Source organism: Nelumbo lutea, chromosome 2 (assembly GCF_056320005.1).
Source record: "Nelumbo lutea isolate HS-2025 chromosome 2, American lotus-T2T, whole genome shotgun sequence".
NCBI lineage: Eukaryota > Viridiplantae > Streptophyta > Magnoliopsida > Proteales > Nelumbonaceae > Nelumbo > Nelumbo lutea.
In genome coordinates this window covers 9,027,093-9,169,536 of record NC_142685.1, presented here as the reverse complement: position 1 = coordinate 9,169,536, position 142,444 = coordinate 9,027,093, and the positions used below count along the sequence as shown (strand labels likewise).

Below are 142,444 nucleotides of genomic sequence, written 5' to 3'. Positions count from 1 at the left end.
TGAAAGATCTGGTTGAGGAGGACTCGGGCAAGCCCTCCCCATCCCGTGTGCCCGAGGAGGCTACGTCTTCGGAGCCCGTCTCGGTAGATGTCGCTTCTTCGGGCAATGACGACGTAGTTTAGAGTATTTTGACTCCAAAACTCGGCCTACTCAAGAGAAAGGATGCAGTATTTGCTGAGGAGGTCGCTTGTTGGGCCGAATTGCCAGTTGCTCAGCTCGGGGCCCGAGCGGCTACTCACTGCATGGTGGTGAGTTCTCAAACTTGTCTTTTCAAACTGTCTTTTACTTGGATTTTTGTATATTGACGCTTGTTTTCTTCTCTTAGCAGGTGAATTCCACCATCCACACCTTGGCTTATCAGTCCGAGGTGAACTTGAAGTGGGCCCTCGGAGCCGAGGAGTATTCCCGGAAAGTCCACGCCAACTGAACTTAACTTGCAACGAAAATAACCAGCTAAAGAACAATGTGCGGGCTAAGAAGGAGTTGCTCACTTTGTTGATGTTGGAGAAGAAGGAGCTCGAGGAGCGTGAGGCGACATTGAAGGAGGTGGAGAACCTCGAGGCCCATGTGAAGGAACGAACCGAGCTACTTCTTTAGGTGATGGAGGAGGCCAAGGCTAAGGCTGTCGAGGAGTACAAGTCCTTAGCGAAGTTTCGGGAAGAGCTGGTCGGAGTAGGGATAGCAAGTTACTGCAAAGGATTCAAACTTAGCAGGTGGTTGACCCGATGTGAATTTCCCCAGCTCGACCTCAGTGCCATAACCACTTTGAGGATCACAGAGGAGATGGCCATCGAAGCTGCCCCAGATCTGGACTTCGAAGTAGAAAGTGATGGCGACCTGCTCGACAAAGATGAGGAGACCGGTGTTGGCGAGAGCCGCATGGAGACAGATCCTTCTACCAAAATCTTCAGTAAGGATGAAGAGCCTCGAAGTGACTAGATGCCTCTTTTCTTGGACCCACTTCTGTAATGCTTCGAGCTCGGTCCATTGTAATTTTTTTTTTGTATCTGAAATTCCATATCAATGAAATACAAGTGTTTTTGCAATCTTTGTGTGCAATTTTTTTTTCAAGTGTAGATTACTCCCGAACTGGTGAACTAAACCCAATAGGAGTGAATTTTTTTCTAAGTGTAGGTTACCCCGAATTGTCAAGCTAATGAGTTGGACTCTAAGTAGAGATAACTTCGTATCGTTGTACGTTGAGGTGGGCGGACATTGTAGGGTATATACCCGACCTGTCTGCATACAGGCTACTTGCTTAGGTGTTGGTTATGCCTTAGTGTCAAGCCAATGAACTTGAATTCAAATGGGATTAACATGTTGTTATACTTCAAGATGGGCTAGATGTCGTAGGGTTTGTATCCAAACTATCTATGCCTCAGGTGTGAGAACTGGTCTGCTTATGCCGAAGAGGTGACTAGGACTTGTCTGCCTATGCCGAAGAGGCGACTAGGACTTGTCGTAGTGCCGCCGTCTTATGTCAGCTCGGCACCATGGCCCTTAGGCTTCTAGGAGTGACTCGCAGTCCTCTCTCCAGTTCGGTGATCCTTTTTGACCAGTTCGGTGGTCACAAGTAGTACCTTCTCAGGTTGTCGATATTCCATGCTTGAGGTACCTGCTTCCCTTCCAAAGTCTCGAGTTCATACGTGTCTTCCCCGAACACCCGTCTTACTCGATACAGACCTTCCCAATTTGGTCCGAGCTTACCAACGCTGGGCTTAGGTACCATAACCTTCCGAAGAACTAGGTCGCTGACGCGGAAGTGTCATTTTCTAACCTGGGCATTATAGTATAGAGCTACTCTTTGTTGGTAAGCTGCGGTTCGGATGTAAGTCAGGTCCCGTACTTCTTCTACAAGGTCTAGGTTGGTACGAAGCTCGTCATCATTCGCCTCCTCACCGTAGGCCCCCAATCGTAACGTGGGTATCTCGATTTCTGCCGGGATTACCGCCTCTATGCCATACGTAATGTTGAAGTGGGTTTCACCTGTGGTGGTTTTAATGGTAGTTCAGTAGGCTTGAAGGATGCTCGGCAGTTCGTCCACCCACAACCCCTTGGCTCGAGCTAAGCAAGCTTTCAATCCGCGAAGTATCGCTCTGTTAGTGACCTCTGCTTGCCCGTTCGCCTAGGGGTGTGCTACTAAGGTGAAATTTTGTTGAGTTCTCATTTCAGCACACCAACTTTGAAACTTGATATCCTCGAACTACTTCCCATTGTCGGATATAAGTACCCGAGGTAGCTCGAAGTGACATACTATGTTTTTCCAGAAGAAATTTTGTATGTTGCGGGCTGTGATCATTACCAAAGGTTCGGCTTCCACCCACTTCGTAAAGTAGTCTACTGCTATGACCAGGAACCTTCTCTATCCTGTCACTGGCGGGAAAGGGCCGAGAATGTCGATTCCCCACTACGCGAAGGACCATTGTCTAGTTAGGTATTTGAGATCAATAGTAGGTCGATGGTGAATGTTGGCATGCCTCTGACACCTGTCGCACTTCTTGACGAGCTTGAGTGCATCTGCCTACATCGTGGGTCAGTAATAGCCTTGTCGCAACGCTTTCTATGCGAGAGCTCTACCCCCCAAGTGTCTGCCGCACAAGCCTTCATGGGTGTCATGGAGTACATGCTTGGCCTCTGAGGGTCGCAAGCAGTGCAGGTAGGGGAGCGTGAAATATCTTCTACACAGTTTTCCGTCTATAAGATGTACTTAGCTGATTGACGCTCTACCCTTCGGACCGCATTGTGTTCTGCTTGTGATACGGGAGCGACCTCTTTTGCCCCCCCCAAAGAATGCTAGGCTGAGGTAAATCCTCAATGTACACGGTCCGCATGGTGTTACTGCTCATACTGGCTAGTCGAGACAAGGCATCGGCATCAACGTTCTCGGACCTTGGATTTGTTTGATGAAATAGGAGATGAAGTTGCATAGGATCTCTCGGACTTTGGCCAAATAAGCTGCCATAGTGGAGTCACGGGCTTCGTACTCACCAGTAACTTGGTTGACCACTAGTTGCGAGTCGCTACATATGACGAGGTGTTTTGCCTTCATTTCCCTTGCTAGGGTTAACCCGACGACCAATGCTTTGTATTCTGCTTCGTTGTTTGATGTCGCAAATCCGAACCAGAGTGCGTATTCCAGCTTCACCTCGCTTGGACCGTACAAAATCAGTCCTGCACCACTACCCTACTAGTTGGACGAGTCATCGACGTGGAGAATCTAGGGCTCCTCGTCCCAGGTCGATCCTGCTCTGACCGGGACTGGCGCTGCACTGGTTGAAGCTCCCGTCGTATGTTTGAGCTCGATCGGCTCAGGGGTTGCGGTATTCAATCTACCAAACACCTCGGGTGAAGCTTGCGAGCTGCTATGATTAGCGCATACGCTAATTTCTCGATCTCCGAGTACCTGGTTTCTATGTCTTACAAAATTTTACTAACATAATAGATGGGTCATTAGAGAGGTACAACTTTAATACATCTCCTTCCTCGGATCGAGTTAAAACTAGGGCGGTACCTCGATGAGCTGACATTCTTCAGTCCATTCGAAGTCCTTATTCTTTTTTATGGCTTTGAAAAAGGGTAGGCAGCGATCTGCCAACTTGGACACGAAGTGGCTCAGGGCGGCTATCTGGCCAGTCAGGCTCTGAACCTCTTTTATTTTGTGGAGTGGTCTCGTATCTAGGATGGCTTTTATTTTATCCGGGTTGGCTTCGATGCCACGTCGGTTGACTATAAAGCATAGGAATTTTCCCGAGGTGACTCCGAAGATGCACTTGTTTGGATTTAACTTCATGTTATATTTTCACAAAATTTGGAAAATACTTTTTAAATCACTCAATAAAAAATTCAAAAATTGGGTCTTCACGACCATGCCACCAACATAACATTTTTATTGCCGATTAACAGCTCAAAAATATTATTTACAAGGCGCTGAAAGGTTGCCCTAACATTTTTTAATCCAAAGGGCATGACCTTGTATATAACCCGAGCTCGGTTATGAAGGCAGTCTTCTCTTCGTCAGCAGAGCCCATCCTAATTTGGATGTAATCGGAATAGACGTCTAGGAAGCTTAGCAACTCATGCCCTGAGGTCGCGTCCACTAGGCGATCGATCTTGGGCAGTGGGAAGCAATCTTTTAGGCAGGCTCTATTCAGGTCGGTGTAATCGACGCACATGCACCATTTGCCATTGGCCTTTTTCACCAGAACTGGGTTAGCCACCCAGCTCGGGTAATGGACTTCCCTGATGAAGTTTTCCGTTAGGAGCTTCCCAACCTCTTCATCGACTACCCTCCAACATTCCGGGGCGAGGTTGTGCTTTTTTTGCCTTACCGGCCTGACTAAAGGGTCGGTGTTAAATTTGTGAACTATAACTTTTGAATCAATTCCGGGCATCTCTGCCGCAGACCAAGCAAAAATATCTAAGTTTTTGAGTAAGAAACTTACTAGCTAGGAGCGGAGTGGTTCGTTGATCGAGGCACGATCTGAAGAGTCTTGGCCTGTTTGTCAACAGAGACCGGTATGTGGACCATCTCCTCTATCAGAGCAGCTCGCTCATCGGTATACTCCACATGTCGCTCGAGCTCGACATCTTCTGCTAGCTTCACCTTCCCTTTAAGAGCAGCTACGTAGCACTTGCGTGATTTGAGCTGGTCATCTCTCACGACTCCCACCCTATAATCAGTGGGGAACTTCATTGCTAGACAGTAAGTGGATACTACCGCAAGTAGAACATGCGTGATGGGCCAACCTACTATGGCATTGTAGGGAGAGGGAGTCGCGACTACCAGGAAGGTGTGCTCAAACCGCACATTGTTTGGCCACGTGCCGACTTCTACAGGTACTGTGAATCGGCCAAGAGGTTTGACCTCCTTGCTGCTGAACCCTATTAAAGGGGTGTCTTCCGGTTTCAAGTCGCTCTACTATAGCTGTAATTTATCGAACATCTCCTTGAAGAGTATGTCGATCGAGTTTCTCGAGTCTACCAATATCCGCTTTACTTCGAAGTCATTGATCTGTAGCTTTACTACCAGGGCATCATTGTGAGGATACTGGATCCTGCGTGCATCATATTCAGTGAAGTATATCGGTCCTTCAAGGTGAGGTGGTTTTGGCGGGTTTTCTTCTTTGTTTTCTAGCTCGCGCACCGAGGTCCTCCCGGCTACTGAGGTACACCCCGCGATGATGGACCCATCGGCAATCATGTTAATTACCCCACGGATTGATCTCTCTTCTGGTAACTATCGTGGCGGTTGCTTGTTTTGCCTGCTGGCTTCTAGGGCATTCCTCTGATCTCCCTATCGATCTGTCTGTCTTCTTTCTTCACGCAAGATGAAATTCTTCAGGTATCCTCGTCGGATGAGTTCCTTGATCTCATCACGAAGGTTCCTGTAGTTCTTTGTACTGTGCTCGTGATCTCGATGAAAGTGGCAATAAATGTTCGGGTTTCTTGCTGTTGGGTTTCCTCTTAATTTGGGAGGCCATTTGACGAAGGAGGAATCCTTAATGGCCATTAGGATCTCTCCTCTTTTAGCATTCAGGGGTGTGTATTTCATTCTTTCCACAGGAGGGGTCCTAGAGTCATTTACGAGATCGCAAGGGGGACCGACATCTAGAGTTGTTTCTTCCCTTGCTCGGGGACTTGCTTTTCTTCCTCTTCTGTCCGCCACTGCTCGTTCCTTCACTCTCTACCTTTCTCTTCTCTAGGGGTGGGTTATCGACCCTTTGGTTGATCTCCTCCTCGGTGCCAATGAACTGATTTGCGAGCTTTAGGAACTTGGTAATGTCCTTCATTTTGTTTGCTACAACATGCCATTTGAACTCCTTGTGGGTAATTCCCTTCTTGGTTTCAGTGTCTCACTGCCGGGTCGAGGTCCGGTATTTGCAGGCAAGTGTCATTGAAGCGTTTGATATAACTCCTGATTGATTCTCCTTCCCTCTGAACTACATTGAGAAGGCTTTCCTGGGACTTCAGACACTTTCTGCTGATGATGAAATGTGCGGTGAACAAGTCAGCGAACTATGACCAGCTTTTGATCGAGCCCGGCACGAGGTTCCAGTACCAGGTTCGAACTACGTCTTTAAAGGTAGTAGAGAAGGCTACACACATGCAAGACTCATTAGCCTCAGCCAGGTGCATCTGGGACTGGAAAGAGTCCACATGGTCGTTAGGATCGAAGGACCCGTCATATTTGTCTAATGGGGGCATCTTGAAGTCTTTTTGCATCGGGGCCACCAAGAGCTCGACAGACTGGTTTGATCTTCTCGTTGGCATGGCTTTGTTGGATGGCTATTCTTGACTGAGGTACGACATGTCTTGTGATGTCTCCGCTGCTGTTTCCTCACTAGTTCGGCGTTGGTGCTACTGACTTCAGTTCGATCTAGTGTTGCGACCTTGTCGCAAGACAGATCCTGGTTTCTCAAGGGATTTTGGGGTTGACTATCATGGAGGATAGAGAGGTCTTGTCTTGAGTTCGCACCTCGAACCCCGAACTGGTTATCTGCACTCGAGCCATCATTCTCTTATTGTGAGTGCCGAGGCGGATTTAGTTGACTATCCCCGGACCTATTTATGAGATTTCCTTGCGAGGCCAGTGGAGTGTGTTGACCGTCTCTCCTCCCTCGGGGTGAGACCTGACTCTTGAGAGGAATCAATGCTTGTGAGGTCTCTTCGCCCCGATGGGGGGATAGGTTGGTGTTCTGGTTAACTCCAAGGCGATTCGGGTTCTGACCGTGATAGGGCCCTGGGTGCCGAGGTGGAACTAGCTGTTGGTTTGGCTGCAATGGAGGGAACTGGTGTTGATATTGCTGGTAGAAGTAATAATGTTGGTACTGTTGAAACTGCTGGACCTGCTGCATCTAGATCTGAATGGCCCGGACGCATTGAACGAGATCATGGAACTGGGAACTCCCTACTCCGTGAGGAACCGCGAAGGGCTCAAAGAAAGTTGCACCTACCACCAGGGGAAGTGGGGCACTCACCTGTGCGGTGCCTAGTGGTGCAGTTAATGATGGGACTCCAGACGCTGTGAGCGAAATGGTGAATTGTCCGATGCATACCGTAGGAGCTTGGGGAAAGGTTGGCTGTTGGGCTTGCCTTCCGGTGGTGTTCATCTTGACGCTTTTTTCTGGTGTGGTTGGAGGATTCCATTGAAGTTGAAATTGCAAAGAGGTAGGAATGACATTTCGATTAAATTCCCATAGACGACGCCAATTTATGGTGCACAATCTGACTACTCCTAGCTGGAGGGCGATTCGGACTCCAAGTGGACAGCAAGCTGGATCGGTCTGCAAAACAATCTATCAAAGAACCCAGGGTGGGTAAGCCAGCGAGGTCGCTCCGATGCTTAAGTCAGTATGCTGTAAATGCGAGCTGAATGCTTGAGAGCTTGAGTGTTAGAGAGAAGAGTAATCACGCGTACCTTTGCCTTGAGGGTTTTGCCTTTATATACTGGAGTAGTCGTGGGTCACACAAAAAAGCTCTGGGATCTCCGGGGTATGGATATAAGGTTTGTTCCGCTTCCGAAGGAGCAGTACGTAGATAAGGCTTATCGTTTCACCTCCGACTCTGGTGGAGCCGGAACGAGTCCTCATCGTGATCTTGAAAAAGTCATGATTTGTTAGCTCATCGTGATTTTGAGTATCTTGGGATCTGTTGGAGAGACCTTTGGAGTTGGTTACGTGGCGATTCGATCATTAGCTCGGAGCTAGTACTTCGATTTTTCAGTCTCAAACTGGATCAAATGCCAATGTGGGTTTTGGGCCGAGGCGACTGAATACCCGAGCTTCAAATGTCGCAAACTAAGCTTGCCAGGCTGAGTTGTCATCCCTTGATCAGATCGCGCCCACGTGTCCTACATCGGGCCAAATCACCCTTCATTATTTCTCGTTGCACGAAATAGAACCTACTCGTGCTCCCACGTGAGAGCAACCCATCGTGACAGTGATCCAAACATGCGAATAAGGGCTCTGTCCCCTTCACTCTTGAAATCTACTGGTTATCAATAGGCCAACAGGATCCATACAACTCAGCTTTGAGACCTTTGATCTTGAATGAAGGCCTCTGTTCTAAATACTCTCAACACTCTTCTTCTCACCTAAATTCATGGCAAATCTGTTGCTGCTGCTGCAGTGCTGCTTCACGTTGGGAGCAATCGAGAGAGAGACCAAAAACAACTTCAAGAGACCAAAGGTTCAACCATCTCACCATTTTTTCACTTACCCTCTCACTCTCAGACGTCTAGCAATCACATTCTCTTAGTCTCAGACCGAAAACAACTTCAAGAGGCCAAAAGTTGAACCATCTCAGCCACTCTCTTTTATTGAGATTTTCTTTCCATTCGTATGCAACCTCTCACTTCTGAGTTTTTTACGCAAGTTTTCTTCCAAGCAAAAGTTTCAGCTACTCTGGTTGCCAGCGTTGCAAAAGTTTTAGTCGTTACAAACGTTGTAGGACTTTCAGACGTTTTACCTCTCACTTCTGAGTTTTTTACGCAGGTTTTCTTCTAACGTTCCCAAACAACAGGTAGGATGTCAAACCTCTATTTTATTGAGAAACGACGCATAAATAACTGAAAAGAATGAAGATTTAACAAACAAATAGTAAAAAAACAAACAAATAGGTATAAACTAAACGGGTCGATGCATGACCTGTATAACATTTCGGGGGAAGAAGGCGACGAAAACGGGTATATGATGGCCTCGAAAACCCGAATTCAAATAGTCGGGTCCAGCTGATCCAGACTCGTGCTCATTACGGTTCATTTGGACCTGTACGTTGGAAATGTGCAGAATATATTTTAAATAATAAAAAATAAATAATAATAATACTAATAATAATTATTTCAGTATTTTAATACAATTAATTAACAATACTAATTAACCATATTTTCAATAATTATAGTATGTATTTATTAACAGTTAACAGTATTTTAATAATTATCTGTATTTTAGTAAATACTTATTAAATACTATTAATTATTAAAATACTGTTAACTGTTAATAATTACAATATTTTAATAATTAACAGTTAAAAAACATTGTTAATGATTATAATATTTTTAATACTGTTAATAAAGAATACTAATTACCCATATTTTCAGTAATTATAGTATTTTCATAAATGCAGTATATATTAACAGTTAACAGTATTTTAATAATACAGTATTTTCAGTATATTTGATAATTACGGTAAATATAGTATTTTAACAGTATATGATTATAGTATTTTTAATAATTTCAGTATTTTAATATTGTTAATTAACAATACTAATTACCCATATTTTCAATAATTATATTATTTTCATAAATATAGTATTTATTAACAGTTAACAGCATTTTAATAATTAACAGTATTTTCAGTATATCTGATAATTACAGTAAATATAGTATTTTAATAGTATATTAAATAAACAATATTTTAATAATTAACAGTATTTTCAATATATTTGATAATCACAGTAAATATAGTATTTTAATAGTATATTTGATAAACAATATTTTAATAATTAACAGTATTTTAATAATTAGCAGTATTTTCAATATATTTGATAATTAAAACCCGAATACGAATAGTCAGGTCCAACTGATCCAGACCCATACTCATTACGGTTCATTTGGACCTATACATAGTTCGGGTCAATTGGAAATGTGCACAATATATTTTAAATAATAATAATAATAATAATAATAATAATAATAATAATAATAAATAATAAATAATAATAATAATAATAATAATAATAATAATGATGATGATGATGATGATGATGATGATGAGGGGTGATTTGGCCCGACCTCGTAGCACGGGGACACGTGGGTACAACCTGGAATAAGTGACAGCTCAGCGTGGCAGCCTAGCCATAACTCGGCGTATTGAACTCGCCGAAGCCCAGCAATACAACTCGGCGGACGTGGCAGCTCGCCGAGAAGAAACATCTAGCGTACTCTGAATTCTCCCTAAGGGATGAGGACTCCCGAGCTCCTCCCAGTGGGCCCCGAATTCTTCCTTCTTGAGAAGGGAACACCCTGATCTACGGGAAGTATCCCGAAGTGGGGGCACTTCGGGATAGCCCCATTAACGCTCCTGCCCATACTTGCCTAAGGCTCACCTCAAGCACTCGCACCTCGGCTACCCCCAACACCCCAGTGTAGGGTAGCTCGGACCAAGGCAGGTCGGTGCAAAGTAGCTCAGCAACCTACAAAAATGATCTGCCTAATAGTACTTGCCGAATCTAGAGGTTGCGCCCACATCTCTTGTTAGGCGGCGGCGTGCCTGCCACTTCTGCTAGATGTGGCATGCCTGACAGGTCCGTACCCTGCAACGGCTGCCCACATCTGCCACCTCAGCTCTGGAAGTAACGGCTGTGGCAGAGGCGGTTACGCCTGATTTGAGAGATCTTCAATATAAAAAGACCTCGACCCTTTAAGAGAATAGTTATTGAACTTGCGCCATCTGCACTCTCAGCTCTTTGATTGTATTATTCAGTTTTCTCAGAGTTCTAACTTAAGCATCAGAGTGTTCTCGCTGGGCGAGCTCCCCGGGAATTCTTCACCTTCCTCTTCACCTCAAGTACCGTCCGTCACCAGCTAGGAGCTAGGTTTCCGCCAGCTAGGAGTGCCCGGATCGCACAACATCAAATAATAATAATAATAATAATTTTTGTATTTTAATACTATTAATTAACAATACTAATTAACCATATTTTCAACATTTATAGTATTTTCATAGATACGGTATTTATTAACAATTAACAACATTTTAATAATTATCTGTATTTTAATAAATACTTATTAAAATACTGTTAACTGTTAATAATTACAGTATTATAATAATTAACAGTTAAAAAATATTGTTAATGATTATAGTATTTTAAATAATTTCAGTGTTTTAATACCGTTAATTAACAATACTAATTACCCATATTTTCATAATTATAGTATTCCACATGGGCTTGGGCCATGCCAAGCCGATCCCCCAAAAGTAAACTGAAATTCTCTATATTATTGTTTTTTGTCCAAACAGATAACATAAATTTTGCTATTTTTGTTGCATATGCACATTATAATATTTTTAATTCTCAACTCGTTAATATCATATTTTTGCATATGGCCGCTAGTTAATATATTAATAGGATTGGGTTGCCCTTTTCCGTGCTGGAAATGGAATTTATTTGTGCGAGTAAATTTTCACGTGAGAGCAACTCATTTCTTATTAATTATATTAATATTATAGATAAATATATAATAGTTATTATATATAATTATAAATATTGTTATTATAATTATCTAATTATATAAATATATAATAGTTATTATAAATATTGTTAATAACAAGATATCGAATCGTTTGTATAGTTTTGACTGTTTTTATTTTTTTAATTTTTTTTGTTAGAATGGGCCAGCCATTTGGACCGTTCGACCCGGTAATCGGACCTTGACCGGTTTAGTCTCCAGGTCGATTTTAGAAACAATGATGTTATATCATTTGAGCGTATGACTCATTCAACCCAAAAATGGAACCATTCTGGCCATTGGCTTTCGGGTCGACGGTTCAATCATTTGGTTCGAATAGATAACCCGTTCTGACAACAAAAATTAAAAAATAAAAAAACAACCAAAACCCATTGAACGGGTCAATGGGTTGACTATTTGACCATTCAAGTCAATGGGTCATTGATCGATTCAACGGTTTTTGGCCAGGGACCGGAATTGGGGTAAAACAGAGTTGGTTGCCTGGACGGTTCCCAATTAAAAAAAAAATGGACGACCCGTTATAACAACAAAAATTCTAGGCAAAAAATTGAGTGTGTAAGGTCCATTAAGCTGTACCATACGTGGTATGTCATTCGAGCATGTGAATCATACGACCTGAAAATGGAATCGTTCTGGCCATCGGTTTTCGGGTCGACATTTCTACTGTTCGGTTCAAACAGATGGCCCGTTCTAACAAGAAAAATAAAAAAAAGACCAAAAACCATTGAACAGGTCAATGGTTCGACTGCCTGGGTCAATGGGTCATTGACTAATTCAATGATTTTTTCGCTGGGGACCGAGATTAGGATAAAACACAACCGGTTGCCTGGATGGTTCCCAATTAAAAATAAAATAAAAAATGGCCAAAAACCATTTTATAGATCAACAGGTCGATGGTTCAACTGCTCAGGTCAATGGATCATTGACCGATTCAACGGTTTTTGGCCAAGGACCGAGTCAACAGGTTGACGGTTCCATTCTAGCCCCTACGAAGCTGGGCCCCTCCGCTAGTTAATTTATTAATATAAATATGGGTCATTTAATAAAACACCCGTTTCACATATTTACGAAAACCTATTCTACGAACACCCCATATAGTGTCCAAGGTGATGTTTGGCATTGATGATGATTTTTCCTTGTCAATTATTCAAAAATTTGTGATTTCTAAAATTAGTGGTTTTTGAAAAATCATCAAAAATTGTTGTTTGGTATCATTTACGCGATATAAACTAATTTTTGAGAAATCGGCTTTGAGTCTGTTTGATAGTGATTTTCAAGAGCCGATTATTTTTATATTAGAGTTATTATTATTTAATACCATGTCATCTTCAAAAATTCGAAATCAGATAATAATTTTTGGATCTTACGTGGCACCAATTTTTGGAAAGTCATCATCAATGTTAAACATTACCATAATTGACCGTTTCTATTGAGAACCGTATTTTATTACCTATCATGCGATCACTTAAATGAGATGCAAAATGTTTAAGGGTACTCGGAAAATACCTTCATAGCAATAATTTGACATTTGGATTCTTCATAGGTGATAGTCCTTTTTTTCAAATAGAGCTCTCTTTAGGAGTACAAATACAAAAATGTAGATTACACTGTATTTTGTATAATTTTATATGTGTTGTACTGTACATGTTTGTATTTCTATTATTTTCAAACAGAACCCTAAAGAACAAAGTGCAATGATAACACAACAATATACCAAACATCCCCCTAATTAATTGTGGACAGCGTAACCGTGAAAATCAAGATTTTTAAAACCAACCGGGTAATGAATCGTTCATGGGTCTGGTTACTAGGTCCAATGGCTCGTTCTCACAAAAAAAATTAAAAAATTAAAAAAATAAAAAAAACAGCAAAAAATCATTAAACTGCTTGACTACTCAAGTCAACAGTTTACTGACCAAATCAATGTTTTTTAATTAAAAAAACAATTCTGAATTAAAATGAAACCTATCAGATGATCGATTCGCAGTTTTTTCTGATCCAACTGTCCGATCCGATCTAGTTTTGAAAACCCATCCTCCTTCCTCGATGGATTATTGTCAACATTATCATGGATTAATATCTTATTAGATCATACGCTACCCAAAAAAGCAGAGCTACCCACACGCCAAAAGGGTAGTTAAGCTAGGTATGTTTAAGTGTGGGACCAATCATAATGTGCCACCCCAGTCATAAAGTGTGTGTAGGGGTGTCAATTGGACTGGACTTGTTCAATCGGATCCAGTCCAATGTGAACCCATTACAATTGGACTAGATCAAATTCAATCCAATAAATATTATAAACCATTTTGAACTTGTTCGATTTAGGTGTCGTTTGTCAATTCTTTTTAGAATGACTATCAGGTAGCCCTAGTGATTAAAAGACATATTGAGCTTTTGGGGTCTTGTCTTTCAAGACAAAGATTATTTGGTGCGGTTCAGTCTATTGGGCTTTTAAAAATGCATTTAGAGGCTATCTATCATGCAGAAAGACCAAAAAAACTTCATTTGAAGCTTTCCAAAATTTGGATTTTTTGATTTTTTTGGGGCTTTCCACGCATGCATATTCTCATACTTCCATCTTTTGGTTACCAAACAGAAAAAGGCTGATTTTTTGTCTTTCGAGCTTGTCGAAGCCCATAAGACCACAGAAAGACTTGCCGAATCTGTTCAAATTTGTTTTAACTTAGATTGGTTTTAATCCAAACCTGGTCCACTGAAACCTATATTCTTATCTTCTAACAATGGACCGGATATTGTCTCAATTTAACCCAGTCCATTATAAATTCATTACAGATGGACTAAGTCCAATCCAATAAATATTTTGGACCACTAAATCTGGACTAATCCAATTCAATATGTCATGTTGTCCGTCCAATCCATCCAAATTGATTTTGGTTTAGATGATGCCCAATCCAGAATTGGTCCATTAACACCTCTATGCATGTGGCTGACAACTTAGAATTTGCCTTGGCCCATTAAGTTCAGAACACAATATCCTTTTCAAACTCTCCTTTTGTTATGAATTGTTAAACCATGGTATTAGAAAAGGTCGTGTTGATTAATGTCTTGCTCTCTACTCTTTAAATGTACCTTGGCTTGTACTATTATTATTAAATTTATGTATTGCATACTTTGTTATGATATTATTTATTTTTAGGGAAAATTTCACTTCAGTAACTTGAATTTTGGGTAGTGTCAAGTTAGTGCTCGAACCGGAGAACTTTTAAAAGTGTCACTGTAGTATCCAAACTTTCCAAAAATGTCAAGTTGGTCCAAAACTGTTAATGAATGTTAAGTATCGTATAAAAAGACAAAATGCCCTTCACCTATCATCTAATTTTCTTATGATTGATATTCCATCTCTAACCATTAACAACCTTCAATATCAAGCTGGTTATGGATTTAGGTATTCACGTCAACGATGAAAATACAAAAATGAATAAATATTTTTTTATTTGCAACCATGAAGAGAATCTCATTCACTGAAGATAAAAATCTCGATAATCTTGGTCCACTAAACAAATAATGAGTAAGGTGCAAGGAGAATAGCATTTAGCTATTCCTTCCCATGAATGAAAAAAATATAAAACGGCAGTGGTTTGGCCCTGGTAACACAACACCAACGGCAGGAAAGGACATGCTCGACACTGAAGCGGGTGGGACGATTTGGGGTGGGATTGGATACATGCTTGGAGCATAGCATTTGCAAGTGCCGCCTGATTATTGAGAGAGAGAGAGAGGGTTTGAGTCTGAGGAACCAAGCTTGTATTTCCACATTACCGTGTTGAACTAGTATAGCTTATCGTGAATTACTTTGACAATATAATTGATCACCCAATTTTGATCCTTGCTACCTGCCAACTTTTAAGCAAAGTTGCAAGCCCTAAAGGGATTCGCACACAAGCCATAGAAAGCCAAGGTCATATTTCCTTGGATATATTTTGTTTTGACGTACCATGGTTATTCTTATTTCATTCAAGGTTGGAGTAGTTTCATAAGAGCTTAACCCAGATGAGTCTGACCCAAGAACTTGGCTCATGTATGAACCTTGCTAAGAGGAGCAAAAGAAAGGAATGAGTTGGGATTGGACCACCCCATTGCAGGTTAATTTCTTCCGGTACTGCGGTCACCACATCCGTCGTTGACCCCAAATGGGTACTGGGCTGCCGCCATTTCCCCCTCCCTCCTTCGTGTTCTGGTTAGAGGTGGGTACCATCTAAAGGTGAAGACAATAAACAGCATGCTTTTTTAAACCGAATCGGTGATCGAATGAGTTAGGGCACCATTTTCCAACCATCCGGTCAAGCAGTTCGACCCGTGATGTCATAAATAAATAAATAAAAAATACTTATATATAATAAAAAATACTATAGAAATTTAAACAAAATACAAAAAATATAGGAAAAAGAACAACAGATTACTTGTCAGTAAAAATAAGGATTAAGGAATTAAGTGAACCCTTTAGAGTCATTTTCTTTCAATCTCAAGTTGTCTCTAGAAATCCTACCAAAGAAAAAAATCTCTAGAAAAATTAATTCATGCATACTAAACAAGCATATACATATATATATATACGGTTAATGACAACAAATTATACCATTCTAGCAGGTCCAAAAAATTCAAAAAATCAATCACAAAAAAATCAGAAAAAGATTATACCTTCAGGGATTCGCCGTTGGTGGGCTCGGGTAGTCCGCCACTGCTGCAAGTCGCTCACCGTTCGTCATTGCAAGTGCTTGGGTGACTCTTTTCGCCGCTATAAGTTCATGGTCACCGTCAGATGCCGGAGTTAATGGCCGTCGCAAGTGGTAGGGTGTTAGGGTTGAGAGTTGAGAGGACTGAGGAGTGATTGAGTGAGGAGGGAACTCGGCAACCCTAAAGGCTAAACTGAATAAGGGACTAGGATTGGGATTCAAAAATCGTGGGATATAATTGACATTTTATTTTTTGTTTTTTTATTTAAAACATTAAAATTAAAATTATTAACTTGCGAACCACTGCCCAAGTCGAACAGTTTAGCGGTTTGACTGCCCGGGTCAGCGGTTTTTTTTACTCTTCAATGTTTTTTTTTCAATTTTTCATTTTCTAGTAAAACCAGACCCAGATGGCTAACCGACTATTGGTTTTTCCAGTCCAATCATCTGGTCTGGTCCGGTTTTGAAAACCACAATGAACGGTGTCTTTGTTAGTCTAAAATCTCAAATTCCCCAATCGGTTAAGTTTCAAGGTAGAAGACAATGAACGCCTTCTCTTGAAAGGTAGTTTTGACATTTTCAAAAATTTTAAGTTGCACATGTCATCACGCGATCAAATAACTGACAATCGGTTAATGGCAATGACCAACTTGACACTTGTTATGGGCCTGCGCGTAGAATCTCAACGGAGCGGTCCACGAGGAAAACTCCTAGCCTTCCCTTGCCCTTCCCTTTGTGTGCTGACCCTATTGTGGCGAACTAGGGGGTGATTTGTCCAAGAGATCACCCGAACTCACCTAAGCTCTTTTCTTGATCGAAAATTCAATGCCTTTCCATTAATTTGTGGCTCCTTAAATAGGAGACTACAAAAGAAAATTCCTAATTAAACTCAAACTCCAACTTGAAATCAAACTCCTAATTACCTACTCTTAGTGGTAACACAACTCCTATTTAAGATAAGATAAGACAAGATAAGATAGAGTAGCTGGCGGGGAGTTTGGCGAGAAGAGATAAGTGTGGACACACCCTGATGAGCTATCATGTGGGCCCCGCTCCACTGTTGCTGTCGGGCGGTTCGTGCTGCGCGCTGCCAGGCGGTACGTGCTACTGTGCGGCACTACCGAGCGGTTTGTGCTGCTGCGCGGTCTACTGTGCATGCCGCTGCCTGTGGCTGCGCCGCAATGTGCTGTCAGACGGTGTGTCCATAACATCACACCCCTCCTGGACAACGAGCTTGTCCTCAAGCTCGAGAGTTGGGTAGGCACTGTGAAGGTCGGTCCAGGGAATCCAGGTGGCCTCCGCTGAGGGTAGTCCCTCCCATTCTACGAGAACCTCGAAGGTACCCTGATTGATGTGTGACCGGACAAGAGCTTGAGGGTGGAGGATGGGTCTGCCCTCCTTTAGAAGGGGTAGAGAAGGCACGTGCTCAGGGGGAGTCCCTGAAAGAGGCTTCAGTAAGGACACATGGAACACGTCATGGATTCTGTTGTGCTCCGCTAGCTCGAGTTGATAGGCAACCTTCCCGACCTATTGGAGAACCTTGAAGGGCCCGTAAAATCTAGGGGCCAGCTTGGGGGGACCTCACCGCCTGAGGGAGAGCTGGCGGTATGGTTGGAGCTTCAGCCAAACGAACTGACCTGGCTCAAAGGTGACCTCGCGGTGGTGCTAATTGTAGGTTTGCTTCATGCGCACCTGCGCCTGCTGCAAGTGTAGGGAGACTTCAGCCAGGAGTGCATCACGGTCTTGGAGACTGCGGTCTACTTCTTCCAACTGTGTGGAACCTGGTTCATAAGATAAAAGACGGGGAGGGTCTCGGCCATACACTACCCAGAAGGGGGTCATGCCAAGGGAGGAGTGGTAGGCCATGTTGTAGCAGTATTCGGCCCAAGGAAGACAATCTACCCAGTGTCGTGGTTGGTCCCCTACGAAACAACGGAGGTACATCTCTATGGTTCGGTTGACAACCTCCGTTTACCTGTCCGTTTGTGGGTGGTAGGCAGATGAGAACACCAAGGCCGTGCCCTGTAATCGGAACAGCTCTTTCCAAAAGGTGCTGGTGAAGACGGTGTCCCTGTTGCTGACGATGGACTCTGGCAGCCCATGTAGGCGGAAGATGTGCGTTTAGAAGGTGTGGGCCATAGAGACTGCACTGTATGGGTGGGACAATGGGATGAAATAGGCATACTTGGAAAAGCGGTCCACCACCACGAATAAGACTGATTTCCCTCTGACTTTAGGCAAGCCTTCAATGAAGTCCATGGAGATATCAGCCCAAATCTGTGTTGGGAGTGAGAGGGGCTACAGAAAGCCAGCCAGGTGTAAATTCTCCCATTTTTTGTTGTTGACATGTAGAGCAGTTTTGGATGAAATCCCTAACTGAGCTGCGCATACCATGCCAATGAAAACCGGCGCGGACGCGGTGCAAAGTCTTCTGAACCCCTTCGTGGGTGGCGTTATGGATGCTGGCGATGATGGCTGGAATCAATGGGCAATCTGCCGGGAGATATACCCTCCCTTTGTACAGCACAAGTCCCTCATGGATGGACCAGTTCGGGTTGGTTGTTCCTGCCTGTAGTTCTTGCACCCAATCCCTCCAAGTTGGTGATTGGGGCAGTACGCTCCTTAGGTTTTCCAATAGGGTAACACGGGGCCAGGAGATCGTGCAAAGGTGGACTGTGTCTTCATTACGTCTTGATAGTGCATCAGCAGCCCGGTTTGAGGCCCCTGCCTTGTGGTCTACACGGAAGTCAAACCCTAGCAGATTACTTGCCCAGTGCTGCTGGGGTGGGGTAGTAAGCCATTGCTCTAGAAGGTACTTGAGGCTGTAATGGTTTGTCTTGACGACGACGGTCTGCCCCACAAATATGGCCTCCAGTTCACGCTCGTAGGCGGGTAGCTTTAGGTGCTGGTCTGCTAGCTTGCGGCTAAAGAAGGCCATGGGATGCTCTTGCTGCTGCAGCACTGCGCCGATGCCTATGCCAGAAGCGTCACACTCGACCGTAAACTCCTGATTAAAGTTTGGTAGCTGCAACATAGGGGTGGAGGAGAGTGCCTCTCTTAAGTTTGTGAAGGCGTCGTCTGCTGCTTCATCCCACTGGAATGCGTTCTTCTTCAACAACTTGGTTAATGGGGCAGCTAGGAGTCTGTAGTCTTTTACAAACTTGCGGTAGTATCCCGTGAGAACTAAGAACCCGCGGAGAGCCCTAGTGGACTGAGGCTTGAGCCACTCCCGAATGGCCTAAATTTTGGAGTCATCCACTGAGACTCCTTCCCTGTTGATTATATGTCCTAGATAAAGAACCTATTGCTCTCCGAATGAACACTTGCTCTCCGAATGAACACTGTTCATAGGTGACGAACGTGCTCCACCCATGACGCACTATAAATCAGGATATCGTCAAAAAATACCAGGACGAACCTGTGGAGGTGGGGTCTAAATACCTCGTTCGAAGTGGCCGTGATGCATTCTGAAGGTTGTTTTCTTCACATCTTCTAGGGCCATTCGAACCTGGAAGTAGCCTGACTTGAGATCCAGCTTAGAAAAATATTGAGACCCGTGGAGCTCATCTAGCAGTTCATCCACCACACGGATCGGAAACTTGTCCTTGACGGTCCTATTGTTGAGCTCCCGATAGTCTACATAGAACCTCCAGGTGCTGTCCTGTTTTGGCACCAGCAAGACTGGCGAAGAGAATGGGGAACGGCTTGGGCGGATAATACCCTGTTTCAGCATTTCTGTACACTGGTTCTCTATCTCATCCTTCTGAAGGTGTGGGTAGCGGTACGACCGAACGACCACGGGTCCAGTCCCTGGCATTAATGGTATCCGATGGTCACACGACCGGACAAGGGGAAGGCCCTTGGGTTATGAGAACATGTCTAGAAAATCAGCCAGAAGTTTCTCCATCTCGATAGTGTGCAAGGCGTCGCCACAGAGAGTATGTACTTGTGGTCTTTTTGCTCTCATCTTGGTCCCTTTCCAAGTGACTTGTTTTCCAAGTAGGTTAAACGTCATGGTCAAGGCACTGAAGTCCCATAGGATAGGGCCGAGGGTGATGAGCCACTTGATTCCCAATACTATATCAAACTCGTCTAGGGGCAATACAAACAGGTCAGCGAAGAATGGTTCAGAATCCACCTGTATTTGGATGTTTCGGCAGATCCCTGGGCTGTGGACTCTCTCCCCATTTGCTACGGCTACCTGAAGCTGTGGTCTGTCTTCCACCGGTAGTTTCAGTTGGAGCGCCGCTTGCTTGCTGATGAAATTATGTGTGCTCCCTGAGTCCACCAGAACCCGTACTTGTGTGAAGGGAGATCTCGGGTTCTAGAGTTGTCTGCTCCTCTTCTTCCTCCTCCAGTTCGTCTACTAGAAGGCAGAATAACCGCTTGCAGAGGTGGCCGACAGAGTACAATTCGTCACAGTTGAAGCATTGGCCCTTGGCTCAACGTTCTGCCATCTTGGCTCTAGATAGGCGTTTGATGGGAGGTGTCGTCGTGCTGCTCCCTATGCTGGTTGTAGATCGGGGAGGGTTACTGGTGAAAGGACGTGGTTCCCTGTTGGCTGCCAGCAAAGATCCCCCTCCAGCAGGCTTCTGGTTTGTCCAAGTCGTTGCTGGGCGTCCCATGCTGGACAGTCCTCTGCTAATCTACACCTTGCGCTCGAATGCTCGGGCCAAATTCATTGTTGTGACCGGGTTAGGTGGGCTCTGCATCTCTATGTCAACTCACAGAGTTTCGGATAGGCCAGCTGTGAACATATCCACCTGCTGGTCTGGGCGTATTGAAGAGGCTCTAGCAAGAAGGGTCTGAAACTGCCGCTGATATTCTACTACAGTCCCTGTCTGTTTGAGGTTGATGAGTTCCCCCAAGGGGTTGCTTGTTAATGGGGGTCTGAATCAAAGGAGGCAGTACGACTTGAACTGCTCCCAACTAAGACCTGGTTCTTCCTGCTCTACTCGGTAGAACCAAAGCTGTGCTTCTTCGGTTAGGTGAAATGCGGCCAGACTGACCTTGTCCTTCTCCTCCATGTGCTGATTACGGAAGAATTGCTCACAATGGTACAGCCATCCCAGTGGGTCACCATTGTCGCTGTAGGAGGGAAACTCCAGACGACTGTATTTGGGTATGACCGTTGCAGCTGGGGTGGTGTCTTGTCGTTCATTGGAGCCCTCGGCCCGTTCTGGGCTGCGGCTGTAGTTGGTGGCCGCCTCTTCAGGACTCCTCTCTTTGGTGGCAAAGTATAACTCTAGTAAGCGTCGTGATTCCCTGACATCCTCCTTGACCTCTCTTACTTCTGCGTGATTTTCCACGAGTCGGTGTTAAGGTTCGTGGACCTTGGATGATAACTGCTCCATGTCGCCCATGACGCTAGGCTCTGATACCAAAATGTTATGGGCTTGCGCATAGGATCTCGTCACGGGGTGGTCCACGGGGAAAACTCCTAGCCTTCCCTTGCCCTTCCCTTTGCGCACTGACCCTATTGTGGCGAACTAGAGGGTGATTTGTCCAAGAGATCACCCGACCTCTCCTAAGCTCTTCTCTTGATTGAAAATTCAATGCCTTTCCATTAATTCATGGCTCCTTAAATAGGAGATTACAGAAGAAAATTCCTAATTAAACTCAAACTCCAACTTGAAATCAAACTCCTAATTACCTACTCTTAGTGGTAACACAACTCCTATTTAAGATAAGATAAGATAAGATAGAGTAGCTGGCGGCGAGTTTGGCGAGAAGAGATAAGTGTGGACCCACCCTGATGAGCTGTCATGTGGGCCCCACTCCACTGCTGCTGCTGGGCGGTGCATGCTACGCGTTGCCGTGCAGTTCGTGCTGCCAAGCGGTACGTGCTGCTGTGCAGCGCTGCCGGGCAGTTTGTGCTGCTGTGTGGCCTGCTATGCGTGCCTCTGCCTGTGACTGCGCCGCAATGTGCAGTCAGGCGGTGTGTCCATAACAACACTATTTGAAAATTTGAGTACTGTAGTGACACGTTTGAAAGTTTGGGTACTCTAAAGTTTAGGGTACTATACTGAAAATTTCCCTTATTTTTAATCCTTTTGTTTCTAAGGTATTTGTACATAAATTTATTTTTACACTTAACCCTTCATTGGTTTTATCAATTGAAACAACGTTATCAGCAAATAATATGCACGATGAAGCGTTCTCCCAAATATATTTATCTTACACGAGCACTTCATTATGATTCATCAAATACAAATAGCAAATTATGGTTCTTGAATTTCTATTTGGAAGAAGATTTCAAATTAAATATATATATATATATATATTGAAAACACCCTTAAGGCAAATCCATTCAACAAATTACTCAGTTACATCAAATTCAAGATTAGGAATCAGGAAGCCAAGAGTTAGAGACCAAATTACACAGGAAGAATAGGAAAGAGAATGCTTGGCGAGACAATGTGCAACTCGATTACAAGATCGAAGAACAAAAGTAACTGAGTAAGAGGGAAGGTGAAGAAGATATCTCTTGCAATTCATAATGAGAGTGTGGATACTCCATGGAGGTGTAGATGAATCCTCTAACAAGAGATGAATAACAGATTTTGCATCACTTTAAAAAATTACGAAGGTTAAGCCTAAAGAAATGGCGAAATTGATGCTCTCCCAAAGAGCTGTAGTCTCAGTAAGCAAAGCTAAAGAAGCTTCCAAGGGAATAGCACGAGCAAATAGAAAAACACCATTTGCTCCCCGTATCACAATACCAGCTCCTGAAGTATTAGATGAAGTTGCTCCATTAAAATTTATTTTGACATAGCCAATGGGTGGAGTCCAATGAGATTTGTTGAATTTGAGTCATAGCAGCAACATGAGATGCTTGAGGAGTGTAGATTTGGGAAGCAACTTCATTAAGTAGCATCCATTGGGTGTGAGCTTTGTGGAGAATGATTTCAGGTCTCCAAACTTGATTTTGAAAGATGAGAGCATTACGGGCAAGCCATATGTTCCATAGTATAATGAAGAACTTGGTGCAAAGAGGGAGGTGGTTCTCATTGGAGTCCCGATGTCGAGAAATCCATTCATTAACATTACGGTGGAGATAGGAATCAAGCCTGAAAGTGAGGTCTGACCCAAACCACACTAACTGAGTAATTGGACAATGGAGGAATAAATGCTCCTTAGTCTCCTCTGATTGCTCACAGAATGGACATAAGTTGTCAATATGCCGCAAAGCCTTATTGAGTCTAGTACTAATTGGAACATCTTGTAATATATCCTGAAGTTCTTCATGTTACTTGACCTGTAATGTAGTATGAAGTAAAGTTGTAAAATTATTCTAAACTACAATAAATCTGTCTATTTTAAAGCAAATGGAAGTTCAAATATTTTCTTTACTTTTTTTTTTTTTACATTGGTTGGTCAATAAATAAAATTCTACCCACTACGCAAACAAACGACCATACTCAATCCTTTGATAATGTCTGAAATTGTTGAACCGAACAACTTAGTGATTTGTTCATGGTTATTATGAAATACATTTAAATTGTTTTGACAGGTAAAGCAATAAAAAATCTCTCTATTCACATAAATAGTTGGCTTTTTGAGCTATTTTATGGGCCAATCTATTATGATTTTTACCAGTAACACATTTAGATTGATTTGAAAAAAAACGTGTTGCCCATCATATATGAGTGCCATTTGAGTTAGGTGTGTGAGAAACATCAAATTTAACGTGTTAGATAAAAATAACAAATATACCAAATATCTCCCCAGTTGGTTGTGAACAGCATAACGGAGAAAACTCATCCTCCTTCATGGATTATTGTCAACATTATCAGGGATTAAGATCTTATTAGATCATACGCCATCTAAATAAGAGCTACCCACACGTCAAATGATTTCGGATCTCCTGCCCACGAGAACTCTTGCCATGCCTACTCACAATATACTATCACTGTTAATTGGGAACATCTCCCCCTGCATAATACTGTGCAGATGATGAGATATTTTCAATGTGTGACTGCGGTAAACGTGGGCAGGAGATCCGGACTCGTCAAACAGAGTAGCTGAGTAAGGTGTGTTTTAAGTGTTAGGACACAAGGGTCTTTAAAGCTTTCGATTAATGAACACCCTAATCAGTTTGAGAGTCTTGAGGGGAAAAAAAAACTCAAAACATTTCATGCAATGCTGGTGGTAAATTTTTTACACAACCATCAAGTTGAGCTAATACACTCCCATTCAAGTTTTTGGTTTGATTGTTATTCAAGTAGTCAACATTGGGCCTTTTAGGTTAGGGGGTAGGGATGATCATGGGCCGCATTGCGCCGGTTACAGTCTAAGTTTTTACATGCTGTGGGCCTTGAAGCCTACCTAGGCCCAGTCCCGGGCAGGGTTGGGTCGGGCACCTGGGTTGGTCCACATGAATATACAGTATTTGTCTTTTAAAATAAACAAAGTTTTAATTTAACTTTATAATCAAAATTATAAAAAATAAGCTTCAAAACAATTGTAGAAAATATATTTAAAAAATATTATATATTAATATATTATACCATGCTAGGGTAAGGGTACATGTTATGCACATATGCAAGTGAAGGTAAAGATAAGTTAATAATATATTGTCATATTTAACTTTTATGACTTGCACTAAAGCCAAGGCAAATATCTTTTTATAATAATATAGATATTCATACCATATATATTTGATAAAATACTATTTCATATATGTATGTGATGCTATACAATTACCATAAAATTATAAGATACTACACAATACACAACTTCTATGCCTAGGGCTTGCTTAGCCGAAGCCCAATTTGCATTTTATGCAAGCTTGATGCGAATCCAATTTGAGCTAGGTCATAGAGAAATTAGGGTTGTGTTCGGAACCATGGTCATCTTGTGGATGGCCAATTTCGGTCCAAGACATAGGATGGACATGGTGTTTAGTTGGTTGTGGACGGGACTGGTCCACAATATATTGTGAGTCGTCCCTATCCATAGCCCAAAATCTCGACCACACATATATCTCATGGATGTGGTTGGTCCACAACATTTCCACAATCTATTTTGATACAATACATCATTATATATTTTCTTTCTTTTTAATTTTTAAAATTTTAAATATTATTTTTTAATATTTTATTAATAAAATAATAGTTTTTAATGTTAATTATAGCACAAGCCCGATGGTGCTCCTTCTCCATTATTTTTTCATTTATTTAAATATTAAATTTTAATGTTTTTATCAATAAAATAATATTTTTAAAATATTTAAAAAATATATTTTTTTATTTTTTAATTACTTTATCATCATTTTTATTAAAATTAATATTTATTGGTTAATGTAATTTATCGATGATTTTTTTAATATATGTATCATATAAAAGGCAAAAATTAGGCATTTATAATCGAATGTGGAGATAAAATGTATATAAGATACATGGAATCAAAAAGTGTGGTGTGGATTGGTGTCCACACCATGCTTACAAAACGTCACTATGGGTGTGGATTAGTCTAGCCCACACATTTTCTACAATTCAGAATAATTGTGGACTGATGTGTGATGTGGTATGAATTGATCCCTATCACAAGGTGTAGTGTGGATCAATCCACACTCACCAATTCCTCATGCACACTATATAACACACCCTAGCCTACCAAGACCTAGAAATTTAAGGGGTTAGAAGATTGGGCTGGGTCATAAATGATCATCCTGCTAGGGGGCCTTAGTCCCTTTCATATTTTAGTACTTCACAATCACACGCCTTATGATTCTTGATTGTGGTCAGTCTAGTCGTTAGCTAGGGCTGGTTGGAGCTTGGAATTGGAAGCACTACTGTAGTTTAGATTGGCTCGAGCTGTTAAGGCGATCCTTGATGTATATCCATATTGTCAGAGTTTATTATGGCGTTATGCAGAAAATGTGTGCACAAAAGAGCCATTCTTCAGATGATCCATTTTTCCGTGTCGAAGGGATGAAGTGCAGCGGCTTCGGGCTTTCTAAGGTGGATCCCACATGGTCAGACTATAAACTATGTTCGTTCGATGAAAAACCCAAAAGAGTCTTCAGTGCTCATTTGGAAGGGCTTACACAAAGTGGCTTTTAACTTTGCAAGGTGGGAACCACATAGAAAGCTTATAAGTTATGTTAGGTGAAAACCTTGGAGACCTCAAGTACACATTATTTCAGCCAAAATATCAGCTTTTCATTGAAAGCTAGCTCTAGTAGCTTCAGATCAATCAAATCTTAAGCCCTCCCAAAAGGGCTCTAAATTGTCTGTCAATCTATCATTTGAAAGGCTGTCCACTTCAGCCTCTTTGGATAGCTTATCCAATGCACTTTAAAGCAGTTGATTCAGCTCAGCTCTCCCAAACTGACCCTAAATTGCTTAGCTATTGGGCCTAAAGGTTCCATTTTCACATTCTACAGCATGAGTGATGGCATGGTTGAGCTACTATTTATGTATGTGGGTCATGTCGAGGTGATGTGGGCTATGTCATGCTGTGTTGGGCCGTAGACCATGCTAGCACAGCCCACTTTATCATATCATGCTTTGTCGGCCTTGGGGCCTTAAAGTCCACAACCAACACGGCCTATGGGTATGGGCCGAGCTGCGGCACCACTCACTTTACAGCTCTGATTGGTTGTATAAGTATTTTTTTTTTAATAAAACAGAAACCAAAAACATCTTCTAGAATATCTGATTTAAGCATGCTTTTATGAGTCAATTATATAATCAAATCTAAATTTTATGACCTGCACAAAAACCAATGCAAGTATTATGTTTTATATAGTAATATATACTTTGACATTTGTCTTTTTATTTTAAAAACCATTACATTGATGATTTCAAAAGCTTGAATTATTTTTTCGAAACAAACCAACTTGTTTTTACTTCTCAAAACAAAAGTACAGTTTAGTAAGGGTGCTCACATTTTGGTTAACCGAATCAAATCAATTAGTTAACCAGTTGTTTGGTTTCAGTTTTTGACCAGTTCGTTTCTCTGGTTTATTGGTTTTTATATTTATAATATATATTTTATAAATAAAATGTATATATATGTGATATAATATATATATATATATATTATAGAATAGAATACATTTAAACATATAATGTATAGTATTTACATATATATTGGTCGGTTTGATTAACCGCCAACTTTTTAGGTTAACCAAAACCAAACTGATCCTTCAATTTTTCAAAAATACCAAACCGATTGATTCAGTTAACTGAATTTTCAGTTCATTTTTCTCGGTCTTCTAGGTTCAAATTGGTTTTTGGATGAGCACCCTTGCCACTAACGTGTTTTTGTTTTTTACTGATATGGCAATTTCAAAAATAAATATAAAACAATATTGATGTTGTAGAACACCCCCTTAATTAACCACCTAAGTTCAAATCATATTCCGTGCTGAGGAATTGAATAAAATATTCTATTTTGTCAATATCTTTGATTTTGTATTTGAAAACAGAAAACAACAGCCACATCAAATGACATTGTTCAAGCAAATACCAAGAAATTATCCTTTAATTTGCTTCTGGGTTGTACCAAAAAAATTTTTTTTTTTTGCTTTATTAATGCAATTAAAGAGCGAACTTGGTGCCCACAATGTTTCACATTGGAAAATACCCCCCTAAAAAAAGTTTCACATAGGCTGCTGCGTTAAAAAAAAATTATATAAATATATTTTATTACCAAACAGGATTCAAGCGTATATACAAACAGTACTGGTGCTTGTGTTTCAAGTACATATAGGTGTTAAAACTCGAAATACCAAACATAACTTAAGTCTAATTAAAACTAAGGTTGGTGTTCTCCATACTCAAGTCATCTATGCATCCATTTGAAGGTTACAAATCATAACTGCAAAAGCCATTAGGGGAGGCACGCAATATTGCTTCTGGCAAGGGAATCCTAACTGGAATTTTCTTTTATTATTATTATTAGTGTGAAAAGCATTTGGCTATTAAACGATAAGAAATCATAACATTAATATGACGTCGCAACCTTCTGCATGATTGAATCTGGGATTTGAAAATTACAACGTCAAGGTGCATGGTTTAATTTAGCAGTACACCTTTGAAAACGTCATTGCTTGTTCTTTGAAAACGGATAATAAAGAAATGTTGTCTTCTCCCTCCAGGAAAGCAACAATACTGGTTGAAGGCTTGAAGCTTCAGGCCCATGTCTATTTTTCAAGTAGTCCGATCGACTCTAAGTTAAACGTTTCAATTTCAGGCCCATGTCTAAGCAGCCATCTAGAAGCTTCAGCAGATAACCAAAATGTGACATGCACTCCCAGTGTAACCCAACTATCCACGCGGTACAATTAATTTGGATCAGCTTCAATTGTAAGCCCAACTAACCCAATACGACTATTAGCCCATGGCGAGAAATCATCCTTCGTTGAGTTTTCAAAATTCTCTAATTACGTTTCAACGTAATAGATGGAAATTTTGTCATGCTGAAATCATTTTGAGCTATAATTTCGCGTTGTAAATTTTATTTTCCTTGCCGTTTACGCCAAACCAAAAGAAATTAAAATGGATGGAAAATAGATTTTTTTTTTTTTTTTTTTTGCCATAGAAGAGGGGAAAGTTATAGCTGAAATGTTCAGACTGAAAGATAAAGAGAAAACTCCGTCCTTTGGAACTTTGAAGGAGAAACAAATTAAATACAAGGCCAAGACCCAAGTGGGGAGAGATGAGAATTCAGAGATTACAAGGCTCACTAATACCAGGGAGACTGATTACGGTCTTACGGACAGGACAGGGAGGGTATTTTCGTGATTACACGAAACAAACAGACCCAAATATTGAAAATACAGATTGGACAACGAGACATTGTTTTGGCGGTTTCATTGAGAGTTGGTTCTGTTACGTTTTCCAGTGTAGTTTCTTGGGGCTGTTTTCTGTATTTTCACTCTTTTTATTTCCTCTTTTTAAATCTCTTCTTCATCCTGATCTTGATTTATTGTTGAGTTTATTTTCCGCTGCCATTGGAATCTTTTATTTGTTTATTTTCGGGGCGAGGGGATGTGAAGGAGATGGGATTTTTGAATTGCTTGTTGGGAATTATTGGTTTCGGGATCGGTATTCCAGTTGGGCTTCTTGTGGGATATTTTCTGTTCATTTACTCCGAGCCCGGAGATGTAAAGGTGATTTAGTTCATCTTTTCATCATTATCTTTAAGTAACTAATGCTTTTTTATCATTTCTTACATTGCTGATGATACATTTGTTGAATGAGTGTTCTCTTTGATCCTTCTCTTTCTAGTTGAATGCCCCGTTTGTATGCATGAGCTTTGCTTTCATAGTCTTAGGAGTACTTAATCTTTTTCTAGATTGTTTCTTTTACTCTGTTTTTATATTTTCCTTTGCAGAGACTTCAGTTTATTCCTTATCTGTTAGTCTCGGGTTTCGAATTACACTGTTTTGGACCTCTGATATATGTTACTTTGTTATTTTATTAATTAATAATGGGATTTATACATTGTTCAATAAGTTTTAATAGGATTCAAATAACTTATAGGTTTGTTATAGGTTCCTACTCTTCATTGTGACAACTAAGCTTCTTCAACATTCTCTTGCAGGGCCCAATTATCAGGCCACTACATGAATTAGATTCAAATGCTTTATATGAACTCTTACCTGAGATACCACTATGGGTGAAAAATCCTGATTATGACCGAGTAAGGACCAAAAATATTCAAGCTTATATGATTCTTTCAATAGCAAAGAAAATTCCTCTTCATCTTCTTCATTTTGTTTCTTGCTTGATTTAGTTTTATTTACTATTGAACTTTGTATACCATACAGGTTGATTGGTTGAACAAATTTATTTTTGACATGTGGCCATACCTTGATAAGGTGATTCTACCTTTTACGTTTACAGATTCTTATTTTGAGTAAATAAAATACATGTAGGATTTTACTGTCTTATTAGCATTTGAAATATAGATACACTACATACTAAACATATATCGATAAGTTATGTTTTCCCCGTCAACTTTGTTTCTGGTACAGGCAATATGTGGTATGATAAGAAGCATGGTAGGCAAAATATTTGCAGAATATATTGGGAAGTTTCAAATAAAATCGATAGAATTTGAAAGGCTAACTCTTGGAAGTTTTCCTCCTACACTACATGGTGAGTAATAGCTTAAAGCTCATCTAATTACAATAACTGAGTAAAATTCCTTTCATCCTCTCTGTTCAGAATGATAGCTAGTCTGGAACAATATATTCTAGCCACTTGTTTCTAAAGATCCAATCACTTCTCGAATGACATAGTAAACAACCTATTGTCAGGTTAAGCTAAATTATTTCCCATAGGGGTATTTCTATCTGTTTAAAGTCTTAAGTCTTTGCATTTAACTCTATTTTTTTTCCAGTTTCTCCTATCTGTTATCAATCCTTTGATCGCTAGAAACTGGAATCTCATGGTAAAACATTTACTCCTATTCATAATATTCCTCTCATTTGGACTCTAATCTAGGCAAAAGTGAGTATATAATCTACATTGCGATAATATGGTTCCCTTTGGGTGGACAATAGGTCTTCCAACAATGCATTATCTTACTGGACGTTCATGGTTGTTGAATTCACTATTCATGGTTCTGTCTCTTATATTATTTTTATCTTGTTTGTCTTGTTACTAGTAATAAAAGGCTATTGCAATCTGGTTGGTACTTTACCAATTTTGCAGGGATTAAAGTATATGAGACCAATGAGAAGGAATTAGTTATTGAACCTGTGGTTAGATGGGCTGGCAATCCCAACATAGTACTGGTGCCAAAATTGTTCTCTATGAGAATCACTTTACAGGTCAGAAGAGCTCACTAACTATAGTTATTTGTCACGAAGACTGTGTTCTTTCAGTTTTAATACAAGGATGAATCCCTAAGAGATTGATTAAGCTTGTTATTAGTTGGTGGATTTACAAGTATTTGCTGCACCAAGGATAATTCTGAAGCCTCTAGTGCCTAGCTTTCCATGCTTTGCAAGCATAGTCATGTCTTTGATGGATAAGGTAACTGAACAATTATCTGAAAACTAGCAGTTCGCTTTAGCCTTTTGCTTTAAATTTTATATGGCTTGGTTGACTAGAAACTACCCAATGTGACTATAACCTAGCCAATATTAAGACCATCATCTTAGTAGGCTTTACAGTTTGGGCATTCAACTTAAATGAGTATTTCTTTTCCCTGTTCCCATGCATTTTAGTTAAAGAGCATTCCGACTTATTATGGTCGTTATTGACATATTTGCAGCCACATGTGGATTTCGGAATGAAATTACTGGGAGGGGACATCATGGCCATCCCTGGCCTATATCATTATGTCCAGGTGCCACACTGGTAATCCTTTTTATGTTTAAGTTGGGATTTTTATCAGTGGTCTAAAATTCTCCTCTTTGGTTGATTATTTAATTCTATTATGAGGGACCACTATTTGGTGTCATGGTAAAATATTGGACTGACAAGTGTGAGAGCGTAGGTTTGAGTCTGAGCAGCCACTTTGTGCAAAAATTGCCAAAGGTTAGGTCTGTATCCAGCCCACCCCTCCCAAGACCCCAGTTAGCTGGGACCAATGTTGGGTAATGGCCTTTTTTTATTTAATTCTATTGTGAGTATTTGGTTGAAGGGTCTTTTTGAAACAACAGCACAATGAATTAATAAGTAACCCATTATAAAATGTGATTCTATAAATATACAAATCAGTTTGGAAACAAGTTTCAGTACTTCTCATGTTTAAAAACAATGATGTTGCTATTTGTTGAACATATCATTGAATTTCCATTTTTTGTATATATGATGCTATTCTTCCTTTTAATCAAAAAGGATCCATTAAGATTGTGCAGACTTAAAAGCTTGTAATTTTATTTTCAAAATAGACATAATGAAGACAAGCTAAACTTAATATTTGTAAGTTTTAAATGTCTTGAACTAGTTCCATTTAATTATTTATTGTTGCTTGCAGGAAACTATTAAAAAACAAATTGCAAGTCTGTACCTATGGCCCCAAATCCTTGAAATCCCTATCCTTGACAATACAATGTAAGCATTTATTAGTTAGAACGTTTCATCTTGAGTTGACTTGTAACTTATGGTAATTCATTTTTAAAACTTTATAGTTCCGTACTATACATAATTGAGTGAAGTTTGCTCATTATATGGTCTGGCCATTTCTTGACAGTTTAGGAAAGTAGGAAATGATTGAGTAGATCTACATTGGTGAGCATTAAAGTGCCAACCTAGCCTTTGATCTTATGGGAAATTGAGAACTTTTCATAAAGCTCATAAAATTTAAATTCAGGAGGAAAGGGAAAACAGTAAGCCAGATCTAAATAGAGAATTTTGAGTGAGTTCCAATGTATGATGATATTAATATGGGTGTGAGCATATTTATTTGCACTAAGATTCTTCTCCTTAAACATTTAATTATCAGATAAATGATTGCTAAAGTCTTTCCCTTGTACCATTTTTTTTCTTTTCACAGAGCAGCAATGAAGAAGCCTGTTGGTATATTACATGTGAGAGTCAAACGGGCGCTCAACCTCTTGAAGATGGACTTACTGGGAACATCTGATCCATACGTTAAACTCAGATTGAGTGGTGAGAGGCTTCCCGCAAAGAAAACCAAAGTCAAGATGAAGAACTTGAATCCTGAGTGGAATGAGGAGTTCAAGTTTATTGTGAAGGACCCTGAATCGCAAGTCCTTCAGTTGCATGTCTATGACTGGGAAAAGGTTTAAGTCATTGTCTGCTTCCTGCATATTTCTTCAAATATCAAAACTTTCATGTGTTCTTCTCCCACTTAGGATTATAATGATTTTTTAACTAAAAAAATGATTTTCGGTTTTTCAACATGGAAGTGATGAAATATAAGCCTTAAACCTGGACTTGGGATTGGGCTCCCGGCCATATTAGTTTGACTCAGCTAAAATTTCAGTTTGGATAACAAATTAAGTTTTAAAGTTCTGATTCAACAGGTTGGGACACATGACAAGTTGGGAATGCAAGTAATTCCTTTGGTATCTCTGGTTCCACGTGAAACAAAAGAATTTGCACTTGACCTTCTTAAGAACACAAATCCAAATGATCCTCAAAATAAGAAGCAGCGAGGAAAAATTATGGTGGAGCTTACATTGAATCCTTTCAAAGAAGAAAATGACAGATATAGTGGCCCTATGAATGGATATGGGAGGAATGAAAGTAGGTCTAAGATGGTATGTGAAGATGAGGCCTTGAGTGGGGCAGGGTTACTTTCAGTTGTCGTGCAAGGGGCTGAGGATGTTGAGGGAAAGCATCACAACAACCCTTATGCTCTTATCCTTCTCAGAGGAGAGCAGAAGAAAACTAAGGTGAATTTTCACAAGGAAAACTTGGATTAGAATTTTGCCTTTCTTCCGAACTATGTATGAAATAAACTGTGTTCACTAGGAAGTTGCAATTGGAGATAATTCTGATGGTTCATTTCTGTTTAGAATTCACATCAAGCATCAGCTTGTGAATGCGCTTTCAAATTACATTGTCTTTCTTATAGCAATTAATTAAATTGTGCTTTGGAGTAATCTCTTCATCTCATTTGTGTCTAATATTGTTTGCTACAGATGATGAGGAAAACTCGGGACCCATGTTGGAATGAAGAATTCCAGTTCATGCTAGAACAGGCCCCTTTAAATGAGAAGCTCCATATTAAAGTTATTAGTAAGCGGACAGGCTTAGGTTTCAGAGGAAAGGTAAAATGATCATCCATTAATGTCATAATTTCTGTACTTCACAATCTTTTGGTCTTGAATTACTTCTTTGTGTTATATAGGAATCATTGGGACATGTGGACATCAATCTTACAGACATTGTGAACAATGGACGTATCAATGAGAAATACCATCTGATCAATTCCAAGAATGGAGTGATACACGTAGAGATACGGTGGAGTACGATTTGAGGGGAAGATATAGCTCATAGCTACCCTGTAGATTCATTATGAGCAACTTGTCTACAAAAGATAAACAAATTTTCTATCATAACAATCTATATCTGTATCCATACAGATAAAACGAGTGAACAAATCCCCCATGAAGCAAGGGAGGAAGGAGGAGATAAGTTTAATGAAAAAAGGAAATCAGGTTGAAACTATATACATTAGTTTAATTCAATGCTTTATAGGAACCATTGGGGCTAGTGCCAAGTGGACATCAGTCTTTATTGGTGACAGTGACAATGGACACATCCGTGACAAATACCATCTGATCAATTTTAACAATGGAATGTTACTACATGCCAAAACAAATAGTGGAACACAATTTGAGTAGAGGAGAGCTGTAGCTGCTGTACTATGAGTTTCTTTTTGAGTTGATTATCCATAAAATAATATACAATTCTTTTATTATACAAGGAGTCCTACCATACCATAGCATTTCCCTTGTGTAGGACTAGAGTCTTGGAAATTCAATAATACCAAAACAATGAATAAGATTCAAGTCCCTATTCTGACAAAGGGGTAAAAGAACAGAGAAATGAGAAATGGAGTTAAAATAAGTGACATCTTCTTGGTATCAATGGTAAAAAAATTATTTTTTAATCCATTATTTGTTTCTTTAATTTTAAATCTTTCAAATAAATCTTGCACAGTGGCCTATGTTTTCTTTTTGCCTTTCTAAACATTAATTAGATTCTTTCTTTGTGATCTTTTTTTATTGATTTTGTATTAGCTACTTTCTTTGAGATTTGGTGGTCATACTGAAAGCATGATGCTGTAGTAAAGTAGCTTTCCCCCCATATTCTTGCATCAGGGAAAGATCAATGTTTTCAACCAGTGGGTCAAACCGGCTGGTTGCGGTTGGACTAGTCAAACTGTTACCCAATCTGAATATTAGGTTCATCTCACATTCTCAGTTTCTCACTATCGAGTTGCTTGCCAATTGCCTGCAAAAAACTGTTGGCTGGGTCAACGACATGGTCGGTTGAATCAGTGAACTATTGACCCATTCAATGGGTGATGACTCGATGATTAATTATCTTTTATCTGATTTTTAGTCTTTATCTTTTTATCATTAATAAAAATAATTCTTAACTTTTAAACTTGTTTTTATTTAATACAATAAATATATAATATTTAAGATATGCCTAAATTTTTATTTTTTTCAATACAGTTGCAATGATTTTTTGTAATCTCTATTATATATATATATATTATTATTTACTTTTGAGATCATATGTTGACCTATTTGACCATCGCCCATACTAAATAGTGCTTCGGTTTTAGAAACACTTAAAAACAGAAGAAGAATAAAAAGGCAGTCTTCTTTAAATATGGCTCAAGCCGAGTTTTCTGGCACAGGCTTGGCCTGGAACCTGAAAAATTCAAATCCAGCCTGTGTGCAAAAACTGGTGTTGAGTCGGTTACCTTGAGCTTATGGTGATCCTGCCGAAATTGTAGAATATGGTATGAGGCGCACTAACAGAGCGCTCTTCACACCGACCTCACAGAATGTATCAGTCGCACATTGAGAATACCTCCCGTACTTGTTTATTATTATTCATGGGAGATGTTCCTCAAATACGGTGGGATGTGATTGTAAGGTCTGTGTGAGGAGCAGATCCCAATTCTACAAGTTTTGGGCTTAATCATGGAGGTATCCTGCAAGCTGTCCTAAGGCTGCAAATGGTATTCACTTGTCCAAATTTAAATTCGATTCCATTGGAACAAATATGAATCCACCCATATCTGAATCGATTCAATCTAAGTATACATGTTCATATGTATTTATAATCTATATTGTATCTCAGTAAAGTTGGTATAAATGTCTGCATTTTACTAGATTGTCATATTTTTACTAATTATTTTCAATTCATTTTGTCAATGAAATATAATATTAGTCATTTATAGTTCATTTTATTAATAATATATAATGTTTTGGTCAGTTTTAATTCAATTTATTAATTCTATTGAATATTCAATTTCAATTTGAATTCAATTCAGATCTAATACAAATTTGATGGATAAGATCCGCAATTTGAATGTAAACACCAAATTTGTATCTGCTTATATCCAATTCAATTTAAATCCTTTTGCAGCCTGAAGCCGTCCCAATCCAAGAATTAACAATATTGAACCCTTGAAGTTTTCTATAAATCACGAATTCATGATGGACCTGGTTTGTCTCCCTTCACCTGTTGCCTTGTGGAGTTACCGTTTTCTGAACATTATAGGCACGTATTGAAAACAATGTTTTTGAACCACCGTTGATCCGGATTCTTGGACTGTTTGGCCTGGGAAATCGTCCAAGCAACAGGTTCCGTTTTATCAAATCCGATCCCTAGTAAAAAATCATTGAATTGATCAACAATCTGTTAATCTGGGTGGTTGAATCCTCAACCCGTTTGGCCCATCAATAGTTGTGGCCATTTTTTATTTTAATTGTTTTTTTTTTCATTGAAACGAATCATTCATTTGAACTTCAACAATCTGTTAATCTGGGTGGTTGAATCCTCAACCCGTTTGACCCATCAATAGTTGTGGCCGTTTTTTATTTTAATTATTATTTTTTTCATTGAAACGAGTCATTCATTTGAACTAGATGATTGAACCATTGACCTGACCTAAAAACTGGTGACCAGAATGGTTCCAGTTCTGAATCGATTTTTAAAACCTTGATTGAAAATATCTCCCATGTCATTCATAAAAAAATGTTTCTAATACATGGGGTAGTATCTTATAGGTATGGATGAGGTAGATGGAAGACCTGAAAAATATTCCTAATACATGGAGTAATATCTTGTAGGTAGTGATGAGGTAGATGGAAGACCCGAATAGGATATAAAGGCTCTTTAGCTGCATTTGACATTCCTTATTTTAAGGATTTATCTCCTTTTTGCAATTAAAAACTCGGTAAGGGCATTTTAACATGAAAAGGAGATAAGAACGCATAGTCTTCCCTACAATAGAATTTTGAAATTCTAAGTTTCTAACTTGTAGGTTGATCGGAGAAGCTTATGAGATAATTAATTAAAAAAAACAAATTGTTTTTGGCCTTTTTATTGTTTATTTCAACAAAAAAAAAAAGTCAAAATGTTACAAGCTAACAAAATAAAGAAACTGTCCGAAGATGTTTTACCTAGAATTTTGAAAAAAAAATATGCAATAGCCGACATCTGAGATATGTGCTTGAAACTCTTGACTCTTGAATACCACCAAAAAATGGAAAATTGAAATAAGGACTAGGCAAGTTTGTTGAATAATCAACATTCAAACCAGCTGAATTTTTTAAGTAGGTTTGTAACAATCTGGGAGGAAGAATGTTACTTCAGCTCAGCCACCTTAGCCATACAATATTGAGGGGTTGACATGGCCAACCCAGCGACAATCCATTTGACAACTTAATTAACATGTTGAACATGAACAGAAGGAGCTGAAATTCAAAGTATTACTTTTATTTTCCCAAGTAATGGAAACCCAAGAAAGAGAAGACTTTTCTCATTTTGTAATTTGGATTAAACTGGATTTATTTAATAAGTGCTAAATTGTTCTGGTTCATCATCAGCATATCATCCATTTCGATTTCGCAACGCATGAGTCATGCCAATTGCCAAATGCAAAGCTTATCTTAAGCAAGTTCCGGACTCCGGACCTATTTACCCGGTCAACAATCCGGTTTTTAAGAATATCTGGTGTTCTTACTTCTTAGCTTGCCGGGGGCCAATCAAATGGAAATGCCCATATTTTATCCATGAAGGGGCAAAGTTTGAGCTCTTGACCTTTGACCCAATTTGTCCCTTTCTTTTTTAATTTCCTTTTCTTCTAGTTCTATAGACTATACTATAGGCTACATAATGGAACGAGAGGTTAAGATCATCACGTCCCACTGTTTGTCCACGTGCAATCCGTTTATATGTTAAAACTTAATGACAAAAGATGGAGCAATTGAGAAAACTCTGTATAACTAACTATTAATCAGCGATACCAAAACATTGGAAAAGGACCTCCTCTCCATTCAATTGTTTGGTTCAATTTGTAATTCCTTAATTTGTCTACTTCATAACAGAGCGAAAAGAAGATAATTGTATATTTTATCACCATTATGACCAAAAGATTACTCTTTTTATTTGCACTCTTATATACTTGGTGTAAATGAAATTGCACTGCAAACAATCCAGGCCAGGAACAAAGAAGACTACTATCAGGGTTGATGAAAACTAGCTTTAGGGGAACTATAATAGGCTATATGACTTTTAGTGCAGTAATTAGTTAATAGGTGGATTCAGCTTCTATTCCTCTTCAAGGGTGTGAGAGATTTTTGTGGTTTGTCCATCTTGGAGTGAATTATTTGCTTGGTACCCCCAATAGCAAGTGCCCATAAACTCCCCAAGTATTATCTATGATTCTAGTTGATAAACCCTGACCCTTTGAATTTTGACTCCCATTTCCTCCTCAAAAGAAAATCTTTAATTTGTGGCCCATCCTTCTGCAACTGTGGCTGGAATGCTCCCCATCTTTTGAACTTTTAAGGCTGATAAACACAATAGAGTAATGGATTGGGTGCGGTTGGATTTGTATGCACAAATGGTGGCAAATCTTGGTCTGACTTGCCCACTTCAACCATTACCAAGAGACCATCCAAGTTCTAACCTACTTGTTCACTTTTGCAGGATCCAGATTCACTTATTTGGAAATCTATTTGCACCCAACTCGAGACATTGCCTTGCCTGCCTATAAATGCTTTCACAGTATTGCTAATTCTTGGGGACTGACCGACTGAAAGATATTGCAGTACATTAATATCGGGAAGAGCATGGGCAGTTTGGGAACTTTATTGCTCAAAGCAGCTTTATCTTTATGCATGGGTCTTTTGATCTTTTCCAATGCACATCTACATGGTAGTTGAAGCATTTACAGTTTGAAATCTCCTGCAGATCGTCTACTTAGAATGGTGTGGTGTGGTGGATGGAACATTCCCTCCTCTCCATTTCATTTGATTAGTTGGGTATTGGAGCATTAAATGGTTTCAGTTGCATGCATTTCTCTCCATCAAATTCAATTCCCAACACTCAGAGGAAGAGAATTTGCTCAGTTTCAGGTCCAAGATGATGAACCATCCAGGCATCCACAGAACACATTAAATGAGGGAAAAAGAAAAAGGACTACACATTTATGATCCTGGTGTTTGAGTGGAGTTCTCTGTTCCCCCTTATTTTTTACTCCAAATAAAAAGTCCACCTTTTAAAAGAAAAAGGCCCCATCTTTTAGATGTAAAGTTATTCCTCCCCGCAAGAGAACATGAACAAGGGACCAAGACAGTGACTCTTTTTTTTTTTTTTTTATTTCATTCCTCCTTTCAAGAGCACATATGCTTTCAACTTGGTCTCCATTTATAGTTAGAGAGAGTGGATAGAACCACTAACAAAAGAATCTCCATGGACCATGGCCCTCTGTGGGGACTAGGGCTCCCTTTTCTAGCCTTAAGTTTAACAGGCTTTCTGGGGCAAGTCAACAAAAAGGTAGAAGGCAGGCTTTTCAAGGGGAACCTTTAGGTGATTGAGGCCATGGGTTGTCCAGCACTTACCTGATTGTCCACAGCATTATTAATTCTCCCCCGCTTTCCTATAAATTTACTTTGTAATATGTCTATTAAGTAGCTAAATGACTAATGATTTTGGCTCACTCTTGAACCACCCCACTGTCTTGATTGGTCTGAGCCAAAGCCTCTCGATTATGAATTATGACACTGCAAACCACGCAGAAGGTTAATTCCTGGCAACCAACTTCACCCTCCGTTCAACCATGGTCGCATTAGAAACTGGAAACATTATTTGGTCTCTCAGTCAGTCTGCCTGCTGGTTGCCCAATTGTTTTTTCTTTTTTTGTTGTTGTTTACTACTACTAAGTCTTCTAGCTTTGCGGAAAAGATTGTGGGAAAGAGAAACTGAAAAAAGAAAAGAACATTTCTAGCCAGATGGTGGTTCTGTTCTGCGCTTTTAACAGAAAATTCAAACCCTGAAAAGGAATAATAATACCAGCGTTTTAGGTCAGTTTCCATTATATATATTCCCACATTAAATTATGACTAGAGCATCATCATCCATATCCACTATTGTGATGTCACGTGCGGATCGATGACCAACAAAGTCAACCCTAATCCATGTACCCACATGGGTCCATAATGGGCTCGATGCACATATACATGTGTATGTGTATGCATGTCATGTCATGCATGTATCTTTATACATCCCATGTATGCCAATAGTAGCTGTAGAGATGAGGCTCATTCAATGATTGATGAAGGAGACCCCTAACTCCGGTTTATCCAGTTCTTTTAAAAGGTTAGCATATCTCTACTTCTACTTGGTAATAAGATAAGCCAATCTAATCTACAACACAAAGTCACTGTCTTTAAAATCGGACTGGATCGGACGGTCAGATCAGATAAACCAGAAATTGGTCACCTGATCGGTTCTGTTTCTCTCTAAAACCATTAATTTTGATTGGTAAACTGTTGAATCGGCTGGCTAATCATTTGAACCGTTTTCTAATTTTTTTTTATTTTTTGTCAGAATAGACTGGCTGTTCAGGTCAAGCGGTCGGACCATTCAAACCGATAACCGGATCCTAACCGGTTCGTTTTTAAAAACCATGCACAAAGTCACAAACACCTCAAAAAAGAAAGTCACAACACCTCGGCTCACAATGAAAATGATGTCCCAATGGGCCCCAAGGGATTGGACATTAAACAAGGCCCGACCCGGCCCGGTATATTGCTTGGTCAAACCCGTTTATATCACCCTTTTTTTAATAATTTGGTAGGTTTAGTAGTTACTAACTTACTACTTGTCTAGTCAAGCAGGATGCCGTTTCGTGATGGCCTGATGGGCGACGGGCGTAGCCAAATTAGGCCATTCTCAGTCACAGCAGCCCCATACATGGACTTTGGTTGGTTGCATTTTGATTTTTTGAAAATTGAATCGGCTGTTGCCACGTGGGCTGATGTTTCTGAGATGCGCAAGTCTACATTTGTTCCTTGTCAAAGATATCGCCTCCTTAATTAGAATGTAACAACCGTATGTATGTCAATGCCCGGTTGGAGGAAATGGGCCTCCACGCGGCCACACCCTGCCACAACATGCATTTGCATGCACCAATTTGCAATGACAACTACTTTTATTTTTAATTCCAATCTCAACAAACCATCATGCTTTTGGACCTTTTCGATGTGAATGTCAGTTATGAGATGATAAACCCATCACCTTTTTTGCCAAGTGGCACGTGTTGATTGGACTAACACTCACCAGCCGGAATAAAGATGTAGGTGTGTGGAATTATAGTTTTCCGTCCCACTTGCCAACTTGTAAAAGGGAAAAACCTGTGTCTATCCGGATCAATGCTTTCAACATTGTCGTGACCCGGCCGGTTGGACCGATGATCTATCCATGATTGCGATCCCTCAATTCAAATCATTGAACCGTTGTTGCCCCGTTCAATCGAGGGTGTTAACCCATTGGGGCAGATGGTTGATCCGATGGCTCGTCCATTTGGAGAGAAAAGTGGTTCAGCCTCCGGATATGGTTTTACGATTAGAAGCAGACAAGAAACCAGGAATCACCCCATCCATTTAACACTTCACTCGTCTCAACTCTCAAGGAAGTATTATAAAAGATAGAGATTGGTATCCAACCAACAACAGTGTCTCTCTCATCAATTGGACCACATTTTAAGCCATCAAATTAAGCTAACCACTGTAATCTTGAGTCTTGAGTAGTGGGTAAGGCCGTAAGGGTTCCACATGCACCCTTGCCCTCCCTCGTTTGCTGCTCCATTGATGCACATGCACTACCTCGTCTTTCATCCCACCTTCTGTTATGGAATCCATCAGCAGCCATAAACAAAACCCATTGGTATCAGGAAACATTAATGGGGGTAATTGTTTGCATTGGAAGATCCTCTAATTATAGTTTTGAAAAAAAAAAATTATTCGGTACAAATCCTGACAAAAAATTTCTTAGTCTTTAAAATGCCTTTTATAAAGTCTGTTTGGTTGTAGTTTAACTTATTTGCACTAGTATAAATGTATGAGAGTGAAAATGAAAAAAAAATGTAAATTTTAGTTTATTTTTGTTTTGGATTTTACTTTATTTTGCTTTTTAAATGTAAGGTGAAATTTAAAACAAAAATAAATCAGAATTTGCACCCAAATCATTTGTATTACCATAATTTTGCATCAGTGCAAAAGCAACCCAACACAGCCTTAGCAACTAATTTGTCCACCATAATTTTTATGTGCTAAGAGATGTTTCCTAAATTAATTTTCTTCTTTTTGTTCCAAAACTATTCCTATTCACATTTTTTTATCACTTAAATGCCCGTGGGTTGAGGTTGGGCGGGTTAGGCATCTGAGCTTGCCCATATAAATTAATAAAATTAAAGATTTAATCTAGATTGCATGAAAAAGTATATATAAAATTTATCAAACAGACATATTTGAGATTGGTGAGTTGTAAAAGTCTATTTTCAGATGTAACTACTTCCAAAATATTCAAATAGTTCAATTGCACTCAGAGGTGTAGAAAGGCAAAAAACCTAAATCTGACTATAAACTATAAAGAGTATAAATAAAACCACACTCATATTCTTTTCCCTTTTTTTATGCTTTTCAGGGATTAGATTTCACCAAAAATGCCACCTAAGGGAGAGTGTAGAGAACTCATTCCTCAAAAGTCAAAACCGTTTTTTTTTTTTTTTTTTACCTTAGAAGTCAGAAGAAGTCTACAGGGAGGACGGGCCTCCATTTACCTTAAACCCAGTGGCCCTCACTGTAAAGATAAAAAGAAAGAGAAGAGGGACAACAAAGGAACTTTTGATTTGATGATGTTGTGCACGTGTGGGTTGAGTCAACATAACATGGGAATGCATGCCGGATCAATGGTCCATCGCCAACAACCGTACATCATGACGGGCCCACGCCAGTGATTAAACCCAAATTCGTAAAAGATACTCATGACTTCATGAGATGAATGAATGATCCACCCAAACCAAATCAAACCAAAACAAAACAAAACCTGTAAATGTAAAAGGCGGTTTAATTTTTTTTTTTAATTTAGGGGTTTTATTATTATTATTATTTTTTATTTTTTAATTTAAGGGGAGAGAGAGTTGTTTTCCATCATACTATCCATCTCACATCATTCTATATTATCTATCACCTCAAGAGTCAAAGAGTCAAGACACCATTATTATTCATTTTTTTTTGGCGTGCACTTACATCAGATGGAGTGTCACACCACACCAGCACAAGCACATTGATGGTTGAGCCCAGCCTGCATTGTGTTGCCCACCACTCTCCTTACTCCTTAGGTCCACTAATCGCTATTTTCTTTTATAATAATAATAACCCTCGTGGTTAATAATTCTATTTGATTTATAAATTTGTTGTGAATTCGGTGGGTGGGGTGGGGGCCATGAGTTATGATCAGGTGTATTGATTATGATTAAGAAGAAAAGAAAGCCCAGCCCAATCTAGAGAAAAGAAAATGGTCAATTGTCAGCATCCATGAAACAATGGGTTGCCCTCCATTAGGTGAACAGGATTTTACTACCTTGAAAAATGAAAACATCGTCGGCCTCCAATCGATTGTTTTACTTCATCCCTGTATATAAAGTTATAAATAAAAGGTTGTTGTATTTGTCTAATGTCTTGAACTTAACTCTGCGAGCGAGCGGCCAGCGCCTCCGGAAAGGGTCCAGTCCAGCTGCGGTTGGTTGGCCCTTATTGTTGCACTGGCTTGCACGGTTCCACCCGTCCACCCCGAGTTTGAAGCCTTCAACTCGCCCTGAGGAATGTCACCACTCGCTACTCTTTCACGAGAGGACTCCCCCCCACGGTTTTTTGTTTTGCTAATATTATGTTTATTTTTTTCGTTTACGGTTTCTACGTTCTTGCATGGCTGTAACCAGGCCGAATTTCAAAGCAGATCCAATCGGACCAATCACATAAGATTCTAATTCATTTTTTATAAAAATATTCTAATTCAATTGTTGAAATTTCAAATCTAAACCAGGCCGATTTTGGACAATGTGCTCTCCTCATTGCCTTTAAAATAAAGGAAAAAAAAAAACATTTCTACCATATACATATGAAATAGGTTTTATATAAGATACGTTTGGTCACAACCCCTTAAAAACGGAATTGGAATGGCCTATTTTCATGTTTGCTTGTCCATCTAGAAGCTAGAATTGAAATCAACCAGTAGTACACTGAAGTTGCATGTGGATTAGTAAAGGTTTGAAGCTTCAACTACTGGAGGAAGAGTGCACCGACAAAAATGGGGAGGTGGGATGGTTGGTGTTGACTGTTGAGTAAAGAGAAATAGGGTTAAGGGGTTTTTTAAGTTATTTGTCTTTTTTTTCTCGGCAACAAGAATAAGATTCTCATTCCCATGAGGAGGTTGGAATGGGCCCAATGGCCATTTTCTCAAATAGGAGAATGCCATCTTATCAAAAAATGAGAATCAAATTTTCATTTCACCCAACCAAAATGGCTGGAATCATAATGGATCGTTTTGATTCCAATTCTAAACCCATATTCCTGTGAATGGAACAGACCCTAATGGTTCGTTTAGTTTTCGAGAAACAGTGGGATGAGATGAAAAATGATGGGGTGAGAAAGGAAGAATTTATTTTCTTATATTTTGGTCCATATGTTTGTTTGCCGAGACTTACTATCCTACGTAATATGCTTCTAGTGTTTGGTTCATGAAACTAAAGGATGAAGAAATACAGGTGTCGGGTTTCAGCTTGCTGGCGAGGAAAAACTAGTCCAACCAACCATGGTTGGAGGGGCGATTCAATGAGTTGAGGGCCGACCATGCTATTTAATACTTTGTGAATAAACAACCATCACACGAAACCATCGGAAATGTTTACCTTCACTGGAGAAGACGAAGACAATAACCTGTCCTTGCTGTCTTCGCCGGAGATGAAGGATACAGGTGGTTGGGGTTCGGAAAATTTTCTCATCGTCATCGTACAACTTTCGTTTCTCAGTGGAATCACACCTATTTGGTGAGACCCCACATCCCATATTTTGAGAATGTTATTCTCATCACATCACAACATCTCTCCCAAAACAAACATGAGAAAATAGGAATATTCTAATATTCTTATTTTCTCATCTAGGTTGCGCGAACCAAATGGACTGTAAGGCCCTGTTAGGCATCAATTCTAATATTTTTCATTATCATAATCCATTTGAAAAAGAATGGATTATGAATTTTCTTGATTATAAGAATATATGTGTGAGCATTTAGCACACCTTTTTCTCATAATCAAAACTAAGTCTGGGAACACATCGTTGAGAAGGGCACTCTATATTTGAAATGATCACTGCTTGGAATTCACTCACCATTAGGGGTGAGCAAAAAACACCAAATCGACTGAAAAACCGATTGAAACCAATATAGAAAACCGATGGTTAAAAAAGCCAAAGGTATTGGTTCAATTTTGATTAACCAATATAGAAAACCGGTGGTTAACCGAATCTACCGGTATACATATATTTCTATATATTTTATATATTTATGTATATTATATAAATATAGTTGGGGAGGTGATATATGGAACTTTCGACTAGAGTGTCATGTCAATCGATCTTTTGCATCGGAACTCAAAACTCCAAATGACCAAACCTCAGCTACTAAGAAGAAAATACGCATTAGAAAACAAGAAGAAATAATCGAAGGAAGGGGAAAAAGAAATGCAAGGAAGAAAACATGAGAAAGAAACACGATTTTACTTGAGATTTTGGCTGGCGCCGGAGGACTGTTACAGAGCCGTTGAGGTTGGAAACTTGGAATAATGGAAGAAGGGGAGGAAGAAAGGAGTCTAGATCTCCTGCCCATGTCTACTCACAACACACATGGAGAACATCTCATCCTCCTACATAGTATTACCCAGAGAGAGATGTTCCCAATTCACAGGGGTAGTGTGTTGTGGGTAGACGTGGGCAGAGTTCTTATTGGCAGGAGATTCGAAGTTGGAAGGAAGAAGGGAATGGGGTAGGGTTTCAAGTGCGTGTTTTAAGAATAATGGGAATTACTAAAGTGCCCTCATTTTCACGTGTGACATAATCACACGTGTTCGTTAATTCAAATTAACAATTAACATGGCAAGAATTGCGTCTCTAAGAAGTGAACTTTTTTCACTCGATTTCTAGAGGAATTTTTTTTTTTATCCCGTTTCAAATGAGATCAGTCACCTGATTACACCAAACATGATTCTCATTCTAAGAATCACAAAAATCAGTAGAATCACTCCCAAGGAGTAATGCCAAACGGGGATTAAATTGATAATTTATATCAAAATGATCATATGGAGGTTAAATTGGCATCAGATCCAATTCTGCACGTAGATCATCTGAATCCAAAACAATCAAACTATATTTTTGGTCAATTTTATAGATGTAGGCATGTAGCAGCTGCTTTTTGTTTTAAAAAACAAAGCCATTCACATTATTAAAGGTTACGTTAACTATCCTAATTGTTACATAATCGAAGGGTTGAGTGTGCAACTTGAGGCCGGGTTGGCTTGAAAATTGTATAATCTGATATAAATATAATAATCCTATAGCATCATAGATTTGTTTTCCTAATACACCGTGGTGATATGCTGTGGAATATTGTGGGAAACTATCTTGTGGGGGCTGATTTAAATTCGGGTTTGAGGCATGGGGAGTTCAGATCTCTTCGAGCAAAACCTGAGTCTCGATCTTCTATCAACAAAAATCGCTTCCAACTTGATTTGTGCCTGTGCATCATGTGTGGAATCCAACCACAAGTTTGAGATTGACCATACAAGTAGGGGTGAATTCGAGCTGAGCCGAACCAAATAATACAAGGCTCGAGTCAAAAACTTATAAGCTCGAGCTCAATTTTGATAAAAGAATGTTTTATAAAAATAAAAAATTTTATATATAAATATTTTTATTTAATACTTAAAACTTAAGGATTATAATATTTTTATTATATATATACATATATATATTCGAGTCGACTTGCGAGCCTTATGAGCCAAGCTCTATTAGGCTTGAGCTCGATTCATTTCTTAATCGAACCTATGAATTGGGCTCGAACTCGACTCAAAGCTTGGTGAAACCGAGTCAAGCTGAACTTTTCACGAACCGAGCTTGAATTTATTGCCACTCCTAACAAGTAATGTGCTGACGCCAATTACATTGGAATATTTTGTTGGCAAGATCCCATTAACACATAACACATTTGAACATCTTTATCCCAACTCAGGCTATAGGTATGGAGATGGGCCCTATGGGGAGTAAAAAGAAAATAAAATATAACACCAACAAATCAACAATAATAAGTTAATAACAACCACCTAAACCAAAAAAAGAAAAAAGGTAAAAGTAGGGTTACAGTTGGGGGTTCAACCGTTCGATTGGGTCAGGATTGACCGCGTGCTGAGTCTGTTGACTACCCCGGTCCAATCGAGTTATCACTTCTCACCATGAAAATGGAACCCACCAAAATTGGTGTATGAGATGTGCGGAGCGGGTTGGTGTTGGGACAGTCAGCGTCCTGAAAGGGGGTATTTAGGTCTTTTCGTTTAGATTTTTTACACAATATGCAGATTTAGCGAAGCGGGATCTGCTAGGCACATCACCGTGCATTGGAAACGTATTTCGTAAATAACAATTAATAAGTACGGAAAATATTATTCTATACATAGTAAGACGTGCGTGTGAGGCGCCTGTGAAGCGCCAGGTGTGAGGAGCAGATCTGGTCTCAGATTTAACGACGCAAAGAGATGGACTGTCCTGCGTACAGCTCAGCATCTACGACTCCACTTTTCATTTTCAATTATTTATTTTAATTTTTTTCAGTCATTACCATTACCGCCTTTACATGTATTATCTGAAATACCCTCTTTGTCTACAACGTCTTAGTAGTAATGCAGTGGCATTTTCAATAAATACAGAAGCAATATAGGGTAATATTGAAATTTGAAGTATTTAGATTAGTTTCAACTTTCAAATCAAAACCCACGCTTTACTAATTCAACCATAAACATCTGTAGTCTCTATCCTTATCTCAACTCAACGGGTTAAAATAAAAAGGCTGCTGATGTTGCAGTTGCCACACTCCGCAAGGTCAAAACCAGAGCTCTAATGGCGGCCCAGGGGAAGAGATGAAAGCATGTGCTCCCCTTACCAACCTGCTAGTCATTTTTGGCGTGGTTAGGGTTTTCATCACTTTTGATATCTCCCTTTCTTCAAAACGTTGAAATAAATCTCTTTTATATAGACATCCTCTATTCAAGGCTTTTTGGTTTCCGTGTTTCGTTTCTTCTTTTCTCAAAAGTCTTCATCCATCGTTCCCTCGATTCTTGAATCCAAAACACCATTATACAGACATCTCGTTGTTTTAGAGGATCTCTGGAAGCATTTCGAGATCTGTTTCCTGGATTCCTTCTTCATTTCTCATCTTTTATAGGTTTTCAATCTCAGAACCCCTCGGTTTAAAGGCTATATGCGCAGATAGAGAAGAGCTAAAGGGAGAGAAAGAGTTGCATAGGGTTCTCTGACATTGGTTCCCATTGTTTGGCTCTATAAATGTTTCCCCGCTGCGTTCATTGTCTCATTATCCTTGAAAGGACTCGTATATTTCTTTGATTTGAGAAGAACCGTGCTGAATATTCGATTTTCATATTCTTCTTGGGACAAGGTCAGATCTAACAGAAATGGGAAGTAAATGGAGGAAAGCAAAGGTTGCTCTTGGATTGAATCTCTGCGTTTACGTTCCTAGAACTTTAGATGATGCTGCAGTAAGATATTCTGAGGTTTCTTCTCTTTCGCCATCGGTTTCACCAGGGGCCAGAAGCTCGGATTCTAGACCAGCAATGCCCACTACCCCCACACCGTCTTCGTCTGGTCTCAGGTTGCCAAAAAGCAACAGCAGGTCTTTGAAGGTTTGCATCTCTTCTTCATTATGTCATACTAGACCCAGAGTTTCACAATTGATTAATACTGCTGATATTTCCCCACCCTAGGATTTCCATGATACCTAATTTTGAGTTTTGATCAAACATTTTAAGCATTTTTTTAGTCATTGATTTTATTGTTTGGACTACCCAAAGAAATTTTTGCTCTTATTGTTTCCATCTCCTTAAGGTTTGAACTGAAACAAACAATGAAACGATATACTTCTTTTAGAAATATAATCAGTCTTGTTTCTTTGTCTGCTTGTATTACTTGTTTTTTTCTTTTTTCTATTTTTTTTTGGGAGGAGGGAAGTAAATGGTGAGCATAAATGTAAAATCTGATCTTATTTAATTTAATTTAACGTTCACACTTTCATATTTTTCGTTGAATTTTCTGCTTGCTTTTTATATTTGTTCAACTATTAAATAATTTAGTTAACGAAAATAAAATCATTAGCAGCCCCATTTTTGGTCCCTCTGTTGCTTTGTTTTTTTTTTTTTTTTCTTCTTAGAATTTTATCAGAAGATAGTGAGCTGGGTTATCATTGTCAAGTTGTTTTCCCCACTGTGGCTTGTGGGGATAAAGTGCGAAGTAGTCCTTTAAGGACCATTGTCGTTTGGCTTATTACAAAAGCCAAACTTCTGGGTACCATTCCTTTTTTCCCCATCTCTTAAAGGGAAAGTAGCTTCTTTGGTCAGCAATAACAGTCTTCCATATGCATCTCTCTCTCTCTCTCTCTCTCTCTCTCTCTCTCTCTCTCTCTCTCGTATTTATATTTTATTTTGTAAGAAGTCCGTAGACCGGTAATTGCCATCTTTTCAGCAGTAGACTTAACCAAAGGAAAAGTGTAAAAGAAAAAAAATGCAGTAACTCATGATTTCCTTCCTCCTTTTGATGAACGAACTGTGTATCTTTTTTTTTTTTGCCTGATCGTCTTAAAGCTCTTAATCATTATTATTCTAAATTGCTCGACTACCCTTTCTCTTAAAAAGTCGCACCTTTGCCTTTGCTTAACTTGCCCAATTTACCCCCATTGATGTACTAAATACCTGATGCGAGTCTTCTCCTGTTCCTGTTGGTTAACTGATTTACTTGATGCTCCAGTTTACTTGAAATTAGCTCTATTTAGTTTATGCATAAATTTCTTTTTTCTTTCTTTTTTTTTTTATTTATTCAAGGCGAGAGGGAGAATAATTTTGGTCAATTAAGCTTATTCTCTAAATGAGCCCACCTACTTCAGCCCTTAGCCCCTAGCCCTCTGCCCTCCATTTGACTGGAGTCTGGAGACCCTCTTAATTGCCCATATGTTTACCTCCCAGTACCATTTCAGCCCTTTGCCCCAGCATGTTTGGGAGTTATCCTCAATTGATCTTAGCAGTTGGTTGTTTTTCATTTTTTTACAAGTTGAAAGCAGTTTCGACTAAAAAAAGGTCCATTGTGCATGTAGTAAAGATAAAGAGTAGAGCGATAGAGTCAGTTTTCAATGCTCTAAGAGAGCTAGGTGACACCAGTAACTAGAAGAATCGGTTCAGGTTTTGAAGTATTTGAAGGTTCAAGACAGCATACCAATGTGTGTTGATTGAACCCTAACAAATAAAAAGAAAAGATATAAAAAACTAATATTGTAACTAACCAATAAAATGATTTAGCTTAATAATGTCTTATTATAATCTCAGAAAACTTAATAATACAAAAGTATATAAGAGCACTATGTACAAAATAAATAGGCGATTAAGTATATAAGAAATTATTTGAAAGAATTTCTTAATGTTGTTGTAGAACCTTTCTCCTTATGCCCAACGGATCCACTGAAAGAAACAAGTTATTTTATACTGATGCTAAGATCTGTTAATCTTTTTGGCACAACCAATTTAATTGCATGCCCTGATAGATAGAATAGATTTACACCACATAGAAATGGACAAGAGTTGGGTTTCAACTCGAATTCTGGTCTCTGAATACATTCTTTTCTATTATTTCTTAACATTGCTAAGTTGCACCTCATTGGATTTCCATTTATTTGAATACAAAATTTTCTAGTAACTTCTTTTTTGATCTTTATGTTGTTTTTAATCAATATGTGTTCAAAATACCCTTCTTTTTGTTTTTTCAATTTAAAGTATCTGTTTTCTCATAAAGTTCCATTTTAACTTGCAGAAGACCTGTGCAATATGTCTGGCCTCCATGAAACCAGGGCAAGGCCATGCCATTTTCACTGCAGAATGTTCACATGCTTTCCATTTTCAGTGTATTGCATCTAATGTGAAGCATGGCAACCAAACTTGTCCAGTTTGTAGAGCGAAATGGAAAGAAATTCCATTCCAAGGTCCAACTTCAGATCACCCCCATGGGAGGGCAAGAATTAGTCCAGTAGATTGGCCCCAAGATGATGCCTGGATGACTGTATTGCGTAGACTCCCTCCCCCACGACCAGACTCTCATCGGCCCATTGCATCACTTTTCCAGGCTCCTGAGCCGAATGTATTTAATGATGATGAGCCCTTGGAGCACCATGCTGATATGGCACAGATAAGATCTTCCACCAGGGATGCATGTGACAACAACTGCGTTAGAACTGTAGAGATGAAAACGTATCCTGAAGTTTCAGATATTCCTAGGTCAAGCTCCAATGAGAACTTCACCATTCTGATCCACCTCAAGGCTCCTGTTACAAGAACAGGCCAAAATTCAGGCGGGGATTTGGCTAACTTGTCAGCAGTTTATCAACCTTCTCGCGCTCCAGTGGACCTTGTCACAGTGCTTGATGTTAGTGGTAGCATGGCAGGCACGAAGCTTGCATTGCTGAAGCGAGCCATGGGATTTGTGATACAAAACCTTGGTCCCTCTGACCGGTTATCTGTTATTGCTTTCTCATCCACTGCACGTCGCCTTTTTCCTCTGTGCCGGATGTCTGAAGTTGGACGGCAGCAAGCATTGCAGGCTGTGAACTCTTTGATTTCGAATGGTGGGACAAACATTGCTGAAGGCTTGAGAAAGGGTGCCAAGGTGATGGAAGACCGCAGGGAGAAGAATCCTGTTAGCAGTATAATTTTGTTATCCGATGGGCAGGATACATACACTGTCAGTGTCAGTGGCCCCTTAGGAGCCCGACCCCGCCAAGGTTATCAGTCACTACTCCCATTGTCGGTCCGTGTTGGTGGTAGTACTGGTACAGGGTGCCAGATTCCAGTCCATGCATTTGGGTTTGGTGCAGACCATGATGCTGCCTCAATGCACTCAATCTCAGAGTCATCCGGTGGCACCTTTTCTTTCATAGAGGCCGAGGGTGTAATCCAAGATGCATTTGCTCAATGTATAGGAGGACTCCTAAGTGTTGTGGTTCAAGAATTGCAAGTTAGAGTCGAGTCTATGCACCCAGGTACACGGATTGGCTCGTTAAAAGCAGGAAGCTATCCAAGTCGGGTGATGGAAGATGCACGTATGGGCTTCATTGATGTTGGGGATTTGTATGCTGATGAAGAGAGGGATTTTCTGGTATCAGTCAATGTACCTGCAGTGGATGGTTCCAATAACGAGACATCGTTGGTGAAGGTGGAATGTGCTTATAGAGATCCAGTTTCGAAAGAAACAGTGCATTTAGAATTCAAGGAGGTTAGGATTCAACGGCCTGAGGTTGCTGGACCACGGTTGGTGTCTATTGAGGTGGACAGGCAGCGAAACAGGTTACAGGCAGCTGAAGCAATAGCAGCTGCCCGAGCTGCAGCTGAACAGGGTGACCTAACTGGTGCAGTGTCAGTCCTTGATAGGTGCCGTAAAGTATTGATAGAAACTGTGTCGGCACGAGCCGGTGACCGGCTTTGTGTTGCACTGGATGCGGAGCTCAAGGAGATGCAGGAAAGGATGGCTAGCCGACGTGTGTATGAAACATCTGGGAGAGCATATGTTTTATCCGGGTTGAGCTCACACTCATGGCAGAGAGCAACTGCACGTGGTGACTCAACTGATAGCACAACCCTGCTACAGTCCTATCAGACACCAAACATGGTGGACATGCTCACCCGGTCTCAAACCATGTTTCTCAGGGGTGCATCATCCCAGCCACCAGTGCGGCCAGCTCGGTCATTCACTGCACAGCCGCGGCCAAGGTAAAAAAAAAAAAAAAATTACAAGAGATGTGGTGGAATTGGAAGTTATATTGAAATCACGTATGGGTGCCGCTTTGTCTTATTTTAATTTTGCTTTTTCAAGGGTTTAGGGGTATATATTGAGAGACACAGAGGGGGAGGGGGGCTTTACATGGTTGGGTGATTCTTCCTTTTCCTGTAAATGAAATAATATTGGGTGAATGATTGGGAAGCTGGCTGGGGACAAAAGGAGGCAAGAGAGAAAAGCGGGGGTGGTTTACATATATATATATTTTTTTATGTTGTATTGGGGGGGGGGGGGGGGGGATGAATTATGTACATAAAGAGAGGGTGGGTGGAGGAGGAGAAAGAGTGGGGGTATAAGGTCTGTAACTGTGGGGATAAGAGGGGATGCATTCTACATCTACACCTACACTTCTATAAATATTATCTGCTATTGATTCTTTTTCCAAGTTCCTCCTTGTTCTTCATGATACGCTCCTTCTATCAAATTAGGGGTCCACCGTTCACCTATTGATTGTAGAGGTTGTATGTATTTGGGGGTCGTCGCCTCGTCGGTGTGAGTCTCTTGGGATTTGAATTGGGTGGTTTTACTTTTGCGTTTTTGACTTTGGGTTTGATGTTCTTTGGGTCCTGCCTTGGAAGTTGGACCTCAGAAAGAGCCTATTTGCAATTTCATTCCATACATCACAATACCACCAAGGTGGTGTTTGATTACGTGTCATATAGTCATTTCGTGGTTATGAAAGCCGTATACAGGTGTTTTGACTTACAAAATTATAATTTGTTTGGTAGGGCTGTTTCAATTACAGTTTTTATTTATTAGAAAGTATTCAATTACAATTATTTGCATTAGTACAATTACCTGTAATATTTTCTAATCTTTTTCTTGGATTATATGAAAGCGGTGCAGTTGAATTAGACTAAGACCTGAAATTCCCCTTGGTTCTCGGTTTTATCGGTTAATTGGGTGGTTTGTTTGGCCCTCCAATCCAGATGAGGCTTACAATGTATGAAAGTTCATTTTGGAGGAAATATTAGTTGGCCATTTCTTAGGAGTGCATGTTCTATGTAGCGTGCAATGGTATTTATGTCAAGGTATCAGGCGAATTAATACTGCTTTTTGTTGTGTTTTTTTTTTTTTTTTTTTTTTTACAATCGGTTCAGGGGGCCAGTTTAGGGCTCCTTTACCCCCTGAACCGGTCAGACCCCTGATACAGTCACTGTAGGGGTGTATCGGAGGGTCCCAAAACGATACGTATTGGCCGATATGGGCCGATATGTATCTATAGTTTGATCCTTGGTTTATGTATAATAAACTTCAATAAACAATTGTAAATTGTAACATTATATTTTGTGTCAAACTGTTTTTCTTTATGAATTCTAATGCTTAAATCAAGTATAAATGCAATGACTTCACAACATCCCAATACCAAATGCCTCAATTCCGTGTAATCTACATAGTAAAACAGAAAACTTTGGATGTGTGAGGACAGCCCATTTTCAGTAGGGGTGATCATAGGTTGGGTGTGAATTGGAATTTGTATATACAATTTATTTTATACATTATGTAAGAGTATTATACGAATTTTGGAGCTGGGGTGATAATTTTCACAATCAGATGTTTTTTTCAGCAATCACCATTACGTAGGACGGAAATCCATCTTTCAACCTTCCTCTGACTTCTTAATTTTCCAAGCCGTCACACCGTTTTCCAAGTTTTAGAGGCCAAATCATCATCTATAGAAATACGACCACAATCATTATGGAATTCAATTCTGTATTACGTGGGCGCTAGTAGTTTGTACGGTGCATAGATTTTGTAGTCTGCTTTCAGGGTGACGGGATCTCCTTCAACTGCAAGCCAAAGGCCAAAGCTCTTCCACGCACTTTGAATGTATGGTCATATCTAGCCAACACAGTGTCACATGTACATGGGTGGTTATATTCCCGTGTTCTTTTACATTCTCCTTCCTCCTCACTGTATAAACTTAACTGTAACTTCCAATTAACCGAACTGTTCAGTTTGGAGTTCGGCTTCGGTCAGGGCAAGCCTTTACAGCCTTGCATTGAGAAAATCTCCCCCCTTATATGTTTTATTTCATGGGAGATAATCCCAATGCAAGTTTGCAAAAGAAGTTGGAATTTGGAACCGTGTGGGCATGTGTTTGCCCTAAACGAAGCTGATCTCCTCAGTTCTGTATCAGTAAATATCAAAGGTACCAAACGGGATCTGCTTTTCACACATGGGTGCCTCACAAATACATCCACGGTGCATTGAGAACATCTCCTGAGAATAATAATTTATAAATAGGGAGATGTGTCCAATGCATGAGAGGATGTGCATGTGAGGTTGATGTGAGGCGCCCTGTGTGAGGAACAGATCTGGTCTCCAAAAGTAAAATGGGTGGTTTACTGAATTGACCAATAGATTATAATATAATATACTATATGTATTTATAGTATTTATATATCTTTATAATATACATTATAAGTTTCAAAAAATTGAAAAACCTACGAACTGGACCACCAATTGGCTTCCGTTTAGTTTCGATTCATGGTATTCCCAAAACTGGTGGTTTCGGTTCGATTTGAAATACAGGCCCCCAGTTCAATTAGCCGAATCATGAGCACCCCTCATCAAAATGGTTCTGATTAAACTTGTTAGTGGGCCGAGCTAAGGCTTAGCTTTTTGCCTTTGAATGGGCCCAGTCCAAACCCACAACGTTGTAAAATGTTCATGGACCACACCGGAAGTCCGATCCGTAAACAGGTGTTAGTTATGGTTATCCTTATGTTTGAGTTGAGATTTTCCGAGTTTCAACTTTTAATTGTTAATTTTCGTTTTGATTCGTGTCCGGAGATTCTCTCTCGCGTCTTCGACTGCGGGCCTCTCTCTCACATCTGTGAGATTTTTTTTTTTTTTTTTGTGTGTTTTGGATATGAGCGTCTGCAGGAGAGTTTTCTGAAAAAACAGTGTCGGTAACTGTTTCTATGGATTTGATGTTGCCATTTCTTCAACGTTATAGTGGCGAACAACTTATTTCATTTTTCCTTGGGATTGATGTGGATTTCCTCTCTCTCTCTCTCATCATCTCTCATAACATTGATTTAGGCTTTTATGGCATATAGGTGGATTTCTTTGTTGTTTGTTATTTTTTGAGTTTTTCCACGGAAGTGATTCCGGTGCCCGGTGATGACAGATGTTGTTCGTCTTAGGGTCGTTACCCTGCAAACCTGTTGACCAGCAAATTTAATCCGATGGCTCATTCCGGTGGACGAGTAGGTCTTGGATTTAGAGTTGTTTCGTTTTTAAATTTTTATATTCTAAGGTCCATACAGGTTACAGAGTGGACAGATGGCATGTCGATTTTAGGTGATTACAGTGTGATTTGTTTTGATGTAAATGACAAATAAAATAAAATTTTCACTGTAGAAGAGACAAACTGAAAATTTCTGATCCAAAATTCATTACCTATTTTCGTAAACGAGATTGTACATACAACATATAAGATTTTACGCTTTATATATTTATATTTGTGATTCTTTCAAATTGAGCGTAAATGATGCTTGATAGTATCAATGTGGCTCAGGTAGGAGTTTTGACAAAAATTACATGGGCCTGGTTTAGGCCTGGTGCCGAATTAAATTTTCTTAGATACCTGACTTGTCCCCTTTTATGTGGCCAAGTATGTTCGGGCTGAACATTGCCTTTTATACCCTCTGGTGTTGAGATTTATGGTATGGATTATGATAAATTGGAACTTGGAAGGTTGTGTGTGGATCAATATATTTGGATAAAAACCCATGATAGAGTGTAAATTGATTGTAGTGTACTGAAAAATTGAACCATCCACAATTTTGTCCATAATAGTAAACATTACATTGACTCTCACGAAGTGTGCCCCAAATACATTGACTCATTATATCCGGACTGTGCATTGGAAAGTGGAAACATTTTCTGGAAGATATTCCCAAAGCACTAATAGATGTGTCATGGGGTGCTTGTCTGGTGCACACTGCACAGCATAAGGAGTCGATCCAGATTCACCTTTTTAATTTTGGGTTAAATTTTTTTTTTTTTGTGAGAAGATTATGGTGGGATGCAAAAGAATGAGATGAGAAAGAAATAATAGATAGAAAATTTTTACATAAAAGGAAAAGCATCGCAAAAATCAATCCTAATATGATTTTATTTTATATTAATAAAATTTTAAATTATTTAGCATTGTTATAACTTAATTATTTTTATTAATCACGAATTCCTCTTAACATCCTATAAATCGAGTCTGAATCACGTGCAAACAAAATAAATCCCAACATCTTACCATTGTAATTTTAGGTTTTTATAACTCAGTCCATCTCAGAAAACTGAGCCCCATGGTAAAGGTGGGATGAATCCTGACTCTGAATTAATGTCAAATTTATAGGCAGAATGCGGTTTATTGGAGAGCTACTAGTAGATTAGAAGGTGACTGTAATTTCATATTTTTGAAGTGGATTGCAGTCTACTTATCCCTTATAATTTCACACAGTACATCTCATTCAATTTCATACTGAAATAATATTTGAAAATTAGGAAAAATATTAGGAAGAATGATGGTTCAGCCTAGGGTGGTTCCTTGAACAGTGCAGCACACGAGAGTAGAGTGGTTACTTATGTGTGGTTAGACCTGGCAAAAAGTTGACTCAACCCGTGAACCCGACCCAACCCAAAAAAATAGGGTTAGGGTCTCATATTTAGCAACCCAAACATGAAAGTGACCCGACCCGACCTGATCCGAAAAACTGGGTTGTGTTGTGTTTGGGTCATGGGTCAACACGCTAATCCGATTGTCAAGTTTAATTGAGATTATTTATGCATTGTTAGAAGTTTCCACTCTTTAATTTTTTCTATTTAGTCTTTACTTTTTATTGTTTATTCTTTAAATTGTTAAGTGCTCAAATTTTTATTTTATATTTGGAATTTTAAGGTTAATTCTTTTAATTTTGATATTTTTCATATAATTTTTCTTTATTTTTTATATTTCAATTATTTTTTGGAATGACTCGAATTGACCTGACCCATGGGTCAATCCTAACCCAAACATTTAGAGTTAGGATGTAGCATTTGACAACTCAACCCAAAATATATTGACACAACCCGAACCCGATCCACCTAACCCGATTGCCAAGTCTAGTTGATTATGATTAAATCGGACAAGTGTACATAGAAAAGAGAGAGAAAACGGGTGCAAATGCCATAGGGTCACGTCTGTCGTCTGTCAGATGTCATGCCGGCATATCTCTTTAGGCTCTGTTTGTACAAATGTAAATATGTACAGTATAAATATATATAAAATATAAAATTTTGCACTCTACATATTTGCATTTATAATCCTTCCAAACTCAGCCTTACTTCACGCTTGATTTATTTCTGTGCAAACTTTTACGATTGGATGGGATGCCACGTCGACGTGGCTCAACCTGAAACTCGAGCTTCGTTCAAATTGGAGTTTGAGTTTGTATTGGTGGCAGAGTGTAGCTCAACTCAACCATAGTTGATCTTGCATGTGGTAGTGTTTCTCTACCACGTGGGCTCTGGCTTCCTCGATCACCAGTGCTTTCTACCACGTGGAGAAATCTCGTGGCTGAATCAAACCATCCATTGAATAGACATGGAGTTTATGGTTGACTTACATGATTACACTCTGTATTCTGTACCATATGAATCTACCCTATCTTTTAAACTTTTATTCAATCGTCCAAGTTGTCCTGTGGGGCTGCTTGGGTTTTGATTCATTTTCAAGTTTTTGACATACACGGCTTCATGTTTTCCTGTCTCCATTTTAATTGGATTGGGCCCATTGTGTGAACTGTTCATTAAAGATTGGATTGGGCCTTTGGATTTATGATTGGGCTTGTTTTCACCAAACCTCACCAAATTGCGGAGTGTGCACCGACGACACTCGATGCTTCCCTTTCCTCTCTCATCTACAACTTTTTGAAAACATCAGTTTGAATCAGAGTTTGACATTGTTGGACCTTGGTGTATTAGATAAATCGTGGCCATTGGATATATCCATACCACATGTACTATGACCATGAGACAAAGACCCCCCTTGACCCTATAGTACAGGGGGGTCTTTGTAATTTACCCTTTTTTATTATATCGTAATTTATTTTCATATAAATATTTTTTTTTGCAAACAAGTTTTTACATTCTTTCACATGTATACATTTATTGGGCCAAGTCAATCCAACGTCTAACTTTATGAGTAAAAGACTTGGCAAGAGTGGTTGAAAAAAGTAAGGCTTTAAACCCCACTCAATGAGACACTAGTTTCATCCTGATTGGAGCCCAACTTTTAAGGGCAAGTTGCAAGTGTTGAAGTCAAATTGGTTACCTGCATTCTAGGAGGTTACCAACATACATATTCTTTATGCAGCTTTAAATAAAAAGGAAGACTTTGGGGAACATTACAAACCCAATATACTAGTGCTCCTTCAAGCTGTTGAATGGTCCAAGGTCTTGTATCCTGAACCGGCGGGTGTTGCAATCCTAACCTTCTCTCATTATCAGCTCCATCTTGTGGGATTTTTCAGATATTAGATCAAAATTGAGAAGATTGTAGCAGTTGCTCGAAAAATGAACTCACATTTTTCATAAACTGCAATGGCCAAGAATATTAAATAATAAGGAAATTGTCTAAAACTCATCATGAGTTTTCAACATTTCTCTTAAACTCACCACAACTTTTCAAAATGACCTAAAACTCATCATGTCACTAATTTGACGTTAAAGAGACTAACGAGTCTCAATATATTGCCATTTTAACGTTCACAGAAAAATATAAAATATATACAAAATAAATTAACTGGTGTTAATATATTACCATTTTAATATTTAGGCACGCAAAAAAGGAAAAAAGTTGAAAAAAAAATCAAATATAAAATACATAAAAACATAGAAATTACAAAAAATATAAAAAATTATAGAAATTGCAAACAAAATAAAAAATTAATTTTCAAATTATAGAAACTATAGAAATTGAAAAACAAAATCAGAAAATAAAAATTGTATAAAAAAACACCAAAAATTATAGAAAAACATAGAAATTGTAAATAAATAACAAAAAATACAGGAAATTTTTAGATTGTAGAAAATAGAAAAATGTAAAAAATAGAAATTATAAAAAAAAAACAATGGAAATTATAATAAAACACTAAAAATGCAAAAAATAAAATAAAATTGAAAAAGACCAATTTTCCTCTAACTCACAATTCAAGGGTAATTTGGTTATGAAAATTGTTATTAATGCTGACATGGACACCTCTGTTAAGAAACATTAACCATGCAATAACAGAAGGTGAATTTTAGAAAATAAAAAGTTAATGATATGATAAGTTGTAGACATTTTAAAAAGTTGGGATGAATTTAAAAGAATTATTAAAAACTCATGGTAAATTTTAAATCATTTCCCTAAATAATATGGTCCAATTAATGCCCCGTTCTCTGAACGCTGATTGAATCCATGAAACAGCCAACAGCGCCGGTTGGGTTCTTTCTCCTTCCTTATGTAAGGCTTTAGTTTGAGAAAAGAAATAAAAATTTGTAAAATTGGGTTGGTTTTATAAGATGTGAATCGATTTAGACCAATAGGTTGTGTCCCAAGGCTCAGAGTATGGAGTTCGATCGGGTCTCCTGCACAGCTGCACTTTCCCAGGGTATGTAGTATGTATTATTAACAGCTGATAGCCTATGAACCTGAATGAATATGAATGGAGTGTAGTTGATATTTTCTTAGTTTTGTATTTATTTTGTGGAATGGATGCTCCGACTTGTCTTCATTTGTAGTTTTTTTTTTTTTTTTTTTTTTAATTTCAAGGCGTTCCAGCTGCATTCTGCTGATATTAGAGAATAGACTAATAGAGATGATAAAATGTGTGGAGCCTGGATCTGTTACATTTGTTTGCGCTGCAATTAATGCTGAGAAAAAAGTAATAATAAATAAAAAAGAATGGCGTCGTGCTCCAGTCACAGCACTCCAAGCAAGCTAGCAGCTAACGTGGTCGGTGATCGTGAATCGGTGAAATGTGATTCATGATTGATAGTTGAAGGTGTTAATTTATAATTAATTACTAATAATTAGAAGACTAAATTACTTGGAAATTTGTATCGACGCCCCCAATGCTTGGATAACTTATTTGTACCTTGGACAGTTTAGAGAGGACTCGATCATGACTAAAGGAGATTCGAAGTTGATAATTGATGACTATGGGCGCATCGACTCTTATTTGAACCGTATAATTCGCTATAAGTAAATCAAGTTTGCTTAAGTTGTATTCATTTCTCCTCTTTCGCTTATTTGTGTTGTGTTACTACTTGTGCTTATATGGCACCTCCTCATTCGAGTAGCAAATTAATTGAATGTGAATCCTCTCCACTCCAAACAAATTTGGAGCGGAAGATTTGAGTGTATGGATTCATCTGACAGATGTGAGGTGACAGAGAGGGAAGGCCACTTCCCATGAATTATATTCTTATTATAAAAAAATAATAATAATCCTTCCTAACATGTGAATTGGAAAAAGACAAAACAAGTAATAAATTCAGTAGCCTGATACAGTGACATTCACGGGAGTTGCTTCCAATGCACGGTGGATGTGCCTGTGAGGCGTTCATTTATGAGGAGCAGATCCCGTTTCTGTTTGAGCGGGGCAAGGTGTCACTACTTTTACTGCAATTAGTTCGCATCTCGAGGATTCCTTGCATTTTAATTCCCTCTCATACTCCCATATCGTTCTTTCATTCACCGTTAAATCAAACTTTATCTCTTTCTTCTTCTTCTTCTCTCTCTAAAACCTTCTTTTGCTTATTTCTATGCGAAAGGTTGAGCATCCAATCTTCTCAAGTGATCTTAACTAGGAGGTGTACATCATGTATAATCGATCAGGTATTTTTCTGAGCAGTGAGCACTGATAATTTCAAGATCACTGTTTTTTTATTATCATTCATTAATCGTTATTCTTTCAGCTATGATCTCGTCCCTGCATTTTCGGTCTTCTGTTAATAATTTAATCCAATGCGCGAGTAGAGAGTGCTAGTTTTGACTTTTGAATGCTATGTAGTCGCTTTGCTCTGTAGTCTCGTGATCCATAGTCCGTACGATTAAAAGGAGGTGTTGATTTTTCAGATTGCTCATTTGATTCTTTCATCCTTCAAATTCAAAGTTCTCTCTGAAATGTATTTAGATCTCTTCGCCCTTCAAATTTCTGTCTGAAATTTCGAAATGCATACGAGGCGTTGGATTAATTTGGTGGGAAAAGAAGAGAATGAAAAACAACAACTTTTTGATTTATTGTTGTTTTTCTGAAGCAGAGCGTAATAGAGATAGTATAGTTACGAAGCTACACAACAGTCGGAGGTTTGGTACATGCTTATTGGCTTGATGAGGAAGACTGAACAGATACAAAGAAGTTTCACGGGTAAGTCGTTTTCCTTTTTATATTGCGTTTACTTGATGAATCCTCGGTCTCTGATTGTGTTGCACTTCCATAGGAAATATGAATCGGGATGAATCCGCCCACCAAAACTCCCCATTAAAAAAAAAATAATAATAAAAAGGGTTTATTAGTAGAAGATCCACTCCCGGTAATGTGTCCCAACTCCCAACTCCCAACTATCAAAGCAATGTTGCCATGATCCCATGCTTCACGCATGAATCTTCTAAACGAAGCGGGCGATAACATCCGCCTAAACCTATCTAGCCCTATCTTGAAATTGGGTTTGTCTGTAGGGATGATCACGGGCCGGGCCAGGCCGGGTTTTACAGGATGGCAAGTTGGTAACGGCTTTAAAGCTTAACCGGGCCTGGCTCGGCCCGCACTTTGGGTCTTGTCCCAGCTTGGGTCGGTTTTGTTGGTCTGGGTCAGCTTGCATTCTATGCATGATTTAAAGTATCAATATGATACATCCCATATTGAATGCATCTTATCGTATTTTTTTTTTAAATATGGTTCAAAATGCCTGTTTTCATGTATTTCAGATCCCTAATTTTTTAATAATAAAAAACATCTTATAAGCTTCTCAAAAATTAAATTAAAAAAAAAACTAAAATAAAAGTATATATCAATTATTTTTAAATACCTATTTCTAAGTATCGATACAATATAACTGAAATACGTATATACTTTGAACCTTGATTCTGTGCAGACTTGATGCGAGCCCGGGCAGGGTTTAAGAGAAAATTTGGCAGGTCGCCTCAAATCATAAATGAGCATCCCTATTTTAATGGATAAAATAATTAAATAACAAATAATCAAAGGTTTGGTAACATATGAAGCTTCAGCTTCACGCATTCTCCTTAAAATCTTATTTACTAAATCAGCTCAGCAACTGCAGCTTTTATGTTTTATCAAATAGCCCCTTAATTTTTGGTGGGACCAACAATAGATAGATGGAGATATAAGAAAGCTTACAACAAGTGGATTGGTGTGATCTATGTTTTCAATGTACTGTAAAATTGGTGTGAGAGTGTCCCTCCGAAACCGAATTGAATATGGAAGCGTGGGATCTCGTCTCATCCACCTAAGTACAGGCCTTCACTGACAAAATAGTTAACCTCATGATGTGCGACCCCTAACACAGGACACTACGGCCGTGCATTGAGAACATCTCTTACACGGTGGTAGTGTTTCGTAGGAAATCAGAATTCTGCAACGAGCTTGTCCATATTTTTTCGAAGAATTTATTGGCAAGACCAGGAGATTTAAAATGATCACATGCACCCTGCTGATCTCAATTCTCAACTTCATCCGTAATACGAAGAATTTATTCTCTGACGTTTACGAAGCCAGATTTCCTATTCACTTTTTGTACCCATTTTATATCCTCCGTGAATCGTACGCGAGTGCATGTTCACCACCCTTTTTGCTTCAACCTCGAGGAAATTGAAATTATGTCTGTAACAGCACTCTTTCTCCCTAGTCCCTACCCTCAAATTAAAAGTCAAAACCTCCGGCAGACTTTGTCGGGTGGGCAAGCAAGACATGGAATTAATTATGGGTGAGTTCATGAGGAAACCTTCAAATATTCATACTGATCTGGTTGATCCTATGTACAGAATGCTTAATCCATTTACTTGAGCAAGTGACAGATCTGGTAAACATTTTTGCTTCAATCTGTGAATGTTTCTCATCTGATGTCCTTTGTTATGATTAATAAATCATAAACTTTTGCTTAAAAGAAAAAAAAAAAAAACATATCACGATAATGGGAGATCGGCTTCTATCAGGGCAAAGCTGTGCCCATACCGTTCTAACGGCCATTTCCACCTTTGCAGCGGTAAAGGATGTTCGAACCGGCTTTTCCCTAACTGAAGCAGAACCTCCACCAGTAGACAGTTCCGTCTCTCTTTTTGTTATGCTTAGAGCTGTCAATCTAATTAATAATTGGATTGAGACCTGCTATTGCTGTTCAGACCCGATTATATAATTAATAACATTTAAAGGTTTTTTCATTTTTTTTGTTATATATTTTGTCTAAAAGGTAAGTTTTATGAATAATATATAAGATAATTTTGATTTATATCACTTGTTTTGTCAACCTATAAACAGTTTACTATTTACTGTAGTTATATCATAGGTAATTATGGGTGAAAATGAAGTTCCAAGTTGTTATTATGATAGTTAATTATGGGTGACAAGTATAACCGGATTAAATGCTTTGGACCGGTTTATCCCAATTAATAATTAGTTTGGTTTGGAGTCTGTTTTATGAACCGATTCAGTAGTTAGGGGTGTCAATAAATCGGTTTTGGGTTGCACCCCATCCGGATCAAAATCATTTTGGATGAATTGGATGAATCAATAAGACATTAAATTGGATCAGTCCAGATTTAATGGTTGAAAGTGTTTTTTGGATTGGATTGGACCTAATCCATCCATAATGGATTTATATTGAATTGAGCCAGATTGAACAAAATTCATTGTAGAAGATAAGAATACAAGTGTCAATTGACCAGGATTAGATTGGAATAAATGCAAATTAAGACCATTTTGAGCAGATCGAAGGGTCCCAACATTGAATTGAAGCAGTCGAAAATGGTCTAAAGTATTCACCTGAATTAAATTGGACATAATCCATTTGTAATGAACTTGTATTAGATCGGATTGGACCAATTCCTATACAATTGACACTAATGCCCACGATCCACATTGTCCCGAACCAGACCCATCCATTGATAGCTTTACTTACGTTTGAATCCATTCGGGTTGAGAATTGGGATAGAATCTAAAATACGTATATTTGAATCCGATCCTAATGATTATTGAATTTTCGTTGGACTCGTATTGTATTTGGATATTATATATTGTCAATAAATTGGGCTAAAAAGGTAAATAAAAAATTAAACTAAAATAATGGCGAAAATGTTGTATTTCATTAGTAAATTAAATTGCAAACAACTTCAATGAGATAATGATACTCGAATTTAGGAGCCATAGGGTATTTAACTTAGACCAATTTTGTTTATAAAAAAATGTTTTAATATTTTAGACATAAACATGCAGTTGCTGTTTGATACATTTTGGGACTCCGATCTTTATAGGATGGCGCTGGGTTGCATTCAGATTCGACGGATTTGATTTTTTTTTTTATTAATTCTTTTGAGATCGAAGTCCGATTTAATCGAATCGAATATTGAATTCGCACTCGAATCATCAGACACCGTTGACAGTGACATAGAGTGAGAAATACAACGCGTCGATGAAGTATCTTCAAGCGAGCAGTTGGGGAACGGTGGAATATGTGAATAGTGACCCCGCCAACTTGGGGTGCCAATCGGATTGGATTTGGTCCAGTTCAATCCGATCCAACGTTGGTCATTTACAAATGGATCAGATCAAATTCAATCCAAATCTATACAAACTGAATTGGATTCAGTCTATTTGAAATGCAAATGGATTGGATTGGGTCAAACTCGGTCCAAACTAAATAAAATTTCAAAATATACTTGAAAGCCCAGATAATGTGAAAAAATTACAGAAACGGTTTATTGAAACAAATAGTTGGCCTTTGGACACATCTGTGCGCAAGCATTCTACTTAGTTCTAGTGATTGATGTGAACATCTCAATTTCAAAGCATATGAGTATAGAAGCAAACGAGCAATAAGTCCCTATTCCATTTGAAATTTTTAATAACTGAAGGGTCCCACCACTTGTTCCAAAATTCCAAGGCTATCAAAGGCATTCATTGCCTTGGATGTGCTTTGGTACAGCGGATCATTCCACTGAGACATAAGAGTCTAACTAAGGCACTGATCATCCTGATCATAAAAGGTACATCAGCGCTGCCAGCATTTTGTTCTTCTTTCAAACCTCTGAAACCCCCTTTGCTTCAAAAGTATTGCAGCTGAAAGCTTGATTCCTGTAAGGCGATCAACAAGTAAATTCTATGTAAGGGATATCAGTACAACACCTCAATAATGGAGGCATGAATGTCATCATGGTTCAGTTTCTCTATAACAAAATTTCGCAGAGCTAAATTCCAAAATTTCACCGCAGTGCCTTCCCTCTTCCGCCCTGATTTGTGATTTGTGAAACAAATTCTGCTGTAAAATTTTACAAAACCCTTGAACATTCAAATCCTTATGTATGAGCCTGTGCATTGGTTGTAGATGCTTCTCATTCAAATAATTTTCTAATCTTCCAAACTCATCAATGGAGGAGGAGAAGGCCGCTGCATATTATGACTAGCTCACGCGGAAAGGGGAAGGCACTGCTAGATTCAAACAAGGCCTTGAATTCTCCTCACAGTCTTCAAATACCACTAACGATGCCTTTAGAGGTTCTGCTCTCCCATCTTCATCTTCCTTTCTCAGCAATTTCGTTAGGGCTTCAGTACTGATAAAGCTGCAGATCTCCAAAGACAAGCACAGCTCAAAAGTATTTTCAAATACCACTAACGGTTTCGATTTTTGCTTTGAATCACACCTGTGAGGTTTGGCGAAATGGTGATTCAACTATTAGGTTCTGGTTTTAGACCGATTTAAACCAATAATAATACGGACGGTTTTATTTTGAGTTGGCCCAACCCAATAAATATAATGGATTCTCCAAAATTCATTCCATAAGATTTAAATCGATTTGGATCCAATCCAAAACCGTCCAATTGACAGCCCTACCGCCAACACCATCAGCCTGGTCCCAAAAAAAGGACAATTATTTTCAGGTCTGGTAGGCTTGTATGGCGTATGAACAGTTTTCATGGATCATCATCCGCCGGCAACGGCTACGGTTCGATGTATTCAAACTTCAATGGGAGGAACTGGATTATTTGGGGTCCACTCCTAATACATTTTTCTCTTTGATTATATACGTGGCTGTTTGGTAGATGATCGTTGATCGCCCATTTACAAATTTGCATGGGTGCACTTTAGTCAATAAAAATTACGCTCATTGTCTCCTTATAGTCAATTGTTTCTGTATGCTCCTCACCTTCTTGGAGGATGTGGTTGAACCAATTGATTTTTCGATAGATAGCGTCAAAATTATCACTACCCTACGTTAGTTAAGATGGGGACGGGCTCTTCTCGTCTAACTCCCTTAGTTGAGACAGTACATTTTATAACTCAGTCATGCATTGAGAACAGCGGGTTCCACTCTGGGTCTTAGTAGTGAGATCAGATCTGCTCCTCACAACTGACGCCTCACTGGCGACTTAGATGCACATCTTATCAGAAAATATTTCTCATCCTTGTTAAAAAATATTCACGGGAAATATTTCCAATAGACGGGGGATATGCGTGTGAGACGCCCATTTATGAGGAGCAGATCCCGTTTCCTTAACAGTCACAGCGGAATTGTCATCTGCTCCTCACAGAGGGGCGCCTCATCATGCATTGGGAACATTTCCCATGAGGTCGGTGTGAGGCGCCCTGTGTGAGGAATAGATCCGATCTCGTAGCAACTGCACAGTAGAGTAAGCCTGTGACTTAAAGATACGTCGAAATTTTTCTCAGACACGTCACACACTCATTAAAAAAGTTATTCAAGTTTTAAGCCAAATTTTACTATAATCGTTGCTCCACAGGTCTTTTGAATATTTGAATATCTTTGAGATCGATTTGAAACGTTTAACTCCTGAGAGGGCGACTGATATTGCCGATAATAATGAAAATATGGGTTTTAATCCGTCCTCCTTCATGTCTTCTACCCTGATGGTTGGTGTGTCTCTTTCGGTTGCAAATGGGTTGCTTTCAAATAGGTGGGTAATGAAGATGTTTTCTTTTTGAATATTTCCAAATCTAATCAAGGCCTATCGTCTTATTTGCTGTCAGCTGTCTTTTCTGCGTTCCCTTGTGTATATTTTCTCCCTTCCCTTCTTTTTTCCTCTTGCACCCATTAATGGTGACTGATCTGCTCAGCTTGGGGATAACAAGTCTTTGTGATTTTGGGTGATGTTTTGCTTTCAACTTATTTTCTCTGTTAAATATTGAATGGAAACTTTGAGAGTGAGACTGGCTTGATTTAGTTCTCTTCATTACTCAGTCGTCTTGATAGGTAGTTGCACTTTGAGCACTGTGACTGAAATAATGTCACTTTCACCAAAATCTGAGAGCAGTGCATGGTAGTGTTTTAGGTTAGCCCTTTGCCTTTCCTGATATGTCCTTCTATGTCCTCTGTCTGGGATTAGAAAACAGGACAGCTTAAACTTGGTCTTCAGTTTGTCTTTCGTAAATTCTTGAAAATTAGGACAAATTGTGATTTATAGTTATTTTCCCATTCACTAATACCACCTCATATGTGCTTTCCATTTTTGTATGTATTTCTGCATCTTTTTATTTTCCGTGTTCTTTCATGTCAAATTTCCAAACTTTGTTCCTAAGAAATAGAAAAAGGTCAAATACAACCCATTTGAATTTCTGCCTTGGAAAAACAACTTCACATTGAAGTCTCTAGTTATAAGTGTATTGATATAAAGTTGCTTCTAGGTCTTTTATAAGTTTAAAGGGTTTAAGATTGATAAATGCTTGCTAAACATGAATATATATATATATATATATATATATATATATATATATATATATATATATATATATTCTTTTCTGGTTTGATTTTGATATTTGTTAACTTTTTTTTTAATAAACTCCATCACTGGTTTTGTTGCTTAAACAAAACCATGACATGTTTTTTGATGTATTGCTATGAGGTTTCTTTAAGATCTTTTATAAGCTTAAAGGGTTTAAGATTGATGTATACTTGCTTAATGTGAATGCCTTTTTGCTGGTATAGTTGTTGATACTTCTTAATTTATAAACTTCATTGCTTGTTTTGATGATTGGACAAAATCATGAGGTGTTTTTGTCTTCTGTTACAGGTTCAATGATTTGAGACAATGGACTACTTATAAAGTAGATATCTTTTACTCTTCATGAAGGTACGTTAATCACTTAAATTTTCCTTGCATGATTATCTTTTAGGTATTAATCTGCCTATTTAAATATTTATTTGGAGTGTTTCAGAACTACGCAATAGGGAGATTCCATTTTCTGGAGTGCTGGCCATGTGAGCCATTGTGTATTCAGGTTTCACACCCATGCTGACTCATATTAGGCTTTGAAAGTCATAGTGCTAGACATCTCATTATCAATGCTGATCACTGGGACCTGTGTTAGATGCTGGACCAGTAGACAAATGGCTAGTGAAATTTCTCTGGAATTCAAAGGTTAGGTGTGAATTAATATACAAGGGAAAACAAGGTTGTTTGACTTGGTTTAACATGGAGTTTTAGCCTGAAAGTGCAGAAATTGGATGTTGTAAGGAAAACAGTCCAAGGAGCAAATGTAAGAGTGAAATATAAGGGGAAGTAATGGGTTGAGAAGGATTCATGTCAAGCTGGAAATAGTCCACAAGGTCTTTAGCATGCTTGTTTTGAGATTCAGCTTAAATGTATCTAGCAAAAGGGGCTGAAAAAAACTTAAGAAACAGAAGGAAACTTATTTAGGTTAAGCTGTGTAAGGACTAAAGAAACTTGATAACAGAAACAAGTAAATAAATGAAGATAGTGAGAGAATAAGTGTGGGAAATGGGGGTTGGAGATGATTTGACAATGGAAAAAGAAAAAAAAAAAACAATTAGAGTATCAATTTTGACAATGGTAACAAAGATTCAATAAACTAACTTTCAGCCAATAGATCCTCATGGAGTTATATACATTAGTAGAGAAGTCTCTTCATTCATCTAGTGAATGAATTGAGCTTGTACATAGAATATTGGGAGAAGTACCAATCATCCCAGATCAGAATTTACTAGGCCCAAAGTACAGGGGGAATGCATCCTGACCGTGAATTGATGCCAAATTCACGGGCAAGATGTGGTTTATTGGGGGGGAGAAGGCTAGTTGTAGGGGGGGGGGGGCTGGAGTTGAGAGTTCTGCATCATGTGTTTCCTTACTTTTCCCTAGAATATTTATTATAGAAACACAATGGTCCTTCTAAGATCTAGATACCTGATTTTCCTAAAAGAACTTACATACAACACCTGCAACTAAGAACCTAATCAAATATCATGTGTATGTGAAGTAAATCTTGAGGATCCTTCTATTGTTCAGTGTATATAGAGAATCCAATCAAATATTTGACCACGAAAATCAAATTTATATCGTGTTTGGAAACTAATTTGCTGATCTTTCTTGAATTAACCCAATTTTGTGGGTTTTGTGCAGGAGAAGTTGTTATAGCTATGGCTTGCTAGTGTAAATTTTTAGACCCATGAACTTGGGTTGGTTCACATGGGGTGTGCTTGACATTGATGCATTTCATGAATGATATAAAAAAATCTGTGTAGTTTTCAGTTGAGCCTTTTTATGGCCGGCTGGCATGGCAAGATAGCATGGAGCTTCCTACCAGCACAGTGTGGCATTTGGTTAATGTGCAACGAGATGATAGAGTCTCTGGACCACTTGCTGGTACATTGCATCTTCACGTATGGCATTTGGATGATAGTTTTTAAGCTCTTTGCTATTAGGGGATGCTATCTAGCATCTGTATCCTGTGGAGATGTTTTTGAAGGGAAGGTACCCTCATGGCCTGAGTGAGAAAGGAAAAATCATATGGCAAATGATTCCAGGGGTTGTCTTTTGAGTAATATGGCAGGAGAGGAGCTCTAGGATGTTTCAGAACAAAGGTTGCTCAGCTGAGGATGTTGGCAGAAAATATGGGGAAAATTGCTTTCAAGGGTAGCAGCACATAGAAGTTTTAATAGAGCAGATAACAGTAAATTTTGTGTAAAAAAATCTTTTGTAAACACTGGGGGTATAGGATAATAGGAACTTTTTTTGTATGTAATGGTTGTGAATTCCCTTTGTACAGCCTCTAGTTGTACAGGGGCTTTTTTTTAATGAAAGCATAATTTATCTCTTCTCTCTCTCTCTCTCTCTCTCACAGATGGATTTGTGAAAACCCTGTTGTTGGCTCCATTATGAAAGCCATTCAGAAGGCCATATGATCCTAAGGAAAAAAATATGGGTTTTGCTTCTATTTTCTCTTCCTTTGGGCCCACATCAGTTGGTATTGTTTTTTGCATAGAAAATGGATCATGATTTTGTTTACTTAATGGTTAGCAAGCCTGTCTTGGCAGGATTAAAGTAGGATTATCACTTCAATTATTTTGTTTTTTTCCGCAATGATGAAGGCACAATGTAAAAACTAATTGATTCTCAATTTTACTTTTCTATTTACATAATTGATTCTCATGGTTACTAGTTACTTTCTGATTTGTCTCCTGTGCAACTTATTGGAGTACTTGAAGTGGCAAAATAAGTACATGTTATATGGCTCCTTATTATATTAAAATTACTTGCTAGTACTTTATAACAGTTGAAAGAAAAATAATTAGATGCGATTTAGTTGCATTCTAGAAACTATTTATTTTGCCACTGATGTGGCTTCAAGGTTATCTAAAACTGAAAGTACTCTGACTTTCTTTATCTGCTTTTTGTTTAGTGTTTGGGACAAGATAATGAAGCTCCAGTTCGAAGTTGCCCTTGCTTATATCATTTACTTACTCTGGTTTCCATATATTTCATGTGGTTAGTATCAATTTCCTCTGCCATTTTTGGTTATTTTGCTCTAACCACTGATCATATATCTGAGTATAAATCTGAGATACCTGTGAGGTAGACTGGATAGGATTGCCAGCCTTCAATACTGCTGCATGTGGCCATGACATGACACTGCATTCAAATTTCTAGGTTGGAGATATTTGGGATAAATGTAAATATCTGATTATTCTAAGCTTCTAATCTGTAACATTTTGTTTTTGTTGTCAGATAATATGGTAACAATCTAATAAAGGCCATTACCCAATGTTGATCCCATCTATCTGGGGTCTTGGTAGGGGCAGGCTGGATACAGTCCTAGACTTCGGTAATTTTTTTGCACAAAGTAGCCACTCTTGGGTTTGAACTCATGTTCTTACGCTTGCCAGCCCAAGATTTACCATTATACCATGTAATGTCCCCTAAAATATGCTAACAATCTAGGGGTCATAAGTAGGTTTAGTTGTTTATCTTTTGAATCAGAGCTTAATTGCTTGCATTGGAGATCTCCTTGGTATGTCTTACTGAATGCCAAAGGGTCAAGTCTGCAATTTTTACCACTATGCTGCTAAGCGTGCTAGTGTTTCATTGCATATTATCTTAAATGTCTTCTGAGGCTGTTGTTGATGTAACTAAATTGCTTATGCTATTCCTTCCATATCAGTAGGCATTTAGTATTATAAGTTCATCTATACTCATATGTACACACTGTTTCAAGCCATTCTGATATGTACATCCATGTTTAAACTTATGATGACAGATGGGTTCTCTGGAGAGTCTGGCATAAACAAGTGGACTTGTTCATGCGCTTCTGCTCAAGTAGGCAATCAGATCTATGTTATTGCAGCTAACTGTTCTACATCTTGTGATTGCAGTCCTGGTATGCTTCTGATCATTATGGTTTGTGGTAGCTATGTACAGGTTCTCATTGTAAATTGGCTGGTTTACTTTTTCTCTTTATAGTATATGAATACAATACCAGTTCTTTAACCTTTCCCAAGAAAAGGGCTAGTTTCACTTAGCTTCAACAGATGTTGCTGCTTTGTGGGATTGGAATTATTTTCTGAGCCTGAACATAAATTGATGCAGATGTAGAAAAATGGAAAGAAACCGTGGAAGAAAAAAAAAAACAAAAGTTTCCATGTTCCTGAACCAGTGACAATTTTGTAAATTTCTGGGTGATTATAGTTTTGGTTATCTTGAATTTTTTGGTGTCATAGGAATAGGTCCAAGTCTAAAATGACAAATGGTTTTACAGTCACTTTTCTTGCAACTTATGTTTAAGAGGTCAAAGCCTTTCTGTTTGATTTGCCTTTAATGTCATTAGATAGGTTTTCCAGTAATCTATCAAACAATTAGGGTGGTCCATTGGCTGCAATATTTGGATTCCTTTTCTTCTGTCTCAATGAACGATACCATTTCAGATTGGAAGGAAGTGGCAAATTCTGCCCCAATGAAGAATATCTCTGTTCCTAATTGGTCTCCTCCAGAAGGAGGATTTGTTAAGCTTAACTTTGATGGTAGCAGGCTGGGTAACTGGGGATTATCGGGTATTGGAGTGTTTAGGGATGAAGAGGGCAAAATGCAGGACTTTTATTCTGGTCCAATTGGAGTAGATGATTCCTTGACAGCTGAAACGCTAATTGAAGGGGTAAAGAGGGCAATATCTTTAAAACATTGGAAATTAATTATTGAAGGGGATTCCAAATTGGTTGTGGGATGGCTGGAAGTGAGGAGGCAAATATGTGGTGTTTTAACAATGAAAGTAAGAAATTCAAATGGTTCACACAAAATATGGAAGTGAGAGTTCAGTCGGTCAAAAGAAGTGCAAATTCTTTTGCTGATGCTCTTGCCAAACAAGGGGTGGGAAGAAATCAGTTGTTTTGGGCTCAGTTGTGTTGTAAAGAGAAGTTTCGTTGGGTTGGGGATAGATAAGAGGGTTTATCTCTCTCTGCATTTCTTTCTTCATTGTATTCTTGTAATCTGTTTCAATTTTTAATGAATTTTCAGTTACTGATAAAAAAAAAAGAACAAGTGCTTGTAAATCCATTATGTTTCGGAGAAGTAGGGAAATAATAGCCATTTTAATGTCAGAGGGATTGTGACTGTACTTTAGTCTTTTTTAGATTATTTTGGAATTTGTTAGATTTAGTAGGATTATTATTAGGTATTTAGAGTTGTATTGAGAATTAGATTCTATATTTGAGTGTCCTAGCGGGTTTGTCTTAGTTTTAAAGCAATGTGGTTTGTTCCCTAGTTAAAATTGGATTGCATAAAGGATATCCAACCCCCTATATTGATGGTATAATATGAGTTATTATATAGTTGAATTTTTAGTAGAAAATAATGAGCTTCTTTGAGATTTACCTGCAGGCAAGAGTATTTTCTTTCTTTCTTTATTCTTGTCTCCTTATTCTAGACTTTTTCTTTTTCTTTTATTTTAGCCTCTTATTTGTATATCAGATTTTTTTTTTTCTAGTTTGATGTTTACTCTCTGCTCTCAGCTCTAAACCTCTTTCTCTCATAATTCAGAATTTCAGATCCTTAATATTCCCCTGCCTGTTTTTTCCTTGAAAAATATCAGCTCCTTTTCTTTTCTTTTGTGTGTGTGTGTGTGTGTGTGTGTGTGAATAGGCATTAATCTTTCAATTTGCAAAGTCGAGATAGTTTTTCAAAATACATTTGAGTTAATTGTCCAAGCAATATTAAGTATTTTCAAGAAGCTTTGCCAGACAGGGGTGATAAAAATATATGGTTTGTGTTTATGTGTGAAACTTGGAATCTTTGTGACTATAATGGCTTCATATATTGAAGGCTTGAAGCTGTTACACCTCTTCGTCTGTGTTTGCCAGACATTTTTAACTTAGGTACACTCATTCTGTTTATAACATTTACCTCTGAGGATATATGATCTTCTATGATGTTTAGTCATTCTAATTGTGCATAGTTTCTTATAGAAGAAGACTCTTCCGGAGGAGCAAGTGGAGGAAGGTGGACTTGCGTTTGTGATGCTGGGGGATTTCCCACAGCTGCAGCTGGCATTCATGATTCAAGTTGTTTCACAGCCTGCAACTGCACATCTGGTAAAGTGCCTTTTCAGTGATGAATGGTGCTATTAAACCTTATTATTTCACACCTTTAATGGTATATACTGAATGAATTATATGCTGAATCCGTAATTTTTCATGATTGTACTAATGAAATTTTGAATTAGTGGTTGTGTCTAACATAAAGTTGAAAATTTGGGATACTATAGCAAAATTACAACTTATGGTGATTTCCACACATTGTGTTGTAGTCTTCATGCTAGTAGAGAGGGAAGTAATGTATCAGCTTTTGGGTTAGAACCATTGAGCTTGTTGAGTAATGGGCCTCCATGTTTGTTCTCTTCTATTTTTTGTCAAAATTCAGTACAATGGCATCCATGAGTGTGACTTCTTGCTTTTTCTTCTTTTCGGTGAGCAATTGGATCAAATGGTCAACTTTTAGACAGGATTTGATTGTAGGTTTTGGGAATGTCCCTTCACACTTTACCCACTAGTTGAGCTAAAACTTCAGAATGAATGAATGATGTATGTAGGACAAATGATGAGGCTTATCCCAAGATGTAGACATCCTCATAAACACCTACACGAGAAAAAGAAAGAGAGAGAGAGAGAGAGAGAGAGAGAGAGAGAGAGAGAGAGAGAGAGAGAGAGAGAGAGAGATGGAATGATGTGTGTAGGTCAAATGACAAGGTTGGTCCCAACATGTGGACATTCTCATAAACACCTACACGAAAAAAGGAAAAAAAAAAAGAAAAGAAAAAGATGGAATGTTCAGTGTCATTGCTTCAGAAGCCACAAGCTCATAATGGTTAATTTCAAATGCTTTATATGCAGGTTTTCCTGTTGAGACAAGATCTTCAAGGAAGCACATTTCCAGCAAGGCCATTGTTTACATTCTGTTACCATGTGTTGTTCTCACAACTGTTGCATTTCTTGCTTCATTGGGATGTTATGTGTATCGGAGGGACAAATGTCCTGTTCAACCTCCAGTATTTTCATCAGACAAAGACACAAGCTGTAATAGTGCTACCAACCTAATAACTCATAGATCTTCTTCAGTACCAGAATTCAAAGTAAATATAAAATCTCCCTTAAACCCCATCACAGGTAAAAGCAGATGCTTTTCATTTTAGTTATTTAATTCCTTTTTAAGAATTTGAGCTGAAGATTTGCATAAGATTTCACCTGGTGAAATTTCAAAAAACAAGCTAAGGCTCTTTTTGTCATGAAAGTAACAGCATTAAGATGGTCTTTTTCCATTCTGAAAGTAAAACTATGAAGATTTTAATTCTCCCCCCTCCCCTCATTGTGTGGTTATATTAGCGGTAACATTTTTCTTTGGCCCCCAAAAGTCTCAAAACTACAATTTACTGCTTTTCTGCAGGGTGTATACAGAGAGCTTCTTTTGTATTTAACAGCAAAAGGAGAGCAATGCCTGGGGCAATTGTCCACTTTACTTACTCTGAGTTGGAGTACACAACCAATAAGTTCTCCCGTTCTAATCTGATAGGGGTTGGAGGAAGCAGCTGTGTTTATCATGGACAGCTCAAAGATGGCAGGACTGTTGCTGTTAAGCGTCTAAAGGCTCAGGGAGGTCCTGATGTAGATACCGAGTTTTTGACTGAGGTATTGCTCCTCTTATTTGTGGCTTGTTGTTGTTATCTTTGTACTTCACTCCATCCTAAATGATGGTCAACTTTTTGTTTCTGCAGATTGAGCTCATATCAAGGCTCAACCACTGTCATGTGGTGCCTTTGCTTGGATACTGCTTGGAGTCCCAAAGGAAACAAGCTGAGAGGCTACTTGTCTTTGAATACATGTCCAATGGTAACCTGAGAGATTGCTTAGATGGGGTTCCAGGGAAAGAGCCCATGGACTGGGGAACTCGTGTTGGCATTGCTCTTGGAGCTGCAAGGGGCTTGGAATATCTCCATGAAGCTGCTGCTCCAAGGATTTTGCATAGAGATGTCAAATCAACTAATATTCTTCTAGATGAGAACTGGAGTGCTAAAGTAAGGTTCTTGAATTTCTTAAAAACCTAAATATCATAGACATGAAATGGAGGGGGAAAAGGCAAGTTGACTAGTATATCAATTGAGTCAACTTGGTATGACAGGCAGGCTTTGGCTATATTATGTATACTTGTAATTTCATTTAAAGATGTTAAAGAAAGGCAATAATTATTGTCTCCTATAGCACAATGCTAACCTTATGAGCTTATGGGTTCTTCCATTAGAAGGCACAAGAAAGTGTGTTTGGCTAAGTTATGTATTCGAGTATTTCCTTGTGCTTGGTTACAAGGAATCCATAAGCTTGTAGACTAGCATTTTTCTTTACAAGTTTGGCAAGTTTATTTTTGCACTTATTTCACTTGAAGATCCTGATAATTTTTTTGTCAATTAAAAATTTTGAAATTGTAATTTACTGATGTTGTATGGATCAAGCATTCCTGCTTTCTTGATGACTCACCCATACATGCAGATAACTGATCTTGGTATGGCCAAACACTTGAGGGCTGATGACCTTTCCAGCTGCTCAAGTTCTCCAGCAAGAATGCAGGGGACTTTTGGATATTTTGCACCAGAGTATGCCATTGTTGGAAGGGCCTCCCTTAAGTCAGATGTTTTCAGTTTTGGGGTTGTTCTTCTGGAGTTGATCAGTGGTCGGCAACCCATCCAAAAATTTCCCAACAAAGGAGAAGAAAGCCTTGTGATTTGGGTAAAACTATGATACCAGTCCTTTTCTTTGATGGGCATAGTTCCGTTCTTTATTTTTTCTTTTGGTCAGGATAAAATTGATAACATACTGATTTAACTTGAATTGTTCTTCATCCTATTGCAGGCTATGCCTCGTTTACAGGATAGTAAGCGGGTGATTTTGGAACTGCCTGACCCACATTTGAAAGGGAATTTCCCAGAAGAGGAGATGCAGATAATGGCTTACTTAGCAAAGGAGTGCCTGCTTATGGACCCTGACTCTCGACCAACCATGAGTGAGGTTGTTCAAATCCTTTCCACTATTGCACCAGAGAAAACCAAGAGGCGAAATTTTCCTGGACAACTTTTTCAGGTAAACCATATGGTTTCACCATTACCTTTGTTTTATACTTCTGGCATTGAAATGCCTTTTGTCTCTTTCCATTTTATATATACTTTTGTTCAAAATTAAACATACCGACTGCTATTCAAGATGAAAACATAGATTGTACAACATAATTATCTAGAACTTAAAGTTCTATGGTTTGGATGCTTTGCATCAGGTCTATCATATATATTTTTCATTCAAAAATATTTAATCAATTGTCTAGATTATTTCCATATATTTTTGAGGTTTGGTTTTTCTTCTGGTGTATGATTCGTACTTTCCAAATCTTTGGCATTGTTCAACAAGGGTGTCATTGTGTCCACCTGTGTCCAAGTAACATAGGCCTAGACTTCTAGATGGAAACCAAGTCATTCTCATTCATTAACTGACGCTCATTTTTAGTATTCCATTTTTGAAAGACTGGAAGTTGGGTTGAATTTCACCGGGATTCCAGACAGATACTGTTGAGTGAATAATGATTTTTTCTTAATCTAGCTCTCCTGTTCTGCCCTGGTATCATTTTTTTATCTGCTTGACTCCTTGATTAATTTGTCACTGCATTCATCATGCAGAGGTTATTCACTCCTAGTGTGAAGTGTGTAGCAGACAAGGAGAGGTGTGAAGAAGTGTCTGCTGTTCCCATTGATGCAGGGGATTTGAGAAGATGCCCTAATAGGTATTCGTTGCCACTCTCTGTAGACCGTAATTTATGTGTCGAAGACAGCAAGAAAGAGGCAGACTCGGTGATGTCAGCTGAGTGCATAGAGAAATTGGTCCTCTTAACTTCGAAAGCTAGGAGTTGGCGTGTGCCAGAGGATGAAACTGTAGACTTAACTGAGCCACGGTTTGAATCATTTTGCATGACAAATATTCAGTCTCTATGATTTTATTAGAACATATGAACAGGTTCTACTATAGAGCCACTGGTATGATATGATCATCTCATATTCACATGCTTGCTGGTTCGGGCGGCGGGGAGGTTGTGCTTAGTTCTCTCACAGGTTATTTTAGTGAAAATTGCTAGGTGTATTCTTTTATTTTTTTATTTTGTTTACTACTGTAAGAGAAATTGATAAAAAGTCTTGAGTTATATCATCATCATAAAGCACACATGGTTTAAAGTATGAGTGTTGAAAAGAGTATGGGACTATACTTGGAAAATGCGTGGCTATGGTGGGATAATTAGTAATTTGGATATTGAATAACACTAAATCTAAGGCTCAAGTGGCTCCAAGTAAGGTATAAATATATAAGACATGCATATTTTAATAGTTTAGGTAATAACTTTTGGCCCTGACAATTCATGAACTTTGCGCAAAGGCCAATTTCAACCCTAAAGAATAAAAAAGGGATATTTTGACCCCCAAACTTTGATGAAAAGGCCATTTGCAGGCAAAAATAATCACATTTGAAATAATGTTGACATATCTGTTAGACAAGTTATGTGCCATTGTTAAAGTTTGAGAAAAGGTCACTTTCAATACTAAAGTTTGAAAATAGGCCATTTTAATAAAGTTAATTGAGTAAATTATTTCAGGGCCTAATTAAATGACCCTCCTAAGTATTTAATTTACTTAGTTAAGTTAGTTAAGTAAATTAAAATGTATACTAATTAAGGTAATTAAGTAAATTAAGTAATTTAATTAAGGAAATGAAGTTAATTGGTTAAATTTAATAAACAGAGCTAATCAATCTAAATAAGTAAATTATACTAATCCAAAATGGTACCACTTTGATCAATGGTTTGATTGTTTAGTTTGAATGGATCAACCCATGATGTTTTGAAAAATATAAAACAAAATATAAGTAACATAAAAAAATGACCCAAAAAATCATTTATCTAATCAAATAGTTTAGTGATTTAACTGTTTTGGGTCACGAATCTGTTTACCAAGTTAAAAATTTTGGGCAATCAAACTATTCGACCCAATAATTTTGGGTCAACAATTGGTCAATTGTCTAGTACCATTTCATACAAAGGCAATTGAACCATTTGACCTAGGAACCAATCAATTACCTAATTCCATTTTATACTTGGTCGAAATTAAAAAAAAAAAACATTTGACTTTGTTAACAAACCGTTGGCCCATACGGTTGAATTGCTAAACTTTTCGATCTAGTAATGGTTTTTGAGACATTCTTTATTTTAATTATATTTTATTATTTTTTTTATTTTTTTTAAATGTCATAGGTTGATTCATTTGGGCGAATGACCAAATTGTTGACCTAGAAACTAGTGGTAAAATGGTTTTGTTTTGGATCGGTTTTTAAATTGCCTTGCTTAATTAGCTTAATTTACTTGTTTAGATTGATCAACTTAGTTTGTTTAATTTAACTAATTAACTTTGTTTCCTTAATTAATTTAATTTACTAATTTAATTGCTTAATTTACTTAGCCATCTTAATTATTGCAATTTATTTCATTTAATTATTTAACTTCATTAACTAAATTAAATAACTTAGGGTCATTCAACTAATTAACTATATTAATTTATTAAGTAAATTAAAACTGAATTATACTTTAAGGTCATTTAATTAGACCCTAAAGTAATTTACTTAATTAACTTTATTAAAGTGGCCCATTTTCAAACATTAAGGTTGAAAGTGCACTTTTTTCAAAATTTAGCAATGCCACATAAAGTCTAGGGGTAAAAAATGACCCTTTAATTCTTTAGGGTTGAAATTGAATTTTTGCAAAGTTCAAGGATTGTCAGAGCAAAAAATCTCTTAATATCAGTGTAAATATCATCAACACTTAAAAAAAATATTAATTTTAATGACCAATTTTTTTTTTGTTTTCTTTTTTAAATTTAATATGGAACAAGGTCCAAAGTATGGGAAATGCCATGTGTGTTGGAAAGGTAAATTTGATAGACGTATCATAATACACCTTGGATACACATGGACACAAATGAAAAGTTAAAATACACATGAAAATGCTATAAATACTATAATAAATCATAAATAAACATCAATATCACTAAATATAAGACTTTAATAGGTTATTTATACATAAAAATCACATGTTTTAACAGGTTTTATGAAAAAATATATTATAATCAACAAATGGGAACAAAAACATACAATTTAATAAAGTACTTAATTCAGTTTCAATATTCCAACTTCCAACTTCAAATTTTAAATCTATTATAATATACAAATCCAACATTTGAATCCAATATGATTTTTACGACTTTACATGAATCACATAGAAATTCAATTATTATATAAATTATCCAACTTTAAGTGTTAATGTGTTAGTAAACTAATTTTCAATTGTCATTACAAAATTTTTTAAAAAGTTTTTAAATATATATTTTTTCAATTATTATCTAATACAAGTATTCAATTAAACAAATAATAATTGTTTTCATATTTTTGAGGCCACAATTATTCAAATTATAGATTATCATATGAAATATATCAGTGCCTTTTATTCTGTATTTTTTTAAATATTTCTAAATATTACCAAAAATTCTTTTTAACTGTTTTAAACATTTTGCCAAGTGTTATCTAATCCAGTTAAACAATTAACAATTATTGAATCAAATAATTATGTAAATTTGTAATTATTGAATCAAAGATTTTTCTGCATTTTTTTAAATAATTATTTATTTTTATTCAAAATTTATTTTACATTTTTTATTCTAAAAATTAAACAAATATATTTTTTTTGAATGGCTTCATGGACATCTATTATTTTTATTCTAAAATTAATAATTATTTTGCATGTTTCGTTCTAAAAAGTAAATAGTTATTTATTTTTATTCAAATAATTATTTTTCATGTTTATTCTGAAAATTAAATTACATTAAAAAAAGTAAATATGTAACAGAAAAGTTGAATGGATTTAGGACATAATAGATGAAATACTTATTTTTCATGTTTCATTCAAAAAATTAAATACTTATTTATTTTTATTCAAATAATTATTTTTCATGTTTTGTTCTAAAAATTAAACTAAAATTTAAAAGGTAAATATGTAACAGAAAAATTGAATGGGATTATGGACATAATATATCATCCATATATTTACTAAAAATATTTTTTTATTAGAATTTAAATCATAGCAAAAAAAGTAGAGAAATAAATAAATATTTATAATCTAAAAAAAATTAAAAAAAAAATAAAATTTTCACATGATAATTCTATATATTGATGTTAGTCTTAGCTCTACAACATACTCAACCTATAGGGTTAGATCACATAAAATTGAAGAAATTATCTATATATTATATATTATTCCAAAAATAAAAAAAGTCAATTATTTAGAAGAAATTTCAATTGATCTATGGGCATGGTAGATCATTCATAGATCTACAACATAATCAATTTTTAGAGGTAGATCACAAGAAAAACCTAAAATTTTCATTTCTTTCAGATTTTTTGCTATTCTAGGATTTCTTCAAATATTTACAAAGATCTACATATAGGAGAAAAATAAGTGGAATTTTTTGTACAAGAATAACATATCAACATACACAAAGTGACAAAGATGTTTCTAAGCATCTAAACTAAAAGAAACGCAAAAACATTGGCTAAGATTGTAAAAAAATTAAATATGTATATATATATTCGCTCATTTTTTAACAATCTTGAAAAACTTGTTGGATCTTGCAAATTTGTGGATGTTTTGGTGGATTTTGGCCAGGTTTCAATCTCTAGGAATGATATTAAGGTTTCTAGAGGGTTTGGGGAAAAAAAGAGGGCTTTTGAAATAGGTTCAGAAGCCCTCTTTCAAATGAATTTTTTTCGTTTTCCGCAACAGTAAAATTGCATTGTATCGGCCAATATGCTAGCGACCTAGTGTATCGGCCAATACAGCATCGAAAGAAGCCGATACTCACTGAAATGCTATCAACATGGGCATGATACGGTTCCGGCACAACAGAAAGGAAGGTACTAAGAATTTGGTATCGTTCCCTGTGCTAGAACCTCAAAAATACGATACATATATGTATCGGCCAATACGAGCCGATACATAAAGAAGTTTTGAATAATGACCATGACCATATCATACCAATATTTGAACCTTGTAAACGATTTTTTTGAGATTCTCTCACTCTACTTGCAACTCCCGCACTTGTACAAGACCACTGGTTGTTGGGAAACATGGCAGCATCACCCATATGCATTTAGAATTCTGCCCTTTGGTAACCTTCCCTCCGAGCTATCAAATCGAGTGACCTGAATTTGCCCAGATTACGTATCAAAAATAAATTTCCCAGCTTGTCCCTTAGGTGGATGTTGGAGGTAGGGCTGAAAAGGATCGGATTGGATACGCTAAGTCCAAATTTGATCCAATTATAAATGGGCCAACTTTTTCTTTCTAGCCATAAATTAATGGATTGAATTTTGGATTGGCCTAAGTAGAGACTGTCTTTAGAGATTTGAGAACAAAAGGGGTTGGCTTGGTTCCGGGGTCGCATGGGTGGTATTCTGTAGTCTCAAATGATCCTAACAAGTTACCAGGTTTAAGATAACAGATATTAGAAGATAGGGACCCATTTTCTTTGAAAATACATTTTGGTTAATAATTTACTGATTTTGACTTTAGGAAGCACCCTCAGTAACATACACCAGGTAGTAATATATTCTGATGCAGCTACGATTGCAAAATGTCATGAAGATAATTTACAGGAGCTACACTGGATAGAAACAGAACAGCCTTTGAAGTGAAGGATGCTGTTTGCCTTCCTATCCAATAGATTTTGTGAATGAGAGAAAAATGAAGTTACTCATAGACTTGCTTATGTTGCTTGTAAAAAAAGTGTGTTGTTTGTATACACTTTCCAATATCATGTATAGAATTAATCTTCAACGTGTGATACATCATACATTGAATTCTGGGTGTTGGTCATCCTAAATCTAGGACAGATGGCAAGTTATAGGCCTATCCTCAAACCAGTTGTAGGTCTGTGTTCCTAGCTAGACTCGCAAAGTTCAGGGTTATCAGAGCCAAAAGTCCTAATAAGAATGGAGGGTGGCAGACGTTGACTTATACAGTTGGTGCTGTCCATTGTGTCCATTGAAGACGGCATTCATTTGCTCGTACAAGAATTTGGCTGTCCACAGACTCTCCCCTGTGCAACAGTAAGCATGCTGAAGGTATGACTGTATGCAAGGTTCAAATTATTGACACGTATCAGTCAATGCGTATCATTTTGGGACCCCACCGATACATCCCTACAGTGGGTGTATCGGAGGCCTGACCGGTTCAGGGGGTAGAGGAGACCTAAACTGGCCCCATTGAGCTGGTTGCGAAAAAAAAAAACAATCAAAATGTGTATTGATTCACTCAATACGCCCCTACCAGTGTATCAGGCGTATCGATATTTTGAACATTGGTTGTACGAACTAACGTGTCCCGTAGTGGGAGCCTATGGACAGCACATGCTATGGAAAATGAATGGACAAAGCTTTTTTCTGTCCATGATTCATTACTGTTATTGTATAAATTAATAGAAGTTTCTAAGGGGAGGATTTAAAAAAAAAACCCTATTTTTTGGGTTTTGTCCCTACATATTTAAAAACACTAGTAATGTTGTATGTGCTTTGCACATGTCAATTCTAGATGATGATAATGATAGTAATAATATATCCAATTTTTTTTTTTATAAATTTTTATGTTTTTTTTTTGTTTTAACATTTAATATTTTTTATTATTAATCGGATGTAGAATACAAAACCCAAACCCGATTACAAAAACACCTCATCCAAATATGTGATAATCGGATTGAGTTGTGAAGTTTCAGATATCATTGACAAATTTACCTGCTTGGCAAGGATGCAAACGGATTATATCATATTCAAATAATAGAATATCCAATAAACATGAATTTTAATATGAATCAGATCACATCTTTTCAACTATTTCATCATACATATATTTATAAAATAATAAATGATATAAAAATTTATAAAAATGCGATATATATATATATATATATATATATATATATATATATATATATATATATATATATATATATATATGATCAAATAGGGAGTGATCCAAATTCAGTCCGGTTTATGATTGGATCCTATTATCCAACCCAATCCAATATGAAGATCCAAACCGGGGATGTCCGAATTCAACAAAAAAGGATTGGATCCAATCCTTTTTGGTGTATCTTTTGCACCCCTCTACTATTTTGCTAGATTCTTCATTTTGTAATTTGTTTGGTGTATCTTTTTATTGTTCATTTATTAAAAAATGTAATATTTAAATAGAGTGAATTAAATGTGGTAAAAAATAGTAGTTTAATTTACAATTTAGATATCATAATTAAATAAGGATTAAATTAAAAAAGGAGTATTTTAGTCAAAAGAAAATTCCACAATCTTATTCATATTTTTAATAGTAATGAGTATAGAATATGTGTTCAAGGGTGTTAATGAGTCAGTTTTGGACTGGACCCCATCCAGTCCAAAATCAATTTGGACGGACCAAAAAGACAGTGGATTGGACCAATTTAGTCCAAAATATTTATGAGATTAAACTGAAATTGGTCCGTCCATAATAAATTTATATTGGTTTTGGTTGGATCAAGCCAATTTCCGGTCCATTGATATAAGTGTCAATGGATCAAGTTTGCATTGAAACCAATCTAAATTAAAATAAATTTGAACAAATTGGACAGTCCGAACATTGAATTGGATTGGTCCAAATTATTCATTGGATTGGATTGGACCTGGTCCATTTGTAATGGAATTGCATTGGACTAGATCGGGTTGGACCAAATCCGGTCCAATTAGGGGTGAGCACTATTTGGTTAAAACCAAAAATTTCAGTTTCGATTTTTTCGGTTTTTGGTTAAATCGGTTTGGTTAATTCGGTTTTGGCTAATTCGATTTTTGGTTTTGGTTTTTAGAATTAGAATTTTGGCTAACCGAATTAACCGAGCTTTTTATTATTATATGTAATATATAATATATAATATACTGAAATTTTATTTCATAATATATATTTTATAATATATAATATATAATATATGTTATAATATATAATAGAGTATATATTATTAAAATTCAGTTTTAACCAAAATAACCGAAAATCAAACCAAAAATTTCAGTTTCAGTTATTTCGGTTTTTCTAAAGTTCAGTTTTTAAAATTTCAGTTTATTCGGTTTGGTTTTTAATCGAATAAACTGAATGCTCACCCCTAAGTCCAATTGACATCCCTACATGTGTCTGAATGCTTTTTTTTTTGCAAAATGTATGCATTTTTATTTTATTAAATTTTATTATTTATTTATGGCATTAAAGTTTAATACATTTAACCCATTGAACAATTTATTATTAATTTTTATATTTCACGTTTGACCAATTCTAAATTATGCATTTCATTTTCATTATTAATAAAAATAATTGTTGTTTATTATGTTTATTTTTAATTTGATTACATAAATATGTCTAAATTTTTCTACATTTTTTGTAATTTTTTATATTTATTTATATTTTAAAATTTTAATTACCTAATTATGACTTCGTAGATTGATCAATTTGATTCCGATGGTTGAATTGCTTAACCACCACTTGATAAAAAATGATTTTGTTTTTAAGTCAATTTTAAAATATATGGATTTATACTGTTAAAAACATTGACATTTATCTAATTAGTGACATTTATTAGTGAAAAATAACTTAAAGTATAGGATCTGATAAAATAAAATGAGATTTAATACCTTAAGTATAATACTAAATGAGAGGAGATTAAATGAGGTGGAAAGTAATAATTGAAGTTATATTTTCAACCCTTACAATTAGAGATGGATTAAATACACAAATATGGCTATTATAGTGGCCATTAAAACTGACATTAAAGATATAATAAAGGGTAATTTTAGTCCAAAAAAAAATTTACACTATATTTACAATTTTATGTATAGTATAGATTTGTTACAGCTAGAAGTGACAAATAATCACCAAACTGCATAAAAAAGCTAGGAAGGAGCCTTTGATGTATTTGTGCCTTGTTTCCTTGTATAAAAAGGGCATCCACAAATATGTAAGAATAGTTCGTTCATACCGAGAAACTGATGTGGCAAGCTATTTATTTATTTAACTTCTCCAATTATCCTTTCCCTTCTGACCGTGGAAGATGATTTTAGTTAGAGTGGAACATTATTTGTTAATTGGGTTTCGTTTTATTTACCAATGTTCTTGAAGCATTGAAGTTGAATGGTAGATGGACATAGGAAGAAAGGAAGGTGCACCAAACAGCAAAACATAGATCAGACTTTGTTGAAAGACTTCAACACCAATAGTGCACTCTTTCCTCAATCATCTTCTCCAACTCAGTCATGGATCCACCTCCCCCGCCTGAAGCTCCATTGCTCCCGCCAGCTCCACCTCCACCAAACGGAGGTTCAGGCGGCCTGTTTGATTCTTGGTGAGATATATTTCTTATTTCTTCTTATTCTTCCTGTATCTGATCAAATCTGACATTCTATATCTCTGTTTTGTTTTTCCAAATTTGCAGCTTGTGGTTCCTCTGCTGTTGTGGCTTGTTCGCTGGTTGCTGTCCACCTTTGTTTGAGCCAGGACCTCCACCACCAATGTGATGCAAATTTTCCCTTCTATTTGTCACCATTTCTTTTGGGGTTTGAATGTGTATGTGTGTGTATGAGAGAGAGATAGAGAGAGAGAGAGGCTGGGCGATTTACCTTGATCACTGTGTAATGGATGTTTTTCTTTATTCATTATGTTGGAGGTATTCCTGAATGCCTTCACTGTTACATTAATATTTTCGACTCAGGAGCCAGGAGGAGCTAACTTTGTTTTCTCCTATCAATCCCTTGTGTATTTGTGTTTTCAACTTTTATATGTATGTCTAGTGGCTTAAGTTGGTGATTATCGCAGATTGATACTGTTATTCTCTTGTACTTCTCATAAGTTGGATCTTGATCCTTGATATCCCTTCATTCCGATCTTGGTAACATACATTGCCGTTGCCATATAATTGTGGGAATTTGCATTCAACACTATCTAGCGTTTAGCGTTACAGTATCGAACTGATAATCCCGTAAGATTTTAAGAATACTGTGTACAGTTGCTAGCTTCATCATTGGCAAGTGGATGTGGGCCAAAGAAAACTCCATACACTTTTTTCAAAAGCTTTGTTTTTTAACCCTTCCAACTCGTAGTGATATAATGAGACGGACAAAACCATAGCTCAAATATCTCAGTCTACCCTTTTTATGGAGTCTAGGCAAACTTAACATTTCAAAAACTCTGTGAATGCTATTCCAATATAGGTCCAAATCCGTGTCTCGCGAGCGAGGAAGCATTACTTCTCTTTTCATTCAAGCCAAGAATAAGACTGATGCAATTGATTGATCTCTGATTACTATTTTGTATCCCCTGATCCTCGCATACAGTTCAATCCTTTTAAGGTCAAATCTCAATTTTAGGGGAACCGATCTACGTTGCTAAGTAACATTCTTTCCAGCTCTCCAGGGGCACCCCCAAATTCCAAACATAAACTTCTTTCAAAGTCCTAATTCCTAAATGTTTTTCTAATCCAATCTTGAGTTTCAACTGCAGTCGTAGAAGGGAGAAAAGGGATAGTTAAACAACCAAAATTCTCATTTATCTCCGTACCAAGCTTTTGTTTGAGAACTCAGAAACACACAACAATGGCAGTTGGCAGAAACACACAACAATGCGACACACTACAATTATCTCACCATAATAATACTGTATTACTGTGTATTGACATTCTTTTGAAGAAAACTCCTGAACTGCACCTCCTTTTCTCAAAAATACAAAAGAAAAAGTGTAGTCATGGTTTCAGTGGGTCTCATTTCATTTGTGTAATGGTATTTGATTGCAGCTATCACTTGGAAAATATTATTTAAGGGGATGGGGGATGTAGCAAACAAAAAATGAGACACTACAATTATCTCACCTTAATAATACTGTATTACTGTGTATTGACATTCTTTTGAAGAAAATTCCTGACCTGTACCTCTTTTTCTCAAAAATACAAAAGAAAAAGTGTGTTTCTGGTTTCAGTGGGTCTCATTTCATTTGTGTAATGGTATTTGATTGCAATTATCACTTGGAAAATATTATTTTATCTACAACATAACCTCCCAAAATTATAACAAGTTAAGAAAAAGAAAAAGAATATAAGTATATAACCATGAAGAGGAGGATAAATGATGATTAGTCTAAAAAGTATTGGGACTGAAAATTTTTATTGGGGACTCCAAATGACCACCATTAGATCATTAGAAATGACAAGAAAGATGAAACTCAACGCCAAATAGTATTTATTATATTACTTTTTTGTTAATACAGAAGAGAAGGTGTTACACTGTAACAATCAGATCTATACAGAGGACCTAACTATCGCTTGACTTGCCCTCATTTGGACGAGGAATTCTCTTGTACTCATAGTTATTTATGTCAACTTTCGCTTGCAAAGCCTGTAAAATACAGAAGATCAGTCAGATAGGCTCCTTCCCACATGCATCAAACAGATTTTGGAAACACAGGAGAATTAGAACTCTACCTTGAGTTCCTCTTCCAGTGAAATCTTCTTAGTTTTATAACCTTCTACCGGTCCTGTTCTTGATAGTGCTTTCCTAGCCTCAATAATTTCCCACTCATGGTCGTCTTTCACCTTTGCCACATCTTTACTGAATTACAATCCAACTACACTTTAGAAGACAGCGATTCCTCACAAGGAATTTAAGAAATGCAGTGCAGAGTGAATTTGTGTTCATGCAAAGGTGCAAACCCAATTGAATTTGAATAAATGTGCTTAAATTATACATGAATAATCTGCAATTCCTACGTCATAGAACATGCAAGAAAGCTCTAAACAGGTGATGTACTCCGGAATCAATCAGCTTTATGATCTAAAAAACAAAGCTTTACTAGATGATCCCAAGACCCAAGCCCATATGAGGAGATATTCGTTTTCTCATCATCAAGATAAATAGATTTACACTTTACATGGGCAAAGGTCTAGCTTGATAAAATCTGAACACTTTAATCTGAACACATTCATCAATTCCCATAATCCCATCTGCAATAAAATTCTATGTTTAATACTGAGAATTGGGTTATTCATTCTTTTCTTCTTCCAATACTAATCAACGGTTAGGGTTCGTTGTTGGATTTCATGTACTGGTCTTAGAAATAGAAGCTGTGAAGTTAGGGACGTTGTTCAAGTAGTAAAATTCCCACTTTCATCAATTTCAAGCATATCATGCACAGTTGAAAACAATTTCGTATTCTAGGGTTTGGGTTTTCCGAACATTGCTTGACTAGTTGATTCATCACGGAGCTGATGGTAAAAATTTTAAAAATTTAAAACTGTAAATTCAATCAACACTGACCTTCCTTGCAAGAGGTGAGCAAGCCCAGCTGCACCAAAAACGGTGAGTGAAATCATAGGAAGCCCGTATCTGAGAAATGGATATTTCCTACCCCATCTTTTAAACTCCATAGCTGAACGCCGAATCTTATCACTCGTGTCTCCTAGTTTCATTTTCTTAGGAAGGTCCATTGCTGTGTCAGTAGTCATCGTTTCTTCTCCTTCTCTTACCCAGAAGGCCAGAACCCAATCCAGCAAAAATATATTAAAGATCAAGAGGGAGGAAACAGAGTCTGTGCAGAGAGAGACGATCCGAGCCGAGACTGCACTCATCTAGGGTTGTTCATTTTAGGGATTATGAACAAGAAGAGCACTGAAAGAGGGTCTACCGGTGTAGGAAAGATTGAAAAGACGAAAACACCCTTATACAACCCTTTGCTCTAAGGTAATTTTGTCTATCAGCTCTTAATTGTCAATACCCCCCTTGGCCTGGTTCCAGCTTTCCAATTCCAGCCTCCTAGGTACCGTGTCTACTCGTCGTAACCAAAAAAAATGCTCTTTCAAACGAAACTCTCTCCCTTTGAATGGTGAAATCTCTTTGTGATTCGCGGGTCGAGTGAGGTAACAAATCCAACAGGCGCATGTTAACGGGAAATCTTTAGGTGCTGGCTTCTATTTGAACGTCGGGTCGGAAGAGAGTGGGAAGTGTGTTGTGTGCACAAATTTGGAGCTCTTGAGATGTCCGGAAAGACTGCGACGGCTCCTACGACGTACTCGCCGTCTCCGACTCAGAAAAAGCGGCAACCCATTTTCAAAGATGTCGACTGGATTCGTCCTGATGGTCGAGGCTTTCATCACTGCAGGCCTGCATGTTAGTTCTTTCTCCCTTGCAATGTCTTTGCAGTATTTGATTATTTGCATTTGAAGTGTTTGCTTTGATTTTTCTTCTTTATTTCTTTATTTGATTATTTGATCGAATAGGTATCCATTGAGTGGTATTTAGTTTTGTTTTTGACACTGTATTGTGGGTTGTTGATTTTATTCTCTTTCTGTGTGTGTGTGTGTAATGAGTGGTATCAATTCGAATTTCTAGTGCGGTTTTATTGTAGTATTATAGATATTGCGTGACCTTGATTTTTCTATTGCATTTTGGACTATATTGGGGAGGTGCTCCTGTCCCTGTATCTGCCACATTAGATTGGTTGCTTACCCTCCACCCCCGCCCCCTTATTTTGAGTGTTCCTTCGGTCATAGTGAGATAGGTTCAGTGCCTCTTTTCACGTTTTGGCATGACGCTCTTGAATGGAGGTTATAAAACCGGGTGGTTTAGTGTCTAACTTTCTTTATTAAAAAATATGGTTTAGTACCTATTGTGACTCTCAAATCTCTCATATGCCTTAAGTCTGAATGTTATGTCAGGATGAAAATGGACTTTCTGGCGATTTTGTTGTCTGGTATAGTTCTTTATGCTAAAGCTTAGAGGAGCATGTATCTGTATCTTGAGTCATCATTTTGTGTTCAGGGTTTTCTTGGTTTCCACCTTGCCATATGTTAGGTATAAATCAAAATCATCTACTATTTTCATTCAATGACTAAATTAATTGGCAGCGACATTCTATACTATCCTTCTTTACAGGTCAAGAAAATGTATGCTTTGATGAAGCCTATGTTTTTTAATGATTTTCAGCTGGCTATAGTTGGATGTATACATCTAATATTTCATTCAATAAACTAAATTAGATAACAGCAAAATTCCACTCTTTGAATACTAAAATCACTTTCATATGTATTTCTTTTTTTCTACGGTTCTACTATCACTTCCACTTGTATGCATGTCTAGGCTTTTAATTCATTTTCATAAGTGTTTAGCTGCCACATTGGATGAATTGTAATGGCATTTAAGGTTCAGTTTAAGATTTATTCAGGAGAATGATTCTAAGTTGTTGGTGCTTGCAGTTTTGAGAACTGGTGCTGTGAATGCTGCCGCAGGATCTGCTTATGCGGAGTTTGGAAATACTAAGGTTATTGTGTCCGTGTAAGTACTTTTGCATCACATTAAGGCCTTTCTCATTTTCTGAACCTTCTTCAAAATCTTAGAGAATGAATAGATGAGAGCTCATGAGCTATGTTCTACTAACATATTTTCTCAGTATTGTTGGCAGTGTTCTTGTATCATTAGATATTCTTTTCCTCACGGTGATGTTTATCGTTTTCGATTGGAAATCTAACATTCTTTAAAATTCAGACTTAATGACCTTTTCTGGTTTCGTCTGGGATATGAGGTTTTTGAGTAGGCAATTAGGAAACATGGGATGCCTGTATATAAATGTGATTAAGTTTCTACTTTTATACAAGTGTATTATGTACTTCTATACAAGAGTATATGATGTACTGAACTGTGTACCAAAGGGATATACGTAACCAAGGATTTTTGCACATTGTTACTTAGGTGTCAGACAGGAAAGGTTCTATGTCTTTACTACATTATCCTATTTCAGTACTTCTTGTGATTCATGTTTCAGGCTACAGGGTTCCTACCAGGCCACCACATAACTAAACTCAGTAAGGCCTTAACCAAATTATTATGGGGCTCGTCCTGTTTCTCCTATTGACTTGCCAAAAGAAAACTTTTTTTTTTTTTTCTGGGCGTTACTTTTAATTAAAAAGTTGAAGCTTCAATGGCTGGGTTTTCTAGGGGATGATTTTAAAACATGGAATGACAGGGAAATATAGGACTTGGGCATTAAACCTTTGAGCAATCAAAGAAATTGGCTGTTTAATGGGTTGCCTGAGTTAGCCGGTCATTCCCAACATGTTGAGTGGGTGGAGGGGGTATTTTAGTGTATATGGTGTAGGATATTTCTAGTGTATGCTTTTTAGCACTAGCACTTGCGAAAGTTGAAATATATAAAATAGTATGTTTCAACAAATCATGCATATAATGGCTGGATTCAAAGCCATTGTGCTAACATGCTGCCAGATTTCTTGCTGCTATATATAATATATGTATGTATGTATGTATACAGTATATGTATGAATGCTTTATAGAAGTGCAGTTAAATTTGGCAACACGTAAGTACTAACAAATCATGTCTAGCTTCAAAAAACTAGATATAGAAATGTGATGTTAGCATGATAAATGGGATATCTATATCCATATCTTTGTTAGAAATCTTAATAGAGGGTTGTATAACAGATCATCATCATCATCCAAGCCTTATCCCAACTATATGGGGTAACATGATGTCAGCATGTTAAATGGGATATCTATACCCATTATCTTTGTTAGGAATCTTAATAGAGAGTCGTATAGCAGATCATTGTAATCATCCAAGCCTTATCCCAAGTTCCCAACTCTATGGGGTAACATCATGTTAGCATGTTAAATGGGTTATCTATACCTATATCTTTGTTAGGACTCTTAATAAAGGGTCATATAGCAGATCATCATCATCATCCAAGCCTTATCCCAACTCTATGGGGTAACATCATGTTTGCATGTTAAATGGGATATCTATACCCATATCTTTGTTAGGAATCTTAATAGAGGGTTGTATCTGTATTGTGGTATCACAAAGCAGCAGATCATCATGTCATTATCGTTTTTTTTATCAGAAACGATCATGTCATTATCATCATCCAAGCCTTATCCCAACTATATGGGATGAGCTACATGAATCCTGTTTCACCAGTCCATTCCATTTAATGCCACATCCGTTCTTGAATTATTGGTAAATCATTTCTTACTACTTCTACTCATGTCCTTTTTGGTCTACCCCTTGCTCTTCTAGCCCCTTCAACTTGTAACAAATTGCTTCTTCTTATGGGTGCTGTTGGTGGTCTTCTATGCACACGACCAAGCCATCTTAGTCTGCTTTCTCTCATTTATCACCTAATGACCTGTATCATAAAGTAGGAGATGCACTCAGAAGGGCAAGGGGTAGACCAAAAAGGACATGGGTAGAAGTAGTAAGAAATGATTTACCTTGCCTTCCAGAGTGGAAGTAGTGGATGTACTGACAAAATTATCACCTTTCCTTCCAGAGTGAATATCTCATTTAGATGGATTACTAGGTTGGCTAACTGCCTGGCCAATATTGTTGCCAGGGGAGGTTTGGGGGAACCTGATTTATATTGCAATCCACTATGCTGAGTTCCAACAAAAACCAAACCTCTAATCACAATAGGTTGGGCTAAAAAGAGAAGTGCAGGACCATGGAGGGTTGCCCATTTCTTCCATGAAATATTTGACATTCTGGCTACCTTTTGTTGTTGTTTCAGATGGATTCCTAGGAGTCTTAATTTTTTGGCTGATGCTTTAGCTAAAAGTGGGGTGGAAGGAATATGTTGTATAGTGTAAATACTTTTCTTCGGGAGGGGGCCTTTTGGTTTTTTGTTTTGGAAGCCCTGTCTGTACATCGCCTCATGTATATCTCTCCCTTTTCCTTTTGAATGAAAGTTGCCTTTTCTCAAAAAAGAAAAAGAAACAAAAATACAAAAACCAAGCGTCGATTGAATTTTGAGCCTCAAATGGCTTGTAATATGGATCCTTGCAATCAATCTTGCAAGAATATGCTACAGTTGTTAGTTTTTGGTTTGGAAGAAAGAAACTTAAAAATCATGTATGAGATATCCCATTTTAGTTTGGACAACTTTTCTTTTAAAGTCCCAATTTCTTTGATCTTTAAGTCTTACTACAAATTTGGAAAAAAAATTATATGTTCTATTCTAAAATGGTTCTGATGTTTCTATGTCAGCCATATTTGACAATCCATCTCCAGTACTTAGGGATTTTTGGGTTCTCTGTTAACTTTCATTGGCTCCTTTATGCATATATGCACATGCATTAGCATCAGCAATATTTTAGCTATGATTGTCATACATATTTTTATTTCCGATTCCTATGATTCAGTGTTGTCAATGTGGTGAGGTGATGACTAGTTGGTTTGGCCTCCCTAGGTGATGCAGTGACTAGTCTATGCCTAAGTTCCAAGTAGTTGACAACAAAAGGATATGTTCTAAATTTAATGTATTAATGCAATCTTATATTTAATGCAAAAGTAATAAGGGAAGCTGCATAGGCTGAGATTGGAAGTGGAACTCTTTGTTTTTGAAATAAGAAGTGCAACCTTGACTATCTGATGCAGTCTCTTTGTCATACCAGTGCACTACTAATTGTAAGAAGACCTAAATGAACTCCTTCTACACTGTTCCTTTATTTTATGCCTCCTTTCTATTTTATATTGTCATTGCACAACCATGTGCCATCATGAACACTTATAGCAATTAGCATGCATATGAGTATATAACAAAATAAAAATAAAGAATATATATGATTCTATTTTAAATAGTTATACATGGACATGAATGAGTAAAAGCTGAGATAAATTTGAAGGTGCCAACCAGCGGGGGTTGGTAAGGTCTCCTGCTGGTCTTAGCGGAGACTTGGGATCAAATCCTGCCTGCACCTGTGTTGTGAGATGGGATACCCCCCCCTCCCGCTATGACCCCTTCAGAAGATATAAAAAATAAATAAACAAATAAATTTGAAGTTGACCAGGTTGACTATATCAATTAGTCATTAGTCAACCTAGTCAATACATAGTCATCCTAGGCAGTTACCTCATGGATATCAAGTGACTAGTTAATGATGCAGCTAGTAAGGCCCTCAACTGACAAGCCAATAAACTTGACACTTTAATAGCATAGTTGTGCATAGTTGTCAAGGCGACGCCTAGGAGGGTGCCTAGGGGACAAGGTGCCCTTTGAGGCTTGTGTCGCCTAATCACCGAGCGGTTTTTTACTTCCTACTATAAAATACTTTTTTGTTCATTTTTTTTGAGACTATAATTATAAAATAGATATTATTAAACTAAATCGATCATTTTGTGTGTTTATATACTAATTTCTTTTCATTATTTTCTTATTTATTAGGGTTTAATCAACACAAACATTGCTAAATGCTGTATTGAACCGTCAAAGACTTCAAAACCTGAACCAATAAGTAAGGAAGAACTTAAAATTTTATCTATTCAGTACATTTTCTTCTTCCATATATTCTTCTACTACTACTACCAATACCTTTTCTTCTTTTCCCATAACAAAAATAAGGGTTCAGCCCCTATATTTTTTGAATTCTATTTTCCTTCTTCTTTTTCTTCTCATGAATATGTTAATATGAACTTTATACTTTTCTTATGAAAATTATGAATAATTATTAAGGAAATATGGTTATAGTACCTAGCCTTGCCTTGGTGCCTTGAAAACTATGTTTGATAGTAATGGTGTTCTTTGGTTCTTCTATTTTGTCCTTTTATTCTTTACTGTTTATTTTGTAAACTGGTCTTGGCCTTACTCTTTACATGTGCCGTATAGGTAGACCTGTTCATGGGGGCCCGACGGGCCTGCCCGGCCCGGCCCGACCCCCAGACGGGCTTGAACAGGCTTTTTGGTCTGCGAGCTTAACCTTGGGCCAAAAAGCCCGGCCCGACCTATAGTTAAACCTAAGTAAAAACCCTATGTGATGTCCATTTGAATAACTTTTTTGATTTGAGAATGTTGCTGATTCACTTGTAGGCCCATTGTTTATTTAAATAGGGGGGAAAACATCTAAATTAAAATAGAAAATGCCCATTTGAATAGGGAAAAATTCGAATTTCTTTTATTAGGTCGGGATTCGGGCTCGGGCCTAACATTTTTCTGTTAATAAAGAGTCAAAGCCCGGCCCGGCCCATGAACAGGTCTACGTATAGGGTATGAGTTAAATACTAAATTCCCAACTGGGAAATATCAATGGCCAAAGCCTGACTCAATTAGATAGTTGCAGCCATCTTTATAGAAGAATTTTACTTTTCATTTTCCAGATTTATTTCATATTTCTCCAACTGATGTGACACAATAGATTGGTTGGCATCATCATTAGTCTGTTGGCTGGGCCTATATCTCCTAGGTGCGACCCATACCATGAGCAGGCCTATACCTTCATGTGTCTTGCATTCTATTTTTTCCCATTCTTATATCTTCTCTTCACATAATAGTTTAATTATTAGATACTTTCTTATCAAAGCATTACCATTTGGTATTTATCAAAAATGACATTAATTACTGTTTGCTTTTTGCTACTTCAGATTTGGTCCAAGAGAAAGTAAGAAAGCAATGATGTACAGTGATATAGGCCGGCTGAATTGCAATGTCAGCTATACAACTTTTGCTACTCCAGTTCGTGGACAGGTGGGCTGAATTTCATATTTATAATTTTGTGACAACTCTTTTATGATTTAGTTCTATATTGATTGTTAAAATTTCTGTGTCCAGGGATCAGATCACAAAGAGTTTTCCTCAATGCTTCATAAAGCCTTGGAAGGGGCTATAATCCTTGAGAGTTTCCCAAAGACAACTGTAGATGTTTTTGCATTGGTGTTGGAATCTGGTGGAAGTAAGTTTATAAAATTCATTCCCACATTAATAACTTGTCATTTACTGATAACAAAATTAATAACTTCTCATTTTTTCATTTGAGGTTTGGCAACTGAAGTTGGAACACTTAGGTGGTGTTTGATAAATCTGAAATCTGATAAGTTAAAAAAGATATTAAAATTTAAAAGGTTCTGAAATCTGAAAAGAGATATAGTTGTTTTTTTACTTTTTAGAGGCTCTGAATAAAGAAGGTTGTTTGTGTTAGATCAAACCTTCGGCATCTGAAATTCACTAATTTACTATTTTACCCCTAAATTAGACTATTTGGTTGCAGCAACAAGAGAAGAAGAAAAGGGGGGGGGGGAGAGAGAGGGGCCAGAACTCGCTGCTGCTAGTTCACCGGAGGAGTTGCAGTGGCAAGAGAAGAAGAAGACGAAGAAAGGAGAGAGAGAGAGAGAGAGAGAGAGAGAGAGAGAGAGAGAGAGAGAGAGAGAGAGAGAGAGGCAAGAGTTCAAGGGTATTTTGGACTTTTGGCCAGGTTTGAAACACATCTGAACACGCTCAATGCCTGGCCCATGTCTTATTATTTCAGATCTGAAAATGATTTTCAGACCCAAATTCAGATACACTTCCAAACATGGTTTTCAAAACGAATCGGACCGGACGGCTGGACCGGAAAAACCAGGAACCAGTCAGGTGACCGGTTCTGTTTTTCCCCAAAACCAAATTTTTGCAAAAAACCGTTGATTTGGTCAGCAAACTGCTGACCCGGGCGGTTGAACCGTTCAATGGTTTTGACCTTTTTTATTTTTTTTATTGTTTTGTCAGAATGGGCCGACTGTTCGGTTCGAACGACCGGACCGTTTGACCCAGGAACCGGACCCCTGACCGGTTCGGTCAGGGGTCGGTTTTAAAAGCCTTGCTTCCAAACACCTCTGACATCTGAAAAGCAACATTTTCAGACTTCAGAGGTCTGAAAAGTGTTATCAAATGTCACCTTAGTTTGCCTAACTGAAACTGAGTTTGCAGATGTTCCTGACAAATTGTTCTTTTCTCCTTATTAAATGCCGGAAGAAGCCAAAAGTTCAATACTTTTGTTACCGGTTACCCTCTTGGGAGGGCTTTCCAGCAGTTGCTTTTTGACTTTCATGAGTTTCAAAGCATGGGAAGCTGAACAGATACACTTGTTAACAGATGTATGCTATACTTGATCATTGATTGCTTCACGATTTACACACAACAAATCGATGCCTTAACTACAATTATCTAATATATTAAAGTTTATATGGTTTACTGCCATCTCTGCCAAGATCAGTAATTGTGTTTTATTCTAATTTTGTAGGTGATCTTCCAGTTGTGATATCATGTGCAAGTCTTGCCCTAGCTGATGCAGGGATAATGATGTATGACTTGGTTACTTCTGTTTCTGTGGTATGTGCACAAATACAATTTCCCCATTTGTGCATCTTTTCTTTTAATATCTAGGTAATCCCGGGGTCATAACTGTGAAACCAAAACCTAGATGTATGCTTAGAGTTGCCAAATGACAACTGGGGAAAATTTTGCTTCTTGGGGTCTGCTTTTATATCATGCCTTCTTTGCATACATGTTCAATGCCCTCTTAAGTTGGATATGGCATTGAAAGGAGCAGAATGGCAGAACGGTATTGATGTAGCCAATGCTATATAGTTGTGAGAAGACTATTGAGTCGAGTTGAGATGAGTTCAGTTCCTTAATCATATGTTGTATAGTATGCCATCTTTTATTTGTGGTCTATGATGCATAAAATCATATAGTATATGTAGAAGCATATTGTATGTTACTTATTTGCTTAGATTCTTGCTGTAATACTTCCTTACTTGTATCAAGTGTGTTGTAATACATGTTTTCTTAGATTCACTATGCTATTGACTTGTTTTGCTTATGTGTTTGGATCATTGTTATATATGATTTCCTGAATTTAGGCATGCTTTGCTACTTAAAATGGAATTTATTCTATTGTATATGGAATATTGGAATCTGTAATTGAAAGTGACATTGCTTTAAGAGTTTAGTGATTGAATTAGTTAAATTGATTAAATCTGCTTTTTTACTTATTTTTTGTTCTTGTATCCCATTTTATTGCAGATGTATATACTGTGGTAATTTTTTTGATTTAATACAAAATGCAAAATATAGATAAATGTTCTTTATCATTTCTAATGTTCCCTTTATTCTTTGGTGCTTTTTATCAATAGTGCTGGTAGAAATAGGTTTAAACAAGCAAAAAAGAACAGAATGATATAGCTGAAGATGCACCGGCATTATGGTCGATGCCCAAACCAACTCAGATTGGTCCTCCTTCACCCCCCTCCCCAAACCAAACAAAAAAGAGCTGGAAGAGTCAACAATGTCATTAGCTGACTTCAGTGTTTGTTCACCTGCACAAGCTATTTAAAAGAAAAATCAAGTTCTTGTGAAGCCCACAGAGCTTTGTGAAATAAGAAATCAAATACTCCAACTGTGCTGCTTTTGATGAACAATACTGATAAAAAGTTCTATGAAAAGACCGTCTTCTGTTTATTCTTTTTTGGAAAAATTCAATGTTACTGATAAAGAAAATCAGAATTTTAGTATTTTAGTTCCAAAAGATTAAGGCATATTTGCTGTTCATAATGATTGCAAAAATATTTCCACCCTCTTTAGGCAGTTAGATATTGTTGTCAATCATGATCTAACATTGAAATACAGTCTTGAAGCAGCTACATATTTTTCCTGATGGATGGTCACCAAAGTTAAATTTTGGTGCTTGATCTTGCTCAATGTAAATGGAATAAATCCACTTGGTCATGCCCATGCCTGGCCTAAATGAGGAGCTTCTACCAGTGTTTATGCTACTTTCCTCATCAGAATGGTCTGGCCATCATTAGATCAACATTGATGGTCATGAATTATTTTCCAGCACGGCCCATGCTAGATTGGCCGTGATGGTGAGCCACCAGGAAAAATTATCCACCCAAGATGTGGGTTACCTGCCTAGAATACAACAATGCCATTCATCAAAAAGAAAAAAAAAAAGTGAAAATTGTTAGTATCATATTTTATTGATGGCAAATAATGACTAATGAGCAATCTAGTAAAATCTCGGGCTGGCAAGCGTGAGAATGCAGGTTTGAGTCTGAGAACAGCCACTTTGTACCCAAAACACATACACAAAGGTTAGGACCATATCCAGTCTACCCCTCCCAAGACCCCAGATAGCTGGGACCAACATTGGGTAATGGCTTTTTTTTGAAGTAATGAACAAACTGAAGGCATTTCTAAACACAGATGCAAAACCACATATTTTTTTTTTGATCAATAATAAAAAACCACATATACAAGTGCATACTGCATAAATGTACGTGCATACCATGAATATGTTTGAAGTATGTCAAGTTTTTGCTTGCATGCAACTGAAAATAGCATTTTTCAAGATTTGGCAATTTTAAGATCAAAGTGAGCTTTATCTATTAGGATGATATGATTCCACTTCTACTTTTTTATTATCAGATTATAACATATTCTAACAATTGTTTCAAACTGCTGTTGCTCCCAATATGTCTTAATTGTGTTGTATTTATTTTTTCTGCCTTAGTCTTGTCTTGGGGCAAATCTTGTCATAGATCCTATATCAGAGGAGGAGAGCTACCAGGATGGAAGCCTTTTGATAACATGTATGCCTTCCTGTAATGAGGTCACTCAGTTGACCCTCACTGGAGAATGGTCCACACCGAAGATTCATGAGGTATACATGGCATCATTACTTTTTAGAGTTTGTCACCTGAAAAAAAAGGTAGACCGGACTTTCCATTTTTTTATCAGGAAAGTGAGTTCATTTATTAATGATTGAAAAAGTTACAAGATTTTAGCTATACAGTAGCCCAAAAACAAAAGACCGGGCTTTCCATTTTGGGGATAGCTGATTGGTATCATTGACCCCATCTCCATTTGTTCTCACCTAGAAGATCTTTTACATCAAAAAGCTAGATTTGATCATTACCAAAAAAAGCTAGATTTGTTTGATATCATCAAAATTGTACATCACATACCTGCTCCTAGGTAACCAAAAGGGGGAAATTGACAACAGAAAAGGCTAGATATTGGAGTTGATGGTTACTAACTCAGTTCAATGCAAGGTCCTTGTGTAGGAGATATCCTAGGTGGGACATGTCAACCCATGCATTTCACCTATATGCTCCATATCATTCATATGCTCTATGTCAAATATTTTTATATCTTTATTGCATCAACTGCCAAACATTAGAACTAGATCATTGTAGTTCTAATCTTTAAGCATTGAAGATTACATTATGTTGGAATCATATGCTATTTGTTCTTTTACTTGAAGTAATAATTACATAAGATATTTACCATATTGCCTTCATGACTCATTACTCTTACAACACTGATATCCAACTGTCAAGGCGTGTAAACACAAAATGATCAAGCAAGAACCTAATGAGAACTTTACTGACATTATAACCTGGTGGAGGGCCAAAGTAGCCCAAGTGCTTAATAGGTCCACAGATGAGGATCAAATTAAAATGGTCTTAAAGAGATTAAACCCAGGATACTGTAGTAGGTTGATCTTAAGTTACCACCCTAGCTTCCAAAATGAAAATTGGTGAACTTCGATAATTAAATTCCATTTTCATTATCTCTAGATATGAATCATATGGAACACTTGGGAGCATTTAGACTCAAGGCTGAAAGAATTTATACTCACAAATTCACAATATGCAACAAGCATCTACATGAACCCAAAGGTTTACTCTTGTGAGGTAATGTCTTTAATCTAAGCAAGCATCAAGATATTAGAGCCACACAGGCCTGATGAGTTTTTTTTTTTTTTTTTTTTTTCTTTTTAGTAGCAGCATGGCCAACCTCAGGTCTCAGACTTTCAGCAAAAGAGCAAGGATCCTATGGAACCTGACTCCTTTTGCCATCTGTTGGAACCTTTGGTGGGAGAGAAACTGTAGAATATTCAAAAGGACATGCAGTCCTGGGAGGAAATAGTATCAAAAGCAGAGGGTCTTCTGATTAATTGGGCATGTATCCTTAAGAGTTTCAGGGTTTTTCCTTTTAAGAATTTCAGGGATCAGTGGAGACAGATTGTTTTTTGCTTGGATTCTTGATCCTTGTGTTTGCTATTTTTGGATTGTAAATTCATAGTCTCTGTAAATTATCTGTACTGTTTTGGAGGGAATCCTTCCCTCCCTTTATTGAATATACTCACCATTTCTCAAGAAAAAAAGAATATTACATATTTTTAGCCTGGTTAATCTGTGGGAGGTGTGGTCTTGATGCTGCTCTTTAGTATGATGTCCTTCACGCTGACTTTGGAGGGTCATCATGTTATCCTCCATTAGGGTTTTTGGCAATTGCATTATGATTTTGCTCCTCCTGAGCCATTTCGTTTGTTTAAATGAAATACTTGTTATCAGGTATCATTAACCCTCTTACTTCAAACAGCAAACAAATAAAGTTATACGGCATTTGAAGAAACAACATAGTTCCCAAATAGAATTCAAAGAAATGAAGTGAAATGAAATTAAAGATATAATAACTATAATTCAAAATCTTTAGCAAGCTAATTCTTTGATGTGTATATTCAATTGGATCAACTCCAAGTTGGTATTATTTCTGTATCTCCCAGTCTATGGATACCGGCCTAAACCTCAATTTTGCAAGTTTTTAACTCCTGATTGGAAGCTGACCTTGTTTCAGTGGGGATCTTATATCATTGTTTTGTTAGTAACATTAAGATAGAGTTTCTAAATTTAGTTCATGACTTCTAAGTGTGTTCTCAACTTCTCTTTTTGGCCATCCCAAAGAGACAGTTACTCAAAATGTTTGCCCTGGAAGATCTTTTATGTGGGACATACGAAAGGGCTCACATTCTGTGATCTGTGAAAATTATTTACGTTTCTATTTTATTAGTGTAACCGGTATCTCCCTCAAATTGAAATACTGTGGATGGGATGCCTACCTTTATCCCTATATATATTTCATTTATTTATGTTTCTTCTTTTTCAACCATGAACAGGCAGTGGAGCTGTGTCTTGACGCTTGCTCGAAACTTGGGGATGTCATGAGATCGTGTTTAAAAGAAGCTGCTTCTGCATCACAGGAATAGAGATATATGCTTGTCTTCACATTTTTCTAATTGGTTGTTTTTCTTGAGTAAACAGTTTCAGTTACAGAAAAATTCTCTTATTAAAAAAAAAATTCTTGTCAAGCTAAATTGACCGGCCAATTTTGATTATTTTATTTATTCAATTTGAATTTTCCACTAGTGCCTTTTACCCATTTCATTTGGAATGAGTACAAATACAAATATGTAGAGTGCAAAACCGTGTATTTTATATGTATTTGTACTGTACATATTTGTACTAAACTGAGCCTAATTCTTTCCAAATTGAGCCAAAAGGTTTGAGTTTTGAAATGCATTCAACAGTCAAAAGTGGTACTATTCCAGCATGCGAAGAATTTGCTCCTCGTTGTGCTTGCTTTGATGGAAGTCAACATTCTGTTGTGGATGTCATCATGAATGGTAAAATATCAGTTGGTCTATGCATGTTCATGGAGTCACAGTCAATGCACTCTGGTCCTGATATTGGAGGAGCTCCTCTTTCAACATTTGGACGGCATTAGCGAGCGGGGCCCAAGAGACTTTTGCTGCACCCTCGACTCGTTGTGCTGGGGCTTCAGGATTTTGGCCTCTTCCCCTTCAAACTAACAACAAATTCCGAATTGCTTCCAATCTTGCATTGGCTTCTGGATTGAAGTTGTGGTGGTAGATGCCTGATTGGTTCCAATTATCTTTTTTACTTTTCATAGTCTATCTAGTTTCTATTGGTCACCATACTTACTGGATCATATGTATAGGCCCAAAGCACACCCGTTGTCTCATTTGGCAATCCCTCCTCTGTGATTATGGTGGACAGTGAGAAGAGCACATCTGCCATGCAGCATTTCATTTTTCGAACAATTGTTGATACATTTTCCTTCTATTTCATCCATGATTCATTGCATGAAAGTTGAAATAGACCCCCACGGGCCGCTGTTGCTGTAGCCTGTAGAGAAATATCGATTTACGTTTACCTACCGCTACCAGAGAGAGGGCTGGACCCGATTTGGACCATATTGGTGTGCAAACTATATGCTTGACCACCCCGAGATCTATGGGTCGGTAGAAGACGATGACATCGCTTGTGGCCTTTTGATGGATTTTAGACCGTCAAAGTTGGGGCTTGATGGACTGATGGTTTAATGGTTCAAGTTCAGCCATTCCTTAATCCTTCACAGTTCACACAAATATCTTTTCCCATAAATATCTCAACTTTTACCTTTTACGTATTTCTGGTAGTAGGGGTTGTTGCTTTGGCTTCTAGCGCAATCCGCTATAAAATGAAGCTAATCCTATGCTCCTTCTATCCTTCTCTTTAACTCTTTCACTCTCACTCCTTGTGTGGGAAGAACCTTATCAGGTGAAATTAGCCATGGCCTCTTCTCTCGTCCTCCCATCTCTCTCTCCCAAGACCCCAGCTTTCTCTATAACCAAAAACCCTTCCATCTGTCTCTTCTCTTCCTCTCTGTCTCTGACCAATTCCCAGAATAAACCCATTTCAGTTTCCTCTTCTTCTCCCTACCAAATTCTGTCGTCTCGTTTCGTCCCCAAGGTAGCTGTTTCGTCGGAATTCGAACAAGAAGGGGAGGTTTTGAGCGATGGAGGCGAAGCTCCTTTCTCTCCTGATTTTAAACTCTTCGTGGGTAACCTCCCCTTCAGCGTTGATAGCGCCGGGCTCGCTGGTTTGTTCGAACAAGCAGGAAATGTTGAGATGGTTGAGGTGGGCTCTGCTTTTTATTTTAGTTTTCTTTTGTTTGTTCTTTGAGATATTGCCAGGGTTTCGGGTTTCCGGCTTAGCGGTACCGTGTAAAGTACAAGGGTGGTTGGATTTTTTTTTTTTTTAAAGATTTCATCTTTTCTTCCTTTTAATTTGTTCTTTCATACATTGCTATTTTCTGTATAACTTGCAAATGCATATAGGACTGGTTTTTAGAACACGCTTTGCAAACATAAGTGTTATTATGCAGGTAATTTATGACAAGCAAACCGGAAGAAGCCGGGGATTTGGGTTTGTGACCATGTCTACGGTTGAGGAAGTTGAAGCAGCTGTTCAGCAGTTCAATGGCTATGTAAGTTTTTATCTTCCAAACTCTTAATTTGATAATGCAATTGCTTCTTAGTCGTTTCTTTTTCGAAGATTGGAAAAGGGCTATTCTTTTTTGACATTCGTTAATAGGACCATCCATTTTTTGCATATTTATTTGCAGCAACCAGAAGGTGCCCCAACATTTGCTCCAGTTATGTTTACATTTTCCAGAGAAAAAGATTCAAGAGCATCTCTTTCTCCTAGAAACACATATTTTGTCTAGATTTTGACTCTGTGGCTACTCATCATCTGAGTTGCACATTTACCTCAATTTCATGTAATTGATAAAAACTCGTCACATCATTTAAAGCTTAATCAACAAATGGTCAAAAGGTAAGACCGTTCTTTGTAAGGACTGAAAATTTTAATCTTTCTGGATTCAAAACTTGCCCTGGTTTTATACTCTTGGAAATTCCTAACCATTCTCAAGTCCAAATCAACATTCAGATCCTTTGATATTTTATGTTCCAAGTAACACTGTAACAGGATAGGCCTTATTCTAGTGGGCTACTTGATAATGGATTAAGTGGCTGAACTGAATGACTTTTTGCTTTCCCTTTTAGTGAATAAAATAAGAGGAGTTCACAACCTCTTCAATAACTTAGTAAAAGACAAAGCAATAAATCATTCAGTTCAGTCAGTCAATTCAGCTGTCATCAATCGTCCCCAAAGTATCTTACAAAAACTTAAGTTCTGTGGCTTTGTAAAGACTAGTCCCTGACAACAACAAAAAAAAAAACCTTTGGTGCTATTGCAGGAACTTGAAGGGAGGGCAATAAGGGTGAATTCTGGACCTCCCCCTCGTAAGGAAGAGTTTTCGTCAAGGGGATCACGAGGCGGGACAAGTTTTGAGGCACCTCATAGGGTCTACGTGGGCAATCTTTCATGGGGTGTGGATGACTTGGCCCTTGAGAGCTTGTTCAGTGAACAAGGAAAAGTGATGGAGGCCAAGGTTGTGTATGATAGGCAGAGTGGTAGGTCAAAGGGTTTTGGATTTGTCACCTACAGCTCTGCTGAGGATGTCGACAATGCAATTTCGTCCTTGGATGGTGCTGTAAGTACCTAAATCTCTTTGTGTATGATTTATTTATTTTATCTCTAAATTATTTTATGTTTTTCTTTGCCAATTAAATATAAGCAAATTGATTTTGTGGAAAAAGTAGCAAATCAAAAATCTCTGAAGTTCCAAATAGAATGCATTACAGTATTGGAGATTATGTGTATTTTATTCATGTCCATTCATTTTTCACCATACATGGTGTCATAGACAGGTAGAGGCATATGCACATGAGCATCCATCCATATGTATCACCAATACTTTGTTTATAGTATGAGATTTTTCAATTCTACTTCTTAGGCAGTCCCTGTTAATTGTGGGTCTAATAAAAATGGGCAGCCTAGTGCATGAGGCTCCCACCAAGGTCGAAATGGAGTAACCACGGTTGCGCCAAGGCAACCAATTGTGGATCTCTTTTTTTTCTTTGTTTGTGATGGATAAGTTTACATTTGACTGTTATGATTATTTTCGTAGTAATCATTTTATTCATATTGTAGAAATATAAAATAGTAATTACTTGTACTGTTTCCATCCAATTCTTTTTCTGATTAATTTGCTTCTGGAAACATGTGGTACAGGATTTGAATGGCAGGCCAATCCGTGTATCAGTGGCAGAAGCGAGGCCAAGACGACAGTTTTGATTTTTATACCTCTTCAACTTATTTTTAAGGGAAGAAAGTTAAAACGTTAGGTTGATTTTAAACCCCAGTCATTTTAGTTATTTTTTGTTTCATTCCTTTAGTCATAATATGCTTTTGTGACCTGTTTTCTCAACTCTTCACATGGTTCAGAATCATGTATTGAGCAGTAAAAAACATTCTATTTAGCTGGAATTATTATGTGATCTTTCCTGGATAAGTCACTTGTGTTAGCCTCTCAGTGGTATGAGATGATCAATCCGGATCATCCATCAAATGATGATTGTGTGGCTTGGCTGCTTGTTCCTCCGGGAAACATTTGGAAACCATTTTAAGGAGCCATCTTAGATATCACAAGGAAAATAGGCTTATTGTGTGGACTGTCAGTTATTTAGAAGCTTGGTAGTCCGTATTTTTGTTTTTTTTCCGTTTGGTTGAGAAAAGATCTAACCATCAAAAGACGCAGCTCCAAAAAGATATAGAAAGCCTGTTTTGGGCTATTTTTGGGAAGCTCCAAATGGAATTTTTCGACTTATTTCATTTCGTCTTCGTGTGAAAGATGCCCCTCCAACCAGATAGGCTGTGGGCTGCCAAGATTTCTATGTAAAAGTTCACTATTGACTATCAAATCTTTCGGAAGATCTTTCAAAAAAGACTTGTCAAATGGCATCCTAATCTTGTTTGGATTCTCTGCCGCCCCATCTACTGAATTTTCTCCTAAGAACTATCATAAAATCCTTCAATGTGTATGTGGGTTAGAACTTTACCTAATTAAAGTTTTGAATTGTTTGGGGTTTTACCTTTAAGTAGCTGTTATTAACTAATAATAACTAGGATGGTCATGAGAGCTCCAGGGATCACTCTCATCCTGCTTATGGTTAAGTCGATCAATTATACTGGTTCTTTTTGGTTGGCTTAACAATTGCAGTGTGTCTCCTCTAGCCACATTTCTCGTACTGAGTATATTACTTATCATGTGCTGGCTATTTCTTTTCGGAACTGTCTGTAATCACAAATACGTGTGAACGGTTAATTGAGTCAAACGGTCTGACCATTTGAATCGAATAGTAGGTTTGTTTTGATAAAAAATAAAAACTTTAAAAAATTAAAAAATGGATAAAACCGTTCAAAGAGTTTGAATGGTTAATTGCCCGTGTTAGAAGTTTGCTGACCAAAATTAACAATTTTTGCGAAAATTTCGGTTTTGGGGAAAAATGAAACCGGTCCAACTGTTCAGTCCTGTCTGGTTTTGAAAACCATGGTCAAATTAGAATATTACTTCTCATTTACTTTCTTCGAATTAAATATTAAGGCTCAGTTTGAAAGGAATACAAATACAAATATGTGGAGTGCAAAGCCTTGTATTTTGTATGTATTTGTATTGCACATATTTGTATTTATACTTTCTCCAAATTGATCCTATGAGTAAAAAAAAAAAGAAGAGCATGATTACACAGATTACTGAATTTTTTAAAGAAAATCTACCTTGGAAGACAAAATCCATGGTTTCCTTGTTGCAATGTGTCATGCGTGTCTTGAGAAGATAGGTTCTTTTTTGGATATATAAAGGAAGTAGTTGGGATGTAGTAAGCTACATTCTCTCCACAAGCGTATCTGGGCATCAGTGAGATCCGCATATTTTTGCCGTTTGATGATCAAAAGTGTGAACTCTTCTAATAAGACCTGTTCACGGACCCGGCTTTGGGCTCGTTTCATAAACATTTTATACTGTTTTGGGTTCGGGCTTCAAGTGGATGTAAAGAAATTTTGGGAAAATTAAAGTCTGAGTCCCACTTAAGAACAGATTTGCCTGTGATGTATGTTTATTTATTTATTTTTTAATTTAAAATTAAGGGCTAATTACTTGTTATAATGATAAAATCTCAGATTATCAAGCATGAGAATGTGGGTTTGAGCCAGAGTGGTCACTTTGTGAGAAAAAAAAAATGTCAAACGTTAGGATCATATGTTGGCATTTTATGGTTTTAGTGATTCAGATTAAATACTTGAAGCTTGTTTGTTCTCAAATTAAATACAGAGGTGCATTCTCTCCACCTGCATTTATTTATTGCTTTTTACATTTGATTTATGTTTTCAAATTAAATACAGAGGTGCATTCTCTGCACCTGAACCACAGCACATGGCTGGGCTGGACTTAAACAGATGCCCACCTGCCGTGCTGGATTGTAGGACCCAAGGTTCTTTTTTCTTTTCTCGTTCAGTGTCTTAACATTTTATTTTTGAGACTGAGAGTCCTTTCTCTGACGTGTTTTTCAACCGGGAGACTCTCCTAGATGTGGGAGAAGTTCCAAGAAAAGGTAAAAGGTGATGTTTTTCTTTTGCTAGCTCTCCGTTTAAGTTAGTTTTTTCACACATAAACTTGCTTCTTATAGTGAACTTGTTTTCTTCTAAATACTGTTTTGGGCATATGTAGCGTGTTGTTGGTTCTCTCTTTTGGACTGTGAGGGAACACACACAACGCCAAAACTGAGAGTTATTGTATCATGGAGGCCAACCGCCTAAAGCCTTCTGTAACGACGTATACTTTCTAAGAAGTGGAAATTTTGATTTTAAGGAGAGCGTACATTGCCACAACTCGAACTATTATCGATGAACTTCTCGTTAGTAGACTGAAATATACTCTTATTTGGCATTGGAACTTCATTTGCTTGCTATTGCCGTCATATATCTTTACTATTTGCAACATTATATCCAGTCCACCCTGGATCAACATTGGGTAATAGCCTTAGTATTTTTATTGTAGACTCCAATGAAGTGCAGAAAGGAATTAACTGATCGATAGTGTATATTCATCAAATCTGATGGTATTGGAGCATGTATTAGGATAATCCTAATGATAAAATTGTAGAAAACTCGAGCTAAAGTTGAAGATTTATGGGATCAACTTTAAGTGAAGTGAGACCAACATGTGTTCCACCCCTTTGATCTCTATTATCTGTTCATGCCTTAATGGCCAGTGATGTTGAAAATTAGGAGTGCAACTTGGGCAGGCTCAACTTGAGCCCGAACAGACCCAGCCCGAAATTTTACATGGGTTGAGCTTAGATTTTCAGTCCTTGGGCTGGGCCTGGGCCTGGGCCTAGCCCTTAGGTAGCCCAAAGCTGGCCCTAGTCCAGCCCAACTATTATGTAAATTTTATATACATATATAAAGATATTTGTATGTATATAAAATTTACATAATAGTTGGGAAAATCATTATTAATTACCATTATCAAAATCATTATTAATTATCATTCCAAATTAATAATGAGAAAAATTATCAGTAATTAGTTAATACCAGTAATTATTATCAGTAATTAATTATTATTGAACATAAAAAACCAATTACTCAAAAATAATTAAGGTCATTAAACAAAGAGTAATTAAAATTATTTAGTAAATAATAATTTTTAGAAATTAAAATTAATAATTAATTATCTGTCCGAATTAAAATGGGTAATTTTAGCAAATAATTTTAAGTAATTAAAATTTTCTATTAACATTTTTTTTAAATAATAATCAGTATTATTAATAGATTAATAATATATTAGTAATTATGAAATCATAATAATAATAAGTATATTATTATTATTATTATTATTATTATTATTATTATTATTAACTAATAATATATTTTTATTATGTGTGTATTGGCTTTGAAATCAGTAATATTAAAGTATTACTATTATTATTATTATTATTATTATTATTATTATTATTATTATTATTTTTTATTTTTATTTTTATTAAGTAATTAATTTGTTATAATTACCATTTTTGTTAATTCATAAAATAATATTTGCTTTTATAATTCTTTAAGGTTAACAATATTGAATAATTAAAATTTTTATAATTTAACTTTCACTAAATGAAGTATTTATTGGAGAATAATAATGGTATTAATTATAATTACTTGTAATAATAATAATGTAAATAAGTAACACTAATTATATATTTATAAAATATTTAATGTGCATTAATATTAATATAAAATGATTATATCCAATTAATAATTAACATTATTAAAATGATTATTAATTATCATTAATTAATTACCATTCCGAAGTAAAAATTATCATCATTAGTATTAGTAATAATTAATTATAATTATTGATAATAATAATAATATAATTATATTAATTCATATAATATTATTAATTATAATAATATAATTAATTATTTCATATAAAATGTATGATTTATAATTTCTAATAATAATTATAATATAAATAATTAACATTAAATATTTATTTTGAAAATAATTAATATGAGTTAATATAAATATAAAATGATTATTTCTGAATTATTAATTACCATTATGAAAATATTTATTAATTATCATTTCGAATTAATAATGAGAAATATTGTCAGTAATAAATTATCAGTAATTAAGTATTACCAGTAATTATTATAAGAAATTATTTTCCAAATTAATAATGAGCAATATTATCACTAATTAATCATTATCAACAATTAAGTAATAGCAGTAATTGAAAGTGGGAAATTCCCACTTCTCACAACTTTGCATGGTGGTGGGCTCCACTCTGCATGTTAGTGGGCCCTTTTCTTGAACTACTATTATTCAGAATTTGACACATGTTTAGTGGGCTCTATTCTTAAACTACCACTAATCAGAATTTGACACGTGTTCATTTTGTTTAAATCTTTAGAATGACAGGTGTCTAAATATATTTGGGCCACATGTCTAACTGTAAGGGGTTTTGCCCTGAAATTATTTCCCGTACTTAGTACTTAGTATAATATATATAATTAACTTTCCCGTACTTAGTACTTAGTAATCTATATATATATATATATAATTAACTTTCCCGTACTTAATACGGGGTCATTGGCCGGGCCTAAGTTGACCATAAACCTAGGCCAACCCGCCTGACATGCACCTCTCTTGCAAATATTTCCAAGATCATGTAGCAGATAAGGATAAAATTCCCCTACATCGACACGAAGATGGGTTAATTGGCGATGGTAAGTGATGTGGCAAAATTATGGACGATTTGATGATCTGGAGATGTGCTTCCAAGTCCGAAGGGCAAATAAAATGTAAATAACGTGTATGCTTGGAAAACGGAAAAGCCCAAATCAAGAAACTGATGAATAGATTAGATTAGACACCATAGAATAGGATATGGGTGGAAGTGTGGTTAGACTAACTAGACAATGACATATTTGTCTGCAATTGAATGACGGTGATTTTATTTGCCTTTCTCAATTGGTGCCGTGATAGCTACGATGGATTTTAGATCTTTTAATTTTTCAGCCTGTTTCTGTTTATTAATGACTAATGGATTACAATTCTCTAGCCTATTGAAAAAAAAAAACATTATATGGAGAGTAAGTGCGGATTCCAATCTACGCCAACGAACTCACAGATGACACGAGAGAGAGAGAGAGATGCATCAAAGTTGACATGGGAGAAAAGCTTTGGGTTGGTTTGATAAACAAAAGAGTTTATTGATGGATCAGTCTCATAGTTGTGTTGTGTTGGCAAAGAGGTTTGACCGCACGAGCGAGGGCACACATACACAAACCTTTTTTTTTCTATTTTTTTTTTTCATACACACACCTATCACCTATGCCTTTCGTGTTTATATAAAATATATTACTGGTGCATGTTCTGTGCTTTCTGTTGGTAGTGATCTATACATGGGCAGAAAGGTAAGGTGGAAATCTGGAACCCCGGAGAGAAGTGCCAGCTATATTATGCCTTACCATGTTCCGAGTTGGGTTCTGTTTCTCACGTAACGCGTTTCACACTAGATATATTCCCGATGTACGGCAAAAACATGCTGTGAGTTCGGTGTGAGGCGCGTAGTGTCAAAGCAGATCCGGACTCCCAAGCCCCAAGTTCATTCACGACCCTTCGGAGTGTGTGTATTTCACAAGTCCCAACACAACACAACACTATCCGTGCCTAAACCCATTCCCCATTCCCCGGAGCAGGAGTTCTGGCGGTGGCGGTGCCCGTCACCCCGTCACGCGCCATCGGCCCATTCCGCCTCCGACTCCGCCTCCGCGTATTATGAAAATTAATTAATGCCCACGTGCTGGAATCTTTGAGACATATTTCAGTGTGTGTGGAGTGGGGTGTTGCGGGGCGAGGGTACAAAGCTTTTATTGTTCGTTCGGGACTTGGGCTCACTTGGTGGGTCCCGCCCCTATATCTCGCCCCGCTGTCGCTGTCGCTGTCGCCTCCTTACCCCTTACCTTACCCAGTTACCCTCTTCTTCTTTTTATTGGAATGTGGATTACTGTTACATATTACTAGTACACTGCATACTGGTTTCATTTGGTAATGAGATGCCAGCTCTGGTAAGTAATTATTAATATTTCCCTGATCAGACTCCGGATCTACTGCCTACGAACTCTGCCCATGCCTATCCATAATACATTATCTCCGGTGAATTAGAAACATCTCTCCCTTTATAGTATTATATAATGAGATATTCTATTTCTATTGTTTAGAAACCGACTTATTAATGATTTACGAAGCTTCTGAAACACAACAAGGTAATGACAACTTATATCACGGGTTCTGTCTAATCACGTTTACAACTTGAAGGAACATCGATTCACCAATTAATATGTTGATTTTATACGGCACCAATTACATACCCTGACTTCATCTCACCGGGACGGAAAAACCATCCAAAGGGATTGGGATCCCACATCATCGGGATTTCACATCTGCGCCCTCCATAATCGGGTCAAAATGTCAACTTTAAATCAAAATCACACCAGAATGTCAGATTTTGATGATATTCCAATTGATGGTTTTCTTACTCAAAATTTTTCAGAAAAAGTGCGTTGTACCATAGTGGAGAATTCTGAATTCAACCGTAATCTTATACCGGGGTGTAAACTGATCGAATTTGGATCGGATCAGGTAATATCCGACTTCAAATTCAATTATAATCAATCAGATATTTGATTTGATTCAATATTCCATAGATATTGAAAATTAATATCCAAATTCGAGTCCAATTAAGTATTGGAATATTCGATTTAATTCGAATTTTATTAATTAATTATTCTAGATAATTAATAAATATTTTATTGATATAAAGTATATAAATTATTTATATTACTTAATTATATAAAATATTTTACATATTGTATATAAGTATTAAATAATCGTTCGAATTTCGATATTTATCAAATCAAATGAAGTCATATCCGATTAATTATTCGGTATGAATAGGATATCCAAATTCAACCGATTAAATATTCGAATTATCCAAATTCAATTCGATTATGTTGAATGTCGAATTTGAAATCGAATTTTCAAATACCGTTGACACTCCTAATCTTACATAATTTAAAACGACAAATAACTTCACCCTAAAATATCAATACCCGCTCATGTATTGGCATCAATTCCAAGCTGACACCTACCCCAACTATACTGTGGGGCTAAGAATTCTTAGGGTGTGTTGAACAATCATTCTCCCAAATTTTTTTCCTTTGTTGATTGTGATGAATTTGCCTTTGTACACCAATTCATGCTTTGGTGCATGGCTATTTAGATAAAATTAAATCCATTCTTTAAATGGTGCAATAGATTGCTATTGGTCGAATGTGATTTGCATACCCAATGCTAAGCATACATGCTGAGAACTTCATGTCATTATTTAAACTCTTTGTTATTAAAAGTAAAAATTCCCAATTAGTATCTTGTGCTTTGGGCCTAATGTCACTTTGGTCTTTGAACTTTAAAATGCAATAATTTAGTACCCAAACTTTTAAAATATACCAATTTAGTACCTATTCATTAATCAGTTGTTAACTAGTTGCTAAATGGCATTTGAGAAAGGTACAAATTATCTTCAAGTGTCATCTAATTTTCTTTATCGACCACTCAAATGTTGACAACAAATAAACAGCCCCAAATCCTTGCCTCTTCTATTCTAGAAATTTGGGGCCATGTCTTAGTGGGCATTTTGGTGACCCCACCTTTCTTGAATAGAAGAGGCAAGAATTTGGGACTGTTCATTTTTTCTCAACATTTGGATGATTGATAAAAAAAAATAGATGACACTTGAAGGGCATTTATGTCTTTTCAAATGTCATTTAACGGCTGATTAACAAATAGGTACTAAATTGGCACATTTTGAAAGTTTAAATACTAAATTGTCGCATTTTAAAGTTCAAGGACTAAAGTGGAATTAGACCCAAAATACAGGGTAGGGAATTTTCCCTTATTAAAAATTGTAAATAATCGGGTAAGTGATAATTATCTCCTTAAACTTTCATTTGTGACAAATATCCTCTCCTAGTTTAGTTAGATGACAAAAATGCGTTAAATTATCAAAATACCCATTTAAACTTTCTTTATTTTATTTTTTTGCCCTTTTCTCTTAAATCGTAATTGACTAAAAAATATATCCATTTTCTCCTAACAAAACCACTAAAATAAGAAGAATCATTTCATTGATATAGAAAAATAAGTTTCTTTAAAAGTTTAAACTAATGTTTTCATTTCACTGATATGAATGTCTCTCTTCATCTTAAAATTTGAAAATAAATCAATAAAAACAAAATAAAACCTTAAAATTATATCTATAAAAAAAGGCTCTACCCATTTGAATATTGAAATCCAACAAAAAATCTATAAAGATCTATTAGAGCAATTAAAAGAATTTCAATATTATATTTAGAAAACTAATCCAATAAAAAATAAATAAGAAAGGATAGTTTAGGGATTTAAAAAATTTTAAACAGCTGAATGAAAAAAAAATTTTTGAACTTTAACAAAGGGTATTTATTGCAAAGTCAAAGGTAACAGGGGTCTTTGTAAAAATTAAACTTCAAAGTGGTAATTCCGTAACTGTCAGTCTGTAACTGACCCCGTATATGGGAGGGTCTTTGTAATTACCCAAAAGAAAGAATCGTTTTAGTGGCATCTAAGTAATATTCAATTGAAGCAGAACGTCAGAACTCAAAACTCACAAGAGAAGCAAAGCGGAGGATCAATATTCAATAAGTAAAGCCAGACAACAATCTAATAACGAAAGAATCAAAAGTAAACGCTTTGACACTTGGCACCAAAACATTGGTTATGAGAATCCATCGTAGTCAACTCCTCGTAGCTTTAAAAATAAATAAAATAAAATATAACCTCCGCCTTATTTTTAATTTTGATCCCTCGCTCGTCCGGAGATTCTCTCGTGGACGTGGATCTATCTTTTTGTTTTTCTCTTATATTTCAGAAAAAAAAAAAACCACACACAGTCATACATGCAGACGAACACAGAAACTAGAACATAACAGATTGATAATCTTCTGTTATTATTATTATTTTATATAATAAAATTTATATTTTATTTGTTTACTTAAATAATTTCACAGCTTTCTTCTTTGAAACAACTACAGCCAAATAAAGAGAAAAAGGCAAATTCATAATTCAATAGAGAAGAACAGTAAAGCGTTTCGTGACAATAGAATCTGTTCGGCCCCATTCCATCAAAACCTTCTTCTTTCTTCCTTTTCTTTTCGATTTACGTTTTCAGGAGAGATTAATTTCATCGTTGTTTTTCAACCGAAATTTATTTACAAATCTAAAATCTCACTATCGATAAGAGAAAATGACAATGGTAGAGAAAGAGAAAGAAGCAGAGGGAACAAAAATAGAAATACTGAGAGATTGATTTTCATGCTTGCTGTTTATTGGCTGGAGGAGAACAATGTCGGTAAGTAATTCTATTGTATGCACAGTGTTCTTCTTTTCTTATATCAATCTCATATGACTATGAGAAAATTAGATCCTTTTTTTCGGGTTTCTAATTTAAATAAAACTTTAACTTTTGTATCATTGTTGTCCATTTTGAGTTTCGATGTGGTGGACCTGTTTGGATCCTCTGTTATTCAGTAATATCTACCTCGGTTTTCAACTTTCTTTTCCTTCTTTTTTTCCCTTCTTTGGTCTCTGTTTCATTGGATCCCCGTTCATTGACACTATTCTACCTTGAACTTATCAATGGAGAGTAGAATTTCTTTCTGTGAAAATCTAATATGGATCAACTGCTACAACTGAATCAAGAAAAAAGAATTTTATTGGTGTCCGAGCAGAAAACTCTTTGTAATTTCATGTTTCGAATTATGCTTGCCGCCGACATAAAGAAAAGGGATCCCGATTAGTAATTGATGATGTTTTCAAACAACCCAGATTCTACTCTCTTTAGAAAAGGTTATTTGGCTACAAAAATTCCTGCTTCAATTGACATGTTAAGGACTTAAGGTAAAGGGACAAGAAATTTAGAAATTTGTCCATGAGGCGGATCTTTTTAGAGGCACAAGGCAACTAAAAAAAAAAAAAAAAAGAGGTTGATCACATGTTAGACCTACACTTTTGACCCAAAAGGAGGGAATCATCACAGCTTCTTCTCCAAGTTGATAGTCTCATTTCTCTTTTTTACTTTCACATATAATTCATGAATGTGGCTTTAATTTCTTGTGCTTCAGTTTTCAAATGTTATTGTTCTCCGGTGGCCTCATGCTTATCAAGTTCTTGCTTTATTTTTGTAGCGGATCAAGGCGTATGAATGATTCCAGTGGGGGATTTCTTCAGAGCACAATGACATACGGTAATTCAAGATCGGTGAGGTATGTTCTTCTTCGGTTTCACAGTCATAGATTTGAAAAAGAAAAAGAAAAAGAAAAAGAAAAATCCTACCGTTTGTTATTGAATTCTGTATATATAAAATGATGAAATGTGGTTTGTTTTACCCAATTTCTCAGATTTCAAGATGATCCAGAAGTTGCAAAGTCCATACCAAGCAAAGGTGGTCATGTGATTAAGCTCATGTACAAGATTGATGGCACACAAATACCCGAGACAAGCTTTAGGAAAGCCGAGAAGGAAGTAGCTCAGAAGTCTGGGAAGTCATTAAAAGCGAAAGTGCTGTCGAGAGTGTTGTCTGAGGACTATGAGAGAGTGAAGAAGAAGATATTGGACCCTCGAGGCCCTTTCATACACAGATGGAACAAAATTTTCTTAGTAGCCTGTTTAGTTTCCCTTTTTGTGGACCCTCTGTTGTTTTACTTGCCGGGGGTTCGGAAGGAGGAATGCATAGATATAGATACGCCACTCGAAGTAGCACTCACAATTGTAAGGACTGTAGCCGATGTATTTTATGTGGTTCAGGTTTTTGTCCGGTTCCGAACAGCTTATGTTGCTCCTTCCTCTCGTGTATTTGGGAGAGGGGAGCTTGTTATTGATCCTTCAAAGATTGCTTCTCGGTACCTAGGCAAGGGCTTCTGGATTGATCTTCTAGCTGCTCTGCCCCTTCCACAGGTATGCCACTAATTACACCTCTCTCTCTCTCTCTAGCCTGCATTCCTTTTAAAGTAGGAGGAGGATATATAACTGAATTGTGGCAAGGTGAGAAAAAATTTTCCCCTTGTATGTTGAAACAGAGTTTTTAGTGCTGAGTGCCCCTGTTTCAGTTCTAGATTCTCAATTACTCTATGGGCCTTCATTGAGCGACTGAGAGCAGCTGGTTATGAACTTGGTGAGATACTGAATCATGGTTTTGGGCTGGGGTTTAGAAATTCTGTAATTCCTCATTTCTCTTCATGATTTATTGGGTCTTAATTGGTTTAGTGAGGCTCAGTGTAACTTTGTGGGGATTGCCACAAAGTTTTAGTACATTGTTTGAGCTGTTGAAGTAGTTAATTTTGACAGTGCCTTAGTATTTCAAGGTTCAGATGAAGTAAGAAAAGAGAACCTTTTTACATGTTTCAGGTCTTAATTTGGGCTGTAATCCCAAATCTAAGGGGTTCAACAATGACCAATACCAAGAATGCTCTTCGCTTCATCATTATCTTCCAATACATCCCAAGGCTGTTTCTTATCTTTCCACTCTCATCACAAATTGTCAAGGCTACTGGAGTTGTGACAGAAACAGCTTGGGCAGGAGCTGCTTACAACTTGATGCTCTACATGTTGGCAAGCCATGTGAGTACCTTATTTAATTGAACCAGAAACACATGCAACTATCACTAGGTTTACATGTATACTGACATATCAGTTGGCCCATGAAGGTTTAGTCGATAGGTGGAAACTGTGTTTGCATATTGTGTTTTCAAGAGCTTGGTGGGGAAGCAGAGCTAAGTTGAATCATTCAGCTTAAGTCACTGCACCTAACTGTTTCTGAACCTAAATGCTTGTGTTTCTAACTAATTTGAGATGCCATTCTATTGGTATCACATATTGGATGTGAGATCATTGGTATTTCTGAGGTGTGCAGGTTGGACTAAATCATCAAAAAATGGCAATTCAACATTCTGCTTAGATCAAAGCTTTACAATGATTTTTTTTTAATGAAAATTGGTTGTAGTTTTCTGTCTAGGCTGAAAAGCTACCATGAAATTACTCATTTCTATGAAGGTGCCAGATGTAACCTGGAATTGGATCCGACCTTCACCCTTCCCAATTCCACTCTCTCTCTCTCTCTCTCTCTCTCTCTCTCTCTCTATATATATATATATATATATATATATATATAGGATATAGGAGTCTGTTGGTATACCTGTTATCAACAAAGCAGAAAGAGACATGTTCGATCTGTGTTGAGAATCCATGCTGCAAATATGAATTGTTCAGTTGCCTAGCATGCAGGGTCACCTGTTACTCGGATTACATAAATTTGATCCCAATAAACTTGTATATGGGACTTTGGTAGTTGATGGGTGGATCAGAACTCAGAAGTTAGGTTTGGCCTGAGTAAACCATAAATAACATGTTCTTGTGTAACTTTGGGCTTAGCTCAGAAAAATATCTTTAACGACACTGGTGGTGTTTTTGTATGAAGTTTGATTATTAACTACAAAACCGATGACTTCCCATGTTTGAGAAGGTAATAGGAGCCTGTTGGTACCTTTTATCAATTGAGCGACAAGAAGCATGTTGGAGAAAGGCCTGCAGCGTTGAGAACTCTGGGTGTCAATACGGGTTCTTTGACTGCCGTTTGATGGATAAGGCTGATAGGGTTGCCTGGTTCCAATCGAGCAATATCACGGATCTGTGTAATCCGAGTAGCAGCATCCTTGAGTTCGGCATATATGGAGATGCATTAACATTTGATGTTACATCCTCCACATTCTTAAGCAAGTATTTCTACTGTCTTTGGTGGGGCCTCAGAAACTTGAGGTAGATATCTTTTCCTTATTCCTTGTTTATCCTCCATATTTGAAGAAGGATGTAATGTAATATTTGTATTAGTAAATTAAGGCATTATGTTCTATCGACCTGTGCAGCTCTTTAGGACAGTCTCTATCTACAAGCACTTATGTTGGAGAAATAAGTTTTGCCATCATAATTGCAATTCTTGGCTTGGTTCTTTTCGCATTGCTCATTGGGAACATGCAGGTAAGTCTAACCTGTCTGTCATGGATTTTCCTCAAACTAATCTCTTGGGTTACTATCTGTTCTAGTGAGTTTGATTTCATGTTGGATTTGTGGAGCAAAATTGGCCTTAAAAAGGGATAAACTCACTTCTACGAATGGTGGAACTTGGTTGTTCATTATTTCATTCGTTCCTTCTCTTCTTTTTGGGGACTCTCTTCTCACTAAATACCAATTAGACCGGGATGGATCTACTAGTTATAACATAGTAAGCACGTTAAATGAGCACTTGATAAAATATTAAGTGGGTATTAATCTTTTTCAAGTGTAGGCTGGGGGTATTTTAAGGGACAGGTTCAAAAAAAAAATTTAACTACTCATTTAACGTACTTACAACGTTGTGCCTACCTGCAGATCCCAACTGTCCAAACTAAGCCTTATGAAATTAGATGAAAATTAGTCTCCTAAATCTGCGCATGTACCAGTGTTTGAGAGTGGTTTTCCTCTCTAAACGGGCTCTTGAATAATTGCTAATTTAGATAAGCTCATTTATCTGACTAATTGAGCATTTGCTCTGACGTTATAAACGGGCTTTTCTGTAATGAAAGGGCTTCTCCAAAACGTAAGAAGCCAAAAGCCCAAAATTTTTTTCTGCTTTCTGGGCTTTCTACCAAACCAAACGCCAATCGGGCTTTTTTTTTTTGGGGGGGGGGGGGGGGGGGGGGGGTGTGGGGAGGGGGGGTTGTTTTTGGCTTCTAATAAGCAATATGCCCAGCCCAAACTCCCAAATGCAATGATTGGGCTGATTTCCAACCTTCTGCAAGTCAGTGAATGAGCTCTTAAATCTTTTACAGACATACCTGCAATCAACAACTACCCGATTGGAAGAGTGGAGGATAAAGCGAACTGATACAGAGCAATGGATGCGTCACAGACAGCTACCCCAGGAACTGAGGCAGTCCGTACGAAGGTACGACCAATATAAATGGGTTGCAACTCGGGGAGTTGATGAAGAAACTCTTCTCAAAGGCCTACCCATGGATCTCCGCAGAGACATCAAGCGCCACCTATGCTTGGACCTTGTTCGACGAGTCGGTATCGATTGTATATGTTTTATATATGGTTTTCTCTTTTCATGTTATTGAATTTTAATCTGTCTGACTTGAAAAAAAAAACAAAAAAACAGGTGCCACTGTTTGACCAGATGGACGAGCGGATGCTAGATGCGATATGTGAGAGGCTGAAGCCTGCGCTGTGCACCGAAGGGACGTGCCTAACGCGGGAGGGTGATCCAGTGAATGAGATGCTCTTCATCATCCGAGGCTCCCTGGAGTCTAATACTACGAATGGTGGTCGTACGGGGTTCTTCAATTCATGTCGCATTGGCCCCGGTGACTTCTGTGGCGAGGAACTGCTGACATGGGCGCTTGATCCACGCCCAAGTGTCATCCTTCCGTCGTCCACACGCACGGTCAAGGCCATTTCCGAAGTCGAGGCGTTCGCACTCATTGCCGATGATTTGAAGTTCGTGGCGTCGCAATTCCGTAGGCTTCATAGCAAGCAACTTAGACACAAGTTTCGGTTCTATTCGCACCAATGGCGCACATGGGCTGCATGCTTCGTTCAGGCAGCATGGCGTCGGTTCAAAAGAAGGAAGGATGCGGCTGAGCTCAAGTCTCGGGAGAGCCCCCAGACCGCCTCGCCTGCCCCAGCTTTTGAACGCACCGATTTGTCCAGTACCGTACCACCTATGTCAGGCTTCGCTGTGTATGCCGCACGGCTAAAGGCCAGTAAGAGAGGTGGGAGCAAGTCCTGTGGTTCAGATTCTAGTGTGGTTGCGTCGTTGCAAAAACCAGAGGAGCCTGATTTTACTGTAGAAGAGGAGTGACGAATGAAGCCATCTCGCGCTGGGTGAGCTTCACCTTCAAATGCGTGAAGGTGAACAACCTACTACTCTTCACATGGTGTGCCTATCATGCAGTAAGCATGTTTGTATGAAATATCTGTGTATGCGTGACTTCTGTGAATACTTTTTTTTTTTGTCTTTTAACCTACGGAAGAGTAAGGAATTAACTAGTCGCTGATTGATTCATTTCGACATGCCTCAGGTGATGTTGAGGAGATCTTTTAACCAGTAAAGGCCGTAGTTTTAGAAGTTCTTTTACAACCCTTTCTCTCTCTGTCTCTAGTCATAGTCGATCCGAACAATTGATGATAAGGCTGGGAAGAATGGGACGATGACAATCGAGTTTTCTCTTGGTTTTTAATGCTAGCTAGGAAGCGTAAATAATTAACTATGTTGTGAGGTGTGCTAGAATTAGGGGACTAGTGTCTCTTTCCTCTACCGCAAAATTGTGGTAATCCATCCTGCACAGCAACAGTAATCAAGTAACGGAATTGGATATATATATATATATATATATATTCTGCCAGGCAGAGTGAAATCAACCTCCAAGAATTAGAAATTGGGATGATTTGGTAACCCATAATATTATCATTTATCACAAATGCCTCTGAGTTGTGGGTGTGGGCTTACAAGTTGTGTCTTGGGCCTGGCTTGGTACTAATGACGGGCTTGCTTTTGTAAGAACAAGAAAAGGATTGGATCTTCTGGTCTACAAAAATCTCAATGAACATGGGCCTGCAGGCTTAAACAACACCTCTTTATCCATACAATTATTACCTTACACCTTCGTCACACCTCAGCAAATATCCGACTCTCTGCTCTGGCGGTCGCAATTAGCCACAGTAGTTGGTCCTTGGACTGTGTACGGTGCCAGCAAGGAAAAGGGAGACACAGAGACGTAGACAAGCAACAATTTCTTTCACAGTGGAGTCGAGCTTCATTATTAGTCCCACAATAATGGCGTTTTTTTTAAGTGGAAAACTGGCCAACCGATTAGAACAAATATAGTGTCAACTTGCGTCATTTAGGGTTAAAGGAGATTATGGAAAATGCGGAACTCATGCAGAAAAGAGACCGAAAGAGATAGGGATAGAGATAAAGATTAGAGAAAGAGAGGGGAGGCACGGGCACCAACTACTGTGTAGTGGGCTGTGGGGGATGGTCTGTGTTTAGTGGTGGGAATGGCTCCACCATTTCCTTGATTAAGTTCTTAATGCGCATTTGGCAAATTTCAAATAGAAATTGCCCGTATAGATCACCATTTGAGATGGACAAGTGGTCCTCAGGAATTCGAAAAAAAAAAAGGTGTGACCAGTGACCACCCCATATCTCAACTTGCAACGGTGACGCTTCCAACGGGCTTTTTTTTTTGAGGTTGTTATTAGCTTTCCAATTTTGAAAGAAACTAAGGGCCCATTTGGTTTGTGGGAATAGGGGTCTGCAATCGGAATCAAAATGGGCCATTCCGATTTCAATGATTTAGTTGAACGGAGTTGGAATCTGATGAGGGCAGATTTGGCCCTCCAGTGAAATTGTGACATGTGGCACCTCGTGACAACTAGGAAAACACCCAGCCAACAAACTTACAAAGTTGGTGACCCACCCGGGCACCAGTCTGGCCGGCCTGGCGTGACCTGCGTGTGGCACGCGCGACCTGCGCGGTGCGCGCGCGGCCTGCGCGACCTAGTCGACCTGGACCAGCCTAGCGCATGATCCGGCCAAGCCACCCATAAGGCACCCACCGACAAACCTGGCCTAGACATTGACCCGCCGACTAACACAGACGCCAGCTTGACGACCTGGTCTAGACACTGACCCGCCAACTGACACAAGCGCCAACCTGACAACCTGGCCTAGACACTGACCCGCCGACTGACGCAAGTGCCCCCTGACAACCCGGCCCAGGCGCCGACCTTGCCGCCTGACACAAGCGCCAGCCTGACGACCTCGAGGAGCTCACCACCGTACCCCGGTTCTGATAGGACGCGACGAGTCTTACCGTTTGGAGGCTTTTCACCCACCTAACCCGCGAGGACTTCGGTATAAAGACCTCACCCCCCAAAGGGGAGGGGGATGAAAAAAGGGAAGTAACCCCTACTCTCTAGCTCTCTCATTATCTTCAAAGCTCTCTACAATAAGAGTGCTAACTTAAGCGTCGGAGAGCCCCCACTGGGAAAATACCCCCGGGACCTCTGATTCAGTTCTCACAGGTCCTTCAGCTCCCGCCGCCTACAAAGAGGAGGAAAAGATGGAGTTCTCGGAGGTCCCTCAACTCCCGCCACCTACAAAGAGGAGGAAAAGATGGAGTTCTCGCAGGTCCCTCAACTCCCGCCACCTACAAAGAGGAGGAAAAGATGAAGTTCTCGTAGGTCCCTCAGCTCCCGCTACCTACAAAGGAAAGAAGACCACCTCTTGCTGAGTGCAGTCAGATTGCGCCGCGCTAGGGAGCTCCAGCATTCTCTAAGTCACCGGCCGCCTAGTAGGCAGTTCACCACCGAGCAGTTCACCACCAAGCAGTTCGCCACCAGGCAGTTCGCCACCAGGAAATTCACCACTAAGCAATTCACCACCAGGCAGTTGGCCACCAGGCAGTTCACCACCAGGCAATTCGCCACCAGGCAGTTCGCCACCAAGCAGCTTGCCACCGGGCAGTTGGCCACCAGGCAGTTCACCACCAGGCAGTTCGCCACCAAGCAGTTCGCCACTAGGCAGTTCACAACCAAGCAGTTCACCACCAGGCAGTTCGCCACCAGGGAGCTTGCCACCAGGTAGTTCGCCACCAAACAGTTCGCCACCAGGCAGTTCGTCACCAGGCAGTTTGCCCCCAGGCAGTTATCCACCGAGTAGTTCGCTAGTAGGCAGTTCACCACCAAGTAGCTCATCACTAAGGCATGCCACCACCGGGTCAAATAACGAGGTACTTAGCCAAAAAATTTTACATCACAAAACATTGGTACGTGGCTGAAAACGGTTACATCAATTGGCGCCGTCTGTGGGAACACGCTACAAAAAGCTAAGTTCTCATCCTACAAAAGCTAAGTTCTCATCTTGTCAAAGCTAAGTCCTCACTTTTTAGAAATTGAAGCTATCGCTTTATAGTTTACAGTTTTTATGAACTTAGAGACTATGCAGGGAGCTAACAGACTAAGTAGCTCTACCAACCTTACTTTCAATTTAGATAATGCCACATCAGTCCTCTCCGCAAGGTCCCCCCTACAAAGATGAGCTTTTCGTGGCTTCCGTGGGAGTTGGCGGCCAACTGACTACATAGGCGCCCTTACCAGTCGAGCCTTCCAAGGCTCCCGTGTGAGCTGGCAACCTAAAGTTAGTAGTGCTGCCCCCGAAAGTTGAGCCCCTAGTAGCTTCTTGTAGGAGTAGGTGACCAGCATTACAAAGCTGATGCAGGCCAAGCCTACGGGCCACATTACTACTTAAGACCCGGTCGCCTCTCCGGCACCGGCAAAGTTAGAAAAGAGTAGACCACTAGTCACTCCCAAAGCCTACGAGCCACATTACTACTAAAGACCCGGTCGCCTCTCCAGCACGGGCAAAAGTCAAAGAAGAGTAGACTACGAGTCGATCTCAAAGCCTATGGGCCACACTAGTAATTGGATCAGCACTTACTAGCTCTTCGACTTACGGGCCAAAAGAAATCTACTCCCTTCACTGAGTTACTATCAGCTCGGGAGTGGGGGGCTATTGATGATGACAGATTTGGCCCTCTAGTGAAATTATGACATGTGGCACCTCGTGACAACTAGGAAAACACCCAACCAACAAACTTACGAAGTTGGTGACCCACCCGGGCACTAGTCTGGCCGGCCTGGCGTGACCTGCGCGCAGCCTGCGCAAACTACGCGCGGTCTGCGTGAACTGCGCACGGCCTGCGCGAACTGCGTGCGGCCTTCACGACCTAGCTGACCTGGACCAGCCTAGCGCATGATCTGGCCAAGCCGCCCATAAGGCGCCCACCGATAAACCTGGCCTAGACACTGACCCGCCGATTGACACAGGCGCCAGCTTGACGACCTGGTCTAGACACTGACCCGCCGACTGACACAGGTGCCGACCTAACGACCTGGCCTAGACACTGACCTGCCGACTGACGCAGGCGCCCCCTAACAACCCGGCCTAGGCGCCGACCTGGCCACCTGACACAAGCGCCAGCCTGACGACCTCGAGGAGTTCACCACCGTACCCCGGTTCTGACAGGATGCGACGAGTCTTACCGTTTGGAGGCTTTTCACCCACCAAACCCGCGAGGACTCCAGTATATAAGGACCTCACCCCCCAAAGGGGAGGGGGATGAAAAAAGGGAAGTAACCCCTTCTCTCTAGCCCTCTACAATAAGAGTGCTAACTTAAGCGTCGAAGAGCCCCCGTCGAGAAAATACCACCGGGACCTCTGATTCAATTCTCGCAGGTCCTTCAGCTCCCGCCGCCTACAAAGAGGAGGAAAAGATGGAGTTCTCGGAGGTCCCTCAGCTCCCGCCACCTACAAAGAGGAGGAAAAGATAGAGTTCTCGCAGGTCCCTCAGCTCCCACCACCTACAAAGAAGAGGAAAAGATGAAGTTCTCGCAGGTCCCTCAGCTCCCCCTGCCTAGAAAGGAAAGCAGACCACCTCATGCTGAGGGCAGTCGGATTGCGCCGCACCAGGGAGCTCCAGCATTCTCTAAGTCACCGGCCGCCTAGTAGGCAGTTCACCACCGAGCAGTTTGCCACCAGGCAGTTCGCCACTAGGCAGTTCACCACCAGGCAATTCGCCACCAGACAGTTCGCCACCGAGCATCTTGCCACCGGGCAGTTTGCCACCAGGCAGTTTGCCACCAGGCAATTCGTTACCAAGTAGTTCGCCACCAGGCAGTTCGCCACCAAGCACTTCGCCACTAGGCAGTTCGCCACCAGACAGTTCGCCACCAGACAGTTTGCCATCGGGCTGTTCGCCACCAGGAAGTTGGCCCCTAGGCAGTTCTCCACCGAGCAGTTCGCCAGTAGACAGTTCACCACCAAATGGCTCATCACTAAGGCACGCCACCACCGAGTCAAATAACGAGGTACTTAGCCAAAATATTTTACATCACAAAACATTGGAACTTGGCCAAAAACGGTTACATCAGAATCCTAGTTCCATTTTTTGTGGAATAATCAACATTCTTCCATTTGAGGGAATGGTTCCCTTGGGAATGAAATATCATTTCATCTGATTCCAATTCTTATTCTAATTCTTGTCTGAATCAAACAGATAATAAAAATGGATCATTCTGATTCTGGTTTCAAAAGATTTGAATTCCAATTCCAATTCCAACTGTAAACCAAAGGAACGCTAAAAAAAAGCTAAACTGAACAAAGAGAACAGAGAAACATATAGAGCACAGTCACGATTCTCTTTACCATTTTTTGATCATAGTAATAATAAATGCACAACACGGACGTGGTTTCCTGGTCTGTAACATGTGCATGACGCATAAGAAGTGTTCTAATTGCGCGTGATATGGCTTTGTTTGTATACACCCATGTGGCAGGCTTCTTTTTTTTCTTTTTCTTTTTTTTTTTTAATTTGGGCCAATTTGTGGTCCATGGTTTACTACTAAACTCACACTATTGCTAAATTGAATTTGGAATCACACCCAAGGAAGCAATTTAACTATAATCCTTAGCTGTTGAAGAAGGTTGATTGTGTGTTGACATGGTCCGCGGCCCATTTAATTTGTTTCTCTCAGGGAGGGAAAATGATTCAAAATGTAGGGCTGTTATTTTATCCCACTATTTCTTCTATGGGTGGGTTCATCATTCGTTGAGTTTTAGGTCCAAGCCCACAGCAGAAAATACTAAAACTGTTTGGTCAATAGGAAGATAGTGTACTTCATCTTTATCTTTTTATTTTGTATGTAACTGTTTGTGCAGTGCATGAACCATGAAGGGGGATAGTGCCAAGACATTGCGTTGCAGGGAGCACTGTTGCATCAATCACTCACTTTTACTCCCATGATCAGTTATAGTTAGTTTTTTTATTAATATTTAAGTTATATATATATATATATATTAAATTTTTTATGTGATTATTATAATAGAAATATTTGAAGAACCAAAGCTGTATCTTAATAGGAACGGATTAACCCGAGAACTTTTTGTCTGTGGTCATGGTTATCAAGTTGAAATCTCACAACTATGCTTATGTCAGACACCCGTGGGTTTATTTAAATAAGCATAGACTTTTCAATTGTTGGAAGACAATTTTACAGGGAGGCCCATTGACAACATTACTTAGATTAATTTATTGTAATTAAATATAATTCCATGGTTTGGATCATGCTCTATTTATTAAGTTTTGGCTGTATCTTCTTAATTACGCTGTCCATCATGTATTAATATTTTCATAAAATAATTGCCTATAGTTTATTGCATTGGGATCAATTGTATAATTCTATCCTAAACCTGGTTATGGGTCTTAACTAATTCACTTACAAACATTTCAAAAGTGGTTTTGGATGGAACAAAAGACAAAAGGAGAAAATGTGAGCCCAATGATTCTAGGTGAACTTTCAAAGACTGTAACCTTTGACTTAAAGCATAAGAAAATTTGAATTTAGTTCAGTAGGAAAAGAATGTTTTTATTTTTATTTTTTATTACGAGAATAGAGAGACAGGAACTAGTGCTTTTCTTTCTTTCTTTCTTTCTGTTTTTTGTTTATGGGGATTTTATGCTTTGTCTTACAACACTTATAATTCTGCTAACCAATAAGGAATAGCAATAATAATTTCAGAAAAATAATTACTTAGAAGAAAAAAAATATGTATTTGATTTCTCTCTCTCTTTGCTGCAAATATGTATTTGAACTTGATAATGAAGATAACAGGGAAGATATTTACATGAAAATTTACACCAAGAAAAAATAAATATTTAACTCATGACCTATATGAAAAGCATGATAGATAGGGTGGTAGACACATTGATAGGCTGAAACATAAAATAGCACTTAAAAGAGGGACAATTTGAATCAAGAAGCGGAAAGAGTGGGCCCAAATTCTAAGTTAGCTTTCTCTCTCTCTCTCTCTCACATTATCTGAGTTTGGGCAACGGTGTCCTTATCACGCTGGAATGCCTTTTGGTGTGTGCTATGTCGGTTGACATGGGCCCTCTTTGACTAATGACTATTGGCCCTATCAGCTTATGTAAGTTCGGAATATTTGTGAGAAAAGGAAAAGCAAACATAGAAAGAAATGAAAAGTTAATAGAGATAATAACAGAATAAACAAGTGCTTTTAACTTTTAAAAGGCTTAGAATTAAAAGCATTGATTAGTGATATAATAAAGCAAAGGTAGAAAATAATCATTTGATAAGGTGTTCATTAATCATTTCCTTTCTTGAGGTCAAGCCACTCATTATCATTGGATAAGACAATTTAATTGAAGGGTGAGACTGTGGTTAAGGCAAGGGGATATGATATCAAATCCCAAAGCCCATCTATCTGAATAATGTCCTTGACTCTACCTTGACCAACAAAAGCAAAATTAACAAGCTATGATCTCTAAATTTCCCTTTTATTTTATTGTTGATTTCAGTTAGTTTTCTTCCGAAGTTGAAACCATAGAAACAAATTAGTGGGTACCACGGATTTCCCCTACATATATAGCCAAATGTCTCTAAAACAATGTAAAGAAGAGATATATTCAGAAACTTTTATATAAAGCTTTCAGTGGAGTGGGTGAAGATATCAAATGTAGCATAGAATCCAACAGAAGCTAGATAGGCTTTCAGTCTGCCAACATTCAATGTAGCAACTCTTTTCTTTTTAAACTACTGTAGTTAAAAGACTGGTCATCTAAGAATAGTGAGGCCAAATGTAAGTGATTGATGATCTGCAGCAGAACAGGTTGTGTAGTTTCTTAACTTTGAAGCAGGAGGGCGGGCTGATGGCTGAACCCCGGCCAGTCCCCAGATGGAGATTCTGACTCAAAGCCTTACCTTATCCATATCTAACCACTTTTTTGGGGAGAAAATGAATGTGTATAGAGCGAGGCATGCATGCAGCAGAGGCAGGGCAGAACAATTGAATCGGGATGCAGTATATAGGAATCAGGCAGTCCAGTAGTGGAAAGAGATGACACTTGGATTAGCCACTCAGTCTTATCTCCCGCTTTCCCACCATTTTATTACTTCACCCCAGAAAGGAGGTCAACAACATACTCGAGTTCCCAAGATATGTCGTGCCTAGCCACTGTTGTACATGTGTATGAGTTAGCCACCCTGTTTTGTGCTTTCGAAAGATATTCATGATGATGATGATAACAAGCAAGTTAGTGACAGGGCTGAGGACTCATAAAAAAGGGCCTCTTCTGATCATGGCCGTCATTAATTCTAAAGTATCACAGAGGGAGAGAGATGCCATTGATCCCCAGACAAAAAAACTCAGAACCCTAAAAATGCTCCTCTCCAATTATAACCTCTTCCCCAACACTTGTGCATGCCTCCATGTGCGAACCAACAACAAGATCCAACAACCCACATCATCATAACACAAGCCCATATTCATAACTCAATAAGTTGTGTGAAGGGATGGATGATATATTGACAAAAACAGATGGTCACTTTCTGATATTGTACAGTAGCTTTAATTGGTTTTTCTTCTTGTTTTTCTAGCAAAGGGCCTCGATTAATTAAAACCCATTCACTGACATCTTTAACTATTTCTATATGCATTGAAATTAATGAAGATTCAGCCATTTTAATTTACAAAGGTTAAATATCTATATCTATATATGTATGACCCCATTCCCATTAAACAAAAGGTTGCATTTCCATCGGCAGGATCCTCTGGTGATAATGGTAGGTCGCTTTCTGATACCAGTGGGAATGCAAACTTCAAAGCAATAAAAGTCGGGGTGTGGGGGTTAGGTGGATTCAGTTCATCAGTTCTACTTTAATTGACGAAAACAAAAACATAATAATTGTAACAAAGAAAATGGAAGTCGTCACACAGGGAAAGATGGATGGATTATTAATTAGCTGATGAAAGTGGGGGTCCTAAGTAGTTTTCTGTTTTGTTTTTTTCTTGGAAGCCACTTAAGTAGTTATGTGGTGTGATGATCTCCATTTCCACTTTGATTTTTGCTATAGCCACTTATTACGTTTATTACTGAAATTATTTATAAATAGCAATGGATTCAAATTAAGGTGGGGGGGAGTGGGAAATATATAGTGAAAAGATTGGAGTGGCAATAGCAGTAGACATAATTGGAGTAATGAAGTGTGTGTGGTGGGACAGATACAGATGGATGATGGAAAGAGGAGGCAGTGGAAGTGAGAGTTAGATGTTTGAGCACCCACTGATGGGAAGTCCGTGGAATCATTCAATTTGGCCGAGGAATCAGGGGACAAGCTCTCAGAGAAGTAAGGCACTGGGTCTCATGTGCCAACGCTCCTCTTTCTCCTCCGAAACAACCGCCCTCTCTCTCTTGCCATGTACATAAGCACATTGCACTGAATACATGTTTCCAACTACGTTCCACAAGCTGGACCTACAGCCAAACAATGGAGGACCCAGCAGGGCCAAACCATCCGACCGGTTGAAATTATATGTGTACTTGAGAATGGGGTACGAGATATAACCAAATGATTCCGTTATGCCATATAACTTTGAGAGCTTTTCATGAAGAGCTTAGCTGGCTTGATGGCTTCCAAACTGTCCATCTAAAAGGCGGACTGCATGGAATGGATCCCCCCCAATTATATTGTATGAACACCTCTCTTGCTCCCACTCTGCCCTATTATTATTCCTAGAATTATTTGAAATCTGTGTTAACAAGTCGTAAGAAAGATTATATTAGAGGCCCATTTGGGTGGTGACCCAGACGCCCAGACCCACCCAGCTGTGATTAATTAGTTTGTCAAGTAGACAGGCAGGACTCAGGAAAGAGAGAGAGAGAGAGAGAGGGAGTTTTTTGCAATGTGAGGTCAATTGTTGTTGTTGTTATTGTTCTCTAGTTTCACTTTGGGTAGCTACTAACTACCAAGAGTGAGTGAGTGTATGTGGTCACATGCCACACTGCCCCACCATGTCTATGTCCGTGTTAAATGCCAGTTTTAAAGGCCTGGTGGTGATTGGTTGAACCTCGTTCTGCGCCTTTAAAGATCATTTGAAATGACTATGTGTTACAAGTTTCAGTTATGTCACATGAACTAGTAGCTAGCCCCAGCCCCTACATTCCACCTTTCTTTCGTTTACATGTCTCTCTAACTTCAAGTACTGAGCCCCCCCACCCCCACACACATACAAAAAAAAAAAAAAAACACTGTCAACTTTCACTTAACCATAAATTAATCCATGGACCAGTTCCTTCTCCGGTACTCTATTCTCTCTCATCAGGTCAAGTAGTGAAATTTGCGCCTCCCCCATCTATTAATTTCTTTCGTCTGCCACATAGAAGGATTATTTGGCTAATCAACAGCATTGATTGAACAAAACACTTTTAACTATTTGGAGAAAACTGTTTGGTCTGTTTGATGAGAGTGAGAGCTTCCTGCTGTGTGCACGACACGATACCATGGGTCGTGTGGAGTAAATTAAACTGTACAAGTGTATTTGCAACCAGTATTCTTTTACTCAGAGGAAATGAATGGGGCAAAGTGTGAATCTCCCAGACAGCCAAAGTTTTCCCTGGCTGGAGATGGTCATTGTTTTTAATCCAATGTCCTCATCAGCCCTATATATATATGCGCATGCGTACAGCGTACCCCAACAAATGATATATAGCAGCCCATTTATCTAGCTAGGGATCTTTGGCTAAAACTTTTTCTTTAAACAAAGCTGATGCGTCACACATGACCACTCATATTGGGCCAAATTATGTTGCCACGTGTATGATTCTTACACACTTTAGAGTTTAGAGTTACTTCTCTTCTAATATAATAATAGAGTAGCAAGTAACCCAGCTCCCAAGCAATTTGATCACAGATGCATGCACATCAATAAACAAGGATGGAAGAAAAATCCTATCTTGTTATCCAAGGAAAAAAGAAAAAAACAAAGACAAAAACCAAAAGGAAAAAATGCGGCTGAAAATTTGTCACCCCACCACACACCCAAATAGACACATAGTGTGAGTTTTGTCTTGTTGCATGCAAACTTAGAAAGAAAGGCATCTCCCTTTCGTATGGAAGATTCCAAGCACTCTTGGCCAAAGACAAATTATCCTTATCCCCTCATAGCCCCTTTCATTACTATATTTACATGTTATTGCACCCGGACACTTTGCATTTTCAATTACTTTCTTCAACGCCCTCCTCCTCACTCCTTCCTATCACCATCACCATCATCTAAAAGCTTTGTCTCAACTATAAATATAAATATATCTAGCTATCTTGTGCTCATGGCCATATCTATGGCTAAATTATGGGCACCCAAAATCATTTCTTACTATAGCTACCATATATTTTCACCCTGTATCTCGTTTCTATGCCTTTGTAACTATCCTTCTTTGCCATGTTATTTGGATTAATTAGTATAGTGCTTCTTCTCACAAGATTAATTTTAGGTGTTGTGCTTAGAGTATGGTTTTTAAAAACGAAATGGTGACTGAACCGGTCAGGCGTCCGGTTATTGATTCGAATGGTCTGACCATTTGACCTGAATAGTTGATTAGTTCTGACAAAAAAAATAAAAAATTTAAAAAATTAGAAAACAGTCAAAACCGTTCGAATAATTAACTGGCTGGTTTAACGGTTTACTGACCAAAATCAACAATTTTGAGGGAAAAAGCGATTTAGAGGAAAATGAAACCGATCAAGTGACTGATTCTCGATTTTTTAGGTCCGATCCAGTTTTGAAAACAGTGGCTTAGAGAGATCAGAAGTGGAATATGGATATATGGAAGCATTTTTCTTCAATTTTAAGAGGGTTCAGTACTGCATGTTGCTCATTTTGTCATCTACTATACTCCTTTTCTTTTACTGACAATAATAAGTTGGCAGAGAATTGCAGTCTTTGAACCCCACCCACCCCCACACACCCACTCCAACTCCTTTCCACTGGCTTAGGGCTTTTGAGAGTTGCTTAATTACCGGTTGAGTCTGGTTTCTGTTGTTCATTCCCATCCATCACCATTCACGACCGTGTTTTTATACTAGTAGACTTCTCTTTTAGAAAAAAAAATGACAAACTCAGCAAAGAAAGAAGGACAAAACTAAAAGGACAATAATGGCCTCTGTCTGATTTATCAGAACCCAGAGAGTGAGTGAGTGTGCGTATGAGATTGGAGAAAAAGGAAAAGAAAAGAAAAACGTGTGAGGTTGGAATACTGTAGAAGCATCAAATGTATTAAGAATCAAGGGAGATGTTTATATTAGAATCTCATGGGTTTTGCAGGTGCAGTCTGAGTGGTACTGTGGAAGAGAAAAAAGGGACGGTGTTAATCTTCTCTCAGTTTGTATATATGTAAGCATGGTTGATAGGCTAGCTGATAGTTGGTGGGAGCAGTGGAACACAAATTTCTTTATGACTCAGATTTCCACATTCTCCTTGTTCAATTTTCAAATTTCAGGTAAATAAAAGAGGTAAAGAGACAGGATATTATTTGCTTCCCTTTTGCCATTGCTATCATCAATTGCATATTTGTTTCGTCCTTTGTTGACTGACCGAATTGCCCTCAATGGGTTCAAGAAATTTTGAACCACCTCCGCTCTTCCACCAAGTAAACACCATTCATCCTTGATCCTAGCAATAATAATTGTGGTGTGTAGATGTGATTTATTTTTAATAGACCCCAAAAGACATATTAAGCTTTTGGGGTCTTTAATGTCTTATCTTAAAGATGAACACTATTTGGTAAGTACCCTGGTTTATCAAACTGTTGAACCCAAGATTTTAGCTTTTAGGTGCGAAAAGACTGTTTGGAAAGAAAAGACTTACCAAATATCCCATAATTAATTAATGACTGATTGCTAGAGGTAAAGTAGAAGACTAGAGGAAGCTAGTGCCTTCTGGTATGTTTGGTTGCCGAGAAGGGATGGAAAGGGAAGAATCTTTGAAGAATAATCGATTTTTCTATTGTTTGTTTTGAAAGAAAAACTAGGATGAGAAGAGAAAGGCTTGGAATGGGGTTTCCAAAAAACAAATACGCGAGGTCATACCAAAATGGTGAGACCCTGCTGAGAAAGGAAAATAGAGGCCTTTGTGATAAAATTTTGTCGAGCCAACAACTCAAAGAGTGCCGTCTTCTTCTCAGACACCGTCCAATAGTCATCTCACCAACACCATCTCTAGTGATTTTTTTGAAAGGTAAGCTCAGATTTGATATCCTCTTGCGATTTTTGCCCATTTTTGTACCATTTTGGTCTTCTTTCATTGAATGAATCCTCCCTCACCTTCGTCTACCACCATCATTGGTATTTCAGACTAGTTTTTCTTCACATATAAATGGTAGATCTACTATTAGAGGCATCGTTCTTCCATGTCGATATCCATTTCCGTTCATTTTAACACATGAGCTCCAGATCTGACTTCGGCCATCTTCCTCTTCCAGATTTGACAGCTTTATTAGCACTGAACGTTAAAATGAACTCAGATTTTGCATCTACCTCTTCTAGATCCGACGTTTACCTCTTCGTCTACCACCATCCCTGGTCTTCCATACTAGTTTTCATTCATAGAAAAACGGTAAATCTACTGTTAGATGCATCATTCTTCCATGTTGACAGCCATTTCCATTCATTTTAACGTCCGAGCTCCAAATCTAGCTTCTAGCGTCTACTTCTTCCTACAAAATTTTTTCATCAACCAAACATTGGAAACAAACTTTATAGGATAATAAGTTTAAGCAAACAAATACAGGATACCAAAAATGAAAAAAATAAAGTTTTCTTTCTCATTCCATCCCTTCTTATCCCACTATTTCTCGACAATCAAATGGACCATTAGTGTCTTAGTGCCTTTGTGCCTTAGTGGTAGTGATGGAAACTGGTGATGCTTTATAATTAAATCATAAAATGTGGGGAGATAGAAAGACAAAAATCACAAAACCAAAAATGGTAAACTGGTGATGCTTTATAATTAAATCATAAAATGTGGGGAGATAGAAAGACAAAAATCACAAAACCAAAAATGGTTTCGAGGGCGTTTTAGTCAAATTGATAGGGGCAGGGGTCATGAGTCATGAGTCATCAATATGACGTTCCAACTTCTAAGTTGGCAGAGGGTGAGAGAGAGAGAGAGGCAGAGAGCTTTGCATGGTGGAAATGTCTTTTTCCGTAGTTGAAAGTAGAAAGTTGAAAAGAGGGAGAGAAGGGTTCTGAGGGTTACCAAATTTGGCGAAACAAAGAAATTGGCATGGGGAGACGTGTTGCCTCATCATTGGTTCTGCTGCCCTCCAACAATGCTTTAAGCCTTTAACACTTCCCACCAACTACGAGTGTTGTCCCATTCATTACCCAATGGTACACGTCGATGTCCACCCTTTTTGGGCGATTGGTGGAGACACTTGTCGACCGAGGGACACCTCCCCACTTTTACCTCTGTTTCTCATGCTCCTCCCATCTTCTTATACACGTATCGGCTCAGGGATCCCTCTATATTTTTTTAATCTCATCATTCCACCACAAATAAATCACTTGCTTTATTTATTTATTTAGTTCTTCTTTCTTCATTTCTGATTTCTGAAGTATTTTTTACCAAAAAAGTAAGTAATTACAAATTAAGTTACTTGTAGACTTGTTCATGGCCGATCTGGGTCGGACTTTGCCTCTACATTAACAAAATATATTCAGGCCTGAGTTCGAGTCTGGCCCAATCATCAGGCTTAGGTCTTGAGTTCGGGCCTAGTCCGAAGTCTGTGCCCGAACTCGAACCCAACAAAAAAATTGGAAAATAATGTATGTTTCCTTTTTTATTCAATTAAAAAATATTTTATTTATATTAAAAGACCTTAAAACCTAAAAAATAATGAAGGATATCACCATTACTTAAAAAAGAGAATAATAATAAAAAAATATTATATAAAATATATTTTTATTATACAATACATTATCAAGTTGAACTCGGGATTGGACCAGGTTTTTTTAAGAAAATTCAAGCCCAGAAAGGTCAGACCCAATGTTTTAGGCCCTAGCACAAATCCGATCCCGCGGGCCTGAAATCCTATACTACTTGGCCTAGTCCTGATTTTAAGGATAATTTTATAATTATTTATTTCACTGAACTTTTTTAACTGAAATATTACAGATTATTTCTGTTCTTTTTTTGTAAATATTATTATTTTTTTTAACTCTAGGCGAGCTGAATGTGCAGTGACAAATTTCTCAGTTATTATTATGTGGAGGACCACCATTCAACAACAGATGTGTTCTGGGAAAGGGCCACCACTGCAGCATGGCTTCAAGCTCTGCTGAATAAGAAAAATAAGCATGCTTTCTTTTCTTATATTACATGTCCTGCTCAATCTAATCAGACATATTACAATTTTGTTTATGGGAAATATCTTTTCCATTATATTTTACTTTAATTAAGAACTTTTCACATTTTTATATAGCTTCCCATGATATATATACCAAAAAAAAATTATTACAGCAAACAATGGTTGGTTGATAATGTAAATTCACAGAATGCCCATGGATTTGAACACCCCCACCCCCCACCCAATAACAGGAACTCTCATTTACTCACTTTCTCCATGAAAAGGGAAAGCCCATAAGCAAAAGAAGACCTAACTATCTCAATGTTAGTTCAATTTGGTCAGCTCATAAGCACCATGAAAATTCAATATTAGGTCAAAGATTCAGATAGTGAGGAAATTGCAAACAAACATGACCACCACTGACCACCCTTCTAGAATCTATTTGAGCTTCATTTCTGAGAATAAATTTTGGGTACAATCAGATGCTCAGTATCATATAATGAATGAATTTGATCTTTTACATTATTATTACAGTCTTAAGACTAATGCATAAATGGAGATACAATTTGGCTAATTAATTTTTTGCCTCAAAAAAAAAACTAATTAATTTGGGTATGGCACCACGAGGCCCACAAAATGGCTTAAAGCTCTGTAACATAGGTGTCGTTCTGTTGGTTTGAATTTGATGTATGAAAAGCAAAGAAGCTGTGGTTAGTACTTGTTTCAGAAAATTACTACTAAGATCAGGACCCACAACTGACAATTGATTAGGTCCTTCAATAATAGAGATATACCGGAAGTCTGGAACCAAAAAACATTGTCTAGATGTCTGTTTTTTAACTTTATAAATAAGTAGGACGGTGAGGGAAAATGTCTATACAGCTCTTACAAACCCTTAAAAGTTTAGCAGAGCTTTAGGGAGTGTTCATAAGAAGATGGTTGCTTTGTTTTTGCAAGTAAAAACAACTGCGATACCAGAAAAATTATGTTGTTTTTGTTTTAAAAAACCAACCATATTGTTGAATACTCTCTTACATTTCAATTAAAAGTAGTCCTATTTATGGTCGGGTAGTCTGATGAGCCAACCTGGCTCATTCTTTGTCGGGCTTGGACCCAAAATTTTAGGCCCGACTTTTTTTTGGGCCGGGTTCAGGCTTTCTCAAAAAAGTTCAGCCTGAGCTTGACCCCAAACCCAACAATATTTTATATAATAAAAAACATATAATATATTTCTTTTCTCAAGTTATAATGAGATCTTTCAAAAATTTTGGGTTTTAAGGTCATTTAATATAAATAAATTATTTTTTAATGAATGAAAGAAATAAAAAATCTTTTTGCCCAATTTACAGGTCAGGATTCAAGCTTTATAGGAAGGCCAGGCTTGAAGTCAAGATCTAGACCCGAAGGTCAGGTTAGACTTAGACTCAGGCCTAATGTATTATATTAATAAAGAAGTAAAGCTTGACCCAAACCCAGCCTGACCCGGCCTATGAACAGATTTAATTAGAAGTATTGTGTCCCAAACAAGAAACTCCATTTGTTTATTTATTTATTTTGCATATCAAACTATTTTCGATGTTTTCTGAGTAAAATTTGTGGCTGTCAATTATAAATATGAATCATGAAAACTTTATTCACATATATCTCTCTTTTCGATAAGTCTACTTCAATGCACTATGTCAATTGTACGTGGTTCAGTATATTGATCCCAAGGATACTTACGTAATTCCAATATTTCTCAACCAACCATTACAGCTCTAGCAGAAAGTTAGTATTTATAATACTAAATTAGGGTTTACAGTTATTGATGCCTTGACTCATTTTCAATTTGACCAAAATGCTTTGTACAAAGAAACTTTGCATAGCACTAGGGGTTTCATTTATTTTGTAACCCTAATTCAAATTATCGATGCACCTCTGTGTTGTGTATCGGCAGAGGTGGATTTGATATCCTTTATTTTTTCTAAAATCAATTTTAAATATATATATATATATATATATATAATTTAATAAAAAAAGGAATTTGTAAAAATACTTATAAACAGGTTTATTGGAATGCAAAAATACGATATGATATGCGCCATATCAAATGTATCATTTTGATATTTTGAATTTTGCATGTATCCTCATCCTTCTCAATACAAGATATTTTTTATCAAAAAAAAATTGTCAGAGAATGAAGGATTCTTTGAAACATAAGGAGTGAAAAATATTAGAGTCAGTTTGGAAGGAGTACAAATACAAATGTGTGGTGTACAAAACCTTATATTTTGTATTATTTTGTATATATTTATACTGTACATATCTGTATTTATACTCCTCCCAACTTCTTCTTTGTTATATACTTATCTTTTATGTAGACATGAATTAGGGTTTTGATTCCTTTCCAAGAAGAAAAATTAGGGTTTGGGCCATTAAAAATTCACAAATTCTCAACCCAGCCCGACCCAAGTTGCACTTCTAGTCCTTACACCCGGATTATTCCTGTGTCCCTATTGGAAACAACCATGCAAAACCCTGTTAGAATGGCCAAAACACTCTTTTTAAGTTTCTTTTTCTGGGATTTCCAAAAAGAAGAAAAAGAAAAGGATATAGTCTCCTTGGTTTCAGAATTTTCTCTGATTTATTCATGAACCGAGACAGAAAGAATCCAAGTTATGGGTCTTGTATACCCGAGCAGCATTGGGAAACGTATTAGATGGTGAAGATTGAGGTGGCCGTTGAAAAAAGGAATAGTGCCGTGAATGGGTCGGGTGGATCCAACTGAACCGAACCGTACGAACCAACTAAATTCTGAACCAATTATATGCCGGTTAGAACCGATTTTTTATGCTGTGATACGATTAAAACTGGAACCAACTTTATTTTACAAAGATACCCTTTGTCTCATACCAGCTGCTTATGCCTAGATGTTTAAATTTAATAATTATGACCCCATAGGGCCCGGTTCAGAACTGAATTACATATTTATATTTATTTGTTAGTTTAGGGGCGGATTTATCCTGACCCGGAACAGACTCGACCACCACGGAGACAACACTGCAGATGGACCTACTTAGCCTTCTCTGTTCTCACAGTCAGATGGGCATACCTACAAATATAACCATGACTAGCAGTAGCAGAGAAAACAATAAGAAAATGATTGCTGAGAAACATAAGTTAGAATTTGTTTAGAATCTGCAGTGAGAAAGCTCTGATGCATCTGTGTTTGTGTGAGCTAAGTATTTTAATCTATTTCATCAATATTTAGAGGCTTAAAACAGGTCTCAGAGGTTAACTTCCCAAGGCTAGTGGAATGTACGTCGGTCAAATAATAAGCAGATGAAGGTTAAGACATAAAATAGTAGAGAAGGGAGAGAGGAAGTGGAGTAGAAGCCTAGAGGAACGTTTATGGGATTTAATCCACTACATTTTTATTTGCATATTTTTTATGGGGTAAACCCAAAACCAACACATAGACTCATACAAAAACGCACGCGCTCAGAGCATGGATAACACACAGCAGACGCACGCACAGCTAGAACCCAGAAAAGAAATTAAGAAAATTTTATTAGTTGAATGAGGTGTGAAGGACCAGGAAATGGGGAGAAGCCAAAAAGCCAAGAGAGAAGCCCAAGCAGAAAGGAAGAAGTAGAAAGGTTGTTTGGGGATTAGGGACCTGAGTTGATGATAGTATTATATTAAGCAACTAGTTTAATGTAATTGGTTCATCATCAGTTGTTCCTTTCTTCCTGGCTACCCTCTACCCTGACCATGGAAACTAGAATAAAATAAGAGAAATAGGGGGAGACATGGGCAGAGGGGAGAGGGCTTGTGATAGGAGGAGAAGAGGCAAATACAAATTAGTTAGTAGAGAGGAATGGGGGGGGGTAGGAGACAGCATGCTTGGTCC

At 37.8% G+C, this 142,444-nt stretch overlaps 7 protein-coding genes and 1 long non-coding RNA gene across 21 annotated transcripts; 7 read left to right on the top strand and 1 right to left on the bottom strand.

The window, feature by feature from the left end:
* The first annotated feature begins 28,609 nt into the window (after positions 1 to 28,609).
* Positions 28,610 to 34,308, top strand: LOC148868446 (synaptotagmin-3-like). 2 transcript variants are annotated; one of them, XM_088968622.1, is made up of 12 exons: positions 28,610 to 29,066; positions 29,501 to 29,599; positions 29,727 to 29,777; positions 29,934 to 30,057; positions 30,616 to 30,734; positions 30,838 to 30,939; positions 31,181 to 31,266; positions 31,889 to 31,965; positions 32,413 to 32,657; positions 32,901 to 33,272; positions 33,522 to 33,650; positions 33,731 to 34,308. In XM_088968622.1, the coding sequence occupies exons 1-12, from the start codon at positions 28,956 to 28,958 to the stop codon at positions 33,857 to 33,859; spliced, it is 1,644 nt and encodes a 547-aa protein (XP_088824748.1). In that variant the 5' UTR covers positions 28,610 to 28,955; the 3' UTR covers positions 33,860 to 34,308. The 2 variants fall into 2 exon arrangements, with proteins under 2 accessions (XP_088824748.1, XP_088824749.1); XM_088968623.1 differs by having other exon boundaries at positions 28,817 to 29,066; positions 31,181 to 31,255; positions 32,408 to 32,657.
* Positions 34,309 to 47,983: 13,675 nt separating this feature from the next.
* Positions 47,984 to 53,451, top strand: LOC148868445 (E3 ubiquitin-protein ligase WAV3-like). The gene is made up of 2 exons (XM_088967909.1): positions 47,984 to 48,880; positions 51,051 to 53,451. The coding sequence occupies exons 1-2, from the start codon at positions 48,653 to 48,655 to the stop codon at positions 53,001 to 53,003; spliced, it is 2,181 nt and encodes a 726-aa protein (XP_088824035.1). The 5' UTR covers positions 47,984 to 48,652; the 3' UTR covers positions 53,004 to 53,451.
* An 8,118-nt stretch (positions 53,452 to 61,569) lies between these two features.
* NCRK (Protein kinase superfamily protein) lies at positions 61,570 to 79,337 on the top strand. 7 transcript variants are annotated; one of them, XM_088972922.1, is made up of 13 exons: positions 61,570 to 61,704; positions 61,872 to 61,935; positions 62,361 to 62,467; positions 69,362 to 69,421; positions 71,988 to 72,073; positions 72,843 to 72,962; positions 75,040 to 75,165; positions 75,964 to 76,236; positions 76,514 to 76,755; positions 76,842 to 77,141; positions 77,611 to 77,847; positions 77,971 to 78,198; positions 78,786 to 79,337. In XM_088972922.1, exons 5-13 carry the CDS (start codon positions 72,004 to 72,006, stop codon positions 79,095 to 79,097), a joined length of 1,908 nt encoding a protein of 635 aa, XP_088829048.1. In that variant the 5' UTR covers positions 61,570 to 61,704; positions 61,872 to 61,935; positions 62,361 to 62,467; positions 69,362 to 69,421; positions 71,988 to 72,003; the 3' UTR covers positions 79,098 to 79,337. The 7 variants fall into 7 exon arrangements, with proteins under 7 accessions (XP_088829048.1, XP_088829047.1, XP_088829053.1 ...); XM_088972921.1 differs by lacking the exon at positions 61,570 to 61,704 and having other exon boundaries at positions 61,711 to 61,935; XM_088972925.1 differs by lacking the exons at positions 61,570 to 61,704; positions 61,872 to 61,935; positions 62,361 to 62,467 and adding exons at positions 67,837 to 67,963; positions 68,075 to 68,248.
* A 7,909-nt stretch (positions 79,338 to 87,246) lies between these two features.
* LOC148868443 (uncharacterized) lies at positions 87,247 to 88,077 on the top strand. The gene is made up of 2 exons (XR_016107701.1): positions 87,247 to 87,608; positions 87,699 to 88,077. It is a non-coding gene; the product is annotated as an uncharacterized LOC148868443 (long non-coding RNA).
* A 1,393-nt stretch (positions 88,078 to 89,470) lies between these two features.
* LOC148868442 (cytochrome C oxidase assembly protein) lies at positions 89,471 to 90,878 on the bottom strand. The gene is made up of 3 exons (XM_088967622.1): positions 90,568 to 90,878; positions 89,736 to 89,862; positions 89,471 to 89,649 (listed from the first exon to the last, which is right to left on the bottom strand). The coding sequence occupies exons 1-3, from the start codon at positions 90,876 to 90,878 to the stop codon at positions 89,566 to 89,568; spliced, it is 522 nt and encodes a 173-aa protein (XP_088823748.1). The 3' UTR covers positions 89,471 to 89,565.
* A 404-nt stretch (positions 90,879 to 91,282) lies between these two features.
* On the top strand, positions 91,283 to 104,277 carry RRP41L (3'-5'-exoribonuclease family protein). Of its 5 annotated transcripts, none has more exons than XR_016106586.1 (8): positions 91,283 to 91,416; positions 92,502 to 92,580; positions 97,673 to 97,775; positions 97,860 to 97,980; positions 99,304 to 99,392; positions 101,578 to 101,727; positions 102,647 to 102,763; positions 102,854 to 103,259. XR_016106586.1 is itself a non-coding variant. In XM_088967619.1 (7 exons), the coding sequence occupies exons 1-7, from the start codon at positions 91,284 to 91,286 to the stop codon at positions 104,116 to 104,118; spliced, it is 765 nt and encodes a 254-aa protein (XP_088823745.1). In that variant the 5' UTR covers position 91,283; the 3' UTR covers positions 104,119 to 104,277. The 5 variants fall into 5 exon arrangements, 3 of the variants coding, with proteins under 3 accessions (XP_088823745.1, XP_088823744.1, XP_088823747.1); XR_016106585.1 differs by having other exon boundaries at positions 102,851 to 103,259; XM_088967619.1 differs by lacking the exons at positions 102,647 to 102,763; positions 102,854 to 103,259 and adding an exon at positions 104,029 to 104,277.
* Positions 104,278 to 104,594: 317 nt separating this feature from the next.
* LOC148868440 (29 kDa ribonucleoprotein A, chloroplastic-like) lies at positions 104,595 to 108,113 on the top strand. The gene is made up of 5 exons (XM_088967617.1): positions 104,595 to 104,778; positions 104,871 to 105,832; positions 106,080 to 106,181; positions 106,956 to 107,252; positions 107,834 to 108,113. The coding sequence occupies exons 2-5, from the start codon at positions 105,407 to 105,409 to the stop codon at positions 107,894 to 107,896; spliced, it is 888 nt and encodes a 295-aa protein (XP_088823743.1). The 5' UTR covers positions 104,595 to 104,778; positions 104,871 to 105,406; the 3' UTR covers positions 107,897 to 108,113.
* Positions 108,114 to 117,052: 8,939 nt separating this feature from the next.
* Positions 117,053 to 123,350, top strand: CNGC15 (cyclic nucleotide-gated channel 15). Of its 3 annotated transcripts, none has more exons than XM_088967587.1 (8): positions 117,053 to 117,602; positions 118,438 to 118,515; positions 118,651 to 119,206; positions 119,657 to 119,869; positions 120,771 to 121,063; positions 121,171 to 121,282; positions 122,113 to 122,349; positions 122,445 to 123,350. In XM_088967587.1, exons 2-8 carry the CDS (start codon positions 118,451 to 118,453, stop codon positions 123,144 to 123,146), a joined length of 2,178 nt encoding a protein of 725 aa, XP_088823713.1. In that variant the 5' UTR covers positions 117,053 to 117,602; positions 118,438 to 118,450; the 3' UTR covers positions 123,147 to 123,350. The 3 variants fall into 3 exon arrangements, with proteins under 3 accessions (XP_088823713.1, XP_088823715.1, XP_088823714.1); XM_088967589.1 differs by lacking the exon at positions 117,053 to 117,602 and adding an exon at positions 117,725 to 118,099; XM_088967588.1 differs by lacking the exon at positions 117,053 to 117,602 and adding an exon at positions 117,734 to 118,150.
* Positions 123,351 to 142,444: the final 19,094 nt, after the last annotated feature.

Excerpts from the sequence above, each read along its gene's own strand:
- LOC148868446 (XM_088968622.1), top strand. The coding sequence starts at position 28,956 with ATGGGATTTTTGAATTGCTTGTTGGGAATTATTGGTTTCGGGATCGGT. Across the intron at positions 30,058-30,615 it reads TTTTCCTCCTACACTACATG|GGATTAAAGTATATGAGACC; the intron begins GTGAGTAATAGC and ends CCAATTTTGCAG. Across the intron at positions 30,735-30,837 it reads CTATGAGAATCACTTTACAG|TTGGTGGATTTACAAGTATT; the intron begins GTCAGAAGAGCT and ends GCTTGTTATTAG.
- LOC148868445 (XM_088967909.1), top strand. The coding sequence starts at position 48,653 with ATGGGAAGTAAATGGAGGAAAGCAAAGGTTGCTCTTGGATTGAATCTC. Across the intron at positions 48,881-51,050 it reads GCAACAGCAGGTCTTTGAAG|AAGACCTGTGCAATATGTCT; the intron begins GTTTGCATCTCT and ends TTTAACTTGCAG.
- NCRK (XM_088972922.1), top strand. The coding sequence starts at position 72,004 with ATGAAGCTCCAGTTCGAAGTTGCCCTTGCTTATATCATTTACTTACTC. Across the intron at positions 75,166-75,963 it reads AGCCTGCAACTGCACATCTG|GTTTTCCTGTTGAGACAAGA; the intron begins GTAAAGTGCCTT and ends CTTTATATGCAG. Across the intron at positions 78,199-78,785 it reads TTCCTGGACAACTTTTTCAG|AGGTTATTCACTCCTAGTGT; the intron begins GTAAACCATATG and ends TTCATCATGCAG.
- LOC148868442 (XM_088967622.1), bottom strand. The coding sequence starts at position 90,878 with ATGAGTGCAGTCTCGGCTCGGATCGTCTCTCTCTGCACAGACTCTGTT. Across the intron at positions 89,863-90,567 it reads GCTCACCTCTTGCAAGGAAG|TAAAGATGTGGCAAAGGTGA; the intron begins GTCAGTGTTGAT and ends ATTGTAATTCAG. Across the intron at positions 89,650-89,735 it reads CACTGGAAGAGGAACTCAAG|GCTTTGCAAGCGAAAGTTGA; the intron begins GTAGAGTTCTAA and ends TGTATTTTACAG.
- RRP41L (XM_088967618.1), top strand. The coding sequence starts at position 91,284 with ATGTCCGGAAAGACTGCGACGGCTCCTACGACGTACTCGCCGTCTCCG. Across the intron at positions 92,581-97,672 it reads ACTAAGGTTATTGTGTCCGT|ATTTGGTCCAAGAGAAAGTA; the intron begins GTAAGTACTTTT and ends TTGCTACTTCAG. Across the intron at positions 101,728-102,853 it reads CCACACCGAAGATTCATGAG|CAGCATGGCCAACCTCAGGT; the intron begins GTATACATGGCA and ends TCTTTTTAGTAG.
- LOC148868440 (XM_088967617.1), top strand. The coding sequence starts at position 105,407 with ATGCTCCTTCTATCCTTCTCTTTAACTCTTTCACTCTCACTCCTTGTG. Across the intron at positions 105,833-106,079 it reads GAAATGTTGAGATGGTTGAG|GTAATTTATGACAAGCAAAC; the intron begins GTGGGCTCTGCT and ends GTTATTATGCAG. Across the intron at positions 107,253-107,833 it reads TTTCGTCCTTGGATGGTGCT|GATTTGAATGGCAGGCCAAT; the intron begins GTAAGTACCTAA and ends CATGTGGTACAG.
- CNGC15 (XM_088967587.1), top strand. The coding sequence starts at position 118,451 with ATGAATGATTCCAGTGGGGGATTTCTTCAGAGCACAATGACATACGGT. Across the intron at positions 118,516-118,650 it reads GGTAATTCAAGATCGGTGAG|ATTTCAAGATGATCCAGAAG; the intron begins GTATGTTCTTCT and ends CCAATTTCTCAG. Across the intron at positions 121,064-121,170 it reads TGGGGCCTCAGAAACTTGAG|CTCTTTAGGACAGTCTCTAT; the intron begins GTAGATATCTTT and ends CGACCTGTGCAG.